Source organism: Miscanthus floridulus, chromosome 4 (genome assembly GCF_019320115.1).
Source record: "Miscanthus floridulus cultivar M001 chromosome 4, ASM1932011v1, whole genome shotgun sequence".
NCBI lineage: Eukaryota > Viridiplantae > Streptophyta > Magnoliopsida > Poales > Poaceae > Miscanthus > Miscanthus floridulus.
The window spans coordinates 61,234,358-61,378,536 of NC_089583.1; the positions used below are offsets into that span (position 1 = coordinate 61,234,358).

Consider the following 144,179-nt stretch of genomic DNA (forward strand, 5'->3'; position numbering starts at 1 on the left):
TGTAAATGGTGAACCAAGATCTGTGATTATTCTGTTGGGCATGCCGAACCTATGCATGATGTCTTGTATGAATTCCATTGCCTTTTCTGCACTGTATTTGACCAAAGGTTTGTATTCAATCCACTTTATAAATTTGTCGATTGCCACAAATATGTATTCGAAGCCTCCTTTTGCTTTTTTGAGTGGTCCGACTTGATTCAGCCCCCAGCATGAGAACGGCCAAGCTGGCGGTATGCATATTAAGTTGTGAGCCAGCACATGTGATTGCCTAGCAAACATTTGGCAATTCTTGCATGTTCTGACGAGGTCTTCTGCATCTTTGAGTGCTGTTGGCCAATAGAAACCGGTTCTGAATGCTTTGCCAACTAGTGTCCTAGAGGCTGCATGATTTCCACAGCATCCTGAGTGGATTTCATCCAAGATTTCCTTTCCTTTATCTATCGGAACATATTTAAGCAGTACTCCTGATGATGCTGCTCTTTTGTATAGTTTATCCCCCACCAGAATGTAGTTTTTGCTTCTTCGTACAACCCGAGTTACTTCTGCTTTGTCTTCGGGTAGTTTCTTCTCTTTGATAAAATCAATGTATGTTTGTCTCCAATCACTTTGTATGACCATGATTTGTCTTGACTGGTTTGGTTCTTCTACTTGATCTATTTCCATTGGATCTGCTGTCTCCTTCTCTTTTTCTATGTTTCCGAGTTATTTGATGGATGGGGTTGTGAGTTCTTCCACAAATATACCGAGTGGTACTTTTGCTCTATCTGATCCTAATTTGGCTAGCACATCTGCTGCAACGTTGGAATCTCTTAGTACATAATGGATTTTGAGCCCTTGGAAAATTTTCTCCAATTTTCTGACTTTTGCACAGTACGCATCCATATTATCTTTTATACAATCCCAATCCTTGTTGACTTGATTGATTACTATAGCTGAATCACCGTAGACAAGTAGTCTTTTGATCCCAAGCGAGCTTGCAACTCTTAGACCGTGTATTAATGCTTCGTATTCTGCCTCATTGTTAGTTGCCTACCAAAGTATTTGTAGCACATATTTTAACTGTCTCCCTTCTGGTGATATGAATAGTACTCCTGCTCTAGCTCCTCCTAACTTTAGGGAACCGTCAAAATACATTTTCCAATGATCAAGTATTGGTTCGGGTTCTTTTTGACTGATTTCTATCCATTCAGCAATGAAGTCGGATAATGCTTGAGATTTGATTATTGTTCTTGGTTTGAAGTCTAGGTTGAGAGCACCGAGTTCTACTGCCCATTTTGATATCCGACCTATTGCATCTTTATTGCGTAGAATGTCTTGAAGTGGAAAATTGGTTACACTGTAATCTTGTGTTCATGGAAATAATGTTTCAGCTTTCTTGATGATATCAACACTGCATAAAGTAGTTTTTGCACGTGTGGGTATCTCACTTTTGATTCTGTTAGTACTTCGCTTATGTAATAGACTAGTCTTTGCATTTTATATGCATGTCTGGGTTCTTCTCTCTCAACCACAATTGCTGTGCTGACAACGTTGTTGGTTGCTGTAATGTATAGCATCATGTCATCTTTGTCTTTTGGTGGTGTCATTACTGGTGATGATGCCAAGTATTCTTTTAACTTTTGGAATGCTTCTTCTGCCTCTTCTATCCATTTAAAATTTTCTACCTTTTTCAATAATTTGAAGAAAGGTAGCCCTTTTTCTCCTAGTCGGGAGATGAATCTGTTGAGTGCTGCCATGCATCCTGTAAGCTTCTGTATGTCTTTAACTTTATTTAGAGGTTTCATATCCATGATGGCTTTAACCTGCTTTGTACTTGCTTCAATTCCTCGGTTACTGACTAGAAACCTGAGTAGTTGTCCTGATGGTACCCAAAAACACACTTTGTGGGGTTTAGCTTCCACTGCCATGCTTTTAGATTCTTGAAAGTCTCCTCAAGGTCTTCTATCAATGATCCAGGTTCTTTTGTCTTGATTACTACATCATCAATGTATGCTTCTACATTTCTTCTGACTTGACTCCCCAAGCAAGTTTGAATTGCTCTTTGATATGTTACCCCTGCATTTTTTAGCCCAAAAGGCATTGATTTATAGCAATATGCCCCAAAGGGTGTAATGAACGAAGTCTTACTTTGGTCTTCTTCTCTTAAGGATATTTGATGATAGCCTGAATAGTAATCTAGAAAGGATAACAGAGCTGATCCTGCTGTCGAGTCGATGATTTGATCAATCCTTGGTGGGACATATGGATCTTTTGAGCAATATTTGTTGAGGTCTGTGTAGTCGATGCACATGCGCCATTCTTTTGAGTTCTTCTTCTCTACTAGGACCGGGTTGGCAAGCCAATCCGGGTTGATTATTTCTCTGATGAATCCTGCTGCCATGAGCTTGGTGATCTCTTTTTTGATTGCTACTTTTCTGTCTGGAGCGAATCTTCATAACTTCTGCTTAACGGGTTTGGACCCTTTGTTCACATCAATTATGTGCTCAGCCAACTCCCTTGGGACCCCTGGCATGTCTGCTGGCTTCCAAGCGAAAATATCTTTGTTGTCCCAAAGAAAGTTGGTGAGCGCAAGTTCCTATTTGGGGTCAAGATTTACACTGATGATTGTCGTCTTCTCCGGATCACCAGTCAGTAGGTCAATAGTCTTGGTAGTGGCTTCTTTTGGTGGTGCGAAGTTGCTTGGCTTCTTAGTCGGTATCTTAATCTCATCTGGGTTCATTTCGTTGGCCAGCATTACAATCTCCTTTCCTTCCTTTATATCTTGTAATCTTTTGGATATTTGTACTGCTTGTACGTCGCAATCATGTGCTTTCTTTAGATCTCCTTTCAATGATAATACACCCTTTATTGTTGGCATCTTGAGCAGTAGGTATGGATAATGTGGTACTACCATGTATTTTGTTAAAACTGGTCTCCCAAGTATTGCATGGTAGCATGATTTCAAAGTCTGCAACTTCGAATTTGATGAATTCCGTCCGGTATTTGTCTGGTGTGCCAAAGGTGACGGGTAGGGTTATCTGTCTGAGGGGCATAGCTGCTCTGTCGGGTACTATTCCATAGAATGGTGTGCTTGTGGGTGTCATTAGACCTTCACAATCTAGATTCATCCTTTTGAGAGTATCTGTGAAAATTATGTTAAGTCCAGCTCCTCCATCGATGAGTACTTTAGTTACTGCTACTCCTACGATAGTCAGACCCAGTACCAGTGGGTAGCATCCTGCGTTTGCTGCACTGGTCCATTGGTCTTCTCTTATGAAGTGGATGGAGTACTCTGACCAATCTATGTATCTTGGGATGGCTGGTTCAGCTGCCATGATGGCTCTGTGAGCTAGTTTCTCTTGTCTTTTGCTTCGTGTGTTAGGAACACCTGAAAATATCACCGCTAATTGGCATTGGGGTTCTTGATAATCTCCTTTAGCTCTCTTTTCCTCCTTCTTGGATTCTTCTTGCTTTGGCTCTGAGTTGTTTTGATTCCTATTTTCTCTCTTCATGAATTGCCGCTGAAAAGTGCTGCATTCAACTAACTTGTGTCTGGCCCCTAGGTGTATGTGACACTGCATGTTTTCTATGTTTTTCGGCGCTCTTCCTTGGTAGTTGTTACTCTAATAGTTGCAATTACTGTTGTAACCGCTGTTGTTATGGTTGTTGCTATTGTTGTAGTTGTCATTGTGATTGCTACCATTGCTATCATTGCCGTTGCCATTGTATCTTCTTTTGTTGTCTGTGGTTGCCACCATATTGTCCTGCCTTGGTCTTTTGTCTTGCTATCTGTAATCGGGTCTTCTATTCTCTAGGTTGTCCCTAGCAAATCTGTGCCGAGTTCTTTCTTCTGACAAAATTAGCTTCTCAACAACCCTCTTGAAGTCTTCATTTGTTCTTGGGTTCTCATTGAAATAGTCCTTGTATTGCCAGTTTGCCCAGATTCCTTCTACAAAGGCCTCTATCACCTCCCTATCAGTAATGTCATGGACTTGAGCCCTGAATTCTCCAAATCTTCTATAGTATTCCCTTAGACTTTCTCCTCTCCTTTGCTTTACTCCTTTCAATTCGGCTGCAGTCATTGGATGGGTAATAATGCCTGTGAAGTTGTTGCAGAAAGCTTCTTGCAAGTCTTCCCAATACCTGATTAATCTTGGCCTCAATTTGTCAAACCATTGTAGCGGCATTGCTTCGAGGGCCATTGGGAAGAATAGAGCCTTGATGTCGTCATCTCCTCCAGCTAATTCAATAGATTGGGAGTAAACCCTTAGCCATTGTCTTGGTTCGACTTTGCCATCATACTTGGAATAATTTGCTGGTTTAAACTTGTGTGGTAGCTTTAAAGTTTGTAGTCTTCCTGCAAAACAAGAGAATCTGTCATATGGTTCCGTTCTTCCGTAATTTGGCGATCTTGCCCTTCTGTAATAAGACATGTCTTCTTTTAACTCAGACTCTCCGTAGTCATCTTCTTTGTCAAATCTTCTTGATATTTCTTGGTAGCATTGGCTCAATTCTGGTTTGTCTCTTTCTTGTTGCTTTGAGTAGTGTTCCTTCCTTCCATTGATATAAGGACTTTCTACTGGTCCTATCCTTTGAAAATTCGATTTTTTGGGTGGCTGCTCCCTTTGTGGCTCCTATGGAATTTCTTCGCCGAGTTGTTTTTCTGATCCCCCGACTTCTTTCTTCTGGTCTTCCTTTGCTTTCCCATTATTCATGAGGGTGTACAACTCCTTTGTTAATTCTTCAATTCTTTCCCTTTTTGTATTTTTTGTGACTTCTTTTTCTACCTTCTTTCTGTTGTATTCTGTTAGCTCCGCTTTGTATTTATTCCAGACTTGCTTCCTTTGTTTAGCCCAGTTCCTTCTTCCAGCTTTCAATTTGTTCTTCTTTAGCCTTGATAGTCTTTGCTCATCATTTTCGTTGTTGTCGCTTTTCTCATCTGGCGAGATGTTGCCTTCTGATTCAGTCTAAAGATTTTATATTTGGTATCTATGGTGGTTCCAAAGGTTGTTCTAACTGCTCCTGCCATGTATACAGTATACCTCTTCTGAGCTCTTCTTGTGCAGTATTCCATCCTTCGTTTGGTTGAGCTGTCTATAGCTTCTGAACTAGATCCGAGTTCTTTTCCCTCTTGATAAGGTAGTTCTTCAACGTGTGTGCCAGTCTAGACTTTGCTTGAGGTGAAAGAACCTAGGCCAATGCACCACACAATCTTGCGGGGTCACTGTCATGATCATCCCTTCTTGTGCTCCCTCTAGGAGTATTCTTCTTGCTGAGTTCATCTTGTTTTGGGTAAAGTGTTGATAGACTGATGCCACGTTGCGCAGTCCGTAAGTTCCCAAGTTCTTCTTTGAGTTGTACGGGTCGTATCCCTTCGCGATCGTTGTTGTGTCTCCGAGTCCAATTAGGCTTGGCTCTTATGCCATGAAGATTGTCTTGGAATTGGGTTGTATCTCTTTTTCAGAGTCGGTTTCGTATCCGCTTTCTTCCTTATTCTGAGTTGTATCCGAAGTTGAGAGTTTCGTCATCTTCTCGGTGAGTTTGTATTGAACTTCATCATCGAATTCTTTTTCTTCTTGGAGACTGGGTATGAAGCTTGCCATCACCATCAGCCTTGCAGATCTAGGATCCGAAGACAAAGGTTGTTCCCGCCGAAAAGGTCATCTTGAGGTTGAGGTCCGCCTGAACTCTCGAGAAAAAATTCGTCGAAAGCCCCTACCTAGCGCACCAGCTGTCCATGTTTTACCACCGATAGCCTACCACGGGGGTACCCAGGACAATTGTTTGGGCTTTGGCGAATAGCGAAATTTGGCGGTTACGTAAAGAGACTCACGATTTATACTGGTTCAGGCCCTCGACTTGGTCGAGTAATAACCTTACGTCTAGTTTTAGCGTTAGCCTATTTGTGTTGTATTGCTTTGAGTATCGGGTATGCGTTCTCCTCTTACAATGGGTACCCTCACCAGCCCTTTATAGTCCAGGCGCTGAGAGGCGTTGTTTGTGTCCTATTCGGATACAAGGTCAGAGTCCTAAGCTACGCTTCGGGTGCCTTTCCTTGTATAGTTTGAGTTGGAGTTTTGGTTTTGCACAGTTGCTTTGCTCCGCGTTCTTCTTGGCGATTGGGCTATAGGCCTTGTTACCAAGGCCTACCTCCCTACAGTATGGTCTATGAGGGGCCCGTAGGGTTCCCCATCGACACCCATATCCTATGTAATTCTTGTTTTTTGAGAGGCATGGTCACTCTCGTAATTGTGGATATTAAGGTGGGAGTCCTCCTTTCCTGATGCTGAGGCTTTCCTTGTGGCGGCAACGAGCCTCCATATCACGGGGGATGGATTCGCAGGTAGGTCCTTCTTGTGCTACTGATGTGAGGAAATGATTCCTTGACCTCTGTGCATGTGGTCGCGAGGTTTTTTGTGAACACGTGTTGGCCCGTAGGTCTTGGTCCTTTTGTTTTTTCCACATGACCGAGCCATGATCACGCTTTGGACTTGCATCACTCATCGCCCTGGCCATTTTGCTACATCGATCTCTCCCAGAAAGGTCATGGACCTATGATGGTTTATGAGTTTCTAGAGCTAGCCTTAGGTCTGAGACCTAGGACGTAGGGAGGAGTTCGCTAAGGCTTAGCCTTGACTCTTGTCAGAGTCATGGGGTCCTAACTCCGGTTTTTCTTGATGCCCTTGCCGACCTCAAGAGGTCATGCCACCTTGTGAAAGGCAGGTTTGGTTTCACCCCATGCGGGGAGAGGCATGTCCACTATAACCACGCGGTCAGAGTGGTGCGCCTCGTTGGGGTTGATGGGTAATTTGAGTAGGACTCAATATCCTCCCCAATCAACATGGACTTCGGCTATGCCTCATTGAGAAACGTCCCATAAATCATCGGCCGTCAATCTCGTCGGTCCCCAACTACCTCCACAGCGGCCAGAGGGCAAGATGCCTCCCTAGAGGGGGTTAACCTGGGAGATTTTGAAGCAGATGACTCGAACACAGAGAGAGGTGGTCGTGTGGCTCTAGACCACCGATTAGAGCCGTAGGGGCCCATATTCTCCCTGCCCCTATCCCTTTTGTGGCCTCGGGCCCTTTTAAGAGCTAGCCTCAGAGAGGTTTTCCTAAGTACAACGTAGGGTCATGGTCATTGTGAGTCATTCTACACATGAACTCAGGGGGTGGTTAACCTCGCCTGTGTAAGGAAAATAGACCCTAGGCCCATTTACTTGGGATTTTGGTGTTTGATGATCAACACAACCAAATTGGACTAATGAATTTGCAAGTGATTGTTTTGTAGTTCAATAGGGTGCAAGACGTGACTTGGACGAAGGCGACATGATGATTCGATGATCAACACCTCAAGAGAGACAAGTGAAGACGCATAGAAGACATACAAGGTCAAGCAAAGTCCAAGCACAAAGATTGGGACCAAGTTGGATGCAAGATCATGAAGAAACGAGCCCGATAGAGGTGACTAAACGCGGCCCTATGAGTGATCGGACGCTCTGATCAAGTGCCAGGCAACACCAGGCGTCGATAGCTATGACCGGACGCTGAGCAAAGTAGTGACCGGACGCACCGGTGGCACTATTCATCATCACGGTAGTGTTTTTAGAGTGACCGGACGTAGCAGACTGGATGACTGAATGCACTGAAGTGCAGTGTCCGATCGAGTCCAGAGAGGTTCTAGAGCGGCACCAGTGTGACCAGACTATGTCCGGTCGATGATGACCGGGCTCTCGGCTGAGTTCGATCAACGCATGCGCTCCAACGATCGTGATGACCGGACACGTTCGGTCAAGACATGATCAGCGTCTAATCAGTAGCAGAAAAGTGTGTTTTGTCCCCAACTGGCTACTTTCTTAGTGGGGCTTATAAATAGACCCCCAACCGGCCATTTGAGAAGAGCAGAGCTATGGAAACATACCAAGGGTGTTGATACACCATTTTAGTGATCTCCACTTGCATAGTGCTTAGTGATTCATTAGGTGATTAGCGTAGGTGCTTTGCGAAGTGCTTAGGTTGATTAGACCACCGCTTATGCACTTGCCCTAGGTTTAGGCCTAGTGTGTTAGTGAGGTTTGCATACCTCTTACAATCTGGTGCTTACGCGCACCATTGTTGTACATCGAAGGGGTTTGTAGTCTTGTGAGATCACACCAACCGCGTTTGTGGTGTGGCTGCCACTGTGTACCGAAGGGAACATGGCCCGTGGCGGTTTGGCTGGAAGCTTGATAGTGAAGACTGGTAGAGAGCAGTCTAGGAGAGGCTTGCCAAAAGGCACACCGAAGACCCACTTACATATGGGGAAGGCCCGGGGCTATCGATGGAGTTACCCAACCGGGAGCTTGGCCCTTGCGAGGGGCTCTAACGAGAACTAGGGGGAAGATTGCACGCTTCTCGATACCTTGGTAAAAATACTAGAGTCATCGATGGGAGTTTGCATATCTCTACCTTACTCTTTAGCTTCCGCATTTATATTATTTGCATAACTCCTTTTTGCGGTAGAGATAGCACCACACTAGTAAAACCGTAGTTGCACATTTAGATAGTTTATCTTTTGCATAGGTTTTGCTAAGGTTAGAAAAAGAGGCGATAGTTTAGAAGTAGAATTTTAAGTTGCCTAATTCACCCCCCCTGTTAGGCATCACGGTCCCTTTCAATTAGTATTGGAGCCGGTTGGCTCAATTTGAACCTTTGGCTTCACCGCCGTTGAGCCGACGCTATTTAGAGTGGTTGGGATGGATAGCTCTAGTCCTCCGCACTTTGACGGCACTAACTTTCCCTACTACAAAGCTAGAATGGCTTGTCACCTTGAGGTGGTAGATTTAGGTGTTGGGAGGTCACTCAGTGATGGGATGAAACCCATTAAGAATCCCAATAAACCCACAAAGAGTGAAGAAAAAGAAATTCATTTCAATGCTAGAGCTAAAAATTGCTTGTTTGAATCTTTTAGCATGGATGTGTTTAACCAAGTGTTCACTTTAAATATGGCACATGAAATTTGGTTAAAACTCCAAGAGCTCCATGATGGCACAACTAATGTCCATGAGTAAAAACATTGTCTAGCTAAACAAAATTATGATTCCTTTAAAATGAATGATGATGAGCTTGTTCAGTGATATGTATTCTCATTTGAATCTATCTATCAATGAGCTCCATTCAATAGGATTAACAAAGCTAGATGATGTAGACATCATGAGGAAGATCATCTCCATGCTACCACAAAAGAAATATGCAAGCCTCATCACCATCCTTCACAACATGGAGGACTTGAGCACATGACCCCGGCCATAGTCATTGGTAAGATTGTAGCATTTGAAATGTCACGCAAGATGGGTCAAGAAGAAGCCTCTTTATCAAGCAAAGGCAAAGCTCTCACAGTGTAGTGAGAAAAAGAAGATGAAGGCAAGCAAGTTGAGACAAGCTCAAGCTCAAGCTCCTCAAGTGAAGATGAAGAAGAAGATGATGATGATGATGATGATGATGAAGATTCAAGTGATGATGATCAATCTTCCTCCTCTACCTCCAACCTTGATGAAGAATCAATCAAACTTATCAAAGATGATCCAAAGGCTCAATGTCAAGGGTGTACCCATCCAAATTCAAGATTTCATCTTCACTAATGAAAGAAATGAGCAAAGAAAGAAAGGATGCTATGGATACAGGCGAGTTGGAGCACTTTATGGAAGTTTGTCCAAACGAGCCCACACCCAAGACAAAGAAGAAGGCGTACAAGGACAAAGCCCTCACATCAATAAGGTTATGGGATGATTCTTCAAGTGAAGAAGACCTTCACAAGAAGCGAGGGCACAAGCACTCATCATCAAGCACTTCACGTGTGTGCCTTATGGCACGAGGTAACAAAAAGTCTATCCCTAGTGATAGTGACAATAATAGTGATAGTGATGATGAGCTACCTTCTTATGATGAAATTATGTAAGAAAATCTTAACTTTGCTAAAATTTACACTAGTCAACAAAAGAAGCTTAAAAAATTAAAAGAAAAACTAGATAGCTCTCAACAAGCTTATGCTACTTTGCTTGAATAATATGAAACTTTTGCCAATCTTAATATGGAGCTATCTACTAAAATTGAGCAACTTGAGACTAGTGCAAACACAAATAATTGCACAATCAATGATGAGCAACTTGTAAAGAAAAATGAAAAATTAAAGAAAAAGTTAGATAGCTCACAAGATAATTATAAAAGTTTGCTCGCTAAAATGGAAACCATGTACAAACATTGTGATGAGCTAACTAATAAAGTTGCTAATCTTGAAGCCATCGGTAGAACCCCCACCGAGGCACCTAAAAAGAAAGGTTCAATTTTTGACATACCTAAAAAGGATGCCTCTACTTCTTGCAATGATTTTTGTTTAGACTCACCCTTATGCAACCAAGTTTGTGTTGAGAAAGTTGTTGTAGATACATGCACACAAGAGGTTGAAATGGAGAACGAGCAACTCAAGAAAGAAGTGGCTCGCCTCACCAAGGACTTGACTCAAGTGAAAGGCAAGATGGAGCAAGCCCAACTTCATCAAGATAACACCGTCAAGGGAGTGAAAAAGCTTGATGAAGGACAAACCGTGGTTTGTTACGTATGCCACAAGAAAGGCCACAAGTCCTATGAGTGCAAGGTGAAGAATGTGGGAGGAGCAAAGAAGAAAGAGAAAAAACAAACAAGCAAGCTCTCTAACACCTACACTAACAAGGTGGACAAAAAGGTCTCCACACCTTATCTCTTGAAGAAGAAGAAAAATGACAAGGTGGTAGACATCAAGGTGAACAAGCAAGCCAACATTGGGGCCAAACACATTTGGGTGCCAAAGGAGATCATTTCCAACACGAAGAGCACCAAAAAGGTTTGGATCCCAAAAGGGAAGTGAGAAGTCCAATGGACTTTGGGGAATTTGGAGACTTGGTATAGTATGGGTGCATTTCATGGGGTGCGTCATTATGAACAATGTCAATTGCCAAGTGGGTTAGTGAATACTAAGGACCCAAATTCCCCTTTCCATGTTAGGTAACTAGATTTAATTTCTTACAATTTCAATTGGCATCTAGTTCCTTTTCATGCCTAGGTTTGCATTTGCATGTTTAATCCTTTTAATTGGTATGCATACACTAGGTATATCTTATGGTAGGCTTGCTCGGTTTCATTCTTAACCTTTAGAGCAAACCTACATGGTTTAAATTGTTTAGGATCACGGCACATAGCTTGTTTTACAATTGTTCATCTAATATGTGCCAAAGTCCAAATTGTAGATAATTTCTCTAGAATATTACTTTCAAAAATGATTCTCACATTCATGTAATGTCATCTTTCAAGTGGTATTTTTTATTCTAAAATCAATATGCATTACTCCTACAAGTATTCCATATTTGTGTGCATAAATTTAGGGGGAGGTTACTCTACAAGTTGGATGCTTTGAGACTAACACCTTTTCAAGCTTATCATAGTGTGTAGTAGTCTCATTGCAAGGAAAATGGAGTCCCCGGAGTTAAGCATCATACTTCAAATATCCACCACCTATTGCAAGTAGTATAAATCAAATTGGTTTCCACATGTGGTATTTCTAAACCGATGTCATCATGTTGATTTCACTTTGGTATTTACATGCTTTCTCCATGCATTATATAGATTAAACTCCCTTGAGCATTAATTTGCCAATTATGCATAAACTACATTCTCCATCATTTGTATGCATATATTTAGGGGGAGCTTAGTCTATGTAATGTGAGGGTCAAATTTTGTGACCTATTCCACTCCACATACAAAGGATCACAAAGTTTGACCCTCCCTTGTGCTACTAATGTCTTCCTTTTCGGTGTTTGATTCCAAAGGGGGAGAATTTATAGGACCAAAAGCAAGCCCGATCATAATAATTTACAAGTGGTAATGGTCCAAGGGAGGATAGTGGATTATGGAGTTAGGAGGAGGCTTCAATCCATAATGCCACACGGGGGACATTTACAAGGGCAAGATAAGTTTCCAAATATGTTTACATGTGGTATCTTTTAGCATCATATAACATTGCCCTTTGCATTGCATCCTAGCAAGTAGATAGTTTTTAAATTCCAAAATTCTTATTATTTGCTTGCTTTGGTCGTGTTGTCATCAATCACCAAAAATGGGGAGATTATAACGAAAATGGACCCTAGGTCCATGTACTTGGGATTTTGGTGTTTGATGACCAACACAACCAAATTGGACTAATGAATTTGCAAGTGATTGTTTTATAGTTCAATAGGGTGCAAGACGTGACTTGGACAAAGGTGACATGATGATCCGATGATCAACACCTCAAGAAAGACATGTGAAGACACATAGAAGACATACAAGGTCAAGCAAAGTCCAAGCACGAAGATTGGAACCAAGTCGGACGCAAGATCGCAAAGAAACGAGCCCGATAGAGGTGACCAGACGTGGCCCTATGAGTGACCAGGTGCTCCGATCAAGTGCCAGGCAACACCTGGCATCGACAGCTATGACCGAACACTGAGCAATAGTGACTGGACGCTGAGCGAAGCAGTGACCGGACGCACCGGTGGCACTATTCATCATCATGACAGTGTTTTTAAAGTGACCGGACGCAGTAGACTGGATGACCGGACGCATGAAGTGCAGCGTCTGATTGAGTCCAGAGAGGTTCCAAAGCGGCGCTAGCACTGACCGAACACGTCCGGTCGATGATGACCGGACTCTCGACTGAGTCCGATCAATGTGCACGCTCCAACAGTCGGGACGACCGAACATGTCTGGTCAGGACGTGATCAGCGTCTGGTTAGCAGCAGAAAAGTGGGTTTCATCCCCAACGACTACTTTCTCAGTGGGGCTTATAAATAGACCCCCCCCAATTGGCCATTTGAGAAGAGTGGAGCTGTGGAAACATACCAAGGGTGTTGATACTCCATTTTAGTGATCTCCACTTGCATAGTGCTTAGTGATTCATTAGGTGATTAGCGTAGGTGCTTTGCGAAGTGCTTAGGTTGATTAGACCATCGCTTATGCGCTTGCTCTAGGTTTAGGCCTAGTGTTTAGTGAGGTTTGCATACCTCTTTCCATCTAGTGCTTGCGTGCACCATTGTTGTACATCTGAGGGGCTTGTAGTCTTGCAAGATCACACCGACCGTGTTTGTGGTGTGGCCGCCATCGTGTACCGAAGGGAACAAGGCCCGCGGCGGTTCGGCCGGAAGATTGATAGTGAAGACGTTGGGAAGCGGTCTAGGAGAGACTTGCCGGAAGGCACACCGGAGACCCACTTGCGCATGGGGAAGGCCCAGGGCTATCGATGAAGTTACCCGACGAGGAGCTTGGCCCTTGCGAGGGGCTCCAACGAGGACTGGGGGGAGTTTGCGCGCTTCTTGATACCTCGGTAAAAATACCAGAGTCATCGATGGAAGTTTGCATACCTCTACCTTACTCTTTAGCTTCCGCATTTATATTGTTTGCATAAGTCCTTTTAGCGGTAGAGATAGCAACACACTAGTAAAATCGTAGTTGCACATTTAGATAGTTTATCTTTTGCATAGGTTTTACTAAGGTTAGAAAAAGAGGTCATAGTTTAGAAGTAGAATTTTAAGTTGCCTAATTCACCCCCCTCTTAGGCGTCATGGTCCCTTTTAGCCTGCAACGTTGGAGCATAATGGTGCCCACTCATAGGTATTCGTGCGCCACGGAATGCGGAGGCATGAATTGTGATGAAATGGAGAAAATGGGGATGCACAAGGCTTACTTTGTTCACATTGTTATGAGGATAGTAGTCACTCTACCTTCCCTCGATCGCTTCACCTTCTCTACTGCAATTTTCAAAGCGGTTAGTAATTGAAAGTGAACATGCGTACGCTCGAGGTATCCACTGTGGCTAGTTACTATGGCTATAAATCAGTAGAGCTGGTACAACGGGGGAATCATCTGCTCTTCAGTGTTTGCCCTACTGCTTTTGTCTTCTCATTTTCGTGTGCTTGTAGCTTCCTTTCCTTTTTGAGTCAATGGATCATGATAATCATTCGTGGGAGGGGTCGTCGGAGGCTGGTGGTTTGTCGCCTAATCTCCAGGGTTTGCTGCTCGAACAGGGGTAAGTATTCAAGTAATGTTTTGAGTTTTGATGCTGAACTGAGTTGACCATGAGTGATCCTCAAGGCTATCTCTCATGCTGTGTTGGGAAGGGTCATTGGTACTGCCTCGACTAAGGTCCCACCAGCGGTGGGGTTGAGTGCATCTTTGTCATCTCTAGGCTGGCCATCGAGAGTTTTGTTGACTCATTAGCGAGGCGGATGAAGCCCAGAGGCAGTTTTATGTGGCTGCCCATGAAGTGAGGTGGCTAGAGCTCGCCCTTGACATCGCCAAAGTGGCTCTCATCGCCTCAGGAGGGTGAGAGTGCCACCACTCAAGCGGTGACCGCCGACACCTAGGCCCACATCAGTGGGTAAGGATTTCCCTCATCTTGTCGTCTTGATATATGTCCATGGTCTCTAATCTTTATGTCATCTTGTTGCCAGCATTGGAGGAGCAGTTGATGGCTTCTTGTCATGAAGAGGAGGCCACTCGCCTCTAGGGGTTCAATGTAGCAGAGGACTACGAGTGGGCTATGGTGGTGGGAATCCGACAAGGGGCTAGTGTTGCCCTTGCCACCATGCAGTTGTGGACCGGGATGAACCTTCGTCAGGTGACGCCTCGGTTCTTGGAGCATGCAAGGTAGGAGGAGTGGACAACATGGGTTAATGATTTTGCCGCTGCTACAGATGACGTTGTCACCACCGTGGATGTGGAGGAGATCCTTTGTGGTGGTGGCTAAGAACCCTTGAGGCATTCTAGGGGCCTTTTCTAATAATATTGAGTGAAAATAGTTCCTTTTGGTTCGCTTTCCATTTTCCATGTTTTTGATTTTCTTATGTGTTGCCATCTTGCCGTGACCGCCATTGGTCTGGTTGCTCGAATGTCGTAGCCGCATAGCCCCACATAGGGATTGACCCATGGAGTCTGGCTCATCATGACCCTATTTTCGTGACCTAAATGTTTGTAAGATAGGTTCGGCAGCATTGTGCCTTGCTTTGTTTTCCTTCGGGTTGCACGGGTGTCCTCATTTCCTTGCTCCCATGCGGTGCATAGCCTTGCCCTGGTTTGGTTCTGATAGTTCGGCTTTGTGTGGTTCTCTGTCGTGCATGACCTGGTCGCATATTGTGGTGTCGAGGTATCCGCACTAAAGTGGCGCTGTCCTCGGCGTTGCCCTAGGTTGCGTGTTGGGGAGGTTGTGTGGCGGCACCTCTACTGTGAGTGGTGTCACCGCTTGTGGAGCAAAAACGAAGTGCCAGTCGCTCATGTATGATGTCAGTTTCGGTATTCCAGTGTGTGATGACCCTTATGTAAGGATCTTGTTGTTGTATGGGTGTCCTAGTTGCGGTGAACGTGTTATGGATGTCATGTGGATGGCATGAGGTCGGCGCACTTGTTTTGTCATTGTGTTGCCTTTTCGCTTTTCTTTTCATTTGAATTGGAATGTGCTTCGTCCCCCCTGGCCCAACACCCATAGGTGCACATTTTAATCCTAGGTGTTGACCCATGGGGCTAAAAGGTGCATGATCGATGAGGCGTCGAGGGCAGGTCGTAGATCCAGCACGATGCGAAAAGAAGGCTATCAAGCGGCAAAATTTTGAGACTTCTTTCCTTTCGCTCCTTTCGCCGTGTTCGAGTGAGTCCCCCATCTCTTCTTAGACTCATGCGAGCAAGAAATCAAGGTGCAGGTCATCAGCTTATTACGGTGTGAGTGTAAGGACCTGCTAATCCTAGAGGGGGTGAATAGGCCTATCAAAATAAAAAACTCAAAAACTTTGTTAAAAACCAAAGCAATACTTCTGCTCGAAGGACCAGCACTATTGATCGAGCAACACTATTGGTCACTCAAGTAGCACTGCTGCTCGCACAAACCCACGAGCTTATAATTCAAAAACTACCTAAGGAAAAATAGATCAGGTAAAATACTGAGCTTCCTAGGGTAGTATTGAACCTATTCCTCCTCTTGAATCTGATCAGAAGCTTATGCACAAGTAGATCGAGACCAAACCTTAGAATCACCACAAACACAAATATTGCAATGCAAATCACAAGAACACAAGTGAGACACCGATTTATCTCATGGTTCAGCTCGCCACTAAGGCTTGCCTAATTCCACATTGTTGAGGAAGCCATTGTTGATGGTCACTAACATTAACTATAAATTGTCAACATAACCTATATTTATACTTAATTCTATCATCAAACATAGGTATAAGAGTTTAAACTAATAACTTCCATGAGTTTTGGTGAATTTATGTTTTCAGCAGGGTTTATCTAGAAAACCATCAAGGGGGGCCTATTCAACAAAGGAAATTACAAAATTCTGTCGCGTAAACAGCGTGGGAAGACTCTAGAAGACTCTAGGAGGCTCTCCACCAAAGCAGACCCTGAGGGGCTGCCATGTGGGGCCAATTAGCCCCACCTGCAGCCTGCCTAGTCCCTAGGCCCACCTATTAGCCTCCGTGTTGCAATGTCAGTTCTCCACCACCTCCGAGGTTGTATCTACACCGTCCTTTAAATTGGTTTGATCCAAGGGCTCACGTCGGATGCTCCGACCTATATATACTAGTCCCCTCCCTCCCTCCTAGGAGCCATCCTAAAACCCTAATTCATATTCTCCTCGTCAGGATTAGAGCCAGCTATCAAGAGAAGATTAGTCCTCTATAGAATTTAGTCTTATAATTAGAAATAGTGAGATAGAGAGTGAGGGAAGAGTTTCGAGGAGATGCTAGCCTATCAGTGCTCTCTCTACGGCTTGTACCTTGGTGGAATCAAGTTCTACTTAAGCTTGCTTCTGAGATTTCTTTGGTAATGAACTTCTGATTCGAGTAAGTATTTTGTTTCTATTGTTCATTAGGATCACGACTCTCTTTTGAGTGCTTTATTCTCTTCCTAGGGGGAGTAGAGTATTAATCGTGAGTGTAAGCATGGTGCTTAGACTAAGGTTAATCATGGATGCACCCTGTATTCTAGATCGGTGGTAGATCATGGTTGTGACATCAGTACTATATAGCCTCGTACTATATAGCATCGTTGATCATTTGTTGTCCACCTCCTGTCTGTAGGCCAAGTAGGACCCGATTACTGAAGGAAAGCATCATCTGGTGATGTCTTTCCCTAAGTAATGTCCCTAGTTGAATAGTAGAAGGCATAGCTTACCCATGTTAGAATTAGAGAACCTCAGTTGTCATCTCTATGCTCCTATTTATCCCTAGCCTTGTTGCTACTCCTAATTAAGTTAAACCTTAACCTAGTCACTACCCCTTGTTAAGTTAGACCATAGTTAGTCTAACACGTTTCCCTGTGGATATGATACTTGGAATACTTCTAGGTGAAAGCTATAGTAGTATCTGTGTGCTTGCAGATTTATCTATGTGCGTTAAATATACCAATAAGCTTTCTGGCGCCGTTGCCAGGGAAACGGTTGTTGAATTAACTTCGAGCCTAGCTTGATATTTTATCTTTTATTCTTTCTTTTGTTTTACTTTTTCTTTTCACTATGGATTCCACTCCTATCTATCAATACGCTGCACCTATGAGTGCGTGCTTAGAGCTACCAAAATCTATAAAGCCTATCCTAACACCTAGCTATGAGTTGCTCCCGTATTTTATAAAACTAATTCGGGATAAATCCTTCTCGGGAGAAGGCAACAAAAACCCATACTCACACCTACAAAAGTTTGAATAGACCTGTGCTTACTTGCGTATCGCTGGCATGTCTGACAAGACCTTAAGATGGAAGTTATTTCCATTCTCTTTAACGGGAAGAGCTAAACAATGGTATAGTCAAACCGTAGGAAGTATGCAAGGAGATTGAGAAATATTATGCTCTAAATTTTGTTTATATTTCTTTCCTATCTCTAAAGTAGTCAGCCTTCGAAAAGAGGTTCTAAATTTTAGACAGCTAAAAGAAGAATCTCTTGGCACATCATGGGATCGTATTAATGACCTCATTACCACTGGCCCGAACCTTGCTATTTTAGACCCGATGCTCCTTCAACATTTTTATATGGGTCAAGGATTCTATGCAAACCCTTGATCAAGCCTCTAGAGGAGCTTTCCTTCATTTATCTACTAGCGAAGCAAGGGCTATGCTTGATAGAATTAGTGGAAAGACTCCCTTCACTAGCATTCATAATGAACTCCCCGAGAAAGAGAAGAAATCATCTCCCCATCAAGAAGAGAAAGTTCTGATAGCCAAATCACAACCACTCCAATCCCAAGATTTAGTTGTCAATCTCAAACCATCAATACCCCAAAATCCTCCAAGGGAAGAAGAAATTCAACCTTTTGAAATTTCTTGTGAGGATGATCTTTTTATGCTAATTTTGGGAAAAGCTTAAACTTCTAGTTCCACAAGAGACATTCGAGCGAATATAATTTAAATCCTCTCAAGAAAGGATTTCTTACAAAGCATCCTTATTCCCATATAGGACATTGGAAAGAACACAAGGGTGGCATATCTAGTGAAACCATAGAAGGAGAGCCAAGCTATCTAGAAGCCATTCCTATTCTCTCCCCTTCTATGCCCATATTAGATGTCTCATCTGAACAAATCTCTAAACACATCCTTGACCCCGATGATCCCTCTTACTCTCTTTCTTTGAAGACTCATGATGATCCTAGAAACTCACTAAGACACCCAAGGCATAGGACTCATGAAGGCCACAAGGAAGACTAAGAAAGAGCAACAACAATGGCTGGAGGATATTAAGAACTTATATGTCATTGCCATTGAATGGATGGACGAGGCTTTAGATAAGATCAACCCGAGAGTCAACAATCCAAGGGAAATCTTGGACAATAAAATGACCAATGAATGTCATAGGCATGGAATGATGGAGATAATATTTCCACCTATAGACATCCATGAAGAAACACCATTAGAGCTTGAAAAGGAAGATAACATCAACGAACATGGAAGTTATTTTATGAACACCTCATCAAATCCATGCTCGCATGAGAAATCTCCTGAATTAATTGGTCTCTCCAACATTACCATACACAAGATCTTCAACCCCCTCATGCTTCCTGTTCATAAAATTGTTGAAAGGGTGGTTGTAGATGCATATGTTTATCACAAATCTTGTTAGCATGAATCTTGAGATAGGCACACAAAGGTTGGTGTTGGAGGGGAAACCACTTCACCAACTTAAAATGTAATTTGAGAGTGTGCTCGTCGTGGACCATGGGATCTAGATCTCCAGGGTGGAGGTCCAGGCCATGGCCGAAGGCAGACATGGGCATTGGCCCTTTGGCGCCGATGAACTTGTAATTTTTGTGGCAGATGTGGCTGCTGTGGGCCATTCCATGAGCGAGTCCACCGATGATGCGAGGAGCCATCACTTCCTTCTCAATAAACAAGAGTGCACGACTGTCCCCTGCCTAGCGCGCCAACTGTTAGTGTTTCATAAACTAGATTAGTAATGTTATATGATTGTCGTGCTGCTCTGGGAAGATCATGGTAGCATCCAAAAGACATAAGGATTTATACTGGTTCTGGCCAGAGCCCTATGTGTAGTCTCAGAGATGATCGAGTGCGTGTTCCTTGCTTGAATACTCTAAAGTTCTTACAATGGGGGGTACAAGAATGGTGGAAAGAGGAAGAAAAGCTAAAGCTAGGAGACAGACAACCCAAAGGAAAGCTTCAGGAGCCCTGCTACAATGGAGAGTGAGTGAATAAGTAGGGGACTCAGAGTCCCTGGAAAGGGTGCCCTAGCTGCCCTTATATAGTGTTCAAGGCCAGGGCACATACAAAGGAGATGTTCTCCCGACCAAAGGGTCATAAGCCTGAGGAAGGGCCTAGCTAACTTGGCTTGCAAGCTACGCCATCTTGTGGAGTATGCTCAGGCATGGTTGTCGTCATCATCTTGTGGCCACATCGTAGCATGGTGTGGCGTGGTGCTTTCTCCACCGATCGTGGTGGCACTTTAGGCACGGTGGTGGTGCGCTAGCTGTCCTGTGTGATGTGGTCGCCGCCGTGGTCTTTGTCATCGTCTCCTGGTTTCCTAAGGCGTCCTACGAGAGTTGGTCGCTGCCCCTAGGTCGTCAATCACCTGGTTGTCTTGAGGAACTAAGGGCCACGATCTTGATCGCTGGGGTCGTGGTTCCCCACCGGTTTGAATGGCCTTCAAGTCAATGCATTCATCGTGGATCCCATCCTGTAGTGGGTGGGGTCGTATATGTGTCTTGTCGGGCCATATATGGTCGGTGGTCATCATGCCCATCATCACTGCTTTGGGCAATATTGTCTTGTCTGTGCGACGTGGCATAGGGTTGGCGTCTGATCGGACTGAGGTGACTGCTGTCCCCTCGGCCCTTTCGAGGTCAGTGCGACGTGCCTATCCTTGTCAGAACAGGCATACTTGGCGGGGCTTGACCTCTTCCCGTCCTTTCAGGGGTCGTGATGGAGGACAGGTCGTGTGTCCTCGGGGCGCCGAGCGGCTAAGGTGGGAGGAAGGGGTCGCGGCTGACCCTGGTTTTAGCATCCTGGCCTGGTTTGCTTGGCCCAGCTGGGCCTCGATCGTTGGAGCTTCCGCTAGTTGGTGTATTGGGCCACATGGCCTGTTAACTAACCGGTGTGTTGAGACACCCTAGGGTTATAACCCTGACACTGCCGCAACCGGTCTATGAGGGAGGAGGCATGTTGGAGCTAGATGGGCCCACCTGTCGACGCAAAAGAAAGCGCTGGAGAGGAAGGGGCTAATAGGTGCCTTTCTTGCTGTTGACCAAGACTTTTGATGCTTTTTTAGTTGTAGATAGATAGAGATAGAGCGCTTGTTTAGTTTGGGGAATTTGGGGCTACTGCAGCACTCTCGTTTTTATTTAGCAATTAGTGTTCAATCATGGACTAATTAGGCTCAAAACGTTCATCTCAGTGTCTAGTGAGCACAGGCTGCTCACCGGAGTCTACTACATCCCCGCGTTGAGGAACTCCATCATCAGCTTGGGACAGCTGGATGAGAACGGTTCGCGCGTGGTGGTTGAGGACGGAGTCATGAGGATTTGGGATCATCGTTGTCGCCTTCTTGCCAAGGTAACCAGAAGCGCAAATCGACTCTACGTCCTCAACGTGCAGGTGGCACAACCCCTCTGTCTCACTGCTCGTCGGGGCGACAAGGCGTGGCAGTGGCACGAGCGTTTCGGGCATCTTCACTTCGAGGCCCTGAAGCGACTCAGTGCCACGGAGATGGTGCGAGGCCTGCCGTGCCTCGACCATGTGGAGCAGCTCTGCGACATCTGCGTGTTGACAAAGCAGAGGCGACTCCCCTTTCCCCAGTGGGCGAGCTTTCGAGCCAAGGAGAGGCTCGAGCTTGTGCACGGGGACTTGTGTGGCCCGGTGACACCGGCCACACCAGGAGGACAACGCTACTTCCTGCTACTCGTCGACGACCTCTCCCGCTACATGTGGGTGATGGTCCTCGGCAGCAAGGGAGAGACTGCGGATGCCATCAGGCGCGCGCAGGCTGCTGTGGAGGCGGAGTGCGGCTGCAAGCTGTGCGTGCTGCGCACCGACAACGGCGGCAAATTCACGGCGACTGAATTCGCGTCATACTGCGCTGACGAGGGCATTCAGCGCCACTACTCCACGCCGTATAGCCCGCAACAGAATGGCATCATCGAGTGGCGCAACCAGACGGTTGTGGGGATGACTCAGGCCCTCCTCAAGCAGAGGGGGATGCCAGCTGTCTTCTGGGGAGAGGCGGTGGTGACGGCCGTCTACATCCTCAATCGCTCGCGTACCAAGGCGCTCGACGGCAGGACGCCATACGAGGCTTGGCATGGGCGCAAGCCGACGGTCTCCCACTTGCGGGTCTTCAGCTGCCTCGTGTTCGCCAAGGAGCTTGGCCACATCAGCAAGCTTGACGACAGGAGCACTCCGACAGTGTTCATCGGCTACGCGGAGGGCTTGAAGGCCTACCGCATCCTCAACCCGAAGACACAGCATGTGCGCACGACACGCGACGTTGTGTTCGACGAAGGGCGGGGATGGGCATGGGACAAGGCGGTGGACTGATGGCTCGGCTCCGACGTCCGATGACTTCACTGTCGAGTACGTCCACTTCAAGGGAGTTGGGGGAGTAGGCAACTCTTCTTTAGCGAGCGCGTCTACCCCAGTCCCCGAGCCTCCACCGACCCCGGCGCCTGCTACTCCGATAGCACCACGCTCTCCAGCCAGGACCTCGGCTGCGATGAGTCCTTCGCCGGCTCCACCATAGCCGGCAACGCCACGCACTCTAGCACCGACAGGCACCTCTCTGGGCACATCTACTCCAACACTACTCGTGTCGAGCACAGCCCGGTTGAGCTCGCTACTCCACTCTCTCACGACGAGGAGCGCATCGACGCGTACCACGACGGCGAGCCGTTGTGGTACCGTACGATGGAGCTCTAGGTCGAGAAGAATCGCACCTAGGAGCTTGCTGATCTACCTCGTGGTCACCGCGCGATCACCCTTAAGTGGGTGTACAAGCTGAAGAGGGATGAAGTCAGGCACCATCGTCAAGCACAAGGCTCGCTTGGCTGGCACGAGGTTTCGTGCAGCAGGAGGGGGTCAACTTCGACGACGCCTTCGCTCCCGTGGCACGGATGGAGTCCGTGCGACTCCTTGCGCTAGCTGCCCAGGAGGGCTGGCATGTTCATCACATGGACGTCAAGTCGGCGTTCCTTAATGGCGACTTGAAGGAGGTCTACGTGCACCAGCCGCCGGGATTTGCGATCCCCAACGAGGGCAAGGTGCTTCGCCTGCGCAAGGCCCTCTATGGCTTGCGGTAGGCACAGAGGGCGTGGAATGCCAAGCTAGATTCCATGCTAAAGGGGATGGGCTTCGAGCAAAGCCCGCACGAGGCGACCATCTACCGACGGGGCAGCGGAGGAAATGCTCTGCTGGTGGGTGTCTACATCGATGACTTGGTGATCACCGGCATCAAGGATGCGGAGGTGGCGGCATTCAAGGAAGAGATGAAGGCCACCTTCCAGATGAGTGACCTGGGGCCTCTCTCCTACCTGGGAATCGAGGTGCACCAGGATGACTCCGGGATCACGCTTCGACAGACCGCCTACGCTAAGCGTGTCGTTGAGCTAGCTGGGCTCACCGACTGCAACCCAGCTCTCACTTCGATGGAGGAGAGGCTGAAGCTGAGCCGCGACAGCACGACGGAGGTGGACTGCTACACAGTATCGGCATCTTGTGGGGAGCCTTCGCTACCTCGTCCACACACGGCCGGACTTGGCATTCTCCGTCGGCTACGTTAATCGGTTCATGCAGCGACCGACAATGGAGCACCAGCAGGCTATGAAGAGAATCATCCGCTACGTTGCGGGGACTCTCGACCACGGCCTCTAGTACCCTAGGCGCCCTGGGGCGGCACACTTCGGTGGGTATAGCGATAGCGACCACGCCGGCGACATCAACACCAGCAAGAGCACGAGTGGGATCCTCTTCTTCCTCTGCAAGTGCCTCGTTAGCTTGCAGTCGGTCAAGCCGCAGGTGGTGGCCTTGTCCAGCTACGAGGCCGAGAACATAGCGGCCTCCACCGCTTTGACTCAGGCGCTCTGGCTCGCTTGACTGTTTGGTGATCTCCTCGGCAGAGACACTAGAGCAGTGGAGCTCAGGGTGGACAGCAAGTCCGCTCTGGCCCTGGTAAAGATCCCCGTCTTCCATGAACACAGCAAGCACATCCGGGTGAGGTACCACTTCATCCGAGGCTGCCTTGAGGAAGAGAGCATCAAGGCGAGCTACATCAACACCAAGGACCAGCTTGCGGACCTGCTCACCAAGCCCCTTGGGAGGATCAAGTTCCTTGAGCTCTGCTCCAGGACCGGGATGGTTCAACTTTCCCACAAGACGACGCATAAGACTTAGGGGGAGAATGATGGATAAGTCTGGCTGCTGTGGTCTTTGTGGGGCCGTTGTGGTCTTTGTGTTTTTAGGACAGCATAGGACAACATCTTAGACTAGAGGACAACATCTAGGTGATGGATAAGTCTGGCTGCTATGATCTTTGTGGGGCTGTTGTGGTCTTTGTGTTTTTAGGACAGTATAGGACAACATCTTAGACTAGAGGACAACATCTAGGACAGCATCTTAGACTACCATCTAGAGGACAACATCTTAGCATCTAGAACAGCATCTTAGACTACATCTTGGCATATGTTTGGCTGGCTAGCAGCCTATAAATATGTATCCCCAACCCCTCGGGTTGGTATGACATTGAGAAATAAACCAGAAAATTGTCCCAACTCCTAGTGTCATCCTTTCTCGATGAGAGTAAGAATTCTGCTACTTCCAAGGGTGAGAATTCAGCGACTAACAAGTGGTATCAAAGCCAGTACTATCCTGTAGCCTAAGCATCTCCTGCTCATCTCCTCTCCCAGCCACACAATAGCCCCAGCTGCGAGTAGCAGCTCCGGCCGCTCCTGCTCACTCCTCCCCCGCGCAGATGAGCAGCAGCTCGTCTGAAGCAGCCCTCTCCCCATGCAGCAGCCCCCCAGTAGCGCAGTCATGTCCGCAGGGCGGTCTCAGCGCTCGGTCGCTTCGAGCACGAGGCGTCGGCAGGAGGCCGAACTTGCTGCGGCAGAGGAATGCGAGCGAGCAGCGGCAGAGACCGCTGCAGCGGCGGTAAGGGCGTCGAGGCTGGCAGCGGCGGAGCTGGTAGCAGCCAGAGCAGAGGCAGAAGCAGCGGCGGCGGCGAATGCAGCGCGTGCGGCGGCAGCGGAGGTCGAGGCTCTATGCGGCAGCATCGGTTGCTCCATTTCCGCTGACGACACCGCCGACGCGGACCTCGAGCTGCTAGAGAGAGAGGCTGCGCGAGCGCGGGCGGCGCAGTGGGCAGCCGTGCACGTCCATGAGCGTGGCGGCAGCCCAGACAGGCGCGGACGCGTTGGCGGCGCTCCTGGAGGAGGCGCGCACGGCGGTGGCACTTCTAGGGCAGCCGCGCACGCCCACGAGCGCGGCGGCAGCCCAGACAGGCGCGGACGTGCCGGTGGCGCTCCTGGAGGAGGCACACACGGCGACGGCGCTCCTGGAGGAGGTGCGCACGGCAACGGTGGCGGACGGGTCGATGGAGAGTGCGGCCTTCACAGGCAGCGTGGCTCTCTCTCCCAGATCGGTACCGTGGTTACCACGGGCTCCAGGCTATTGTTAGGGACGTCGGTCCTGACGGTGGGTGGCCTACCCTCATCAAGACCAATTACGTCGAGTGGGCTGCAGTGATGAGGGTAAAGCTCCAGGTGCGGCACATGTGGGAGGCAGTCCGATACAGCGACGTCGACTACGACCTAGATCGACGGGCGCTGGATGCCCTCATTGCTGCAGCCCCGTCCAAGATGCAGTTCTCGCTTATCAACAAGCGGACTACCAAGGAGGCTTAGGACGCCATTGCTGCGGCATGCATCGGCAGCGACCACGCCCGCAAGTCCACACTGCAGGCACTTCGCAAGGAGTGGGAGAACCTAGCCTTCAAGCTAGGTGAGGACGTTGATGACTTTGCTCTCCGTCTTAACACTCTATTGCAGAAGATGGTGCAGTTCAGCGATGACACCTACGACGAGGAGAGAGCTGTCGAAAAGCTCTTTCGCTGCGTCCCCGAGAAGTACAAGCAGATGGCTCGCTCGATCGAGTCCCTGCTGGATCTCTCCATGATGTCGATCGAGGAGGCGATAGGTCGCCTCAAGGTCATCGACAGCGATGAGCCACAGTCTCTCTCGGGGCCCATCACCACTGGCGGGAAGCTCCTCACTCGGGAGCAGTGACTTGCCAGCCAAGGTGATCGGAAGAAGGGGGAGCCTTCTTCCGCTACAGGCGGCCGCAAGCGTGGCAAGCCACGCAAGGAACGCAGAGACGCCCAGGCCGGGGCGCGTGGACATGCCGAGGGTGATGCCCGCGGAGGCGCCCAGGGCGGCGCCACAGGCAGGCACAAGCCGGCACGAGATGACGCCTGCCGCAACTGCAGCCAGCTCGGCCATTGGGCCAAGGACTGCCAACACCCATGATGCGGCCAGGCCCATGTCGCACAGGCGGAGGAGGAGGAGCCAGCTCTGTTCATGGCACATGCAAGCATTGAGCTACCTCCAGCGGCACCGGCCGCAGCGGCTCTCCTCCACCTCGACGAGCCAAAAGCACACGCCCTCCTCGGCGACAGCTCCGGCAACGACAAGACTAACGGGTGGTGCCTCGACACCGGTGCCACCCATCACATGACCGGTCGACGGGAGTTCTTCACCGAGCTTGACTCTAGCGTCCGAGGCTCAGTCAAGCTTGGGGATGCCTCCGGCGTGGAGATCAAGGGCGTCGGCTCCATCATCTTCACCACCGTGTCTGGTGAGCACAGGCTGCTCATCGGAGTCTACTACATCCCCGTGTTGACGAACTCCATCATTAGCTTGGGACAGCTGGATGAGAACGGTTCGCGTGTGGTGGTTGAGGACGGAGTCATGAGGATTTGGGATCGTCGTCGTCGCCTTCTTGCCAAGGTATCCAGAAGCGCAAATCGACTCTATGTCCTTAACGTGCAGGTGGCACAACCCCTCTGTCTCGCTGCTCGTCGGGACGACGAGGCGTGGCAGTGGCCGAGCGTTTCGGGCACCTTCACTTTGAGGCCCTAAAGCGGCTCAGTGCCACGGAGATGGTGCGAGGCCTGCCGTGCCTCGACCATGTGGAGCAGCTCTGCGACGTCTGCATGTTAACGAAGCAGAGGCGACTCCCCTTTCCACAGCGGGCTAGCTTTCGAGCCAAGGAGAGGATCGAGCTTATGCATGGGGACTTGTGTGGCCCGGTGACACCGGCCACACCAGGAGGACGACGCTACTTCCTGCTGCTCGTCGACGACCTCTCCCGCTACATGTGGGTGATGGTCCTCAGCAGCAAGGGAGAGGCTACGGACGCCATCAGGTGCGCATAGGCTGCTGCGGAGGTGGAGTGCACCCGCAAGCTGCGCGTGCTGCGCACCAACAACGGCGGTGAATTCACGGCGGCTGAATTCGCGTCGTACTGCGCTGACGAGGGCATTCAGCGCCACTACTCCGCGCCGTACAGCCCACAACAGAACGACGTCGTCGAGCGGCTGCAACCAGACGGTTGTGGGGATGGCTTGGGCCCTCCTCAAGTAGAGGGGGATGCCGGCTGTCTTCTGGGGAGAGGCGGTGGTGACGGCCGTCTACATCCTCAACTGCTCGCCTACCAAGGCACTCGATGGCAGGACGCCGTACGTGGCTTGGCATGGGCGCAAGCCGGCGGTCTTCCACTTGCGGGTCTTTGGCTATCTCGTGTTCGCCAAGGAGCTTGGCCACATCAGCAAGCTCGACGACAGGAGCACTCTAGGAGTGTTCATCGGCTACGCGGAGGGCTCGAAGGCCTAGCGCATCCTCGACCCGAAGACACAGCGTGTGCGCACGGCGCGTGACGTTGTGTTCGACGAAGGGCGAGGCTAGGCGTGGGACAAGGCGGTGGACGATGGCTCGGCTCCGACGTACGATGACTTCACTGTCGAGTACGTCCACTTTGAGGGAGCTGGGGGAGTAGGCGGCTCTTCTTCGGCGAGCGCGTCTACCCCAGTCCCCGAGCCTCCACCGACCTCGGCGCCTGCTACTCCGATAGCACCACGCTCTCCAGCCAGGACCTCGGCTGCGATGAGTTCTTCGCCGGCTCCACCACAGCCGGCAACGCCATGCACCACTCCGGGCACGTCTACTCCACCACCAGCTCGTGTCGAGCACAGCCCGGTTGAGCTCGCTACTTCGCTCTCTCACGACGAGGAGCGCGTCGACGCGTACCACGACGACGAGCTGTTGCGGTACCGTACGATGGAGAACCTTCTCGGCGACCAGCCGGTGCCGGGACCGATGCCTCACGACCTGGAGGCGCAGTTGCACTTTGCGTGTGACGACGGCGAGCCTCGGTCGTTTGCAGAGGTCGAGAGACACGTAGCATGACGCGCCACGATGCAGTTGGAGATGGATGCGGTTGAGAAGAACCGCACCTGGGAGCTTGCTGACCTTCCTCGTGGTCACCGCGCGATCACCCTTAAGTCAGTGTACAAGCTGAAGAGGGATGAAGCCGGTGCCATCGTCAAGCACAAGGCTCGCTTGGTGGCACGAGGTTTCGTGCAGCAGGAGGGGGTCGACTTCGATGACGCCTTTGCTCCCGTGGCACGGATGGAGTCTGTGCGACTCCTTGAGCTAGCTGCCCAGGAGGGCTGGCATGTTCATCACATGGACGTCAAGTCGGCGTTCCTTAATGGCGACTTGAAGGAGGAGGTCTACGTGCACCAGCCGCCGGGATTTGCGATCCCCAGCAAGGAGGGCAAGGTGTTCCGCCTGCGCAAGGCCCTCTATGGCTTACGGCAGGCACCGAGGGCGTGGAATGCCAAGTTGGATTTCACGTTAAAGGGGATGGGCTTCGAGCAAAGCCCGCACGAGGCGGCCATCTACCGATGGGGCAGTGGAGGTAATGCTCTGCTGGTGGGTGTCTACGTCGACGACTTGGTGATCACCGGCACCAAGGATGCGGAGGTGGCAGCATTCAAGGAAGAGATGAAGGTCACCTTCTAGATGAGTGACCCGGGGCCTCTCTCCTTCTACCTGGGAATCGAGGTGCACCAGGATGACTCCGGGATCACGCTTCGACAGACCGCCTACGCCAAGCGCGTCGTTGAGCTAGCTGGGCTCACCGACTGCAACCCAGCTCTCACTCCGATGGAGAGGCTAAAGCTAAGCCGCGACAGCACGACGGAGGAGGTGGATGCTACGCAGTACCGACGTCTTGTGGGGAGCCTTCGCTACCTCGCCCACACACGGCCGGACCTAGCATTCTCTGTCAGCTATGTTAGTCGGTTCATGCAGCGACCGACAACGGAGCACCAGCAGGCTGTGAAGAGGATCATTCGCTACGTTGTGGGGACTCTCGACCACGGCTTCTACTACCCTAGGTTCCCTGGGGCGGCACACTTCGTCGGGTACAGCGACAGCGACCACGCCGGCGATGTCGACACCAGCAAAAGCACGAGCGGGATCCTCTTCTTCCTCGGCAAGTGTCTCGTTAGCTGGCAGTCGGTCAAGCCGCAGGTGGTGGCCTTGTCCAGCTGCGAGGCCGAGAACATAGCGGCCTCCACCGCTTCGACTCAGGCGCTCTGGCTCGCTCGACTGTTTGGTGATCTCCTCGGCAGAGACACTAGAGCGGTGGAGCTCAGGGTGGACAGCAAGTCCGCTCTGGCCCTGGTAAAGATCCCCGTCTTCCATGAACACAGCAAGCACATTCGGGTGAGGTACCACTTCATCCGAGGCTGCCTTGAGGAAGAGAGCATCAAGGCGAGCTACATCAACACCAAGGACCAGCTTGCGGACCTGCTCACCAAGCCCCTTGGGAGGATCAAGTTCCTTGAGCTCTGCTCCAGGACCGGGATGGTTCAACTTTCCCACAAGACGACGCATAAGACTTAGGGGGAGAATGATGGATAAGTCTGGCTGTTCTGGTGTTTGTGGGGCTGTTGTGGTCTTTGTGTTTTTAGGACAGCATAGGACAGCATCTTAGACTAGAGGGCAACATCTAGGACAGCACCTTAGACTAGCATCTAGAGGATAGCATCTTAGCATCTAGGACAGCATCTTAGACTAGCATCTTGACATATGTTTGGCTGGCTAGCAGCCTATAAATATGTATCCCCAACCCCTCGGGTTGGTATGGCATTGAGAAATAAACCAGAAAATTATCCCAACTCCTAGTGTCATCCTCTCTCGATGAGAGTAAGAATTTTGCTACTTCCAAGAGTGAGAATTCAGCGACTAACACTAGGACAGCATCTTAGACTAGCATCTAGAGGACAGCATCTTAGCATCTAGGACAGCATCTTGGACTAGCATCTTGGCATATGCTTGGCTGGCTAGCAGCTTATAAATATGTATCCCTAACCCCTTGGGTTGGTATGGCATTGAGAAATAAAACAGAAAATTGTCCCAACTCCTAGTGTCATCCTCTCTCGATGAGAGTAAGAATTCTGCTACTTCAAATAGTGAGAATTCAGCGACTAACACCTAGTAAGATGTAGCATCTTTGAGAATAATAATACTTTACAATCTTATTTCCTTGATTTATTACTGTGTTGTTTTGATTGTTCATTGGATCGGTGTTATGCTGATGAAAGCTGAATATTACCTAAAAATATGTTGGGGGTAATGATACAATGGAAAGAAAAATTATTATAGGGCATTGCAGTTTCTTCTCCATCTGCATGCTTATATGGTATGTAGAAAATTGGTACTGTGGTCAGTTGCTTTTAATTTTTATGCTTGTTAGGCTAATACTTCAAATTCACTGCTAGACTTTTTTCTCCAGTACCCTTTGTGTCATTGTTCTAGAATTAATGCGTTCGTTCTCTCCTCTCCAGCCCAATAGAGTAGTGTGTACACCTCTGAAAGCAATCTCTGCTTGTTCATTGGAAGGCATGGAACTACCTACTGAGGTGCAGCTACTTTTTTTGTTTTTGTTTCTGTTTCTTTTTTCTCCTGACTGGAAGGCGCGTGACCTGTCATGTTAGATCTGATATTGGCTCCTGGCGGAGTAACAAGGGAAGTGGCAAATTTGACTTTTTTCATTCCTATAAATTCTAAGATGACGACAAGTTGTCTTGTTTAATAAAATGTATGTTCAAGATTGTATATTACATATTCCATGTTTCAGGCTCATGCTGATGTCAATGCTGGTACTGTAACCCCACTAATAGCAGCTGCATATGCTGGCTCAACTGATTGCATCAAATGTTTGTTGAAAGCTGGTGCTGATGCGAATATACCTGATCAGGTGAGCTTGTCCTGCTACTTGTTCATTATGTCTCTTGTTGAGTTTCTGGGCTCTCTATTATACTTGCAAAACAATCTGGGTTATTTCTCTATTGTATTATCAAAATCAATCTTCTAGGAATATTATAGAATAGAATGAATGAATGGCTTGCTGCAACACTATAAGGTGTTTGGATAGTTTAGGATACCTGTAAGATCCATTTGTTGATAAAAGAAGCGCATAAGTTAGGAGATCGAATGTGAACTTCTCCAGATTCCTTATTCCAATAAAATAGTTACATTTGATGCTCATGAGGTTAGGTGACATGACGCAAGGTTGAAATGTTGGGTGTTTGTTCATAACTCGGAGCAGTTTAGTGAATTTGCATTGCTTTGAAGTTGTAAAATATTTATCACTCTCCGAAAACATGAATACCAAATCTTACTGGTGCTAAAATTGGTGTCTCGCATATGCGCATATACAAGTATTGTTTTCCCTCTTAATGCAATGATATGCAGCTCTCGTGCGTGTTCAATGAAAAAAAAAATAGGCAGGATACCTCCTTGCCGCAGGAAAGAAGAACTCTGGAAGCCTAGTCTCAACGTTAATGCATCTGCTCACTGCATGTCCATGGGATAATGTGAATTAGTACAATGCCCTATTACATGCTAATGTGATTAATACATGCCTTGGTCAATCATCTATTATTACTAACATTCATTTCTAAGCTTATTGTGCAACAAAATACCTAGCCTTTTTATTCCCTAAGCTCTTCCAAGTTTATTTTTAAAATTTATCCTTGATTTTCCTCTTAACAGACTGGTAGAGTGCCAATAGAATTTGCTGCAACCCAAAGATGGAAGGAATGTGTTGATGTTCTTTTCCCTGTCACAACCCCTTTGGTTAAGGTTGCTGATTGGAGCACTACTGGAATAATTGAACATTCAAAACCTATGAGTTCAAAACCACAGGTATGAACATTTACTATTATACTTAATGTGGCAGATGTGCTGGTGGTGTTAGCTTTTATACAGATTGCTGAAATTGATCTCATACCCTTGTTATAAAAATGTATATGCTTTTATTTTACTTCATTTACACATGTTATTTAGGATGAAAATGATGGATCTGATTTTGAAGCACAAGGGGATGCCGCAATCGGTAAAAGTAATTATGCTCATACATTGACTGTTTATACTATGGTAAGTTCTTGCATCATATACTATAGGAGTTATGTTGCAATTTATTTTAGTAGTATCAACTCACTTTTTGTGACCTAGACCTACTAACTAGTGTTGCATATTGATGATCCTGATTATACAGTTAACCTGTTATGGGTCTAAACGAGCCCTTAAGGTGTTGGGCTTAAGATGGCCTAGCCTGGGTTGGCATGAACAGCAACCAAGGGTACTGTAGCGCACGTTGGTAGAATCGATGATCCTACAACGACTGCGGAGGGCATAGGGGTAGGAGACGGGTGGCCAGGGCCTGAACCCTCGGCATCGAGTGGGTGCCGTGAGGGCGTGCGTGAGGGAGAGGAGAGGGATGCAGGGGAGAAGCCAGCAACAATACTGAATTGTTGCTTTGCTTAACTTTCTTTCACGGACATTACAGGTTCTTATTTCCCTCATCACTAATTCACACCACTCAACTAAGTCCTTATCTAAGAAAAGTAAATACTTTCACGGCTGGGAAACACTTGAAAGGGTCTAGAGGCGCATGCCAGCATGCAATGGCCAGGAAGCAGTCACAGCACTTAGCCACGGACACAGTCAGAGCACATAACATCTCTTCCCTCCTCCGCAGACAGCTCGTCCTCGAGCTGGACGTCGGGGTAGTCCTCCGGTGGAAGACTGCGGGGCTCCGTGAATACCGCAGTGTATTGCTGTAGGAGGTGGTCCAGTCGGGGCTGTTGTGGTGCCCCGACGATGGTGCGGACAGACGGTTGCTGGACGTTGTCACAAGGTTAGCCCACCCCCTTCCAAAAGATGTGGCGGTTGTCTCGCCAGAATGCTAGACAGTGGTCCTTGAAGTCCCACAGTATGGGGCCCAAAGTCCGCAGGAAGTCAACGCCAAGGACGAGGTCGAAGGCGAAGCCACCCAAATCGATGCCATAGCAGCTGATGGAGAAATCAGCGCGGTTGATGCTTATTGCGACGTTGCGAGCCACCCCCCAACAGGTGATGCGGTCACCATTGGCCACAGTGACCTGCTTGTTGGCATCGGCCAAAGTAATGAACTGGACGTGGCGTAGGACCCCGGTGTCGATGAAGTTGTGTGTGGAGCCGAAGTCAAGCAGCGCGACGAGGCGGTGGCCGTGGACGTAGAGATGCATGGTGTCCTCCATGTGGATGCCGCCGATCGCGTGGAGGGACATGGCGGGATGGTTGGCGACGTCCTCGACTGCCAGCACAACAGTCACGTTCTCAACTGCGTCGTCGTCGATATAGTCTGAGGCCTCCAGGAAGAACAGGCGCTGGCACTTGTGGCCACGCACATACGGCTCATCATAGTTGTAACAGAGCCCTTGGCGACGGCACTCAGCCATCTCAGCCGGAGAAAGGCGACGAAAGGCTTGGGGTGGCGCCGGCAGGGCAGGGACCGACGGTGGGGCGGGCAAAGCCGACACCACGTCGGGCATGGCTTGGGTGCCCGTGGCTGGTCGTTGCGGCTCCGGAAGCGCAGGTGCCGGCCACTGAGGTGCTTGGGCAATGTGCTGGACGGGCGCTAGGAGCATGGCCTCGGCATGGCGCTCAAATGCCCGTGCGAGGTGCATCGCCATCTAAAGATCATGCGGTTCCCGAAGTTCGACGTCGACGCAGATGTGCTCGGGAAGGCCTCCCACGAACAGCTCTGCTTTCTGGACCGGGGAGAGGTTGCGTGTGTGGCATAGGAGTGCGTTGAAGTGCTCGAAGTACTCCTGAACGGTGTAGAGGAAGGGCAGCCTGCCGAGTTCAGACAGTCGGCTGCCACGGATGGCTGGCCCGAAGCGCTGGTTGCAGAGTTCCTTGAAACGGTCCTAGCCGGGCATCCCTTCGTCCTACTGTAGCGCATATTACCAGGTCTGAGCCGCACCGAGCAAGTGATAGGAGGCGAGCCAGACACGATCCGAAGCTAAGGTGCTCTGGCCCTGGAAATACTGCTCGCAGCGATTGAGCCAGTTCAGCGGATCCTCGAAGTCATCATAGGTGGAGAATTCTAGCTTGTAAAGTCATGGGGGACCCAGGCCCGAGCCGGCGTTGGGAGCGGGCGCCTCCGGACCACCGAGGAATGGAGAAGTGCCTCCCGCGGGTGGAAACAACACCGTATGCGGCACGCTGAAGGGGAACTACGGGTGGATGCTGTACGGGAACTGGCCGTCGGTGCCGAGAACAGGCAGCGCGCCGTAGTGGTTGAAGGCTGCAGTGCCGTTGGCCGCAGAAGCAGATGTGGTGCCGTCGGTGAAGGCAGGGGTGCTGGCGCCCGCAAATGCACGGGCACCCGCCGAGAGCATGGCGATGGAGGGATTGGGGATGGGGAGTGGGGCATGTGAATTTGGTGGATGGGAAGGGGAGCAGAGGAGGCAGATAGGGTGGTGGTGGGAGCAATGGTCACTAAAACGGCCGGCATGGAGAATATGACCATGCCATAGGCTGGCATCCCATAGGGAAATTCAGGTGGCATAGTGGCAGCAGGCGGCGGCAGCGGCTGGGCTTCGATGGCCACTAGGCGCGCAGAAATGCCGACAACGGTGCGCGTCAAATCCGCAACAGCCTTGACTAGGGGATTGGGCGATGAAGCGGAGGGCCGGCGGCACAGGCGGCGCGACGGATTTGTTAGCGCCGGCGTCGGAACCTGGCATCACTGATACCAGATTGGTAGAATCGATGATCCTACAACGACTGCGGAGGGCGTAGGGGTAGGAGACCGGTGGCCGGGGCCTGAACCCCCGGCGTCGAGTGGGTGCCGTGAGGGCGTGCGTGAGGGAGAGGAGAGGGACGCAGGGGAGAAGCCTAGCAAAAATACTGAATTGTTGCTTTGTTTAACTTTCACGGACATTACAGATTCTTATTTCCCTCATCACTAACTCACACCACTCGACTAAGTCCTTATCTAAGAATAGTAAATACTTTCACGGCTGGGAAACACTTGAAAGGGTCTAGAGGCGCATGCCAGCATGCAATGGCCAGGAAGCAGTCACAGCACTTAGCCACGGACACAGTCACAGCACATAACACACATACTGTAGCACTACCAGGAGTCCGTCTAGGTTTATGTTTGGGAAGAGTCTAGCAGATAGAGTCAAGTTGAGTCAGGTTGGATCCTTATCATAATATAAAAGGGAGATGTAACTATTGGAATTAAGTAAGAATAGTGTAGGGTCCTTATCATAATATAAAGGGAGATGTAACTATTGGAATTAAGTAAGAATAGTGTAGGGGTAAAACCCTAACGCTCTATAGTCTCTCCATGCTTGAGCCAGCAGCGGCCATGCCACCCTCCCTGCGCCCAGGTAGCTGCAGCACGCTCCCCCCCCCCCCCCCCCCGCGTCTGTCTCTCTCTGAGGTATGGCGAGCCCTAGGGCAGCCGTTCCCCTCATCTAATCCACCCCAATTCCCCAAATCTACCATCTAATCCATCTCTCAAGATACAAACTGTTACATCTGGTATCAAGAGCCACGTTCCTAATCTGTTGCGATGGAGGAAATCACGACATCGGCAGCCGATTGATGCAGCAGCTAGACATGATCCTAGCACGAGGACGAGGTTCCTCATTATCAACAGATCGCCACCAATCCAAGGACAAGGCACCAGAGGGGTCAATTTGCGTTTGCCTGCCCAAAAGAGGAGCATCAACAATGACGACTTCAACACCTGCCGCATTCAACACTCAAATTACCCCCAAATCTTTTTATACAAATGCATCAACAAGGGCAGACTCAAATTGGCGGAATACCCTTGGCGTCGACAACATCTACAACAACAGTAGGTCCACCAACATCGCCCATACCATCCTGCATGTCGGTTACATCTACATCAGCACCATCTCCACCTCTGGTGAAATCTACACCAGCGTTGACTACTACAACAAAGCTAGCCATACCCACACTTGTGTCACTAACAGGCGCCATCACTGTAATGCCATCACCGCCTACGCCGACTGCAACACCACCACCTTCATCGACATCAGCGGCGACAACTACCCACACAATTGGCATCATCTTCGCTGTCAGCTGCTACACATAAGGCTAGCGATGATTTGGGAGTGGCCATGACTAACCTTGCCACATCTGCCCGCATGTCTTCTTCTTTGGCCCACACTACCACAAATTAGATGCCATCCACATCGCCGACCCGTGCAATGTCACATCAACCACAGATGCCTTGGGCGCCCCGTCCAGTGATCCAAAGGAGTTCAACCACGACAAATCTCCTACTACCTCGACCTCTATTGACAATGCTACAACAAGTCAGTTATCATTGACTTCGTCCTTCATCGTGAACACAACGACGCCACTAGTACCATATACGACAACAACGACCACTGTCGTGAGACCCGTCCTCTCTTCGTCGCACATGCCTACCTATACGCCAACTCCTGTCATCGTCAAGCCTGATCACCTGGCAATTCTCACATGCTTTCATCTCCTTGAGCTAACTGGAAAGAACATCAGTGGAGGCGTAGTTCATGGTGTTCAGGTGAAGCACAAGACTGCTCCCCTACCAGCTGGTGCTTCATCAATGATTAGCGCACCTTCTAGGACAACGACTACACAGAGCTCCAGGTCAGCATTTGGAGCCAACTCAGGGAACATAAGAGGCCCTAATATTGGTTCTACCGCTACATCAGATCCTCCCTACATCCTTAAACGACCGTCCCTCACAATGGGAATCTGATGCTTCTTCCTCTCTAGTAACGCAAGGTAACCGATGAAATCGACCTTTCCACCTCAACTAGTCGGGTCAATCCTTGATCTGATCCCTGCGCTCACAACAGCAACCTCCGATCTACACGAGTCGACTATTCCCTTCGACTCACTACTACTGATGGCCGCTTTGCCCTAAGGACCAACACACAACGACATCAACAATCATCATTGATCACCAGCACTAGGGCCATTATAGCCGAGGAGACCTAGGTTCAACTTGAAATTTTTCTTGGAACTAATCAGGCTGAACTCAATGCGGCACCATCTGAGCCCTCTATCTACAATGCCCCAGTCTCAGCAACTCCAACAAACAAGGTGTACCAAAACAGCATGCAATAGATTGCAACGCGATGTGTTGCGTCAAAAAGGCACGAGAGATGTCATGGGTCTAAACGAACCCTTAAGGTGTTGGCCCAAGATGACCTGGGCTGGCATGAACAGTACCCGTGGGTACTCTAGCACGCGCTGTACTGCCATCGGGAGTCTGTCTAGTTCTAGGTTTAGGAAGAGTTGGAAGATTGGATTGCTTGTAAGTCAAGTCGAGTCAGGTTGGGTCGTACCTATAAATATAAAGGCAGATGTAACTATTGGAATTAAGCAAGAATAGTCTAGGGGTAAAACCCTAAGGCCCTCTAGTCTTTCCACGATTCATTTAATCCAATGTCCATCCTAATTATTAATGTTTACATATGTTTTGCAATTCAAGAACAAAATAGTGTATCAATATATACAGAATATATATTTTTCTTATGTTATGATTGAGTACAAATATTGAATAATTCAGTTTCATTACATGATCTTTGGTTCAACAATTAACATCGTTTGATTTCTGCAGGCAGTGGAGATCAACCCTGATGATTCAACCTTGTATGCAAAGAGGAGTCTTTGTTCGCTTCATGCAGGTGATAAAAGCAAGGCTTTGGATGATGCTAATATCTACAAAGATATGCAGCCAGAATTATCAAAATCACGCTCTGAGCAAGCAGCAGCTCTGATACTAGTGAAGGTGAGTTGCGTTGAGACCTAATTTTCCTTATTCTGCATTGTACTTCGTGTTCATGTATCTGCATTAATGTATTTAGGAGTATGATAGTTCATGTATCTGCACTAATGCATTTAGGAGTATGATAGAGCAGTTGAAGTACTCATGACGGGTTTGAGACTGGATTTTGAAAGGAAACCAACTGACAAGGCATTCAGGAAACCTCTGCTATGGTTGGTTCAGTTCTTTTGGTTTGGAAGGTTTGTATCATTTATGCTAAAACTGGTTACATTTACGTTCTCGTTTGGTTCTGAGAATTGGTTATACAGGATGAAGCTTATATCTTATTTACCTGTGCTGGGCTACCAAAATGCTAATGTAAACATTTAACCATATTTGCAGTGAGGACCATCCCTGAAGAAAGTTGCTACAGAAAAAGGTAAAAAGAAAATGCACAAGGCAAGATGAGATTTGTTAGGCTAGAAGAGGAGAGTTTTCAAGCAGTTTAGACTACTGCACAGGCAAGGTACTCAAAAGGCGAAGCATCCTTCGAGTGCCGGGGGTGCCCTTTTTATTTTCTTGGATCCTGCATTTTATCTCGAACCTGCCAATGTTGTGACGGTAGTAGAAGCTGCACGGTATGTGTGATATATCTAGGGATGGGCATGAATTAATCCATCGGTCCCATGGTGCAACTTAGTTATCTTTTTTTTTAGTAACTCGGACTGAAATCTTAATTGATTAAGTTGAACCAGAGTGGATCCATAGGTATCCATGCCTGCTTTAACTATTGCTTGTACAATATACGGTGCTCGTCTTCATCCATCCACTTTGGTATGATCAAACAGCGCTGCTAGGCTGAAGACCTTTAATAAACACAAAAGAAAAAGAGAGAAGAAACTAGTGATTATTAACAGGGTTCGGGTTATCAGAAACCTGTGTTATGGTCTTATGGGTGTTATTTGAACCTCGTGTTCAAAGTTGAAGGCTTATTCGAGATGTTGAATGCCGTCCTTTCTTGTTAGTAGGTCACTTGCTTATGATCTGCCAGAGGTGAAGTGTTTGACACAAAGTACGCCAAGCACTGAACATTTCGAGGTGTACCCAAAGGCGTCATATGCAAATTATTTGAAAAATCCAAAGAGCGTCACGCTAGGAGGGACCTCGGCTAGATGCGCAGGTCGCCCTACTACACTTCGAGGATGGAAAAATTTTGGGCTCAATATAATCAAATGCATATTGAGTGATTCTGTGATAATATAGAAAAATTAGCTAGCTAATAGCTGCTATTTTTTAGCTAGCTAACTTTTTCTTTTGGAGGCGTTTGGATCTAGTTGCTAATAGGTGGTTAGATAGTGAGTTGAAGGTACATATAAACTATTAGCAACTACAAACCTGTTAATGTAACTAATAGTTAGCAACTCTCCCACTAATAATTATCAGGTCATTAGCAGGTCTGTTTGGATCCATTAGTACATAGATGCTAATTTTTAGTGCTAATGGATCTAAACATGCCTTAAGTAAATGGATGTAGATAGATGGGCTTGGGTGAAGAAACCTCGTTGTGGCCTAAAGCAAGCACCTCGTGCTTGGTTGAGCGATTTACTTCAGTTGTTAAAGCTGCTGTTTTACTCATGGTTATCATGTCTTGGTTTATTTGTGCATATTTCTAAGCATGGATACACATTACTATTGCTTTATGTGGATGATATGTTAATTGCTGGTGATGATAATGAATGTATCGCCTTCGTAAAGGCATGCCTTAATGAGCAATTCATGATGTCAAACCTAGGTCCCTTGAGCTACTTTCTAGGATTATAAGTCACATCGACTTCTCATGACTATTATCTATCTCTAACACAAATATCTTCAAGACTTATAACTCATTTAGGCCTTACCGATACTCAAATTGCAACAACACCTATGGAGTTTAATCTTCATCTACAGCTCAGTGATGGTATGCCACTTGCTGATCCCTCTAGATATCATAAGATGGTTGACAGCCTTGTCTATCTTACTATCACAAGGCCAGACACTGCTCATGCTATCCATATTCTTAGTCAGTTTGTTAGTGCTCCCACCTTAATTCATTATGCGCATTTGCTTCATCTTCTAAGGTATTTATTCAAGGTAGACATCATCACAATGACTGTTGCATGATTACTCTGATTCTACTTGGGCAAGTGACCTTATGGATCTTTGCTCTATCACTGGTTATTGCATCTTCATTGGTGATTCTCTGATCCCATAGCTTGGAGATCAAAGAAACAAAGTGCGGTGTCATGTTCTAGTGTTGAGGTAGAGCTAAGAGCTCTTGCCACTACAATTGCTGAGATAATTTGGCTCAGATGGATGTTGGCTGAGCTTGGGGTTTCATGTGATACATCTACACCTCTTTTATGTGATAATACTAGTGCTATTCAAATAGCAAATAATTCAATAAATCTTGAGCTAACCAAGCATATTAGTGTTGATGCATCCTTTGTGAGATCTCATTGCCAACAATCTACCATAGATCTCAAATATGTTTCATCAGAACTTCAAGTAGCTGATTTCTTCACTAAGCCTCAAACAAAAGAACAATTCTATCTTTGAACTCAATGTGTCTAATTTTTGGTCAAGCTTCACCTCGAGTTGCGGGGAGGGGATGTTGTCAAGTGTAGCATGTAATATAGGAATATAATTTCACTCTTCTAGCACCCGGTATGGATATCTCTTATGCTCAATTGGATTATTCTGCAAGCGCATAGAATTATCGATGTAGAACTTCACAAGGGAGTATCCCGAGTATTGTATTTATATCCTTAGGGAAAGCATATGGCTAAGATAATTGACTAATATAATTCCTAATGATTAAACTATAGACAAATCTCCGTCTTTAGATGGGGGGTAACAATAATGTTGAGTATAGTAAAGGGATATGATCAAGTAGAGGAACTAAATAAATAGCGTAGCTAGTGGGAGATCACAAAGTGAGTATAAGAATCCTAGGATACTTCAATTCAAGTACAACTCTAGCCAAGAACTATAGTGATACCGATAAACCAACAAATAGTGAGGATGCAATAGCACTTCAGGGTGCAGCCCACCCTAATCAACCCAGAAGATTGACTAGACTAGGAATCCAATGAGCCCTATGATTTAATAACAAACTCTATTGTAGTAGAATACAGAGGATGGACAGAGCTGTCACCATTTGCTAGCTACCACCACAATCTATCTGGAGAGCTAGCCACAATCCAAGGTAACAAATAGTATAAACACCACGCTTACACTATTTGATACTACTCTAATCTCGCGCTAAGACTAGAGCACCAGCTAGTGACAAAGATCTCGTGCTGTGAGAGCCAATTATACTAAACAAGGTAGTTATAGGTATCACCAAAGTATAACTAAAGATCAAGACTAGTACTCAAAGTAACAAGACTTGAAGCAGTACTTCAATAGAAATTAATATATATTGAAATGAATAAAGTCTTACAAAGAGATACAAGAGCTATACCATAGACTCCTGAAGATTGCTTCTGGGCTCTTAGTAGAGCTCAACTCACTCTAACTCCCACTACTAGCCTAACTACTAAAGAGTGGACTGCAAGTGATTCTTCTTTTGACTTTATTACTTGATGATTACAACAGAGCCAAATGCCCCATATTTATAGTATACAAGAGGAGCAGGCAGTGCTTGAGGCGGTGGAGCTGACAAGTGGTGTTAGGCGACCCCCTATAGGGTCGGGCAATGCTAGGATGCGGCACCTCTTGATCCCCTGGCTGTGGTTGATGCTCAGAGGTGGTTGGCGGTTACATAGAGGCGGTTGATAGTTAGTGGAGTTTTTCAAATGCAAATGGAGGCCTCTCCAATCCTTAGAGCATCTCTAAGATATTAGCCAAATCGTTTTCTAAAGGTAAATTTGACTATTATTGAAGGAAAAATATTTCCAACAGACTCTATAAATGACTCTAAATTTAGTAGCTCTCCATCCCACCTTATTCGTTCTCCATTTTTGGATAGCCTACCTCACTAGTCATCTATGAAAGCTCTAGTTTGGCTCTGGTGAATTGATAAAACTTTAAGTGCTAACCTAGTTTATGAAAGTGATCATGAGATAGGTAGCACTATTTCAAGTGGTGGAGCAATGTTGAAGATCATGATGATGGTATGACCATGGTGATGATCAAGTGCTTGGACTTGGAAAAGAAGAAAGAGAAAAATAAAAAGCTCAAGGCAAAGGTGAAATCTTGATAGGAGCTTTTTGGTTTGGTGATCGAGACACTTAGTGAGTGTGATCACATTTAGGATCGATAGCCGTACTATTAAGAGGGGTGAAACTCGTATAAAAATGCGGTTATCAAGGTGTCACTAGATGCTCTAACTCATTACATATGCATTTAGATCTAGTGGAGTGCTAACACCCTTGAAAATATTTGTGAAAATATGCTAACACACATGCACAAGGTGATACACTTGGTGGTTGGCACATTTGAGCAAGGGTAGAGAAGTTGGTGATGTGGAGGTGTTTTTCACTAAAAATCTATGATCGGACGCTGAACCCGAGGTGACTGGACACCGAGGTGGTGAGTCTGGTCATTTATAAGTGTTGGCATGCTCGGGCTCAGTCGGTTCAGCGACCGGACGCTGCACAGTGAAAGTGACCGAACGCGCAGGGACTGCGTCTGGTCACAGGTGACATACGCCGATGTTTGGCGCAAAACTTGGTGTGTAGAGGTGAAGGCAGGACCAGATGCTAGCTTGAGTCCAGTCAGTATGAAACTGATGCGTCTGGTCGGCGTTTTGTTGCTCGGGGAGCTCTCTAAAAATGACCTGACGCTGGGAAGCCGAGTTGATCGGCGCGTCCGGTCGTCTGTTGACTGCGCGCGGGGTTGAACTGATCTGACATGGGGGCTAGCATGTTCGATCCTTCATTAACGCGAGCGTGGGAGCAAGTTAGCCACTGGAGATTGGGCGACACATATTTGAAGGCAGGACACATGGCGAAGATCCCATGACCAGACGCTAGACCGGGTGCGTTCAGTCATTCTGATCGGGGCATCCGGTCAGTGCGAGTTGGGCTGCTGTGTGAGCCCAACGGCTCTATTTCGATGGAGCCTCTATAAAAGATGTTTGGCCAGCTCAAGATCATGCTCTTGGCCATTTGCATTGACATGACAACCTTATGAGCTTAGCCAAAGCCTCCCATTCATTCCATCATAGATTCATCATCTTTGTATGATTGGGAGTGAATCCAAGTGTATTACTTGAGTGATTGCATCTAGAGGCACTTGGTATTCGTGTTTCGCTGCAGGATTCGCTTGTTACTCTTGGTGGTTGCCGCCACCTAGATGGTTTGGTGCAGCAAGGATCGTCGAGCGGAGAAAGGTGCTTGTCTCTGACTCCGATTGTGGTGATTATGAGGGGTTCTTGACCTTTCCCCGGCGGAGAGCCAAAATGTACTCTAGTGGATTGCTCGTAGCTTGTGTGATCCTCATCTTGTGTTGGTTGTGCGGCACCCTATTGAGGGTTTGGCGTGTGATGCCAATTAATGCGTGAACCTCCAAGTGAGTGAATCACCACAACAAGGACTAGCTTGCCGGCAAACAAGTGAACCTTAGTAAAAAATATTGTGTCATCTTGTTCCGAGGATTTCTTGATTGATTGTGATTTATTGGCTCCATCATATTGTGATTGGCTCTATCCTCGACATGGCGGTATAATCATCACATCCCCTCTCTTGTATTTACATTTCTAGTGTTGCTTCTCTCTTTAGTGTAATTAGTTTTAAGAGCAAGCTTGTGTCGATCTAGTAGTTAGTGTGTCTCTTTAGTTAGTCTTTGAGTGCACTCTAACTTAGTGTAGTGACATAACCTTTGTATGCTTAGAGATCATAGTTACTAGAATTGTGGTAGGTGGCTTGCATTTTTAATAGGCTAGCGCAACATTCGTTTGGCCTCATATTTATCTAACCAGTTTGTTAAGTATTGTTGTAGAAATTTTTAATAGACTATTCATCCCCCTCTAGCCATTAGGACCTTTCAATCTAGCCTCTTGGTTTTACAGAGTCTGATGGAGTACTCTAGTATTTTTTGTCAAATCTATTTTAGAGAGTAGCTAAATTAGTAAATTTGGCTATTCTTTTTGGCTAATCTCTAGGAGATGCTCTGAGGCTCCATGGTGACCACAGAGTTCGACCCCAAATCAACATGTAGAAGTGCTCCATTTTGTGTTTGTTGATTCTCCACATGTATCGGTGACGTGGCAGAGGTGGGGTCGTCCGACCCCACCAGGTAGCCTTTGGTGGCCCTGCCTTCTCCCACGTGCTTCTGGTGCTTCGTATTTGAATTTTTTTGCCAATTTTCCACTACCATCCAAATAATTTCAAGTGCTCTTGGTGCTTCATATTTGAATGTTTTTGCCAATTTGCCACTACCATCCAAATAATTTCAAGTACAAGTGGAACCACACTATTTTGAAACAAAATACACTTGATGTTGATTTAGCCTTTATTTTGCTACATTATTGATGGTTGGAATTGACATTTAGTAGCCCGCTTCACTTGGAGACACCTGGCACCGCCCAAAGTAGAACCTTGCCCGCTTCACTTGGAGACATAGCCTTGTCTGCCGTGCCAAGTTTTTAAAACATGTTTGTACATGGATTAGGATGTTTTGAAAATTTATAGACATTTTTCAGTTTTCTAAGAAGTTTCTCGAGATGTTTTCACGAGCTCTAAATATTTTATTTAAATTTGTCCTATCCCAATATATCTTTATAAAATTTTTCATTTTTTTAAAGTTTAGATAAACTTTTGTAGTTTAAAAACCTTAATCGTGCGTGTTGTGGGCGTTACGTCTTACTGTGTAATTCTTAAAAAATCATTTATTGGATTTTTAACTAAAAAGACAAAACTGCCTTAAAACCACACCAAAATAGGGTAAGGAGTTAAGTTGAATGATCTTGAGAGTTTAGGAGTAAAAAAAAGTGTGATTTTGAAGTTTGATGGGAACATTCAGCGACAAGAGGTAGAATGATTTTTTTCCAAAAACAAATAAGTGATCCCGACTGGGATAGGATAGCCCACTCTTATCGGCCCATGAGACGCATACAAAAGCTGTGATTGGGCTCGAAATGATCTTGGCTTCTTATGTACGGAAGCGCAGATCGCCGACTCACGCTTCCCGCCCTCTTCCATTTCCCCTTCCCCTCAGCCCTCGCGGCTCCCCTCCCCCTTGCCGCCATGAGCTGCTCGTGAAATCCAATCAACCCTAACCTGCTCGAATCGTGCGAAGCCCTTTCCATGGAATCCTCCCTCTCCTACTCAGGCCGGCCTTCCTCATTTCCACAGCAAGTTCCGCCATGAAACCCCAGGGCCAACCTCTCCGTGGAGGACATCACGGTCAAACTCCTTAGCACGGTGTACACCGGCGATGTCCCGCAAGTCAAGAGTGAGTCCCGCAAGACACGACCCACCATTTCGGTTTCACACTTTGATCCTGGATCTAGAAGACTAATGTTAGCTTGTGCGGTGGGTGGACGGATGGGTTTCTGAGGGTACTGATTTTTGCAGAGCTAGCGAAACGGTTAGCTAAGGCGGGGAAGAGCATGGATGAGGTAGTGGCGGGGAAGGCCCTGTGGAATCGAGGTCACGGGCCCTTGCACTCTGCAGCAGGGGTAGGGAAGGTGGAGATATGCAAGTTCCTGATCAAGGATCTCAAGGTCGATGTGGACACGACTGGTTCCGTTGGTAAAATTTTGCTTTTCTCCACTTTGGTTGTTTGGTTGGCACATTTCGTTCACCCATTAGGGCATCCCCAACAGTGTTTGCGAAATTGCTAGCTGATTTGGCACGGTGCGGAAATAACAAAAGAGGAAAATCATAGTGTACAAACGTGGGGCCTAGACACAGAGATGTTGGGTTTTATCGGTAGCCGTGTGAGTTTAGCGATTTGTGGCATGCTAGTGAGATGCTTTTTCTGGTTCTCTCACCTCCACGTCAGAGAAAAAGTTGTTTCAGCTAGCGACTTCGATAGTTGTTGGGGACACCCTTATGCATGTGGTGTGCATTAATGATTGTGGTTTGTATCAAGTAGCGTATTTTAGGTTGTTGGGAGAAAAACTGTTGGGAGCTGGTTAGGGTGAGTGCTGGTACAAGCTATGTATGGGAAGTAGGTGGTAATTGCAAGTTTGCAACCCATGTTACATTCTTTCCTCAGTATGTGTGATTCTACAAATGCCAGATCTTGTGAAGGAAGGATTATTTTTTAAGACTAGTTCTCACCAATACACCTCTCAATTTCCATCAAAACATATGGGGGGCAATACCGATTTTTTTTTATTTTTTAGCCTTTTTTTTGAATTTTTTCCACAAATATGCCCCTAGAGGAAAGATTTTAGAATCTGGACCCTTAGCTCGGCACCATCGCTGTTGGTGCTGAGCTAACACGTCTCGGCGCCAGCGTCCCTGGCGCCGAGCTCTTGGGCTCAAAGCCATCGTGGTGGTGACATGGCAGGAAGCTCGGCGCTAGTCACCCTGGCGCCAAGCTCAGCACCGAGCTTGTGTTTTAACCTCAGCCCCAACCTTCCTACCCGAACCTTCTTCCTCTTCTTTCTCCTTCCTCTCGGGTTTTTTCTCTCTCCACCTCGTCCTACCTCATGAATCGGTATATTGGACCTTGCAAACTTTGATTTAATCCGTAGATCTTCGAGAGCAAGGTATCCTCGCTCCCCTCCTAGTTTTTTGGCATCGATTCGGTATATATTAGTTGGAATTTTCAACCTACGAGTCGTCATTACTTAGGGTTTCATTCTATCCCTTAATATTTGTATTATACAACCGTAGGATGATGCCAAGGCGTGGAAAATCTAGCAAACCTAGGTAACCGCAACACATGTAGTTATGTTATGGGTTAATTGTTGTGCATCAAATGTGAAACCCTAGGTTTAGGGTTTAATGTTAATTGCTTTCGGTTCTTAGAACAAAATTGGTTGTATTGTAGTTATGGTTCTCATTGGCATTTATTTGTGATGTTTTGATTTTTGTTTGTTAAATTACATCCATTTTGTTAGATGCAAGAAATATATCGAGAGGAGTTTTAGCGAAAATGGGGTCATCCTTGAGAATTATACCCTGATGTGTCTAGCAAAGATGCTCCCATCCCTCCTGACCTCCCTATCCCTAACTATGACTGTGGTTTCCTGACCCACATTTTTCAATCGAAACATCCGGACACAGCGGCGTGGTGCTTCTACACATGCAGTCATTTTAATGTAAGAAATTGTTACCATTATCTTATTTATTTATTTGTGTAAGTATGCTACTAATATTTTGCTGGAATCATGTTGTGTAGGACCATGAGAGGTGCTTTTTCTTTCAGTGGATCGACGGTGTAGACAAGTTTAATCCTAGGTACCTCCTTTTAGACGATTGGTTTAGAGGGAGACATCCACATGAGTACTTCAAGCGGTGGGTTTCACCACCCCCCTAACCCTCCGCCAATAACGGCTAAGGAGAAGCATCTAGCCATAGTTAGATGACTCGAGGAACCTCCTCTGTGCCATTGCGGAGATCGAGCTGTGATAAACCCTGAGAATACGTTGGAGTTTGTGTGTCCAAATAAGCATGAAGTAAGTGCAAAGTGTATGTGTTGAAATGTTGAGCTATATGTGTTCATGTACTAATGTCACGTTATTTAGGTGTTTTCAATGGCGATGTGTCATTTCAAGGAGTGGTTGTATGGTCCTAAGAATCAATGGCCGGAAGAACCGCGAAAGGTTAAGGAAAAGAAGAAAGAAAGGGTAATTTACAAAACACCTCCTGTCATGTGCGAATGTGGTGTTAAATCCAACTATGGCCTAGTCCCTTCAGAGCTTGGAATAGGCCATTATTGTGGCCATATGATTGACTATGATGAGGTTGGTTATTTTTGTGGTAAACATGAAATCATATTTTGTTTCTTTTGCTAAGACATATATGATATATTTTTCGTTTGAACAGGGCACTAGGAAATGCAGGTGGGAATGTTATGATGGTCAAGCTAAGTTCTTGGATGAACTGAAGGGGAGGCAAGTAATAGCACAGAAGAGGGGATATGGACCTAACTACGTCAACCTATTCGTTAAACATCACAAAGAAAAGATGCGTGAGTTTGCTAGACAGCGCGATATTTGTAACCCGATTGATGTCGGGCTTGACAAATGAGGATTGGAGAGATGGTTGACATTAGAGGAGGAGAGGGCAAGGAAGGAGGCAAGGGAGGAGACAAGAGTATAGATGTAGGTCTTGAACGAGCATGTTGTTGCATTATGTGCCAGTGAGTGCTTGAAAGCCTTTTTTTCGTTGCCTGGTTTTAAATGTAATATAATCGCGTTGCTAACTGATTGCATTTTATACATGAAGGAATTGGATGTAGCGAGGAACATGTCGTAGAGATGGCTTGTGCAAGGTATGAGGAAAAGAAGTTAAATTAGCACAGATCGCGAGCTAGTCACACCGTTCAATCATCGATTATGTTGTCTGATGAGGGGGATGAGATGAGGATGACACTAGCAGACTGAGTGAGCTCATCGCTCTAGCAGAGGTGGGCTTGCAGGCAGAGGAGGCTGAGGATGACACTAGCAAACTGAGCGAGCTCGTCGCTCTAGCAGAGGTGGGCTTCAGGCGGAGGAGGGTGAGGACGACACTGGCAGACTGAGTGAGCTCATCGCTCTAGCAGAGGTGGGCTTGTAGGTGAAGGAGGATGACGACGTGTTCTTCACTCAGGCCATAGAGGCCGTAGATGAAATGAAGGCCGCTTACTACAGGCGATAGGCAGGTCAGAGCAATGTAGGTGAGCCTAGCCACAGCAACAGGCGATAGGCAGGTTAGAGCAACAAGGTTTTATTTTTGTTTTTGAGTTTAGGATCCGCCGCACTATAAAGAGGGATGCAAACTTAGTTGGTCTAAGGAAGATAGAGTGCTCAAACATAGAAATAAAGTCAAGAGAGAGACACTCTAGCACTCCATGGGCACGTAGAATATTTTTTAGTGACTGTTGGTGTTGGAAGTCCCGACATAAGCTGGAACTCACGACAGTCAAAAGCCACGACTCATGATGGAAGTCCTGACACCCAGTCACTTAGCCTACGCATTGACAGTGGACGTCGGAAGTCCCAACGTGTGTCAGAACTCCCGATAGTCGAAAGTCCCGACCCAAGTCTATACGATACGATTGGACTATACATGTTCTAATGAATTTACATTTAATCTGTGTACTAGATTTGTGCCTTTTCAACACACAAAACACATGAAATGGCATGTGAGAACATGTACCGAACTAGGGTACAGAGTTCCTTCGACTAAACCTAACATGCCTTAGGTAATTAAACCAAATAAAAACACATAGATGTGCCATGTGAATAAGATAAAGTCGTCCTAGTAGTGTGGCCACATAGCAAATTGTGTTGCACCTTCTCCAAAGTAGCCTCCCATTGTTGGTGGTGGTGGCGGTGGGGGTGGAGGTGGAGGCCCCTTGTTCTTATGATTAGGGCAGGTGCAATATGGATCATTATAGAGTGCCTCCTGTGAATCGGCACCATTGTTGTTGTTGTTCTATCCGTCGTCCTTGTAACCACTGCTAACTTCTCTTTCTACATTGAAGATACGGTCCTACAGGTAGTAGATGTACTCCGCATGCAGATAAATAGGTCGAGGATCAACCCACCTAGTGAACCCATAGTTTTCTTTGGCCAGAGAAGACTACAATAAGTATGTCATGTAAGTTGTATAGAAGAGGAAAATATTGAAGAAACAAATAGTAATAGCAATTACCCATGCTCGTGGGCATTTGAAGAAACGACGACCTCCATCTATTCCCTCGGTGAACATCTATACTAGGCAGTCCTCACCATGCATGCATTTTGGCCACTCTTCTTTCCTTTCATCATATCCTCTCAGTGGTGTCTCTTTGGTGAAATCGCTTTTGCTCTCAACTGGGAACCTCTCATAAAGAGCTTACTCAAAGAAATCGGGACCAAGAGGACCCTCCCACCTAATGGTAGTTCCCTTCCCCTTTCCTCTCCCTCTGGATGACCCTGCAGACATTGGTACTGCAACAAAAGAAAATGCTGAGGAGTGCTCTTCTTCCTTGTTGTGTGTGTGAATGAAAGGGAGTGAGGGGTTATTTATAGGTTGAGAGGAGGAATGGAGGCCTCTTAATGCGCCATGTTAGCGATCCGTGTGTCTCTTCACCTCAGCCCTTGGATCAAACAGTCATAAGATGGATGGTAGGGATGGTGTGGAGTTGTGCATCCTTGCATGCCAGTACTATGTCAGTGAAGTGATAAATCGTTGTTGTCCTTGTAACTGAAAAGTCTATTTTCATTGTCTGAAAAGCCTAGATTCATTCACTGTTACTTAATAAGCCTAGATTCATCTACAAAGCATCTGTACGATACGATTGAACTATACACGTTCTAATGAATTTACATTTAATCTATTTACTACATTTGTGCCTTTTTAGTAGTGTAGTATGATTAATGATTCACAGAAAAAAATCACAAGAGTTTCCCTTGTTTCAGGAGCATCCACAGTTACAAACAGAGACATCATTATATAATCCAAATATTTAACCATCCAAAGAGCACAATGTAACCACAATGAACATCACAATCAACATAACATGTCTTGCACAGTCCAAATAGTCCACAATGTCCATACAGTCCCAAATAGTTACAGGAAAATAAATACAAAATCCATAATAGTGCATACTAACATCTACCACAACCCTCACTGCCTCCTAGTCTTACCCTTACCCTTGTGACCGAGAGCGCTCAAACCTAGAGTGTAAGGGTCATGTGGACATCATCGCCTAGTGTTTGGAGGCTATGTAGGTTGAGTCGAGGGAGCGTCATGGAGCTAAGAGGGGCCGAGCTCCTCATGCCTCTAGTCCACGTCGTCGTCATCCTCGTCCTCGTCCTCGTCCCCGTCCCCTGTAGCTGCTTGGCTAGAGGAACCTAAGCCTCCTCTGTCTACGGAAGGAACATACATGTCTTGCGTCGTGTTTGTCCTGCAACCACAACGACCAACCGCATGACATAGCCGACATGACAGCCTCTATTGTACAAAATTATGTTAACTAAAAGAATCTACCGTATTAATAATATGTTTGAAAGAATATTTTGAATCTTATGTCTAGGAAGCTAAGCATGTTGTTGCCCCTAACTCTCGGCCAAATGTGCTCAATTTCTTCAATGAAGCATTTGAGTGTATTGCCCTGCAACAAAGTTCTCAGTAATAATACTTCTGAACAGATAGCAATAGGTTTTGTTTTCTTTTGTACAAGAATCTAACGTATTATAAGGATGATACGACTCAAAGGTGGCACTAACTAAAATAGATAACTCTAACGCCTAATGTATTGATATGCAACTTAACGTAGAAAAATAAGGCAATTGACTTACCACTCTGTCCAAGATCGGTCCTGCCTCCACCTGCCTTCCTGCACGAGTAGATTGGTCATACACGTGTCTTCATTGTTGGAGGACTCGATGTTGGTGCAGTCATCTTCTATCCACTGTACCCTCAGCCTGCAATGTGTTGCACGCTGGTACCAAGCTTAGTACCGCCTGACCTCACGGCTTGTGTGTGGCTCGTTGTTCTTGTCCACATTATCATGCATCTCCTCCCATTGCTCAATGTAGGACTGGTGGTGCTTCTCCCAGTCAAAAATCTTTCTATTCTTTCGATGATCCAACCTACACATATGTCATCGTTACTTGAATCCATGTACATGTCACCACATTAATAGAAATGGACCATCACAAGACATTTGAAATAGCAAAACACTTACTTGTGTAAGTCAATGCCAGTCGAGAACGGAGCCATAGGCCAAAGCTGTCTCACTCCAAATTGGCATGCAACTCTATATGGCAGGTAGAACTCGACAACATAGAAGCAGATTAGAGGGCACCTCATCCTATAGAAGTCGTCATTGAACCCACAAACGTTGCTCAACTGAAAAGGAAGTGCCCCCTCTCCATCGTATGGCTCCCACTCCACCTGCAACATGTCCAAACAAGATGTTAGATGTTATACTAATCCATTTCAAACCAGCATAGAAAATAAAATAAACTTACACTAGACGCCTTTAGCGTGTCTAGCTCATTCGTGAACTCAATGTATGCCCACTCTAACCTCACATACGGAACCTTGACCTGGTTCCAAAGGTACGCCCACATCGGCTGCTGACTTGGAGGCTGACCTTAGAACCAGTCATGATGAGCCAGAACCTCTGGATGACCAACTAGAAGATGAGCCCACATTCACAGCTAGAGCAAGTACACGCATCCACCAAGTGACATGTTGGACGAAGTCTGACGATACCCCTCGCACAGCTACCGGTATAGAAGACCCAAGACTATAGAGCCCCAGCTGTAGTGACCCGCCTAGTCCCAATCACTGAGGCAGTGGACCTACATCCAGAACGCAGTGTCACCCATGGCGTCGGGGAAGAGAACATAGGCAAACAGGTGTAGGATCCATGCCCTGCAGTAGTACCCAACTGTCTCCTCATCTACCTCCTCAGGGCACTATGCGAACTCTTGCTAGAGTCAGGAGATGAGAACTCCAGAAGTGCGAGCCCCTTGCTCGCCAAGCTCACGCCCAAGGAAGGCCTCCACTCGTGCTCTCCAGCCTTCTGATGTACATTGCCCGGTGACTGGGTTGCCATGAATCCTCAGGCCTAGCATCTTCTGACAGTCCTGGAGCATGACTGTCATCTCCCCAAAAGATAGGTGGAAGCTATGAGTCTTCGGCCGCCACCTATATTTTAGACAAAGCAAGATTACATGTCAAAAAGGCAAGCGCATGAACAAATGGCCATGAATAGAGGCAATGATTGAATATAATACCTATCAACCAACGTAGTTATGGCCGCTGAGTTGAACTTGGGCAACCCATGACGAACCTGAAAAGAGATGACATCCAGGCTAGCTCTTTACAGGAAAGGAGTGTACCTATCATCGTACCTCATGTCCAAGAACCCATTGTGGGTTCTAGGATGAAGGAGCGAAAGGTCCTGCATGGAATAAAACATAGTCTCCTGTTATATCATGAACACATGTATGCTCACCAAAATTTGAACAAAACGTATAGATTATGACCTGCCCCAACGCTATGAGACATCCTCGATGGGTCGCTTCGTACTGTCGGGTCGAGTAGGTGGAATTGCGCCATCCCACAAAAAAAGTCAATGAATTAGAAATTCAATATGCAATGAAACATGAACTTAGAAATGTACAAGTAATTGACACAATTACATGCATAATTAATTAATTGGATACGACAAATATTAAATAATATAATCAACCAATAATCGCACCTCACTAATCTGCCAATGGCAACTTCATGAATTGTGGCCAAGTCTACCACACTTGTCGTACTCATACTGCTCGGGGTCAGTAACAAATGGGGTTCCTCTCCCACACCTCGTTCTTCTAGGTATCTGATCCATAACCATCCTGTGTCTCGTCCTCTTCCTTGATCCACGCTTGTTCCAATGGTAAGCTGGATCCGCAATGTACTTCGGCCCATCATATGGAGGCCACTCTCTAGGGCCTCGAAATGGCACGAAGCGGGGGTTCCATGTGTGCACAAGCGTGTCGACACTGAACTCGTGAGGTATCCTATTCTTGATATTATAGTTGCGATGCCTAGCTGCTGCCACCAAATGGGAACATAGAAAGTGGTACTGCCTTGGTTTACCACAAGTGCATTTGAAATCTTGGAGGACAACCACATGCATCCTCGACTCTCGGACCTCACCGTCAGGACGTTGTACCACCCCTATGCTCGACCTGATAAGTCCCTATGGCATGGTCAAAGCATGTAACCTCATGTGTGCCAACCATTTTATTTGCCTTCTCTAGGTGTGCCTTTGGTTTCGGAGCCCATATCTCTCCATCACTCCATAACTTCAATGCATGGGTGTGTCTATTGTTGAACCAGGCAACAAGCTTATAGAAGGTGAATTGAACGATTGCATTCATGGGCATACCATGTATCCCTAATAGCAACTTATTGAATGACTCCACCATGTTGCTGCACTGAAACTCGTACCTCCATCCACCGGCGTCGTGAGCTCTCGTCCATTTCTCCAAATCCCTCATCAAGCCCGTGAGCCATTGTCTACCTTATGCATTTGATGCAGTTCTGACTTGCTCCAACTTTTTTTGAAAGTACTTGTCCTCAAGCTGTCGAGCAGCCTCCTAGAACAGATCAAAGTTACCCTTCACACTATCCTTTCGAAGTAGATTCTCGGCAAGGTGCCAAGTACACCAACGATGGTGCAAAGGTGCATACCCCTCTATCTGCTCTCACACGGCATTAAGTATGCCCTAGTGCCTATCAGATATGATACCAACCTCCCTGCTAGGCCCAACCACGTGTATCCAGAACTAGCCTCAAGAACCATCCCCAACTATCATTGTTCTTCTTCTCGACCAAAGCAAATGCCAAAGGAACCAACTTGTTGTTCGCGTCATAGGATATGGCTATAAGAAGTGTGCCCTGATATTTGCCAATCAAGAACGTACCATCAATGGAGAAGATGGGACGACAGTGCCTAAAGGCCTCAACACACTGAGGGAAGCAGTAGAAAGCACGGAAGAATATCTGCCTCCCATCCTTCCATGCTTTTGGTTTTGGGATGTACTCATAATGCATGCCTAGATTCACCACTTTGATTGCATTGAAAAGTACTGGTAGCTGCTCGTACCCATCCTCCCAGTCCCCTATATCATCTTCCACGCTCGCTGCTTAGCCCTCCAAGCTTTACCATAAGTTATCATATAACCTCCATACAATGCCTCAACGGTCCTGATAATTGTCCTCACCTTCATGTTGGGTTCTCCCTGCAATATTCCCATCAACCGCTTGGCAATGAGGGTAGATGTCAACTGCCGATGCCTTAGTGTCAGCTCATGGTCAGCACAATTATGTGGCCCAACAATTTTTGTGATCTTGCACTTTCCGGTGACTGTTTGCTTCCTTGCACAAACCCTCCATGGGCAGCGTTCCATGTCACACACAACTATGTAACGGCGCTCCACATATGGATGCAAGACCTTGTAAGGTCTCTTTTGTATCACTACAAACACCTGCAACCACCTCTTCAATGTAGGAAGGTCATTGAACACCCTCCCATTCTCAATTACCATGTTAGGGCCAGCCTTAGGAGCTTCTAGGAGCTCATCATCACGTCCTTCTGCACATGCCTAATCGGAATGAGTAAGATCGCTGAACTCTTGGCTCACGGTGGCTAGGAAAGATACGCCTCAGCATCTCAACATCACTCTCTATCAGCTCTCCAATAGGGCGATCATCATCAGAATCAAGAGCCCTTGCCATCTCATATGGCTCCAAATCATGCATAATTTCAACACTATTAGAGCTATGGAATCCATCTCCAAAGTGCACTTGCGCAGCAACAGGGGGCACATCCGCATTCTCAAGAATGTGTCCTACAACATAAGTAGACAAATGAGGAAAGAATGAAAGAAATCGATGTAAGGAAGGGGGTAAGCTCCCAATAAGCATGCGGTTAAGACACTTACTCGGATGATTCTGTGTCAAAGGGATCTCATGAGGAGGATCTGCCACAACAACATGAGTCTGACAAGCATCTTCAACTACCGCATTGGGGGTAGATTGAGCATCGGAAACCATAGGTGCAACCTCCACATCCATATTAGGTTCCGAGATGGGAAGGTTGATGTGTGCCTGCTGACCCATTGGTGGGGAAAACCCATGAGGGATGGGATCAACAAACACCCAATGCACAACCACATCCAAAAATTGCAGCTGGCTCTTCATAGTCAATCTCACATAGTTCTCCCACTGATCCACACACCCAATTGGGATCATTCGCCTGAGGATGTTGGGAGGAGAACCTAGGTGTAGTACACCCTCAACTGCAATGACATCATCTCCGAGGCAATGTAGCTCCTCCCAAGCCCTTGCAACCATCTAACTAAACGAAGGTCTATCATTGAATAGCGTAGGCACGCTTTGCATGTCAACAAACTCAACATATCCATAGCGATCGATTCAACGGTGCCTCCATGATATATGGTCACTAGGTTGTCCATCTAGTTTAAACACATAACGAAATATATGTAATTAGTCGAAATTAGATGATAGATAGTACCTAACAAATACTTTCTAACTACAAACTAAGTAAATAAGATAATAACTACATACATAGATACAGTGTAACTACCTATCTAAGTAGCTATCTAACTATATCTATGTACCTATGTATTTATGTTTCTATCTATCTACATATATATCTCACTAGATCACTAACTAAATCAACTACCTGAGTCATCACATTAACTAGTAAATGACAAATGCCAAAACTACTACACTACAATCAAAGCTAACTAAGTACGCACATTGTAAATTCATAATTTTTACCTGTCCAACGACAGAGTCACGAACGTCGATGGAGTCGCAGCGGACGCCGAGCGTGGGTCAGGCCAACGAGCTAGGCCGACGGTGGCACGGCTGTCCACTACAGGTGTCAGGGTCGGTGGGGCCGCGGCCAACAATGGTGGTGGCGGGCGGTGGACATGGGCGGCACGGCTGGTGCGCCCTAGGCCGGTGATGGCGGGTGGCACAGTCTTGGTCATGGCACCGGTGCGGCAGGGCGCGGCCAAGGTGGGCGCAGGCGGCACGTCGGGCGAGGTGAGGGTGCGGCACGGGCATAGGGACCAGCGAGGGGACTAGGACACGGGCGCGGCCACGGTGGCGGCGTGGCGTAGGTGTCCGGGCGTGGGGCGGGCACGGGCGCAGCGGCGCTGCGCAACCTCAGGGCATGGCATGGGGGTTCGGGCGTGGGCGCAGCGGTCCCACACGGCCTTGGGGTGTGGCGCAGCCATGGTGGTGATGAGGCATGGGGGTCCGACAATGGGGCAGTGCGGGCGCGGGGCGGCCACAGGCGTGGTGGCGATGCGACGCGGGTGGCTGGGCGTGGCGAGGCTGCGCGGGCTTGGGCAGTCGGTGAACGGAGAGGGTGCAGGTGGTGGCAGCGGTGCTCTGCTCGGGCGAGGGAGATGCGAGAGAGAGAGAGAGAGAGAGAGAGGGAGAGGAAGAGAGAAAGGATTGGGGCCCATACGTAAGAAAGGCTCGGCGCCAGTCACCCTGCCGCGCCAACCTTGGTGCCAAGATCTACGGCACCGAGCTTGGCGCCAGGGTGACTGGCGCTAAGGTTCCTACCTTGTCACGCCATGTTGGCTTCAAGCCCAGTCCCTGGCGCCGAGCTAAGGGTCCTAGATTCAGAAATCTTTCCTCCAGGGGCATATTTGTGAATTTTTTTTCAAAAAAGGGTTAAAAAATAAAAAATTCAGGGGGCAATATGCTATCATTAGTTACTTTAGGGTTTATTTGGTTATTCCCCAATCCAAGGGACTTGGAGGGGATTGAGGGGAATTTTATCCCCTGCAAGTCAAAACCCTACTCAATTCCCTTCAATCGCCTCCAATCCCCTCGGATTGGGGATTAACCAAACAAACCCTTAGTTTAAATTACAAAGATACCCCATAATTTTGTTGGTTTTGGTGCATACTCAAATGCTGAATGGCTTTCTTACAACTTTGTATACCTTAGAGAAGTTATTCAAAAGTTGTGGAAATACATGATGTGTCATGGAAATTGGCAAGGTAGCATGCACACAATTAAGGGGTTGTGAGTGATTGATCTTCCCCTTTATTATTTTTACTCTTCTTCCATAATTAACCTGTAAAACTATTTGGCAATGATCTAAGATCCATTTAGGATGCTAAGATTCTTGATTATATATTCTTTTTTTCAGAGGCAAGGAAATCTGATAGTTGTGATGAACTGTCTCCGTTTCTCATGCTGCTGCCAGGTGTGACACCTCTAATCCTTGCAATACAACATAGGCGCTCAGCGGTTATAAGGTTTCTTCTTGTTCATGATGCTAATCCAAACAAAGTAGCCAGCAATGGGGTTACTCCTCTCCATACTGCAGCAGCTCAAGGTTCTCTGTATCCTTGAACGTGTGTTTTAGATTTTATTTAGCTAGTTCTTTGAGCATTATTTTAGGTTTATCATGACAAGTCTTTTCTGTGTCATGTAAACTATATTTCTTGCTGTAAATTTCAAGTCTTCTACTTATTACATTGGATGCTCTTTGTAGCTATCTACCGACTAGGGTTGATAACAGGAACTGTTTAGTGGTCAAATATGGGGCTTCTATATTTAGAGCCTCTTTGGCAGGGCTCCTGTAGGGGCTTCAGCTCTGGCTCCTATAGGAGCTATGCCAAACACCTGTTTAGGAAAGGGCTCCGCATGGGGAGCCGGTCAAGAGTCAGAGCCATTTTTTGCCTACGTAGGAGAAGCCTAAAAAACTAAGCTTCGCGTGGCTCCTTGCTGTGGGTTCACGTCGTCTAGTGCAAAGGAGCCATTTTGCCAAATATTTTCTAGAATGGCTTTAGCTCCTCCAGAGGAGCTGCTCCTCCAAAGGAGCTAGAGTCAGAGCCATTTTTAGAGGAGCTAGAGCCCTGCCAAATAGGCCCTTAACCAATAAGAACAACTTCCATCCTCGCTGGCACCCCTCCCCCTCCCGACGCTCCACCTCCCACTAGCCCCACGCCAAAACTAGCCCATGGTCTGGCAGCCACCTCCACGGCTAGGTCACCAGCGAACGTAGCCTCCCCCTTGAAAGCGTTAGTTTCCTTCCCATCCTTGACTCCCAAAGGGCGGCGCAAACAGCTAAGGTGGAACGATTCCAGTCCCCACTCCTCATCTACCGGTGGCTCCTGCACAGCCCCTTTGTATCGTGATATCCTGGTGGCTCACGCCAGTGCGTCGTCTTTCGAGTCGCCGCTGGTTGTGAAGGTGGACCAGCCGCCTCCCAAGATTATCTTGAAGACTCATCCTTAACTGGTGGCCACTCCTGAAGGCCCTAACATGCAAGGTTTCTAGCGGATTGAAAGTCGTCCGCTCTCGCAAGAATCGCCTCTAGCAGTTCCGCGGCCCTCGCCGGTCGGTGCCGGAGGACCTTCGTGGGAAGTGCTTCAATTGTTTCTCCTCAGGCACATAGGGTTGTTGACTACCGTAGGGGACCTCACTGCTTCAAGTGCCAGGCGCTTGGGCATCGCTCCTATAGCTGCGCCTTTCATCTCCCAGTCTCCTCTAAGCGATGGGGTGCCTATGTTTGGTGGCCTAAGATGTCTTCTGGTGCCACGGATGCTACGACGGAGAGGATGATCTTGGAGGCCAGGTCTGGTGGTGATGGAGGCGGCGATGGAGGTGGTGGTGGAGGAACTCAGGTGTTAAGTGGCAGGTGCCATTGGCATCGACCTAGGAGGAGGTGAGGACCTGACAATGCTGGCCAGGGCACAGACGGGTCCTTGGTCAGAAATGGTGACATTGATGCTGGCGTGCTGAGAGCTACTGTCGACATGCCTCCCAAGCCCTGATGTGTCATTATTGATCGTTCTGCCAGAATTGCTAGGGCCGAAGAGGAGCTTAGCAAGGCTCTCTTTGTTTCGATCATTGGAGACCCAATGGCCGTATTGGTTGACATTCTTATGGATGAGCTTGCTCTTCGCTATGAACTCCTGATGTAGTCACTGGAGTTCCACCATCTTGGACCGAATGAATACATGCTGGTCCTTCCCAACAAAGCTGTGGCGGGTCATGTTTACAATGAGGGGCGCCCTCTTCAAGTGTCAGCGTTCACTCTCTATTTCTAGGGGTGGTCACGTCTGAAGAAGGCAACTAGTTTTGTTCTACCATCCCTCAGTCAATGTCGAGCTTTGTGGCATCCCAGCGCAAGCTTGGGAGCTCAAAACAGCGGAGCACCTGCTGGATGAATGGTGTTGGGTTCGTGAGCTGCACCAAGATATGGTTGATCATCGTGACTACCCATGCTTCCGACTCACGACTTGGTGTTCCTGTCCTGAGCTTATCTCGGCGGCCATGGAGCTCGCCATCGTTGAACCCTTGGTCCGAGTCGAAGAATCCCCTCCAGTGAAGCGTGCCTTATGGTACCTGATCAAGATCATAGTGGCACCTTTTTCTCCTCTAGTGGAGGGAGGTTTGCCACCTCCTCTGCCTCACGATGATCCTGGCCATCGTGGGCGACGTCATCGGCGGTGAGCCTCAAGTTTCGCCGGAGCCATCACGGGGCTCATTAAGCGGCTCCCCCATGCGAGGTGCTACCCCTCGGATATCCATGCAAAGGCGCATGGGCCTAGGTTTGGAGGCCGATCATGAGGCTGAACCCGAGGAAGTGATTGAAGGCATGCCTCTTCCTGCGCCCAAGGAGACTTTGGTGTTACCGGCTGTAGCTTCCATGTCTACCTTGGAAGTATTGAATCTCATTGATGATGTGGCTGCTCTTGTTATCTCTCCATCCTTTGGTGACACAAAGACAAATCTCGGGGATGACCTATTTCTGTAGGGGTGCGATGGTTTCACCATCAGCCTCCCATCTATTCAGAGTGGGCCTAGGTGTGTTCCTTCGGCCTAGTATCTTGAGCAGTGGCCCACAGATCCCTCCCAAGCAAGTCCATGAGTTGCCCAAGCAGAAGACGGGTCTAGAAATGTGGATGCAGATTTCCAAGTTTGTAGAGATGGCCTCTCTGCCTCTCCACATTTGGAGGACATTTCTGTTAAATAATCAACTGCTACCTTGTGTGAACACAACAAGAAAAGATGGCGCCGAAAGGCCCCTGCTGTGGTACTATAGCCGCTGTAGGTGCAGGCGCCGCATGGCTCACCTGTAGCACTGTAGGCACATGCAGAGGCTGACGTAGTCAGCCCTATATGTTATCTAGTCACTGTTGCAGCAGGGCAGCTATACTGGGACTTGATGAATAGAGTTGTATAAATAGACTACCATGTCAACTCAGTAAAGAGAGTTCAGATTTGCCATCTCACTGATAGGGCTTCAGCCAACGCTGGTGTCTTGTATTGTGTGTGCTTACTCTGTTCTCCCTTCTTCTTTTAGCTCCAGCCATTGTGCGTGGGGACGGACAATGCTTGTTCATGGTCGGCATGGCTAGTGGGTGCTCAGCAACACTAGCGGGTGCTCGGCGAGACTGGTGAGTGATTCACTCATCTAAGTCGGTGATCCTATGGGCCAACAAGTGGTATCAGAGCCATACAAGCATCGTCGCTAGACTAACCGCTGGCGATGACGGGCGGTTCGGAGATGGGCGACAACAGTGGCACTATTGTGGCTGCCCAACCACGACCAGAGGTCGTTGTTCACATGGTGCGGGAGGTCAGCGGCACTAGTTGGCCGACGCTGACTCACACCAACTATGGAGTGTGGTCGGTGACTATGAAGGTCAAGCTCAGAGTCTGACGGCTCTGGAATGCTATTAACAAGGGCACTGACAATGAGGAGGATGACATGTTAGCATTGGAGGCTATCCTCATTGTTGTACCTGGCAGAGTACAGGGAGCCATTGGGGGCAAAGAGCTTGGCTAAGGAGGCATGGGAGGCTATTGCGGTGATGCGCGTTGGTTCTGACCACGCAAAGAAGGCGACGACCCAGCTTTTGAAGTAGGAGTATGCCAACCTCAATTTCAAGGATGGTGAAATGGTGGAGGACTTCTCCCTCTGCCTATAGACGCTCATCAGCAAGCTAAAGAGCCATGGAGTCACCATCGACGAAGAGGAACGGTCTCCAAGTACCTCCACTCCATGCCGGCAAAGTACATCCAGATCGCTCTCTCCATAGAGACGATGCTAGACTTGTCCACAGTCACCATTGAGGATGTGATAGGCCGTCTGCGGGTGGTGAACGAGCGCCTAGAGCAAGCGATAGTAACAAAGGATAGTGGGAAACTCTTGCTAATGGAAGAGGAGTGGGCTGCTTAGAGGAACTCCAGGAAGGCAGCCTCCTCCAGCCACGGTGGCGATGCCAAGTGCCCCGGCAGGGCTTCTTTGAAGAAGAAGAAGTAGGTAGACCCCAATGCCTGTCGACGTTGCGGGAAGATAGGCCATTGGGCATGGGAGTGCCCAAATCACAAGCAGGAGAAGAAGGCTTAGGCTCACCTGGCGCAAGCTGATGATGAGGATGAGGCCACTATCCTAATAGCGACGTTCTGTGCACTGCACGATGTCGAGGCCGAGGAGAGGGAAGAGGCGACGATGGTGGAAGAACCTAGGAAGGCCCTGAAGACTGTCAACCTCGATGAACCACACGCCCATGTCTACCTTGGACATGTGGGCACCGACCAGGAGCAACGGTGGTATCTAGACTCTGGTGCAAGCAACCATAGGATGGGCTCCAAGGCATCCTTCTCCGAGCTCGACAATGATGTCACCAGTACGGTGAAGTTTGGTGATGGCTCAAGGGTGGCTATTGAAAGCTCTAGTTTGGTTTTGGTGAATTGATGAAACCCTAAGTGCTAACCTAGTTTATCAAGTGATCATGAGATAGGTAGCACACCTAAGTAGTGAAGCAAACATGATGATGATGATGCCATGGTGATGATTAAGTGCTTGGACTTGGAAAGAAGAAAGAGAAAAATAAAAATCTCAAGGCAACGGTAAATTGTAGGAGCTATTTTGTTTTGGTAATCAAGACACTTAGAGAGTGTGATCACATTTAGGTTTGATAGTCGTACTATTAAGAGGGGTGAAACTCTCATCGAAATGCGGTTATCAAAGTGCCACTAGATGCTCTAACCCATTGCATATGCATTTAGGATCTAGTGGAATGGTAACACCCTTGAAAATATTTGTGAAAATATGCTAACACATGTGCACAAGGTGATACACTTGGTGGTTGGCACATTGGAGCAAGGGTGAAGAAGTTAGAGGTCAAAAGGAGTTAAGTCTCACTGGTCACAAAGTGACCGGACGCTGGTCTCAGAGGAACCGGCGCGTCCGGTCAGTTGTAACAGCGAAGACGCTAGCATCGGTCAAACGACTGGATGCTGGGTCACTCAGCGACCGGACACTGGTAGGCTGTGTCCAGTCATGGTGACGTGGCAGCTTAGAAGAAGACACTGTGTGATCAGACGCTGGTTGTGTCCGGTCAAGCTTGACCGGACACGTCTGGTCAAAGAAATTCATTTCTAGAACCTACTGGAAATGACCGGACGCTAGAAGCTTAGCATTCGGTCACTTATGCCACAGCGTCCGGTCATGTCTCGACCATTGAGATCAGGCAATTCTAGTTGAATATAGAGTGACACGTGGCTATCATCGAGCGACCGAATGCTGAGGACTAGCGTCCGGTCAACATGACCAGAGCGTCTGGTCACCTCGAGTTGTGCCCAGTGAAGGGGTACAATGGCTCTATTTCATGGGGGCTTCTATTTAAGCCCCATGGCCGGTTGAAGCTCAGACACTTGGCCATTTGCATTGACATAGCAACCTTGTTAGCTTAGCCAAAGCACTCCCACTCATCTCCATCATTGATTCATCATCTTTGTGAGATGGGAGAGAATCCAAGTGCATTGCTTGAGTGTTTGCATCTAGAGGCACTTGGTGTTCGTGTTTTGCTACGGGATTTGCTTGTTACTTTTGGTGGTTGCTGCCACCTAGATGGCTTGGAGCAGCGAGGATCATCGAGCGGAGGTTGGTGATTGTCTCCGGCTCTGATCGTTGTGATTATGAGGTGTTCTTGACCTTTCCCCGGTAGAGAGCTAAAAGGTACTCTAGTGGATTGCTCATGGCTTGTGTGATCCTCATCTTGTGTTGGTTGTGCGACACCCTATTGAGGGTTTGGCATGTGATGCCAATTAGTGCGTGAACCTCTAAGTGAGTGAATCGTCACAACGAGGAGTAGCTTGCCGGCTAGCAAGTGAACCTCGGTAAAAAATCATTGTGTTCATCATTTGATTCTGAGGTGATTGGTCTTCATTGATATTTATTCTTGTGATTGATTGGCTCCTTCCTCGACACTGATGGTATAAACAAATTGTTCACTCTCTTTACATTACCGCAAACTAGTTGTCAAGCTCTTTAGTGTAGCTAGTTGTGAGAGCTTGTTAGTTTGGTTAGTGTGACTCTTTAGTTAGCCTTTGAGAGCACGCTAACTTAGTGTAGTGACATAGATATTGTGTGGATAGAAACTACATAAACTAGAATTGTGGTAGGTGGCTTGCATTTTTAGTAGGCTAGCGCAACACTCGTTTTGTATCATAATTGTCTAACCGGTTTGTTAAGTGTTGTTGTAGAAATTTTTAAATAGGCTATTCACCCCCCCCCCTCTAGCCATTAGGACCTTTCAAGTGGTATCGAAGCAGAGGTCACCGTGATTTGAGGCTTAACAACCTTCGGTGTAAAAATGGCTCAAATCAACAACACAAAGAAGCCACCCCGATTTGATGGCTCCAACTATCCCTATTGGAAGGCTAAGATGACAACTTATCAAGTAAATCAATAGGAATGTTTGGAAGGTGGTAGAGACAAAGATTGAGATTGAAGATGAAGAGGCTCCCACCATCATCGCAGAAATACTACTCCAAAATAATGACATTGCTCTTAGTGCCATCCATGATGCTTTGGATGAAAGAACATTTGAGCAAATCAAGAATATTGAGAGAGCTCATGAGGCATGGAAGAAATTGAAGGAATCATTTGAGGGCACTCAAGCCGTGAAGGGTGCAAAGGCATACATTCTCAAAGAAAAGTTTGCAAGCTTCAAGATCAAGGAGGATGAGAGTGTGCTGGAGATGTTCCATAGGCTTCAAGTGCTTATCAATGATCTCAAAGTACTTGGAGAATAGGTGAAGGACAAGGACTTCTCCCACAAGTTCTTGAGATGTTTGCCTTCAAGATTTGGCACATTGGTCACTATTCTAGTGAGGAGTGGTTTGGACACCATGACACCAAACCAAGTGTTGGGAGATATAATGATCGATGATATATATAGAGATGATGATGAGAAAGAAGAAAAGAAGGAGAAGAAAGATGAGAAGAAGGATGAGAAGAAGAAGAGCGTGGCATTTAAGGCCACATCATCCAAGGGCAAGGCAAAGCAAGAAACATCAAGTGAAGATGATGGCTCATGGGATGATGATGATGATGAAAAGATGGCTCTCTTTGTAAAGAAATTTGGCAAGTTCATGATGAAGAAAGGGTACCATGCTAGAAGAAAGAAATCTTCATCCAAGAACAAGGAAGAGTCAAGAAGGTGCTTCAAATGTGGAAGCAAAGATTATCTTGTTGCTCAATGTCCATACAATAGTGACAATGATGATGACAACAAGAAGGACAAAAAGAAAAAGAATGAAAAGAAGGACAAGATGACCTTCAAGAGAAGAAGGGTGGTTCATATGTGGTCACTTGGGATAGTGATGCTTCCTCAAGTGATGATGATGATGATAGTAATGATGACAAGACCACCAAGAAGAAGGCACTTGCAAGCATTGCTATCAATGAGAAGCCTTCTCTCTTCGACACTCCATCATGCTTCATGGCTAAGGCCACTAAGGTACAAAATTTTGATGATGGAAGTGATGAGGAATATGATAATGAAACTGATAGTGATAATAATGATGATGAACCTACTAAAGATGAATTATTTGACATGCTAGAAGATGCCAAAGAACACTTTGACATTAAGAGAAGGGAATGCAAGAGCTTGAATAAGGAGGTAAAAGCCCTTAAGCAAGCCCTTGATGAGCTCAAAGCAACTCATGAGAGGCTAGAGGAAGCCCATGAGAAGCTTGGCAAGGCTCACAAAAAACTTGAAAAGGCTCATTCCTCTTTGCTTAATGAGCAAGATAAAAAGAAGCATGTTAAAACTTGCAATGTAGGCTTAACTTGTGATATAATTGATGAATCATTATCTATGCCTATCATTGTTGCTCACACTAACCCTTCTTGTAGTACTTCTACTTCCACCTCATCTAGTAGTGATGGTCTCACTTGTGATGCCTCACTAATGGTTGAGAATAAGAACCTCAAGGAGGTCAATAAGCTCACTCACACCTTGGCCAAGGACTATGGTGGTGAGGACCGCTTGCTTATGTGCTTGGGTAGCCAAAGAGCTTCTCTCTACAAAGAGGGATTGGGCTATATCCCTAAGAAAGGCAAGGCGGTCTTTGCTCCTCACAAAACTAGTTTTGTGAAGAACAATGGTTGGTTTTGCACTAGTTGCAAGCAAGTTGGTCATGTAGAGCAAAAGTGCATGAACAAGAAGTCACATGCTAATGTATCCTCCATTAAGCTTGATTCTTTCTATATGCTTACTAAGGGTACAAATGGTGTGAAGGCTAAGTTCATTGGTAAACCATGGATGGGCTCAAAGAAGAAAGCCATTTGGGTACCAAAGAGCTTAGTAACTAACCTTCAAGGACCCAAGCAAGTTTGGGTACCTAAAAAGAATTGATCTTCTTTTGTAGGTCAATTACAAAGCCAGAAGAAGGCATTGGGTTCTTGATAGTGGGTGCACTCAACACATGACCGGTGATGCAAGAATGTTCAACTCAATCAACACCAATGGCAACGATGGTTATGATAGTATCACATTTGGTGATAATGGCAAAGGCAAGGTCAAAGGGCTTGGTAAGATTGCAATATCCAATGACATGAGCATATCCAATGTGTTGCTAGTAGAGAGCTTGAACTTCAATTTGCTATCTGTGGCTCAATTGTGTGATCTTGGATTCAAATGCATATTTGGGGTAGATGATGTAGAGATCATAAGTGTAGATGGCTCTAACTTGATCTTCAAAGGCTTTAGATATGAGAATCTATACTTGGTTGATTTCAATGCTAGTGAAGCTAGATTATCTACATGCTTGTTCACTAAGTCTAGCATGGGTTGGTTATGGCATAGAAGGCCTGGTCATGTTGGAATGAAACAATTGAATAGATTGGTTAAGCATGACTTGGTTAGAGGCTTGAAAGATGTTGTGTTTGAAAAGAATAAGCTTTGTAGCTCTTGTCAAGCCGAAAAACAAGTTGGAAACACCCATTCCAAGAAAAGCATGATGAACACTAGTAAAGCATTTGAGTTATTGCACTTGGATTTGTTTGGGCCAACATAATACACTAGCATTGGTGGTAACAAATATGGCTTTGTGATAGTAGATGATTATACTAGATACACATGGTTATTCTTTCTAGTGGATAAGAGTGATATGTTTGCAACATTCAAATCATTTGTCAAGGGCATTCACAATGAGTTTGAAACAACCATCAAGAGAGTTAGAAGTGACAATGGTAGTGAGTTCACGAACACTAGAATTGATGAGTTATGTGATGAATTTGAAATTAGACATCAATTCTTGGTCAAGTACACTCCACAATCAAATGGCCTTGTTGAGAGAAAGAATAGAACACTCATTAATATGGCAAGGTCTATGCTTAGTGAGTACAATGTGAGTCAATCTTTTTGGGCCGAAGCTATCGAACACGGCTTGCTATTGTAGCAACCGCCTCTATTGTCACCCATTGAAAGAGAAGACACCATATGAGCTCTTGAATGGTAGAAAGCCCAACATTGTATATTTTGAGTCTTTGGTTGCAAATGTTATATCTTAAAGAAAGGCACTAGATTGGGCAAGTTTGACAAGAAATGTGATGAAGGATTCCTACTTGGTTATTCCACTACAAGCAAAGCATATAGAGTTTGGAATTTAGATAATGATACTCTTAAGGAAGTTCATGATGTTGAATTTGATGAAACCAAGGGTTCACAAGTAGAGAATGAGAACTTGGAAGATGTTAGAGGCATTCAACTTTCAAATGCCATGAAGAACATGGATGTTGGTGAATTAAGGCCTATGCAAGTGAATGACGATGAAGATGATCAAGTGCAAGTGCTCTCCAACTCAAATGTGCAAGATGATACAAATCAAGCCAGTACAAGTGGCTTTCATGAAAATGAACAAGATCAAGTGGCTAGTACATCATCTCAACCTTTTAATCAAGCAAGTGCAAGCAATCAAGTTCTAATCCTCCAACCAACCAATATTGCAAGGGATCATCCATTGGACACTATCATTGGTGATATTTCAAGAGGTGTACAAACAAGATCTAGATTAGCTTCATTTTGTGAGCATTTCTCATTTGTGTCATCCATTGAACCAAAGAAGATAGATGAAGCATTGAATGATGTTGATTGGGTGAATGCTATGCATGAAGAGTTAAATAACTTCACAAGAAATTAAGTATGAGAATTAGTGAAAAGACTAAAAGGACACAATGTGATTGGAACCAAATGGGTCTTTAGAAATAAGCAAGATCAAGATGGGATAGTGGTAAGGAACAAAGCAAGATTGGTAGCACAAGGCTATACACAAGTTGAAGGTCTTGACTTTAGAGAAACATATGCCCTGGTTGCTAGATTGGAAGCAATAAGAATCTTGCTAGCCTATGCTTGTGTCTACAACATCAAGCTCTATCAAATGGATGTTAAGAGTGCATTTCTCAATGGTTACATCAATGACAAAGTATATGTTGAGCAACCTCCCGGTTTTGAAGATGACAAGAAGCCCGACCATGTGTACAAGTTAAAGAAGGCATTGTATGTCTTGAAGCAAACACCTAGAGCATAGTATGAGAGATTAAGGGACTTTCTACTCTCTAAAGGGTTCATGATGGGCAAGGTTGACACCACCTCTTCATCAAGAAGATTGGAAAAGATTTGTTTGTGTTGCAAATCTATGTTGATGACATCATATTTAGATCAACCAATCAAGACTTTTGTGATGAGTTTGGAAAGATGATGGCTAATGAGTTTGAGATGTCCATGATTGGAGAGTTGAGTTACTTCCTTAGTCTTCAAATCAAGCAATTGAAGAATAGTACATTTGTGAGTCAAGGCAAGTATATCAAGGACATGATCAAGAAGTTTGGCATGAGTGATAGTAAAGCCATTAGCACACCAATGGGAACAAATGGCAACTTGGATAGTGATGCAAGTGGAAATATGGTGGATAAAAAATTGTATCGGTCTATGATTGGAAGCCTACTCTATGTGACCGCATCAAGACCGGATGTCATGTTTAGTGTATGCATGTGTGCAAGATTTTAAGCCTCACTAAGAGAAAGTCATTTGAAGGCTACAAAGAGAATATTGAGGTACTTGAAGCATACACCAAATGTTGGTTTGTGGTATCCCAAAGGAGCAAAGTTTGAGCTAGTTGGTTACTCTGACTCGGATTATGTGAGATGCAAGGTTGAAAGGAAGAGCACCTCGGGCACATGTCAATTGTTGGGAAGATCACTTATTTCATGGTCATCAAAGAAGAAAAATAGTGTTGCATTATTAACCACTGAAGCCGAATACATATCCGCTGGTAGTTGTTGTGCTCAATTACTTTGGATGAAGGCCACTTTGAGTGACTTTGGAATCAAGTTCAAGAAAGTGCCATTGCTATGTGACAATGAAGAGTGCAATCAAGGTGACCAACAATCCAGTTCAACATGTAAGAACAAAACATATTGATGTCTGTCACCATTTCATAAGAGATTACCAACAAAAAGGGGACATTTGTATTGAGAGTGTAGGCACCAAAGATCAATTTGCTGATATATTCACCAAGCCATTGGATGAGAAAAGGTTTTGCAAGCTAAGGAATGAGTTGAACATATTGGATTTCTCAAATATGTGTTGATGCACCCCCCACTCATATGACATGCCTCTCCTTCGAGCAATCCAAGGTAAAAGTTGATTGGCATGGCATACATCCTTGCTAAGGACTTGTTTAGTGCATCTAGACATCTTTCACATTTAATAGGCTCATTCATGAAAATCAAATGAATTTGATGATTGTATGGTACCACTATTGCTTCTATGCTTATTTTGATCTAGTGGTAATATATGACATGTTTATGGGCTTGTAAACCTAGTGTTTAATCTAGAAAATAAGCTCTAAGTGTTTAACTCAATATGGTGCAAGATAACCCTTATTTGGAGGTATGAAGAAGCTTGTCCTTGGATCAAATCGAGTTAAATATCTTTGGTAAATGATCTAGATTGGACCAAATTTGGGAACATGATCCTCACCCCATTGATTGACATTGATAATCTCAACCTATCCACTTTTTGAACCTTTGTGATCATTGATGACAAAGGGGGAGAAAAACAAAGATATTAGTGATACTAGTACGTGGAGAGATATGGCAAGAGATATGACCAAGGAAAGGGATCAGGGGGAGTAAGCTCATGAACTTGTATGATACATTTGAATGTGCATTTCATATGTTTGCTTGCATGGCACAAGTTTTAAATTTCAATATTCATGCTTGTGTGGTGTATGCTAGTTGTAGGTTTGAATGATGAAATAAAAATCTAGCATGCATAGGTTATCTAGTGTTTTCATTTCCAAGTGTTTCCAAGTGGTATCGAGCTAACCATGGTGCTAAGGATGGTATAACGGTGCACTCCGATTGGTATCACGCTTCAAAGGTCCATCTCTTATACCTTAACATCATTTGGTAGACATTGTCTCCTATATTTCCTATCTAAGCATATGTGCAAGCTACAATCCAAACTCTTAGCACATATGTAGGGGGAGCAATTGCTACCATATGGAGTTCATGAAACTTGTCCATATCCTTTTACACATAGTAAATATGCTTGGACAAGAAACATGAATTCAATTGAATTTCAATTCATATCTTTGTGAAAGGGTTGTCATCAATTACCAAAAAGGGGAAGATTGAAAGCTCTAGTTTGGTTTTGGTGAATTGATGAAACCCTAAGTGCTAACCTAGTTTATCAAGTGATCATGAGATAGGTAGCACACTCCAAGTAGTGAAGCAAATGAAGATCATAACATGATGATGATGATGCCATGGTGATGATCGAGTGCTTGGACTTAGAAAGAAGAAAGAGAAAAACAAAAAGCTCAAGGCAACGGTAAATTATAGGAGCTATTTTGTTTTGGTGATCAAGACACTTAGAGAGTGTGATCACATTTAGGTTTGATAGTCGTACTATTAAGAGGGGTGAAACTCGTATCGAAATGCGGTTATCAAAGTGCCACTAGATGCTCTAATCAAATGCATATGCATTTAGGATCTAGTGGAATGCTAACACCCTTGAAAATGTTTGTGAAAATATGCTAACACATGTGCACAAGGTGATACACTTGGTGGTTGGCACAATTGAGCAAGGGTGAAGAAGTTAGAGGTGAAAAGGAGTTAAGTCTCACTGGTCACAAAGTGACCGAACACTAGTCTTAGAGGAACCGGCGCATTCAGTCAGTTGTAACAGCGAAGACACTGGCATCGGTCAAGCGACCGGACACTGGCAGGCTGTGTCCGGTCATGGTGACGTGGCAGCTCAGAAGAAGACACTGTGTGACCGGACACTGGCTGTGTTAGGTCAAAGAAATTCATTTCTGAAACCTTACTGGAAACGACCGGACGCTGGAAGCTCAGTGTCCGGTCACTTATGCCACAGTGTCCGGTCGTGTCTCGACCATTGAGATCAGGAGGTTCCAGTTGAATACAGAGTGACACGTGGCTATCATCAAGCGACCAGACACTGAGGGCCAGCGTCCGGTCAACATGACTGGAGCGTCCGGTAACCCTGAGTTGTGCCCAGTGAAGGGGTACAACAGCTCTATTTCGTGGGGGCTTCTATTTAAGCCCCATGGCCGGTTGAAGCTCAGACACTTGGCCATTTGCATTAACATAGCAACCTTGTGAGCTTAGCCAAAGCCCTCCCACTCATCTCCGTCATTGATTCATCATCTTTGTGAGATTGGGAGAGAATCCAAGTGCATTGCTTGAGTGTTTGCATCTAGAGGCACTTGGTGTTCGTGTTTTGCTGCGGGATTTGCTTGTTACTCTTGGTGGTTACTACCACCTAGATGGCTTGGAGCAGCGAGGATCGTCGAGCGGAGGTTGGTGATTGTCTCCGGCTTCGATCATGGTGATTGCGAGGGGTTCTTGACCTTTCCCCGGCGAAGAGCCAAAAGGTACACTAGTGGATTGCTCGTGGCTTGTGTGATCCTCATCTTGTATTGGTTGTGCGGCACCCTATTGAGGGTTTGGCGTGTGATGCCAATTAGCGCGTGAACCTCTAAGTGAGTGAATCGCCACAATGAGGAGTAGCTTGCCGGCTAGCAAGTGAACCTCGGTAAAAAATTATTGTGTTCATCATTTAATTCTGAGGTGATTGGTCTTTATTGATATTTATTCTTGTGATTGATTGGCTCCTTCCTCGACATGGCAGGTATAAACAAATTGCTCACTCTCTTTACATTACCGCAAACTAGTTGTCAAACTCTTTAGTGTATCTAGTTATGAGAGCTTGTTAGTTTGGTTAGTGTGACTCTTTAGTTAGCCTTTGAGAGCACGCTAACTTAGTGTAGTGACATAGATATTGTGTGGATAGAAACTACATAAACTAGAATTATGGTAAGTGGCTTGCATTTTTAGTAGGCCAGCGCAACACTCACTTTGTCTTATAATTGTATAACCAGTTTGTTAAGTGTTGTTGTAGAAAATTTTAAATAGGCTATTCACCCCCCCCCCCTCTAGCCATCAGGACCTTTCAGCTATCCAAGGGTGCGGCACCATCATCTTCAGGTGCCAGAACGGGGAGCACTGTGCGCTAACGAATGTATACTACATCCCACAGCTGCGTTCTAGCATCATCAGCATTGGTCAGCTGGATGAGTGTGGTAGTGTGGTACTGATAAGGGACAGAGTCCTTAGGATCAGGGATCGGGAGCAGCGACTTCTTGCTAGGGTGAAGAGGTCCCTGAACCAGTTGTACCTACTCGACCTGAAGGTAGAGCAGCCGGTGTGCCTGGCGGTAAGACACTCCGAGGAACCATAGATGTGGCATGCCTGGTTTGGACATCTCAGCTTTGACACGCTTGGTCAGCTAGAAAAGATGGTCCAAGGGCTACCCCACATCAAGCACGGAGGCGAGCTATGTGACAGCTGCCTGGCCGAAAAGCAAAGGAGGCTACCTTTCCCAAAGGCGGCCAAGTATCGCGTGAAGGACGCTCTCGAGCTCGTCCACGGTGATCTCTGTGGGCTGATTATGCCTGCTACAAACAGTGGTCGGCGGTACTTCCTCCTGCTCGTGGATGATTATAGTCGCTACATGTGGCTACAACTCCTGATGAGCAAGGACAAAGCGGCGGTGGTGATCAAGAAGTTCAAGATGCGTGCGGAGGCCGAGAGTGGCAAGAAGCTCCACGTGCTGAGAACTGATCGCGGCGGTGAATTCACTTTGGTGGAGTTCGTTGCGTACTACATGGATCAGGGTGTGGAGCGACACCACACTACGCCGTACTCGCCACAACAGAATGGCGTGGTGGAGCGATGGAACCAGATGGTGGTCGGCATGGCCTGATCCATGATGAAGGTCAAAGACATGCTGGCAAGGTTCTAGGGGGAGGCAGTGACCACGGCGGTGTTCATCCTCAACTGCGCTCCGACCAGGCCCTGACGGGCAAGACGTCGTTTGAAGCTTGGTATGGGCACAAGCCAAGCGCGTCCTTTCTTCGGACATTCAGCTGCATCGGCCACGTCAGGAAGACGAAGCAGAACCTCACCAAGCTAGAGGACAGGAGCACACCAATGGTGTTCCTAGGCTATGCGGAGGGTACCAAGGCGTATCGGCTCTATGACCCACGCGGAGACAAGGTGCTTATCTCGTCGACGTCGTGTTCAACGAGGAGGCAGCTTGGGACTAGAGCAGTCCGAGCATAGGGGAAGCTGGCAGCTTCACCAGCACCTTCGTCATCGAGCACCTGGTCATCCACGGTGGTGGAGACGCTGGGGATGAGGTGCCGAGCACTCCAGCGATAGAACTAAGCACTCCTGGTGCAGTGCCGAGCACTTTTGGAGGGATGTCGAGCACGCTAGGAGTGGTGCTAGGAGGTTCTACAATGGTGGCGACCACTCCAGGACGTGTGCCGAGCACTCCCATGGCGGAGCCAAGACGTCTTGCAGTGGTGCCGACCACTCCAAGACTGAGGCTAGGCACTCCTACAGTGTGGCTGAACACTGCAGGAGTTATGACGAGAAGTCCAGAAGTAGTGCTGAGCACTGAACCTGGGGTGCCGAGCACTTCAGGTAATGTACCAAGCACTCTGGCGGAACAGGGAACTCCATCAACGCTGATCGAGTTCGCCTCACCTCCAAGTGATATCACTAAGTTCGTGGATGCCTTCCACGAAGGTGAGGAGGTGTGGTTCCGCAGGCTGGACAACATCGACAGCGGCACAGGACCCTTAGGACTAGCTAGTCAGCTGCTCAATGACACAGAGCTGCTGCTAGTCAGTGCAGAGGAACCACCCATGTTTGCGCTGGCCGAGCGGGATGGAAACTAGAGACGGGGAATGCTGGAGGAGATGAAGGTGATCGAGGAAAACGAGACATGGTAGCTTATCGATCCACCTCCAGGATGCTGTCCGATTAGCCTGAAGTGGGTGTATAAAATCAAACGGGACGAGCTCGGCGCCATTGTTAAGCATAAGACGTGCCTCATCGCCTGAGGCTTTGTTCAGCGCAAGGGCATAGACTTCGAGGATGTCTTTGCGCCAGTAGCGCGCATGGAGTCGGTCCATTTGCTACTTGCTTTGACAGCAGCAAAGGACTGGCGCATCCATCACTTGGACGTTAAATTGGCCTTCCTCAACAGCGAGCTGGCGGAGACGGTCTTCGTCAGGCAACCTCCAGGTTTCGCCATCAAGAGAGAGGAGCACAGGGTGCTCCGACTGCGCAAGGCGCTCTACGGGCTGCGGTAGGCCCCCCGAGCATGGAACGCTAGGCTTGACGCCACGCTGGGCGAGCTTGGGTTTCAGAGGTGCGCAACCGAGCATGCGCTCTACACGTGGCGATGGGGGAAGGAGGAGCTCATCGTCGGTGTGTATGTGGATGACTTAATCGTCACTGGTGCACGCACGGAGGACATTAATAGCTTCAAGCGCGAGATGGCGGCTCGTTTTTGAATAAGCGATCTTGGCACACTCTCCTACTACCTCGGCATCGAAGTAAGATAGGGGAAGAAGGAACTCACGCTCGGTCAGAGCGCATATGCCTCCAAGCTATTGGAGCAGAGCGGCATGACTGAGTGCAAGCCATGCGTGACTCCGATGGAGGAGCAGCTAAAGCTGACGAAGGCCAGCACCACGGCGAAGGTGGATGCGACACTCTATCAGAGCATCGTCCACACAAGGTCGGACATTGCGTTCGCCATGGACTACGTCAGTCGCTTCATGGAGGATCCTAGAGAGGATCATTGGGCTGCGATGAAGCGGCTACTACGCTACGTAAGGGAACGGTGGATCAAGGGATCATTTTCCCAAAGACCAATGGGAGTAGGCTGTAGCTCATTGTGTTCAGCGATACAGACATGATGGGGGACATCGACGGACGATGGAGCACCTCTGGCGTGCTCGTGTTCCTCGGGTCAGCCCCAATTTCATGGCTGTCGCTGAAACAGAAGGTGGTGGCGCTATCTACGTGCGAGGCAGAGTACGTTGCGGCAGCCACAGCGACGTGCCAAGTTGTGTGGCTATGTCGGGTGCTGGGCGAGCTAACCGGCAAGGAAGCTCACCCACCAGCACTGATGGTGGACAACCAGCCCGTCATCGCTCTCGTGAAGAATCTGATTCTGCACGACCAGAGTAAACACATCAACGTGAAGTTTCACTTTCTTAGGGACTATGTCGATGAAGGGCAGATCATCATCGAGTTTGTCGAAACTGGTCGACAATTCGCGGACATCCTCAACAAGCTGCTCGGACGTCTTCGACTCATGGAGCTGAAGAAGATGATCGGTATGGAGGGGTACAAGGGTTAGCAATAGGATTATGAAAAGATTATTAGATAATATACTATTACCTTGTGTGAACACAGCAAGAGAAGGCACCGTCGAAAGGCCCTTGCTGTGGTACTGTAGCACTGCAGGTGCATGCGTCGCACGGCTCACCTGCAGCATTGTAGGCACATGTAGAGGCCAGCACAGAGTTAGCCCTGTATGCTATCTAGTCACTGTTGCAGTAGGGTAGCTGTACTGGGACTAGATGGATAGAGTTGTATAAATAAACTACCACAACAACTCAGTAAAGAAAGTTCAGATTTGTCATCTCACTGCTTCGACCAATGCTGATGTCTTGTATTGTGTGTGCTTGCTCTGTTCTCCCTTCTTCTTCTAGTTCTAGCCATAGTGTGTGTGGATGGACAACGCTTGTTCGTGGTCGGCACGGCTAATGGGTGCTTGACAACACTAACAGATACTCGACAAGACTGGTAAGTGATTCACTCACCTAAGCTGATGATCCTGTGGGGCCAACAATTTCAATCAATGATCCAGTCATGGCTGCCTTAAGCATCTCGTCAAAGGCCACCGTTGCTGCTACACTGGCGCCTCCTGTGAGGCTAAAGACTTACTCTCGTCGACGGTAGTGTGGAAGAGAAGCTGAGTGCAGTACGCCCATTCCTGATGCTGAGCAAGCGGACGTTGATGTGGTGGCCGTGTCTCCGCTCCCAACCTCCCCCCCTGGTCTGGTGACTTGGCGAGCGTCGCAGCCATGCTGCGACTCCGTCTGCAGCAGAAGCTATCCTCGATGCTACTCTTATGAACGTCGACGTGGAAGCCGTGCCTTCGCTCCCGTCCTCTCTCCCTGGACCGGTGAGCGTTGCAGCCATGGCTGCAACTCCGTCGGTAGCAGGAACCTTGCCCGATAACAAGGATGTAGGCGTTGAGGTGGTGGCCATGCCTCTGCTCCTGACCTGTCCCCCTGGGTTGGTGAGCTTGGCAGGTATGGCAGCAGCTCCGCCTGCATCAGAGGCCGTAGCCAACGCGGAGCTTTTAAGTACTGAAACGGTGGCCATCCCGACCACTCTTCTTGGTCAGGGGAATGTTACTGCCATGGTTATATCTTCATCTGCAGTTGAAACCTCCCGGTCGGTCGTCACTCATGGGACTTTCTTCAACAAGTTAGCCGTGAAAACCACAAGCGTGCTGCCTACTCCGAGCTTCCCAAAATTCAAGAAGAAGATCAGGACGCCGGCGGTGCCACCACGGCGCAGCCGCTGTCTTGCAGGCGTCGGAGTTGAGTTCTCTATTGAGCAGGAGCAGAGCAGATACAAGAAGCGAGTTATGCGATCCTTGGATGTCCTCCGTGATCAAGATGGTATTGACGAAGCTGCTCTCGATGAGTACGCCAAGCTGTTCTCTCAACCCCTGTCTGACACTCATTCGTTGGCTTTGGCTTGTCTATTCGGATGGCACACACCGGAGGAGCTGATAGAGGGCAGCAGCGAGGCACTGGTTGTCCAGTAAGCTGTGTATCAGTAAAACATGTTTTTGGTCGTATTTTTCTTAGCTTCATAATGGATCCAAAAAAAAATTCTTATTTGGAATGTAAGGGGATTGAAGGGTGGGCCTGATGCAAGCGGTAGAGTCTTACCGTCTGAGACCGGAAGGTCCCGGTTTTGAGTCGCGGTCTCCTCGCATTGCACAGGCGAGGGTAAGGCTTGCCACTTACACCCTTTCCCAGACCCCGCAAAGAGCGGGAGCTCTCTGTCCTGGGTACGCTCTTTTTTAATGTAAGGGGATTAAATTCTAGAAGTCGACATGATGCTGTTCGAACTCTTGTTGATTCAGCTCGGGTGGATGTAGATTGTTTACAAGAAACAAAGATGCCATCCATTTCTCCGCGTGATGTATTCTCCATGCTTGGGGCTGATTTCAGTCAGTTCATCTTTTTGCCATCATTAGGCGCTAGTGGGGGGGATTCTTTTCACTTGGAGACGAGATGTTGGGGTCACTGGTCTCACCAGGGTTGACAATCACAGCGTGTTAGTCCAATTCTCTTCAAGGAATAATCACCCCTGGTGGCTCACATGTGTCTACGGCCCACAAGGAACTGAACAGAAGATTGAGTTCCTGCAAGAGCTCATAGATATCAGGCAGGCATGTTTAGGTCCGTGGACAATTGCTGGAGATTATAATCTAATTTACAGGGAAGAAGACAAGAGCAATGATAACTTCAATCGAGCTATGATGGGTCATTTCCGACGTCTTATCAATGACCTTGGTCTCAAAGAAATACCCTTGCATGGGCGCAAGTTTACATGGACAAATAATCATGTCTCAGTTAAACTGGACAGAGTATTATGTTCAGTTGAATGGGAGGAGCTGAGGAGCTGTTCTCTAATTGTTTACTACAATCTGCAGCATCAGACGACTCTGATCACTGTCCACTGATTCTGGGCATGAATGATATCAAGCCGGGAAAAAAGAAGATTTCATTTCGAGTCCTTTTGGCCTAAGCTTCAGGGTTTCCAGGAAGTGGTCGAGGAGGCATGGAATTCAGCTCCGGTTGTCCCTTGCCCTTTTGAAACTCTTTATCGTAAGCTGCAGGCAACATCCAAAAAATTACAAGGTTGGAGTCAGAAGAATGTGGGGAATGTAAAAACTCAACTTGGTCTTGCAAGGGAAGTGTTGCATCAATTGGAAATCGCCCAGGATGGTCGTGCATTAACACCAATAGAGATTTGGCTAAGGAATTCTCTCATGAAGCATACTCTCGCGCTTTCTTCTCTTCTGCGGACCATAAGGCGACTTCGGTCTAGAATAAGTTGGCTCAGTGATGGTGACGCCAACACTGCTCTTTTTCACGCCCAAGCCTGCTATCGCAAGAGGAAGAATTTCGTGGCACACTTAATGTTGGATGGACAGGTATACACGGACCATGAGAAGAAAGCAGAAATAATAGATGATTTTTACTCTAACTTATCTGGACAGAATGTCGCAAGAGAGAACACGATTAACCTTGCTGCTCTAGGGATCCCCTATCATGATCTTTCTTAGGTTGATGCTCCCTTCTCTGAAGAAGAAGTATGAAATACAATCAAGTTGCTGCCACCGGATAAAGCACCTGGCCTGGATTGTTTCACGGGCCGTTTTTATAGAGTGTGCTGGCCAATCATAAAAAAAGGAAGTCATGGAAGCAATTTCTGCAGTTTGGAGTAGGAAATTCAGAAATTTTGAGACTCTAAATTCAGCTTTCATCACCCTGCTGCCCAAAACAGAGGAAGCAAATTGTGCTAAGGACTTCAGACCCATAAGCTTGTTCATAGTTTCGCCAAACTTGTCACTAAATTATTGGTGTTGATGCAAAAGTGATCTGCAAACACAAAGGGCTAATACCCGAATCGATATCCAAAGCGTGCCAGTCGATTTGACCTGCTAATCGACAAGGATGAAGAAACGAACACTTTGGTCCTGACAACAGCGATACGCCCGGAAGTCACGGCCAAGAGGTGCTCACGCGGAACTCGAGAATCGCCGAAGATCGCACTGAAGCGATGCAGCTCGCCGAATCAATGAGAACTCGTAAAAAAGAAAATATGCAAATTGACGAAGTCGCCGAAAAGTAGATGTAAATAGGAGTAAAAGTTGGTTTTGATATTGATTGATGTTATCTATTACATTGCCCTTTACTCCATATTTATACCCTGATCTAAAGAGACACAACCAAACACAACTAGGACACCAATCCCGTATCTAAGGAAACACGTGACTCTTACACGAATCATAACCTAACAAATACAGAAAAGGAAACCAACTCCTATCTATTTCCCTGTCCGCCTTAATTACGATGGAAATCTCACTGTCCTCCTTCCCATCGGCATACTCCCTATTTCATCGGCAGCAGGCTTCAAGTCTTCCTTCATCGGCATACTCCCTGCTTCATCGGCAGTAGTCTTCAAGTCTTCCTTCATCGGCATACTCCCTGCTTCATCGGCAGTAGTCTTCAAGTCTTCCTTCATCGGCATACTCCCTGCTTCATCGGCAGTGGTCTTTAAGTCTTCCTTCATCGGCATCGACAACAACTCCTCCAACCTCATCGGCAACGCCCGAGTCCAAATCAATCTTTCCATCGATCATCACCAACTATCGGCAACCATTTTTACAAACTGGCTTTCATTGGCTATCAAAGTATTCAATAACTTTCCCCTTGCCGATTGGTCCACTCCGATTATTCTGACATGTGCAAAAAACGGTGTCAACACATGCCCCCCAATTTCGGAGTATAAAACCATTAATGCTCCGAAATTTACTCCAGATAACGCTTGCCTTTGCCCAATTACCGTAACTCATTCTCCAAGCCAAAACTTGATTTGTTATCAAATCCAATCAAATCTAATCTTGATCCACGCACTTCAGTAAATATCGCACAATCGCCAACCACTCTTGCCTTGATTGAGATACCAAAATAACAACCCATCGGCAAGATCCTAACATGATAATGCTGCCATTTTAAGAATTAAAATATCATGTATCAATATCCCTTCCAAGTCATGATTACTTGTTATTAACTCATCTGTACAATCCCCTGATTATCGCGCGAATAGTTACCATATCCCCCTGCACCGCCTTGACCTATATGCGCGCGTCATAGAGATAAGTCCAAAATACCCTTATCCTGGCCGGCTTATAAATAGATTTCTCCAGAACCCTCATTTTCTATCTTCAGCCTCCAATCCTTGGCATTCTCTCTCTCCGGCGGCGACTCCGACGAACAACCGCGCGACCTCAACCAACAAGAATCCTTCTCCGGCGCTAACTTCAAGTCCCCGGCTCGTATCTCCACCTTCCTCAAGACAATGGCCATCAACTTCGACGTCCCCGCGGTTCGCTCCACTTCCATTACCTTTTACTTTGATCTTTTTGCAAATTTATTCAGTTGGTGATTTTTCCTTTCTTCTGTCTTCTGGATTCCATAACCTTAGGAACTGTGCAACAAATTAATTATCCCAACCGATCAGCCACACGTCCAATGCCTTGGACCAATGGGCAACCCAGATCCAACCGATCTGATCAACGCAGAGGTTAACAGAATCCCCTTTAGAGCCCAAAATTTCTCTCTGAACTTGTGGAAAGACACATTCCGATCTTGGCCCAAAACCACCAAAGGGTGGAAAGATTGGTATTTGAGGGTCAATAGATCGATGCAAGTATACTGGGCAGAGCGAAAGTTAGACCAATGTATTAGGCTCTCTATTGCCGATATGCAGAAAAATGAATCAATGATAATTGCAGCTGCTTATTTCTGGTCAGATACGACCAATACTTTTATGTTTGGACATGGCCCAGCTACCCCTACCCTTGCCGATGTCCACATGCTTACTGGCTTGGACATCTCAACTGCCGATGAAGGCTCCATCTATGGTAGAAAGCCTGAATATAGAGTGAATACCCGTAACATCGGCGGTTGGACAGGATATATTCAAGAATACCAGAAAACCGGGACACCTAGCCAGAGGGAACATGCCACATTCCTGAATATGTGGTTAGAAAAATTTATCTTCTGTGGTCGATCAGTAGGACCAACCAACGCCTTCCTCCCTGCAGCTGAACTTCTGGCTAATGGCGTAAGGTTTCCTCTTCGCCGATACCTTCTGAGCTCCACTTATCATCTTCTTCACCAAGTGTCTCAGAAACTTCTGCTTGGCGAACCTATCGGCAACCTAGGAGGCCCGTGGTGGTTCATCAACATGTGGCTGAATGCCCATATGCACAAACGTTTGCAATGGGACTTTTTTGCTCAACAATTCCCACGAGAAATTGCTGAAGATTACGTGCTCGGGGATGATGAATCGGCAACACGCTCACCCCTCAATTTTGGTGAAGCCATAATTGTCCTTCCTGGAACAGAAGCCAACGAAGACCAAATCGGCAGATTCTTTCAAAGCTTCTATAATGGTCTTTCTCGTGATCATAGGGCCTGGGTGCCTTATATCGACGAAGAAAACAGATTCCCCTTCTTTTCAACTTTGCCGATGACACTCTGAATCAAGATAATGAGCTCATGATGGCTATCATCACTCCCAGGGCAATTCCAGTAAACACATTCGGCAGCGGGAAAAACACCAACATTACATATGAATTTTACAACCCATCGGCAGTATCCCGCCAATTGGCTTTTGGGCAACTGCCAATCAAACTCTGCTTTGCCGATGTGATCAAACCCAGGGAAACAATCACCTGCGGAACAGACTGGAACAAAGTAGTACAACTTTCTCCCGATGCCGATACCACAGATGTTGATATATCCACCTGGACACCAATATCTTTCATCACCGAGTTATACAAGCAATGGTGGCGAGAGTGGAAAGAGCAACTATTCTCGACTTCTGCTCACACATATCGGCACATGATTGATTCTGAATATGCCATCCCTGACGACGCGGTAAGTTTCCTTGAACTCCCTTCTGCTTTTCCTTTCATTTATTAATAACTGACTCCCTTGTAACAGGTTAACCACCCAGCACCATCGGTGAGCAAAAGTGGGAAACCCTTCAACCTCCGGCCTATTTCCCCAACATCGCCGATCGGCTACAACGCTCCCACCTTAGCCGCTTTGACCCACCAGAAGATTCGTACCAAGACCATCACTTTTAAGTCCAAATTGGCTACATCCAGGGCTACTCCATCGGCCGCTGCTACAACCTTGGTCAAAGCCTTTAAGGTAACAACCTTGTTTATTTTTATTTATGCCGATCACAAACTATATTAACCTTAATCATCAGGGGGTAAGAGCTGCTACTGGATCATCATCGGCAATTCCGCCGATATCAAGCACCACTCCTTCAGAGGTAGCTTCTTGACTTTACATTTATCTGTTAAATATCATATCTCACACTTGTTTTACAGCAACAATTGGGTACATCGGCAAACGTACCAGATGCCCAAGCTTCACAACCAACAAGTGTCGATGCCCCCCAGCCAATCGCTGCCGATGTCCAAGCAAAGCGCAAAGCTTCAACAGATACTGAAGCACAACCAAAACGACAAAGGTCTATGCCGATCCCTACATCTGCCCCAATGTCATCGGTCATCATACCTCAAGAGCCCACCACCGATGAAGTCACAGAGGATATCCCATCGGCAAGCTCAGCCGATCCACACGACATACTCCAGGTGGCTTCCTCCAGTCAAGCACAGGAAATTGCCTTGAAACAGGTAAACCGATCAACCTATCTGATTTTACAATACTCATACTTACCCCTGATTGATCTCCTTGTCTTTCTTTCAGGAACAAGATTCCCCGAACAGCCTATTTTCCTTTGCCATTGACATTTCTGACGACGATGGAGAGGAAACAAGTTCTTCCCTTGCACTGGGAACAATATCGGCAGAGACTAAATCCAAGTTGGAAACCCTCCTGAACTTGCTACAGCAAAGTACCGCCCAACTGGTAGATGACTCGGACCCCGCAAAGGCAATTTTCAAAACAATTCGTGGCCAGGTCCCTGCCGATGTTGAAGAAATACTCTTCCCAGCAGCTCACTTAGAAAGCCGTCAACTGCAATATCAACGGGCTGCTCAGCGCATTGCCGATAGAGCAGCTCAAGCTCAACTTAAAGGAGAGATGCTACAACTGAAACAAATCGCTGATGAGAAGCACAAGGGCATCGTCAACTTGCAGACTTCGGGTGCTGCACTTAAGCAGAAAATCTTGGATCTATCGGCAAGGAAGGCAGCTCTATTGGCTGAACTGAAAGAAATCGATGCAGCCTTAACTCATGCTCAACAAGAAGAAAGCCAGCTACCCAATGCCGTCAAAGCCCTTCAGCAAGAAAGAGATATCCAAGCTCGCAAAGCTTTAGCCATGAAGAAGAAACTCAAGCCTGTGGAGGGTGCTGCCGATGACGATATCAAAGAAATGGAAGAAGCCGACCAGATTCGCCTGCGTGCGATATTAGCTATCCAATCCTTGCTGAACGTGTAATCTTATTTATTGTATCAGCACTTTATGAGACATTGATACCCTTGCATAATTCTAGCCGATAGTATTGTTATCGGCACTTATACTTTTATGCATCTGTCCAGATACTAGGGTAATATTTCTTTAGATATTTTCCATTTAACGCTCTGGGAAACACAACCCCTTCAAGGGTTTCTAAAATATATGCATTACCAGGAATAGACTGATTTATCCGATATGGACCTTCCCAATTAGGAGACCACTTTCCAAACTTTGAACTTTTAGTCCCAATCGGTAAAATCAATTTCCAGACCAGATCTCCATCGGCAAACTCTTTTACTTTCACCTTCTTGTCATACCATCTAGCTACTCTTTTCTTATTTTCTTCAATACTAACTAAAGCCCTTAACCGATGACCTGCCACATCTTCCAACTCATCTTTCATAAGAGTATTATACTCATCGGCTGTCAGCTGATTTTGAGAACGTATTCGTCTAGAGCCAACCTTAATTTCCCAAGGCAACACTGCATCGTGTCCATACACTAACTGATAAGGCGTTACTTTGGTTGCACCATGGCATGACATCCGATATGACCACAAGGCTTCATTTAATACTGTATGCCACCTCCTAGGATTTTCTTCAATTTTGCGCTTAATAAGTTTGATGATCCCTTTGTTAGAAGCCTCAGCTTGACCATTAGCTTGAGCATAATATGGAGAAGAATTTAAAATTTTAATTCCCATACCTACAGCAAACTCATCAAATTCTCCCGATGTAAACATAGTACCCTGATCGGTAGTGATAGTCTGAGGAATACCAAATCGGTAAACAATATGCTCTTTCACAAAATCAATTATATTGACCGATGTAACCTTTTTTAGAGGAATTGCCTCAACCCACTTTGTGAAATAATCGGTAGCAACCAGAATAAATTTATGTCCTTTACTCGATGGCGGATAAATCTGACCAATGAGATCAATAGCCCATCCCCGGAACGGCCATGGTTTGATTATAGGATTCATAGCCGATGCAGGCGTTCTTTGAATATTACCAAACTTTTGACACCCCTGGCATCCCTTAAAATATTTAAAACAATCTTCAAGAATAGTCGGCCAATAGTACCCATTCCTTCTGATCATCCATTTCATCTTGAAAGCCGATTGATGTGCCCCACATACTCCTTCATGAATTTCACCCATCAAGCTTTTTGATTCATCATTGCTAACACATCTGAGTAAAACTCCATCTATAGTTCGATAATATAATTCATCATCGAGGAGCACATATTTGGTAGCTTGGAACCTTATACGTCTTTCGACCTTCCTACATGGATCCTTTAAATAATCGACAATCTCTTTCCTCCAGTCATCGGTATCAACTGCCGATGTTAGCACTTCCTGAATAGGCTGATACCCTGAAGCATGCTGAGCTAGCCGATTAGCTTCCTCATTATGCAATCGAGAGATATGTTCAAGACGAAAATCTCTAAATCCTTTCAATAATTGCAAACACCTTTCATAATACGAAATCAAGGCTTCACTTCGGCATTCATAAATTCCAGCCAATTGATTTATAACTAGCATAGAGTCACCAAAGATTTCAACAACATCGGCACGTATCTCCTTCAGCAATTCTAACCCCTTTATTAAAGCTTGGTATTCAGCTTGATTATTTGTCGCTGTAGCAACAATCGGCAATGAAAACTCATACTTCTTTCCTTGAGGTGAAATTATTACAATGCCGATACCTGCTCCTTCACCACATGTGGACCCATCGAAGAAAAGTGTCCAGGGAGCAATCCCCAGAGAATCCACCGTGTTACAATGCTGAGTGACAAAATCAGCCATCACTTGCCCTTTAACTGCCTTAGTTGATTTGTAGCGTAGCTCAAATTCTGATAATGCTAAAATCCACTTGCCGATTCTACCACTTAATATCGGCATCGACAACATGTACTTGACCACATCGTCTTTGCATATGACCGTACATTCGGCAGATAACAAATAATGCCTTAATTTGATACAAGAAAAGTATAAGCACAGACACAATTTCTCGATAGCCGAATACCTCGTCTCAGCATCTACTAATCTTCTGCTCAAATAATAAATAACACGTTCTTTCCCTTCAAATTCTTGAATAAGAGCTGAACCGATAACTGCATCATCAGCTGACAAATACAACCTGAAAGGCTTCCCATGTTGAGGTGGAACTAGTACTGGAGGATTTGATAAATATTTCTTAATTTCATCAAGGGCTAATTGCTGTTCAACTCCCCATACAAATTCCTGATCAGCTTTTAATTTAAGTAGCGGGCTGAAAGCCTTGATCTTACCCGACAGATTAGATATGAATCTTCTAATGAAATTAATCTTACCGATCAAAGATTGTAATTCAGTCTTATTGGCAGGAGCAATCACCTTGTTAATTGCATCAATAGACTTCCTACTAATTTCAATGCCCCGCTGATGTACCATAAAACCCAAGAATTGTCCTGCCGATACACCGAATGCACATTTATTAGGATTCATCTTCAATCCATGCTTCCTTGTGCACTCCAGTATCTTTCGCAGATCGGCTAAATGTGCTGTGATATCTCCAGACTTAATTACTACATCATCAATGTAGATCTCCACTAATGTGCCGATGTACTCATGAAAAATAAAGTTCATAGCCCTTTGATAAGTAGCACCGGCATTTTTCAAACCAAATGTCATGACTATCCACTCGAACAACCCCACATGTCCTGGACATCTGAAAGCAGTCTTGGGAATATCCTCTTCAGCCATGAATATTTGATTGTAACCTGCATTACCATCCATGAAGCTAATAATTTGATGTCCAGCCGCAGCATCAATCAACAAATCAGCAATCGGCATTGGATAGCCATCCATCGGTGTGGCTTTGTTGAGATTCCTGAAATCAATACAAACACGAAGTTTCCCATTTTTCTTATAAACAGGAACCACATTAGAGATCCACTCTGCGTATCGACATTGCCGAATAAACTTTGCTTCAATTAATTTAGTTATTTCGGCCTTAATGTCAGGAAGTACGTTAGGGTTACATCGGCGCGCTGGCTGCTGATGTGGCCGAAATCCAGATTTGATAGGTAACCGATGTTCAACTATCGATCGGTCTAATCCAGGCATCTCAGTATAATCCCAAGCAAAACAATCTTTATATTCTTTTAACAAATCTGTTATTCGCTGCTTACACTTGGAATCTAACTTAGCACTAATAAAAGTAGGTCTTGACCTATCACCATCACCGATATCTACTTCTACTAAATCATCTGCCGATGTGAACCCTTGACCTAATTTTCCATCATCGGCAAACCTATCCATCAAAACTCCTCTTCAGAACCGACTGCTTGGATCGGTGGAATTTCATAATCAGCAACTCTAAGGAACTCTTTTTCCCAAGCTTCTCCTGATAAGCATTTAGTTCGTTCATAAGTATCTGATTCTGCCGATGCGATGATATAAGAAGAATCACCAGGGACGACCTCAATCTTATCCCCAATCCATTGTACAAGGCATTGATGCATTGTAGAAGGAACACAACAATTAGCATGAATCCAATCCCTCCCTAGAAGCAGATTATATGCACCCTTGCCGTTGATAACGAAGAACGTCGTTGGCAAGGTTTTGCTGCCGATGGTCAATTCAACGCATACTGCCCCTTTAGCCGGTGACACATTGCCTTCGAAATCTTTCAACATCATATCAGTTTTGGTCAAGTCTTGATCTCCCTTACCAAGTTTCCGATACATCACGTAAGGCATAATATTAATCGCAGCTCCTCCATCAATAAGTACCTTAGACACAGGCTGCCCATCAACTCTGCCCTTCACAAATAAAGCCTTAAGATGCTGTCTCTCGTCATCGGTAGGTTTCTCAAAAACAGCCATCATTGGATCTAGCGTTAGCTGAGCTACTTGATCAGAGAAAACAACTTCTTCCTCATTATCAGATAGTGCCAGAAACTCCATCGGCAACATGAATACCATATTAACATCTGCCGATGGACCCTTATTTTTGTGTTTTACCTGCCACTGCTGATGACCAGGCCTTTCATTGGAGGAATTTTCCTCCTGGTATAAATCCTCCTGACGCTCACGTTGCATCCTCCTTCTCTGCGTCTTTGTCAGACCCTCTGGGCACCATCGAGGAAACTTGGTTTTCCAAACCGGCTGATAACAAGTCCTAGTTAGTTCTACGCGACGTATATTAGGGTCCCTGTAGAATATCTCCTCATCGGGAACTCTTGCGTTTGCCATCTCCTCAAGCTCCTCTTGATTCCTTGGAAAATATCCAGCGCGTTTACCAAGCCTCTCATGTACACTAAGTCTGCCCCCCAGCCGATCATGCACTGATGCTCTGCCTCTGATCGGCTCGTTGATAGACAAACCCTGACTACCACGTTGAAACCTCCTTTCTGAACGATTGACTCCGTAATAACCATTACACTCAGGGCAATTTTCAACAGTTGGCAATTTAATACCTTCTTCCCAGCAATGGATGAAGAACGGACATCTCCAATGATCTTTATGTCGATTCCACTCTTCCTGACGTCTCATTTCTTGCTATTGCCGATATCGGTCATTACGTTGACGCCAACCCTCCTGCTGCCTTCGATGAGTAATCACAATGCCAGGTCGAGGAGGTTTTTTGGAACTACTGCTTTCCCCTAGCAAACCCTTACTCTTTGCATCATCGGTAGTTATCCGATGTTGGGGGTCTACTGACGCGTTTTTCTCAGCAGCCTCTGACGTCAATACCTTGGTCTTTCCTTTGGCATCCAACATATTTGCTGGAAAAGGGTGTTGATCAATTTTCATCGGCTTCTGGGTCTTGGAAGTACCAAACTTAATTCTCCCAGATTCAATAGCCGATTGTAACTGTTGCCTGAATACCTTGCACTCATTTGTACTGTGTGAAGTTGCATTGTGCCATTTGCAGTACAAAATCTTCTTCAACTCTTCTGTCGATGGGATCACGTGATTAGGTGACAGCTTAATTTGGCCCTCTTGAAGCAGAAGATCAAATATTTTATCGGCCTTGGTGATATCAAAGGTAAACTTTTCTGGCTCTTTTTGACCAAAGGGACATGATATCGGCTTTTTATTCTTAACCCACTCAGCTAAGCCGATAACTGGTTCTTCATCAGAGTCAGAATCTCCTACTTCTTCAACAAATGATACCTTTTTACTCCAGTTCTTTTTAGGTTCAAAAACCCTAGTATCTTGATCAGAGATCCTTTGCACAAGATGACTGAGGCTTTCAAACTCCTGAGAAGCATATCTGTCCTTAAGATGTGGCAATAACCCCTGGAAAGCTAAATCGGCAAGCTGCCGATCATCCAGCACCAGGCTGTAGCACTTATTTTTTACATCTCGTAGCCTTTGTACAAAGCTCTCTACCGATTCATCATTACGCTGTCTCAATTTTACTAAATCGGTAAGCTTCTTTTCATGGATTCCAGCAAAGAAATACTTGTGGAATTGTTTTTCTAGATCAACCCAAGTAATAATAGAATTTGGTGGCAATGAAATGAACCATGTAAATGCTGATCCAGACAAAGATGATGAAAATAATCGAACTCTTAATTCATCTCTGTTAGCTGCCTCTCCACATTGAATAATGAAGCGATTGACATGTTCCATTGTTGATGTATCATCCTGCCCAGAGAATTTAGTGAAATCCGGTACCTTGTACCGATTTGGAAGAGGAATTAAATCGTATGCAGGAGGGTATGGAGTCCGATAAGAATAAGTATTGACCTTGGGCTTGATCCCAAACTGATCCTTCATAATCTCTGCTATCTTATCGGCCCAAAAAGCGTCAGCCTCCTGCTGACGGACTGGTTGAATTTCTACAGGAGGTGCCTGCTGACATCCTTCCACATATCTTTGTGGCCCACGATCTCCAGCAATCGGCATATTTGCCGCTACTTGTGGTCCATTAACCTGTTGGAAAGGATTCATCGGCTGGGCTGCCGATGCTTGATTCTGGAAACCAGCTTGCACATGACCTTGTTGAATCCCTGCAACCTGCTGATTCCGCTGAACTGTATGTTGAACAGGTAACTGTCCTGACCAATCATTATTAGAACTCATCGGCACAAAACTTACCGATGGCTGGTAATTTGCTGATATTGTTGGATAATTATAACTGGTTTGAGGCATGAACTGAACCCCAGTTTGACTCATAGCAGGGGCTTTCTGCTGCATCGGCAGTACGCTCGCCGATGGACTTGAATTGAATGTTTGAATCATAGGCATTTGGAAACCTCCTGGAGTTGGTTGTACAGAAGTAGTTGCGGCATATTGAGGCACTTGAGCCATCGGCGAAACGGCCGATGATATAGGCGCTCTTCCTGCTGCATCAAATACTTGAGGTAATCTAGGATTGAAAGCAGATGACTCTGGAGGCATGCCATATCCCCACCAATTAGTAGGAATCTGGTTATTCTGAGACACAGGGCCTGACATAGCTGATGCCGATAGATCTGTATTAAGCTGAACTCGCCCTCCTGGTAACACCTGATCTGATTGTATCGGTGTAGATTGTATATTAGGTGAACCTGCCAATACTGGAGGGGAAGTAACTTCTGTACCCACAACGGCCGAAGGAGCCGATGAAGTTTTGACAGATGCCGACTCTGGTTGATGATAGGCAGGCCCAACGTAATATGGTGCCGCTTGTCCTTCTTTGAGAGTTCGAACCACAGCATTATGAACAGTATTGGACAGCACATTGGAATGATTAATCAAAGCATGATTTACTGCAGAATTAACCATCTCTTGAAGTTTACCAGGATTGGAGTCAAAGGTAACCTGCCGAGGCAACGACAAATCTTGCTTCTGGATGACTTGTCCACTCTTGTTCAAGCTAAACGATCTCAGACAAAGCTGCTTGTATTCTTCTACAGCCTTTTCCATAGCCTGCCTCTGTTCTTCCTTGAGATCTTCTTCTGATACTGCGATAATATTCCCTGGATCGATCTCGGAGTTGAACATATTGGTTGAAGTGTCCCACCAGGCGTGCCAAAAGATGTGTTGATGCAAAAGTGATCTGCAAACACAAAGGGCTAATACCCGAATCGATATCCAAAGCGTGCCAGTCGATTTGATCTGCTAATCGACAAGGATGAAGAAACGAACACTTTGGTCCTGACAACAGCGATACGCCCGGAAGTCACGGCCAAGAGGTGCTCACGCGGAACTCAAGAATCGCCGAAGATCGCACTGAAGCGATGCAGCTCGCCGAATCAATGAGAACTCGTAAAAAAGAAAATATGCAAATTGACGAAGTCGCCGAAAAGTAGATGTAAATAGGAGTAAAAGTTGGTTTTGATATTGATTGATGTTATCTATTACATTGCCCTTTACTCCATATTTATACCCTGATCTAAAGAGACACAACCAAACACAACTAGGACACCAATCCCGTATCTAAGGAAACACGTGACTCTTACACGAATCATAACCTAACAAATACAGAAAAGGAAACCAACTCCTATCTATTTCTCTGTCCGCCTTAATTACGATGGAAATCTCACTGTCCTCCTTCCCATCGGCATACTCCCTATTTCATCGGCAGCAGGCTTCAAGTCTTCCTTCATCGGCATACTCCCTGCTTCATCGGCAGTAGTCTTCAAGTCTTCCTTCATCGGCATACTCCCTGCTTCATCGGCAGTAGTCTTCAAGTCTTCCTTCATCGGCATACTCCCTGCTTCATCGGCAGTGGTCTTTAAGTCTTCCTTCATCGGCATCGACAACAACTCCTCCAACCTCATCGGCAACGCCCGAGTCCAAATCAATCTTTCCATCGATCATCACCAACTATCGGCAACCATTTTTACAAACTGGCTTTCATTGGCTATCAAAGTATTCAATAACTTTCCCCTTGCCGATTGGTCCACTCCGATTATTCTGACATGTGCAAAAAACGGTGTCAACAATTGGCCAATAGATTGGCTGGTCGCTTGCAGCAGATGGTTTCTCCCAACCAGAGTGCTTTTATTAAGGGAAGGTTTATCCAAGACAATTTTATGTTTGTGCAACAAACAGCAAGGTTCTTGCATCAACAGAAGCTTCCCCATTTTCTCCTCAAGCTAGATATTTCAAAAGCATTTGACTCAGTGCCCTGGCCTTTTCTTCTTGAGGTAATACAACAATTGGGTTTTGGGCGAATTTGGCGTGATATTATTAGTGGGCTGTTAGGCTTCTCATCAACTCGTGTTCTATTAAATGGAATTCCCGGTGAGGTTATATTGCACCGGCGAGGATTACGGCAAGGAGATCCACTTTCTCCAATGCTCTTCATTTTAGTAATGGATGTGCTTGGCCAAATGGTGTCATTGGCAGTAAGAGATGGTTTGTTGCAGCCACTCTCCTCTAGATCTCTCCAACACAGAATATCATTATATGCTGATGATGTGGTCATATTCCTTCGACCTGAGATAAATGACATTGAAATAACTATGGATATACTTGACATGTTTGGGGATGCATCTGGCCTAAAGACAAATGTCCAGAAGAGTAGTGCTTATCCTATTCAGTGTGGAGAAGAGGAGATTCAGCTAATTCAGCATGCCCTTCCATGTGAAGTTTCAGAGTTTCCTTGCCGATATCTTGGTTTGCCCCTCTCTTTAAAGAAGCTCACAAAGGCTCAGACTCAGTGTATTATTGATCGGATCGCCGACCAGCTGCCTGGATGGAAAGCTGATCTTTTGAGTCGGGCGGGACGAGCAATACAAGTACAGTATGTGATGACTGCCATGCTCATTTATCTGATAATGGCAGTAGACTTACCGCAGTGGACCACAAAAGGCAATAGACAAAATTAGAAGAGGGTTTCTATGGCGAGGAAGGAAAGAGACAAGAGGAGGACACTGCCTAGTAGCTTGGGGCAAGGTGATGCGCCCTCGAGAGCTTGGAGGGCTGGGCATTTCAGATTTGAAGAACATGGGATGGGCACTTCGAATGCGTTGGCTATGGCTGCATAAAATCGAGCCCCATCGGCCATGGAGCATGTTTCCCATTCAGGTGCCAGAGCAGGTTAGGAGCCTTCTTTGCAATGGCCATAATCACTGAAGTAGGGGATGGTACTCGCACACTCTTTTGGGAAGATAGGTGGCTGCATGGACAGCGCATTATAGATGTCGCCCCTCGTTTGCATTCTTTGGTGGCTAAGAAAACTATCAAGAAACATACGGTAGCGGAAGCTCTCACTGAACACCTCTGGATTTCGGATATAAGAGGAGCTTCATCGATTGGAGAACTAGTAGAGTATCTTGATCTTTGGGATCTTCTCACGGACTTCTCTTTACAGCCTGAAATGGAGGATGTTCATATATGGTGCCTATTCCCCTCAGGACAGTACTCAGCAAAATCTGCTATGAACATCTCTTTCAAGGATCAACTCTATTTAGACCTTGGGAACGGATTTGGAAGACCTGGCCCCCCCGGAAAATGCAAGTTCTTCTTATGGTTAGTCGAACATGACAGATGTTGGACAGCTGATCGTCTTGCCCGTCGAGGTCTGCCCTGTCTGGAACGTTGTCTTTTGTGTGATCAGGAGCAAGAGACAATTAATCATCTTCTAGTATCATGTCCCTTTGCAAGGCAATACTGGTATTCCCTGCTATGTCAGGTTGGGTTGCAGCAATTTGCTCCTCAAGCAACTGATGTGGTGTTCGATGATTGGTGGGACAGATTATGGCATGCTGCTCCAGAACAGCAAAAGAAAGGTCTCAATTCTCTAGTTGTACTAGGTGCTTGGGTTCTTTGGACTCACCGCAATTTTTGTGTTTTTGACGGAGCTGCTCCTAGCATTGCAAGGGCTCTTAATGCTACCAGCGAGGAATGACGTCTTTGGGAGATAGCAAGCGCACGAAGCCTCTCTTCCTTGACTACACCGGCACCTTGCCTTAGAGTGGCCTGGTTGTTTGGTTTTTTGTGGTCGTCTTTTTATATTTAGCAGGCGAGAATATAATCTAAATCTTTAGTTTGGTGTGTGTAGAGTGTGTTTGTATGTGGGTGTTTGGGTTCTTATCCCGTATTTTCTTCTTAATATAATGAAGCGTAGCTCTCCTGCGTTTTCGAGAAAAAAAGAACAACTTTCATATGGTGGGTTCATCATCTATTGAACTTGAGCACAACTCAGACTAGGCAAAACCTGTTTCAGTTGCTTGAACCTGCATTGAGTGAGCCAGACACTTTGCGTTAAAAAAAAAGTGAGCCAGACACTTGCCATAATGGTTCCAATCGTGTAGACATATATAATGAAGTCTGGATTTGCCAATAAAGGGCTATCCTTGGGTGGACAGCAAGTATTTTTGTCTGGCTAGTTGGTGGTACAATGCTTGACTTTAAAATTGGTATTGACCATTTCTTCTTATCCAAGCTGGTAAGCTTAAACACCCAATTTATTTACCCAGTTTGGTTACTGCTTCTTCAAAACATGTTTGTAATTCTTAGCATAGTTAATTTAACTATTAAGCTTTTGCCACAAGTTTGCATTTTATTTATAGAAAATATATTTCATTGATCATTTATTATAGCCTTGAAAGGTAATAATATAATATTTGTACTTTCCTTGTGTTTAGATGCATGTGAACTAGCAGAGTTATTGTTGTCCAAAGGAGCTTATGTTGACCCTGGGTGGGAGAAAAGAACTCCGCTGTACATTGCTTGTCAACGTGGAAATGCTAGAATGATGGAACTATTGTTGCAGCATCAGGCAGATGTAAGCATTTCTTTCTTTCCAGTTTAGTTTGCTCTTCTTACTGATATATGTTGTATTGATGTGATGTATTCTATACATGTTAAATGAAGCAGCTTGACGGTTTTGTTTGGGCATAGAAATGATTAAGTTTTTTACTGTAGATTTCTAACCCTCCAGTTCTATGAACTTGGTCTGGTAATGGATTTTTCTAAGTCTAGTTTTACATGCTTGGCCAAGCTGAATTAGGACTCATTTTATTAGCGAGCCCAATTTGAGAGGACTTCTAAACTTCTTTTGTTCATGTGTCCCTTGTTAATTGTATTTGATCTAATTCATGCCTGCTAGGTGATACTGCACGCTAAAACCATAATTCTCGATTGTATTGCATTGCATATTGATCTGATGGTTTTTACTTCAAATTTTCTTAGAATACATTTTTCCCTACATTTCTGTAACACATGGATTTTGCATAGGCTTTCTATACCTAACCAAAAAGGTATCCTTAAATTCAGTTTATGAAAAAAGTGGTTTCGATAAGTTGCGGTCTAAACAACTCAATATGATCAGTCATCAGTCATGGTCAAACCATATTATAGTTCTACCTATTGCTCCTGTGTGATGGACCTTATCTGTTGTCCTGATTTTTTCCTGCCTTGTCAATGGAAATGCTTACTTGTCCATGGATACTGGGTATTTAGTACACCAGCTTACACATGTGTTAGTATGGAGCATGGATCACAATCAGTTACACAGTATAGCCATACAAACAACTGTGATGTTTGGGTGTTTATTTAGTCTATGCATTAGGGGTTCTGTTGATGAAATCTAGATCTCACCTAAACATTGTCACATTACACTATGTGACTGTTATGCCCAATGATATGTTGAAAAAATGATAAGTAATGTGTTCTTTCTCTTTTTGTTCAGCCTAATGCAGCAGTTCTTTTAGTGCATACACCACTGAAAGCAGCAGTCTCTATTCGTTCATTGAAAGGTGTGGAACTACTTATTAAGGTGCAATAACCACATGAATATCTTTCCAAGGAAACTGATCAAGTTTAGTTTTGTTATTCCTAGGATGAGCATAAGTTCCAGTTTATTTGATGTATAGTCCACATTCCATGTTGTAGGCTGGTGCTGATGTCAATGCTGGTCAGCCAACTCCACTGATAGTAGCAGCAACTGCTGGCTTTACTGATTGTATAAAGTGTTTGTTGAAAGCTGATGCTGATGCCAATATACCTGACAATGTGAGTTTTATCCTACTATTTGGCTTGTTTGTTGTCACTCATATTAATGTTGTAGATTGCCAATCTATTGCAAAATAATCTTCTAAAATTATTGCAAAGCCAAGGGTTTACAGTAACATTCCATGACCTTGTTATACTCATGTTTAGAATATTTTATTAGAGACACTATTTGATAACAATTGTCATAGGTTAGAAGATGGAATATGGTTCTTTTTTCTAATAAAAATAAAAATAAACAGTTGAACAATCTTATGCTCATGAGCTTAACTAATGTGAAACTAATGAATTTAGTATTTTCCCACAACTGGGTACACATTTTAGGGTAAAATTTTCCACTTCAATATCCTATGTCATCTCTCAACAAAAATTAAGAATTTTATGTCTTGCTAATACTGAAGTTGGCATGATCCTTCATGGGACTGTGAAGAAACGAGCAAAGGAACTGAAAGAATCTGGCTTGCACTTCTTGCACCTGTTCTTTAGACATGCCCAAAGATCAATGGGAGTGATAATACATATACACTATACCTTTCATTAGTGAAACTATGCGCATCAGTATTAGGCAGGTCTATGTGTGATTAGCTATAATTAGCACCTACTATGTATACTTGATTGTATTCCTTGTATACCCAGCCATATTGGCTATATATATGAAGGTCACCCCCCCCCCCCATATTGGGTGTGAGGTGTGTCTCTACATGGTATCAGCCGATTCGATCCTATTCTCCCGGTCTTTCCTTCCCTCCACCTCGCGACTCCGTGATCGTGCAGCCACCTCCCCCCACGCGCGAGACTTCCTCTCGCCCGTCCTCCCTCTCTCCTCTCCCATGGACACCTCGGCCTCCTCCTCCTCGGCCACCAGTGCTAGCACCCTGCCCGCGACAGGCACTCCCACCATGCCTGCCATGAGCGCCAACGCTGCTGCCCCGATCGTGGCTCACAACTACGCCACAGTCAATGTCAAGTCCCACATCCCTTTTACGCTGGACCTTCAATCCAACTACTCCAAGTGGGTGTTCTTCTTCAAGTCACTATGCGGCAAGTTCGGCCTTCGCTCGCACATCGATGGCTCTGCCCCCCTCAACCTGATGATCCTCAGTGGGATGCCGCGGAGTGCTGCGTCCGGGGCTGGATCTCCGGCTTCGTCGATGACTCCGTCCTCGACCTCGCCATGGACGGTGCCGATCCAACCGCTCATAATCTGTGGGTGGCCATTGAAGGGGTCTTCCACGCCAACCGGGAGCCGCGCGCCATCTTCCTTCTCAACGAATTTCACTCCATGGTGCAAGGTGACAGCACCATATCGGCGTGCTGCCAGCGGCTGAAGATCAAGGCCGCCGCTCTTTGCGACGTCGGCCATCCTGTCCAGGACTCGCAGCTCGTCCTCGCCCTTCTGCGTGGCCTCAATCCTCACTTCTCCAACACCACCGACGACATCGCCAACTCCGTTGTACTTCCCACATTCGCCAGAGCCCATGACATGCTAGCACTAAAGGAGCTCCATCTCGCCAACGACGAAAAGACGGTCGCCAGCACCGCCGGCTCTGGCTGCACCAGCCTGCTCTCGCTGCCACAACCAACTCTGGAGGTCCACACAACCCACACGTGACCGGCTATGGTAGCAACAAGGGCAGCGGCGGTGGCAACAGCAGCGGCAGCAAGGGCAAGGGCCGGCGTGGCTAGAACAGTGGCTCCGCACAGCAGCGCGGCGGCGTTGGCCAGACTGGTCAATACCGACCCATGGGCCCCTGGATTTGCTACAATCCATGGGCGCCATAGGGCCCTCCTTCGGCTCAGCAGGGCGGCTAGCTCCCAGGCGTGCTTGGCGCCCCTCTTCCTCAGGCTCACACGGCGTTCGCGCCTACACAGCCCCCGATGACATTTGCGCCGCTTCATGACTCCCAACAAGCTCCCATGTGGAACTAGGATGGTCTTGTCGCTGCACTCAATCAGATGCATCTCCAGGGCCAGCATCCCTGGGTCCTGGATTCCGGCGCCTCCTCCCACATGAGCTCCTTGGATGGTATACTTCTCTCTCGCCATCCTCCTCCACACTCTTCCATTACAGTTGGCAATGGTGCAAATCTTCCTATTTCATGTCGTGGCGAGTCTATTCTTCATACACCAGAGTCTAATTTTCATCTAAATAATATCTTAGTTGTCCCATCTCTAGTCTGCAATTTGCTATCTGTCCATCAATTTACTAGGGACAACAACTGCTCTATAGAATTTGACGCTCTTGGTTTTTCTATCAAGGATATCCCGACCCGACGCGTGATGCTTCGCTGCAATAGTGTTGTTGATCTTTACACCTTCCCTGCTGCGTCTTCCGCTCCACACGCTAGCATTGCCATCTCCACCGACCTCTGGCATCACCGTCTTGGTCATCCCAGCTCCGCCACCATTGACATTCTTCAGTCGTAATGCATCCATCAGCTGTAATAAAGTAGAGGAACTGCTATGTCATTCTTGTCAGCTTGGCAAACATGTGCGCCTTCCATTTTCCGATTTCAGTTCATATACTTCCATGTCTTTTGAACTTGTTCACTATGATGTATGGACAACCCCGGTTGCCAGTGTATCCGGGTATCAATATTATCTTGTTTTACTTGATGATTTTACTCAATTCTGTTGGACCTTTCCCCTCACTCGCAAATCTGAAGTCTCCACACATATTGCAATTTTTTGCAATTATGTCCACACTCAATTCAGCCTTGCCATCAAAGCTGTCCAAGCCAACAATGGCACTGAGTTCCTAAACAATACCCTCAATACTATCTTTGCTTCCCGTGGTATTTATTTACGCCTCTCGTGTCCATATACCTCCCCACAAAATGGCAAAGTTGAACGCCTTCTTCGCACATTGAACAACATCAGTCGCACGATGCTCCTACATGCACACATGCCTACTCAGTACTGGGCTGAGGCGCTTGCCATAGCCACATACCTTCTGAATAGGCGTCCATGCTCTACTGTTCACCACAGCATTCCATACACTCTCCTCCACAACAAATCTCCCGAGTACTCCCACTTACGTGTCTTTGGGTGTCTCTGATATCCGAACTTGACCACCATGGCTCGCCACAAACTCTCCCCTCGCTTCACAACTTGTGTTTTTCTTGGCTATCCCTCTTCCCACAAGGGGTACCGCTGACTCGACATGGCCACTAAGCGCGTCATCATCTCTCTCCATGTGGTCTTCGATGAGACTTGTTTTTCCTTCAGGCTTTACCTCTCTAGGTCCTCGCTAAGCCACCTGGATTTTTTGCTTGCAGGTACTACAGTGCCGGTGCGTCCTGCATCTTTGCCCTCTGCTGCTAGGCAGTCACACCAAGGTTTCATTGAGGAGCTGACCGATGACCCCACGATCTTGTTTCACGGCCCCGTACAGCCTGCTGCTCCTCCAGCGGCTGCCCCGGCTCCAGCTGCTCCTCTAGCGGCTGCCCTGGATCCAGTTGTTGTTCACGTCGCTCCACCAGCTTGGGACATCCGGCTTGTCTACAGCCGGCGTCCCCGGGCGCATGATGGGTCCTCTACAGCACCAGGATCGGCTCCTACACCTATTCAGTAGCCTCTTGCCCCTGTACAGTAGGCTACTGCTCCTGTACAGCAGCCACAGGTGCCCACAGCTCCACCAGCACCTCCCGTACAGCAGGAACGACGCATCACACGGACCCAGTCCGGGGCCATACCGGTTATGTGGTATGTGGGGCTCTCTGCGACAACCACTCCGTCTCCACTTCTCGCCAACTACCGTAGCGGTTTGGCTGATCCAAACTGGCGTGCGGCCATAGCTGAGGAGTACAAGGTGCTCATCGACAGCGGGACATGGCGCCTCATGCCTCGGCCACCCGGCGCCAACGTGGTCACAGGCAAGTGGATAGTCAAGCACAAGTACCACTCCGACGGTACCCTCGCCCGTTGTGGGGGTATTAACCCCTATACCCTTACGGCTAAGCTTGGGCCAGCCCGGATCAGTGGGACCGGTCCACCAAAAGACGACGCGTGGCCCGGTCAACCTGTTCGGAGTCCCACGTAAGGAGTCAAGGCAGATTTGGCGATTAAGCAAGATCTTGGTCGGTTAGAATAGGAATCCTTATCCGGCCACCTATGGCAACTGTAACTGACTAGGATTAGTTTCCGGATCTGTAACCCTGCCCCCCGGAATATATAAGGCGGACAGGGGACCCCTCTAAAAAACATCTCTCATTGACATACAGCAATACAATCAGACGTAGGACGTAGGTATTACGCCTTCTTGGTGGCCGAACCTGGATAAAACCTCATGTCTGTCTTGCATCACCGTCTTGTTTGTGGCTTGCGCATCTGTCTGCCAACAATCTATTACTTTGGGCATACCCTTAGGTAGACTGCCGACCATATTTCGTCAGCAGTGGCGCGCTAGGTAGGGGGTGTGCATACTGCTCTCCAAGCAAACAAGATGGTCATCATCTCCGGCTCCGTGGCTACGCCGAACGGCCTCACGTTCACCGTCGGCCAGATCACCTGGACCACCGGCTCCGACGACTTCACCGCCATGACTACGGACGAGGCGTGGATTCTATCTGCGTCGACCACTGCTTCACCTGCATTAGCTACGGCTCCGACCAGCTTGGATACGGCTCCGACCACGGTGGATATAGCTTCGACCACAATGGATCCTGGCACCGACCACGGTACATCTGGCTCCGACCACGACACATCTGGCTCTGACCACACCTGCATCATCTTCAGCCATGTCGACAACCCATCGTCCGCTCCCCCGCTACAAAGGGAATCAGATCGACAACACCGACCTGCTCGACTCCATCGATCGGGTCAGCACCAAACTCGCTGAAACCCTAGCTCTGGTAAGTGCAATTCAAAGTCAAACAAATGAGCAGGTAGCCACTCCCCACAACAGATCTACTCGACTAGCTCAGGACAGCCATCCTACACTGACTTGGTATAGATCTCATGGTCATATCTACTCCTGAAGGGCGCTCCGCTCGTCGCCAGCCAGCCTCCGCGACGGGCCTTCGGCTCTCCGAGTACGAAGCCTCGACGGAGAACTACTAGGCCTAGCCCTACGGCCTATGAAACGTTGCCTCCAACTATGCATATAACATACAACGCTGCTCGGATCTATGTTTTGTACATCAGCCTCGGCCGAGGCCAAGCAACTTCGTCAACATGATCCGGATTGAGGATTATCAAGAAGGATCCATCCACACGGTCCAAGAGGGTGACTCCAGCTCCTCGTCTGGCATCGCATCTAATGCCTCCGTCCACACCGAGCTCCAACATCACGATGATGAAGGCGTCGAATATGATCTGGATATCCCAGACCACGCTCCGGGGTTCCCACAATTCCCGTCTTTCCCACCAAGGTGAGGGGATTTGATCAATGTTGTCAGCAACGACAAACCACCAGCAGTTGGTGAAACAGAGCAAGAAAGGATTGCACGCGAAGCACGCAACATTGCCCGGTTTAATCGCCGACAAATCGAAGTCGAAGCAGAAGAGGAGGCACGACGCATAAGGGTCCAGCCGCGCGACCTCAACAATGCTTTCGATAGGGTGGGGGACAAATAGGTCTTCAGGACTCCAAGCACCAACGTAGCTGTTGCTATGGTGACGATGCAACGGCTACCCAATACCCTGGAAACCCAAGCAGTTCGTGATGAAATACAAGCCTATCTGACGGCTGCTATGGCCCAGACCGCAGAGATTGTAAATCAAGCTTGGGCTCCATCCATCTTAGTCGAGTCAAGCCACAGCCGCCAGTACTCAAGTCGCTCACAGCCACCCAACCAACATGGCTCGCGCAACAACGACCCATCAGACAACCGTCAAGGCGGAAACGGTGGCCATGATGGTGGTCGGGACGACAACCACCGTCGGGAGGACAACCGCCGCGACGTCCGAGACGATAACCGCTGAGACAACCGCGACAATCGCCGCGATAACCACGGTCATAGGGCTAATCTAGATGGCAACCGAGATCGCCGTGATGGCAATAACAATCTCCACCATTACCTCAGAGGACGTGATCTGCGCGCTCACATTAACCAGAGAGCCAATGATCATGCATCCCATGAAAGCTATCGCCGTATGGAATACAACACTGCCCACGGCCCGCCGGGTTTGAAGCAGTTTACTCCACACCTTCGCCAAGTCATATGGCCCAAGAACTTCAAGCTCGAGAAACTTTAGAAGTACGACGGCAAGGAGAACCCTGAATTATGGGTCATGCTCTACGAAACTATGTGTAGATCAGCCATGGCTGACGAGCACGTCATGTCTAACTACTTCCCAGTCGTTGTTGGCCATGCAGGTCACCAATGGCTGGTCAGTTTGCCGACGAACTACTTTGATTCTTGGCAAGAGCTCAAGCAAGCCTTCATCGACAACTTCATTGCTACTTGCAAGCAACCCGGCAACAAATATGATCTACAACGAATTCGAGATCGAAAAGATGAGCCACTGCGCGAGTACGTCTGGTGTTTCTTGGAGATGCGCATCAAGGTCCTGTCAATCTCCGACAACGAGGCAATCGAGGCTTTCATCACTGGCCTCCGCTTCCACGATGCCCTAAGGGACAAGCTCCTGCGCAAGAGGCCTGAATCGGTCACAGCGCTCCTGGCCACCGCTAAGAAATATGCGGACGCCGACGATGCTAAAAAGATAATTATCGAAGAAGAAGCAAGGGTTCCACGCTCCGACCACCCCCCACACCGCAACGACTACCATGGCAACCATGGTCGGAACGACAATTTTGACCGCCGCAACCAGCGCAACGACTCCCGCGACCACCACGACCAACATAATCAGCGGCGTAACCGCCATGACGATTAAAGGGGCAAGCGTGCTCGGGAAGACGACGACGAGGTCAACACCGTTAAAAAAGGTGGCAGACGTCGTAACTACGAAGACGACTACTGCCAAAGCATTGAAAGGGCCCTGCCAGCTCCATCCCAAGTCAAACCATACCATGGAGAATTAGTCGCGTTCTCAAGTCTATCTACACGCGTCAACAGGCTCCGGATACATCCGACAAGCCTAATGACGCAGGGGAACAGCGCAACGAGGATAATGACGATGAAGACGCAGATCTCCTGTCACAAGCACGTCAAGCCAACCGATCGTGTGCACACCATCATCGGAGGCAAAGTGTCCATCGAGACCAAATGAGAACGCAAGCTGCTCGCTCACGCTTGCTTGAATGTGGCCAACACCGATAACCTCCTCACCGATCTATGGCTCCCTCCATGGTCTCACCGTGAGATCTCCTTTAGTAGAAAGGACCAATGGGCCACAATACCTGAGCCAGGACATTTTCCCCTAGTCCTCGATCCTTGCATCAACAAGGTTTAGTTCGACAGAGTGCTAATCGACGGCGGTAGCTTCATCGATATACTGTTCAAGAATAGTTTGCCCGCCCTAAAGATAACCTAGGCGGATCTCAAGTCGTACGAGGCATAGTTCTAGGGTGTTCTCCCCAGATAGAGCTCTACACCTCTCGGGCAGATCACGCTACCTGTGCAATTTGGGACCCCGGACCACTTCCGCACCGACTACATCAACTTCGTGGTCGCTGACTTCGATGGCACCTACCATGCTATTCTTGGTCGACCGTCGCTCACCAAGTTCATGGCCATACCTCATTACAGGTATCTAATGCTCAAGATGCCTACCAAGAAAGGAGTTCTAACCCTTAGGGGCAATGTATATGCAGCTTATACTTGTGAGGACGACAGCTTCAAAATAGCAGAGGCTCACGACCTCTCTATTCGCATGGCCGAGACCATGCTTGATGCCAAGAAGACCTCGGTCCGACCACCTGGAGATCCCAGAGCTTGAGGCTCCATGCAAGAACATCAAGTCCAAGGAGCACAAGGTGATCTAGCTGGTCGATGGTGATCCCAGCAAAACGGCCCTTATCGGGGTCAACCTGGATCCCAAATAGAAAGACGCGCTCGTCAGGTTCTTGAGGAGCAACGTGGATGTGTTCACATGGAAACCTGCTGACATGCCCGGTGTACCTCGGAACTTGATCGAGCACTCCTTGAATGTCAACGGGAAGGCCAAACCTATCAAGCAAAAGCTACGACGGTTCGCTCGCGATAAAAAGGAGGTGATTAGGGTAGAAGTTACACGGCTTTTGGCAGCCGGATTTATCAAAGAAGTGTATCATCCGGAGTGGTTAGCCAACCCGGTTCTTGTACGCAAAAAGAATAATGAATGGAGAATGTGTGTTGATTACACTGATCTCAACAAACACTGCCCTAAGGACCCCTTCGGTTTACCTCGCATAGACGAGGTCGTAGATTCAACCGCCGCTTGCAAGCTGCTTTCCTTTCTCGATTGCTACTCTGGTTATCACCAGATCGCTCTCAAAAAGGATGACCAGATCAAGACATCTTTTATTACGCCTTTCGGCGCCTACTGCTACACGACCATGTCATTCGGGCTCAAGAACGCCGGGGCTACCAACCAACGCGCTATACAGGCCTGCCTCAAAGAAGAGATAAAAGACGACCTCATCGAGGCTTATGTTGATGATATAGTTGTCAAAACCAAGGAAGCACATACCCTTGTTGACAACCTAGAATGCACCTTTGCAGCCCTTAACACATTCCAGTGGAAATTAAACCTAAAGAAGTGCATCTTTGGTGTTCCTTCTGGCATACTACTTGGCAACGTCATCAGTCACGACGGCATACGTCCTAACCCAGAGAAAGTCAAAGCTGTCTTGGACATGAAGCCGCCCAAAAAGGTGAAGGATGTTCAGAAGCTTACCGGATGCATGGCCGCCCTCAGCCGTTTCATATCAAGATTAGGCGAAAAAGGATTACCATTCTTTAAACTACTCAAAGCATCTGAAAAGTTTGAGTGGTCGGAGGAAGCAAACATTGCCTTCACACAGCTGAAATAATACCTTACGTCACCTCCGGTCCTCACTGCTCCTAGAGAAGACGAAACACTCCTGCTTTACATTGCAGCTACTAATCGAGTGGTCTCCACGACCATGGTGGTTGAGCGCAATGAGCCCGGCCACATCTACAAGGTACATCGACCAATCTATTTCATCAGTGAGGTGCTCAATGAATCCAAGACCAGGTACCCACAAATCCAGAAATTGATCTACGCCATACTGATAACATCCCAAAAGTTGAAACATTACTTCGACGGATATCGTGTGGTGGTCATGACTGAGTACCCTCTGCGAGACATCATTAGCAACAAGGATGCGAACGGGCACATCGTCAAGTGGGCAATGGAGCTATGTCCTTTTTCCTTGGAATTCACAAGCCAGTACTACAATCAAGTCTCAGTCGCTTGTCGATTTCATCGTCGAGTGGATAGACTTAAGCACGCCTACTTCTTAGAGGCCCAACGAGTATTGGAAGATGTACTTTGACGGTTCTCTCAACATCAACGGCACAGGGGCAGGAGTCCTTTTCATGTCACCATCTAAGGAGCAGCTCCGGTACGTCCTTAGGATTTATTTCCCAGCATCTAATAATGTCACCGAGTACGAAGCATGCCTACATGGTTTGCTGCAATGCGGTCGAGCTTGGTGTTAAACATCTCTATGTCTACAGAGACTCGGCTCTGGTCATCAACCAACTCAACAAGGACTGGGACACGACCAGTGAAAAGATGGATGCATACTGCAAATCGATCAGAAAGCTGGAAGGCAGGTTCTATGGCATCGAGTACACACACATGATCTGGGACAAAAATCAAGCAGCGGATGCACTGTCAAAGTTAGGATCATCCTAAGCCAAAGTCCCACATGGCATATTCGTCCAAGACCTGCTCACGCCTTCGATCGAAGAGGAAGATTCCACGGTCGACAAGCCTCAAGACAAGCAATTGGTGGCTACGGTTCCGGCATCGAGCACCACCGAGCCACCTCCGACCACTCATGAGCCCGACTGGAGAATACCTTTCATCAAGTACCTAATAGATGGCAGCAGTTATACTGATCGAATAGAAAACAAGCGCCTGATGTGTCGCAGTAAGCAGTATCTGCTTGTCGATGGAAAGCTATGGCGCAAGAACGCAAAGGAGGAAATCTTGATGAAGTGTATAACCTAGGAAGATGGCGAGCATCTCCTAGATCAAATCCACTCTGGCTCCTATGGTAACCACGCAGCCTCGAGAATGCTAGTCGGCAAGGCTTTCCGAGCAGGGTTCTATTGGCCGTCAGCGGTAGCCGATGCAGAGAAGCTAGTCCACCACTGTGAGGGTTGTTAGTTCTTCACCAAGCGAATCCACGTACCAGCACATGAGATCCAGACAATACTAGCCTCTTGGCCCTTCGCATGCTGGGGACTGGATATGATTGAGCCCTTCAAACCAGCTCCTGGGAAATTCACATGTGTCTTTGTGTTGATCGACAAATTTTCTAAGTGGATAGAATACATGCCTCTGGTACAAGCATCCTCAGAAAAGGCTGTTATGTTCCTCGACCAGGTCATCCACCATTTCGGCATACCCAACAGTATCATTACTGATCTGGGTACTCAGTTTACCGGGAACGCTTTTTGGGACTTCTACGATGAAAGGAGCATAGTAGTAAAATACGTCTCGGTGGCGCACCCCAAAGCTAATGGACAGGTCGAGCGGGCAAACGACATGATTTTGGATGCATTGAAGAAGAGGAGGTACAGAGAAAACAACAAAGCTCCCGGAAGATGGCTCAAAGAGTTACCAGCCATGGTCTGGGGCCTCAGAACTCAGCCCAGTCGTAACACCAGCGTCTCCCCATACTTTATGGTTTACGGCGATGAGGCAGTCCTCCCCGCAGATATAGCTTTCAGATCAGCACGGGTCGAGAACTTCGACGAAGGCAGGGTTAATGAAGTGCGGGAGCTAGAAGTAAATAGTGCAGAAGAGAAGCGGCTTGATTCTTGTGTACGTACAGCTAAATACCTTGCTGTCTTGCGTAGGTACTACAACAAGAACGTTAAAGAGTGGTTCTTCGTTGTCGGGGACCTAGTCCTAAAGTGGAAGACGAATTAGGCTGGTGTCCATAAACTCGCAACTCTATGGGAAGGGCCCTTCATGATCAAGGAGGTCACACGACCAACGTCTTACAGGTTAGCTCACCTGGACGATACGGACGTACCCAATTCATGGCACATTGATAAGCTTAGGCGTTTCCATGCTTAACTACTAAGATATGTACTCCTCTTATACTTTTGATTTCATTCAATAAAGCTATTATGATTTCTCTGACCACTCTAATGTGTCACTTTGAATTTTACGATTATTCTAACTTAGCCACTCAAAGCCGACCACCATTCCTTCTAGGGTTTTCGGAGCAGGCCCTGTCTCCGGTTCCTCCCAACGCATGCATGGGATCCGCTCTCTATGCTACGGGTGATCGGCAGGTCCCCCTGGTTTGACTTGTCCGTGTCTACGTGTGCACAGGTCACGCACCTCACACTCCGACCACATGGCAAATTTGGGCCGTACAAACCATTTAGGATGACGTGTCGAGTAAAATGGTACAACTAAACAGAACATTTACATGTTCTCACTTAGTTACACCAACATGAGCTTCAAGCTTAAATACGTTTTATACAAAACAAACAAGCTTATGATGATATACAGTTATGTTATTACAAGCTTGCCTGAAGAGGCCCAAGTTTACAATAACACAACTATGTCCTTCTTCCACAGCTCTAGCCTATTCTATTGGCTGGTCGAGGCACGTGGCACCCGCTGCTCGCTGCTCCTAACATCCTGCTCGAGTCTCGGGGACTCTTGTGCTGGTCGAGCTGAAGAGGATGGCCCACCGATGCCTGGCTGGTCGAGACCACAGGTTTCAGCTGGTTGGCTCGCAATTGATGGCCTTTCTAGCTGACTTGTTGATGGTGTACCCTATACAGGTGTTGCCCCACCTCCACATAGGTTAATATCACCAATTATCTTTGAAGACAGGTCTAGCTGGGTCATCCGAAGCTCCTCGACCTTGTTTGGATCTACCTCCTTCGGGTACCCAGCCTCTAGGCGCTTGAGATCGATCAAGGGGTAGTGGGCACGCATCATGCTTAGCACATGTGCGCCTATGTACTCACCCGCCTCCTTCATGAACTCTTGGAACCATCCCTATGCCTTTTGGCATCTCTCGACCAGTCCAAGCTGTGGCGTCCTTGGCACTTCTTCTGTAAGCGCTGGGTCGATAAGGTCGAGGATGGGCAAAATGCCAGTTGCCACCTCCTAGCACCGGTTCTTCCATGTGTCCCGATCCTCGGTGATCTCTAGGCATCGTGCCTTCTAGCCATCACGATCTTTCATCACGGCTTCCAGATGCTTCTTGGCATTGACTTTTAAAACTGCAACACGCACAAGACATTAAAATGTTATGCCACGACAGGATAAGGCGGGCAACAGAGTGAGCAAGGTGGTCTGGAACACTTACTTTTCAGTTCCTCCTTCATCTTGGTTGTGCGGTCCTAGAGTTGCGACTGGTCGTGCGCCAATTTCTTGTTGTCTTCCTTCAGGCGACCACACTCTATGGCCACACGGCTATTCTCCTCTTGGAGATGGACTACTTCCGCTTCTAAGCCTGCACTACAACCATTACTACCAACCATGCAACAACACGTGTCATGCACTTGTTGTGATAAAATGACAACTTACTTGTTTTTTCCTGCTCTTTGTTACTGAGCTGGATGACTAGGTTCTAGTTCTGTGCCTCTTACTCCGTCCTCTCCTGGTCGGCGGCTTCAAGTTGGTGGCGCAAGCGTTCCACCTCGGCCACCAGTTCTCTATTGCTTGTTGTGATTCCCTCGATCTAGTCGAAGCACTTTTTCCAGGTACCTTGTGGTCTTCATCAAGTCCTACATGCAAAAAAACTAAGTCAGACAATTCGACTGGATAGCAGGATCAAGTGGTCAAGCCAAACATACCTGGACTTCTGTCACCAGACGTTTTGCCACTCGTTCAACTTTCATGGTCTCTTCGACCTCTGGGATTTCCTCATGCATAACCCACTGGTCGTTCCACCAGTGCGACACATATATATGTTGTCGCTTGTCTTGGGGATGGCCCAAGACCTCTTCTACCTTGTCCTCTTCGGCCTCTTGTTCAGGTAGCAGCGCTTGTCTGGAGTCTGTAGTCTCTGCGACCACTATGGCTTTCCCACAAGCCATAGCATCGGCAAGCGTGCTCTATGCCACCTCCGGCTGCTGCTCCTCAGCTTGGTCTGATCCCCTTGGCATCGAAGTATCCCCCTCGGTAGGGTTAGTGCTTGGAGCACTTGTACTTGGCTTGGCTCTCTTCTTGACCAGCTGCTCAGGGACTATCGTCTGGCCGCTCATCTGCTAAGGCTCCGGTGGATTTTCTTCTACAGGTTCCTCCATAGCCGGCTGCTGGGCAGTTCTCTCCGCCATTGCTGGCGAAGCCATGCCGCACCCGGCTAGCTGATCGGGATTTTCGGTGGATGCCGACCTAATATATCAGAGATAAGTTCAAAAGACAACAGTATCCAATACAAATTGTAAGCTTACATCAAGGTTACAAATACTTATAGCTTGGAAGCACGGAATGATGTGGCGAAGGAGCGTCTCTTCGACCGTGCTTGCTCCACGTGCTCGGCGGGTGCCACCGGGTCTTTTTCCACAACTAGTACTGGTGTCGGGGCTTGGTGCTCGACCCCTTTGCTGCTTGTCCTCTGCGTTGCAGTGGTTGGTGATGTGATCCCCACTAGGCACGGAGGAGCCACCCTTCTCCAGTCGACTCTAGTTGTCTCCTCTTTTGAGGGACGAGTCAGGAAGATGTCTGCATCCTCTGTTTCATCATCTGATAGTGGGAAGATGGCCTAACAACGTTTGTTGGCCGCCGGCTGCTTGTCAGCAGCCCTGGCCATTGCCTCCTCCCCAACCCCAAGTATGGCCCAGTCTATGTCTTTGGCCCTAGCACTGGTCTAGGCGGTTGGGCCAGCAACTTGCGGCCAATCCACACCAGGGGTAGAGACACAAACACTGCTGCCCTGTCACGACCATTACTCTAGGAAACATAACGGTGACAACATAGTCAATTTTTGTTACAACATAACTCTACAGGTACAAGGCAGCATAATTTACCTTTGGGGGAGGTCGGGCCAGCTTGAAGGCGGGCTCGATGTCGCTTAACCTGACATAATTCGGATCAGCTAAGCTAAATAGCTCTCCAATCCTAGCTTTGATTTCTATCTTGTGCCTCTTTCCTGGTCCTCATTGGATCTGCGCTACCCTGGTATTCGTAGCCAGGATGTACCCTCCTCTGGCAGGGCTAGATCCTTCAGCTAATGAAGTTCCCGACCATGCTTGGACCATCTAGTTTCTCCCACGGGATCATCCCAAGCAGTTCTGCGATCTGTTCCAAGTGCTCGGGCTTCTCTGACCAGCTGTTCTTCTTCTCCGGAATGAACCCCACGTCGCACAGGGTGATCATGTTTGGCTCTTCGTGGATGTAGAACCACTTCTTGTACCAGTCGTCCAGCGATGTGTTCCAAGGGTAGTGCAAGTACTGGGCCTTCATCCCATCACGTAGATTGAGGTATACGCCTCCGGCTATCTTCGAGCTGCCGCTTCCTTTCTTCCACAGATAGAACAGATGGCGAAAGAGGTCAAAATGGGGCCAGAAGCCTCCATATGCTTCACAAAGATGGATGAAGGTGGAGACAAGAAGAATCGAGTTGGGATGTAGATTGCAAATCCCAATCTCGTAATACAAATAGAGCCCCTGAAGGAAAGGGTGCACTGGAACCCCAAAACCCCACTTGAAGAAATCCTCAAAAACCACAATCTCACTTGGTTGTGGATCGGGGTAGCTTTCTCCTTCCAGCACGCACCATCCCGCAAGTGCTTTGTTGTGGAGCACTCCCATGGTGACGAGGTCTTTGATGGTCTACTCATTGCTCCTTGACTTCCACCACTCCTTTGCCATGACTCTGGCTTTCTTCTAGGCATCTCTCTTCGCCATTAATCTGTCCTTGCTAAAGGGGTAGATATGGTGGAGGGGTGATTGGTGATGATTTTGGAGGTATAGGGTTTGGCAAGAGGAAGAAGAAGGCTGCGGCGGTGAATGGTAATGGGGATCGGTAAAAAGTAACTTACCAGTTCTATATTATAAATAACCAGCAGTTCCGCTGTTTCATCCGCCTAAGATTCTTGGGAGACATGCGCACACGCCGTAGACAGTTGTTTTCACAACCTCGAGATCTATGGCAATAAACGCGCCCCTTCATTACCAGTGTACGCGCCTCTTCGTTGCTAGTGTGAGAGGGCCCACACTGACACACCTCCTTACAGGTGCCAAGCGACTGTTTGCTAGAAAGGGCAAGAAGACAGTATGACATGCTATACCCGTCTGCTTTTTTGACCAGACGTGTCTGATTGGACTTGACAGAATAAGAAGATAAATAAATACACCAAATAATGGTACAAGCGGCGTTCGTTTTTTCGCTGCATGTCTTGTGCTCGGGGACTGCTCCGACCATTACTGTGGTCGGAGACTACCTAGACCACTGCCGTGCTCAGATACTGCTTTGACCATTACCGTGCCCGGGGACTACCTAGACCACTGTCGTGCTTGGGGACTGCTCCGACCACTACCGTGCTCGGGGACTGCTCCGACCACTACCGTGCTCGGGGACTGTCCCAACCACTGCTTGGAGACCGCTCTCTTCAGCTACATGTGATTTGTACTCACATACAGTTGAGAGACATTTATTTAGACCTTGCTACAAGGCTCATACTTCGCCTTCCAGCAAGCCCGGGGACTACATCGGTACGATGCACCTGCCGGTGCATCTCGTATCGCCCTGTACGACGATTGGATTCTTAACTCTAGTGGAAATTCTTTTTAGACCCTGGCACCATGTGCCTGCGTCACCTACTACCAGGCTCGGGGACTAAGTGGGCACACTTCACCTTGCAGCGAATGTGTTTATTTAATCGACCCCTATGCTTTGACTGATTGTAAGGATTACTATCGTGCTCGAGAACTATCCCGACCATTGCTCGGAGATCGTTCTCCTCGGGGACTAAGTGGGCACACTTCACCTTGCGGTGAATGTGTTTGTTTTTCAACCCCTACGCCTCTGATGATCAAGGACGCTACGCTTCAAGACGCACTTACATTTCTTTTCAGAAATACAAGTGGGCACACTTCGCAAGACGGAAATCTTTTTCTTTTTTCTTAAGAGCACCATATATTCTTCGAACAACCTACTTCTCCGGCGACAATGGTGGTCAGAGATGTCAAGAACTCAAGCCACACTATTCGGAGAAGGTTAAAATGGTGTGTCGCAGCATAATGCATGGTGCTCGGGGATTAGCTATGGGGGTATTAACCCCTATACCCTTATGGCTAAGCTTGGGCCGGCCCGGATCAGTGGGACCAGTCCACCAAAAGATGACGCATAGCTCGGCCAACCTATTCGGAGTCCCGCGCAAGGAGTCAAGGTAGATTTGGCGATCAAGCAAGATCTTGGTCGGTTAGAATAGGAATCCTTATCCGGCCACCTATGGCAACTGTAACTGACTAGGATTAGTTTCCGGATCTATAACCCTGCCCCCTGGACTATATAAGGCGGGTAGGGGACCCCTCTAAAAAACATCTCTCATTGACATACAGCAATACAATCAGACGTAGGACGTAGGTATTACGCCTTCTTGGCGGCCAAACCTGGATAAAACCTCGTGTCTGTCTTGCATCACCATCTTGTTTGTGGCTTGCGCATCTGTCTGCCGACAATCTACTACCTTGGGCATACCCCTAGGTAGACTGCCGACCATATTTCGTCAACATCCGCCACAAGGCTCACTGGGTGGTTCGTGGCTTCTCCCAGCACCATGGCATCGACTACGACGAGACATTCATCCTGGTGGTCAAACCAGCAACCATCCGGGCTATCCTCAGCATTGCTGCCTCACGCGCCTGGTCTATTCATCAGCTAGACGTCAAGAATGCCTTTCTCCATGGACATCTAGAGGAGACCATCTACTGCCAGCAGCCCCCAGGCATCGTCGACCCTATTTTTCCTAATCATGTGTGTCTGTTGCAGCGCTCCCTCTACGGCTTGAAGCAGGCTTCCCGAGCCTAGTACTAGCGTTTTGCAACATACATTCGCCATCTCGGCTTCATCGCCTCAACTTCTGACACCTCCCTCTTTGTTTATAAAGACAGGACCAGTATCGCCTACCTGCTTCTGTACGTCGATGACATCATCCTTAATGCGTCCTCGATGGCATTTCTACAGCAGATCATTGGGCGCCTCCACTCTGAGTTCACCATGATTGACCTGGGCGCACTCCATCTCTTCCTTGGCATCTCCGTCACTCGCTCCGCTGATGGCTTGTTCTTATCATAGCGACAGTACGCCGTTGAGCTCCTTCAACGCATCGGCATGGCTGAGTGTCACTCTACGATGACACATGTTGACACTCATGCCAAGTTATCCTGCCACCACTAGTGCCCCTATTGTTGATCCATCCGCATACCGGAGCCTTGCTGGCGTGCTCCAGTACCTCACGCTGACTCATCCTGACTTGGCATATACTGTCCAACAGGTGTGCCTCTTCATGCATGATCCCCACGAGCCGCACCTCTCGATGATCAAGCAGATTCTACGCTACCTGAAGGGCACTCTCTCCTCCAGCCTCCACATTGGTGTTGGCCCTGTTCAATCATTGGTCGCCTACTCCGATGTCGACTGGGCTGGTTGCCCAGATTCTTGGCGCTCCACCTCTGGCTATTGTGTCTACCTCGGCGACAATCTGATTTCTTGGTCCTCCAAGCGTCAGACCATGGTCTCCCGCTCCAGTGTAGAAGCAGAGTACCGTGCTATTGCTCATGTGGTGGCTGAGTGCTGCTGGCTGCGCCAGCTCCTGTAGGAGCTCCATGTCTCCATTGCTTCGGTAAAGGTTGTCTACTACAACAATGTCAGCGCTGTCTATATGACAACCAACCCCAGTTCATCATCGTCACACGAAGCATATTGAGATTGATATTCACTTCGTCCGTGAGAAGGTCGCCTTGGGACAAGTTCGGGTTCTTCATGTGTCGTCCTCTCATCAGTTCGTAGACATCATGACCAAGGGTCTTCCTGTACAGCTATTTACTGATTCAGGTCTAGTCTATGTGTCCGGGATCCTCCCGCTTAGACTGCGAGCGGGTATTAGGCAGGTCTATGTGTGATTAGCTATAATTAGCACCTACTATGTATACTTGATTGTATTCCTTGTATACCCAGCCATATTGGCTATATATACGAAGGTCACCCCCCCATATTGGGTGTGAGGTGTGTCTCTACAATCAGCCATCCTCTTTGTCGGTTGGGCAGGAAGGTCATTCACTCATTCTTAAAACTGGCATTTTTTAGTTAAGAGTCAAAGAATAGGTCATAAAAGGGGGAGAGAGCTCTCCTTGCCTGGTTCCTTTGAATGTGATTCCAAATCAGCACCTTTGTCTTGAGATTTTGAGAAGAGTTGTTTGTGGGTAGGGAGGCATTAGTAGCCATTGGGCGTCTCTGGTACTACCTGTTGTGGAGGCCTGCGAGATTGACTAGGTTTTGTGATATTCCACTAAATGCTAATACAAATACATAGCCTGGAAAATCACATGTAATTCCTTGCCTTCCCACATTCTAGTGATAGTAATCCTAATCATTGTGTGGCAACCACTTAAAAGATACTCATTGTGTGACAGGACGTCTTTGTTTTCCCCTATGCTCTCATGAGATTGTAAAATGTCTCTGATATCCTTGTTAACAGAATGGTAGAGTACCAGTAGAAATTGCTGCAATCAAAGGATGGCAGGAATGTGTTGGGATTCTTCTCCTTGTCACGACACCTTTGGCTAGAGTTGCAGACTGGAGCGTCAATGGAATTACTCAACATGCAAAATTTTCAAGACCAAACCTGCAAGTATGGGCAAAATATTGCTAAAGAATGGAAGCACTGAATTCAAAAAATGTTTTTTCCATTCCATCATAGATCCATCTGTCTATCTGACTTTCAGCTATCCATGTTATTTAGGACCCGCTTCTCCATGAGGACAATAGACCTGATTTTGAGGCAAATGGTGATGCTGCATTCTCTGACAGGGATTATGCTCATGCATTGAATCTCTATACCAAGGTTAATTCTTTTCTCAGATGATGGAATACAATAAGGTTAATTATTGCATTATTCATTCCATTAAATATAAGTTGTACTTCTCTTTCAACTCATCTTCTGACTTCCCTATAGTCATTGCCTTTTATTTTATGGGTTTAATGTTGAAGTTCCAAGGACACAAATCTGGTCATATATCCTCCAGAAAACTGGTGATCTAGTTATCAAACTTTTATCAACCACTTTTTGAGTCCCTTTTTTTGTGAAGATTCTCAATTTAAACTTCGTTAGAAGGATCCTTTTGAATTAGATGGCTGTCATGTTTGTTAATGTTTGAATGTTTAAAGATTAAAATTGTCAAGTATATTTGCATATGTTATGATTGGCTATAAGTAGCGCCTTTTATGGATTAGCTTGACCTTCGGTTTAATAGTTAGTAACACTTGGTGGCTACAGGCAGTGGAGACTGACCCTGGTAATTCAACCTTGTATGCGAAGAGGAGCCTTTGCTCACTGCATACCGGTGACAAAAGCAATGCTCTGGATGATGCTGATACCTATAAAGGTATGGAGCCAGATTTATCAAAGTCTTGTTATGCTCAAGGAGCAGCTCTGATACTGGTGAAGGTGAGGTGTGCTAGGCTACTCAGTAGCAACGACATTTGATTTTCCATATTCTCTGTCACATTACATGGTCATGTATTTGCACTTTTTTGTTTAGGAGTATGGCAGGGCCTGTGAAGTACTCATGTCTGGTTTGCACTTGGATTTTGAAAGCAAACTAACTGACACAGCATCTAGGTAACCTCTGTCGTATTTGGTTTAATCATTGAGAATTCTCTATTTGACACTAGAAAAACTTCTTTCCTATTTGATACCAAAACTTAAAAATTAAAATCATCCATATATGTCACCTATTTCATCTTTTGTTCCCTATTTGACACTTCCGTCAATTTTTTGCTATAACAGCATTAAGTCCAAGGAGAAAATACTATCTTGCGCCTCCTATGTGTTTTTTTCAGGTATGCTGTGTTTAGGCATACTGTGAAAAAAACATCTGCAAATAAATAAAAGGAAAAAAAAACATGCAGCAACAAGAACACAACATGTCTAAAAAAACACATAGGAGGGGCAAGGTGGTCTTTTGTTAAAGTCGTTACAGCCAAAAAGTGATGGAAGTGTCAAATATGAAACAAAAGATGAAATAGATGACATAGGGAAGATTTTAAGTTTTGGTGTCAAATAGGGAATTTTCCCTTAATCCTTTGGTTGGCAAGTCTGATATTTTTTCCTAGATAGTTGAGATCTCTCCCAGCTTTTAGTGGCTGTTCTCCTTGGCCTTCACAAAGAAAGAAAGTTCATAGTTCAGCTTTTGGAGAACTAACCCAAGCTGTGGAATCGGCATGTAAACGAACTGTTTTCTACCTATTAATACAATGACATTCGTTCTCCTAATTGTTCGAGAGAAAAAAGTACTCCATCCACAAAATGATGCAACTATGGGATTTGTGCAAGTCAAACTAGTTTAACTTTCACCAAGTTTATAGTGAATAGTATTAACATTTATGTCTTCAACTTAGTTTACTATGAAAATTTATTTCATAATTAATTTAATGATACTTATTTTGTATCATAAATGTTAATACTTTTTATATTACTTTGGTCAAACTTCAAATCGAAAAGTGTGGATGGATGGAGTACCAAATAATGCCTTGTACTCGAATCCATAATTTTTTGTACTTTCCCTCATCTTGACAAATCCTGTGTTCTAGAGAAGCAAAACACAATTGACTTATGGCTGTGTTTCTTAAATTTGTTTTCCCATTTGGTTTGGAGAATTGTGGCTACACAGGAAGCTTGTCCCAATATGTGTTCTTAAAAAAACTCTCAAGAACTTATGTTCACAATGTACTGGGCTGTCATGATTCTAAAGTAAAATAACTTGTAACCATATTTGTAGTGCGGACCATCAGCAGGGGCGGATCCAGAACGGGGCTGCGCCTCAGGCTGAGCTACTGATTCACGTTCAAAATAGTCTGATCTTGCTTCTTAGGCCTCCTTCTGTCTAATTAAGATCATAGTTTTTTAGGCTAAACACCACATATGTTACAGAGGCTACATAGACTCGCCCCGGGCTGCAGCCCGGGCCCTGGATCCGCCCCTGACCATCAGTGAAGAAAGGTTGCTATGGCAAGAAAAAGTGGAGGTTGTTACTTCCGCATAGGCACTCAGACAGGATATACTGACAGATCAAGAATCCATTCGAGAGTTGGGGACCTGGGATGCTCATTTTTTGTTCTTTTGGACCCTGACTTTTTTGGGACCTATCCAGGTTTTGTGAAGATAACCGATGCTGCACTGTATGTGTACTACACACACCTGCACCTATACAAAACTGTGAAATTGGCCCAAATAGGGGGTCTTACACTTCTTTAAAGATCAAAAGTGCTCGAAGTCTGAAGACCTAACTGAAAATGATATCAGATTGTGGTAACAGTGCTGCGTACCTGTCCTCAAAATCACTTCAAAACCTGTGTAATGAATGTTGCATGAACTGTGTTCAAAGTTGTTGGATATCCAAAGTATGCTTTGTTATTACCAAGTGAATTTTCTCCTATGGACACTGCAAAAACCTCGTGTTCAAATCTTTTTGTGGCTGTTAGCTAACATTAATAGAGTGTTTGGTTTAGGGAACCAACCTATTCTAGATAAGTTGGCGTATCATGAGCCCATTCCTCAAATTTGGTGGAATAACTTTATTCCTCATACCAGAGTAAGATGATGGACCACTTCATTTCACAAACCAAACACCCCTTAAGTTTCTTACCAGAGATAACCTTGAAAAAGGAGGAAAGTTCCTGGCCCAACAAGTCTATTTTGCAACGAAATTGAGTCAATTAGTCATTTACTCTTTGGGTGCTGCTTAGGTGTGTAGCTAAAACTATCTAGAAGATTATTCCAGAGAGTCGAAGTTTACAATTAGCCTAGGATTTTGAATCAATTGGCTCTCATTGGGCAACAAGAAAATGGTGTCACTAATTGAAAGTGCATCTAGGCTCACTAGTGGTTTTCATGGTTGAATGACAGCAATTAAAGGACTAATGAGTTTGACGAGCTTTGAATATGTTTCATTGAAAATGATCATGTCAAACTCATGGTATCGCTCAAATGAAGAAAAGACAAGCAAATTGATAAAGCATAATAAGACAAAGGGAAATGGATGTGTTTGGTCTCAATGATGACTTTGCATGAATATAAAGATATTGATAGTTGACTTGTATTGATCAAGGTCGAAGAATAAATGAAAAATGATAAGTGGAGAAATGACAAGCCAAAGTGCATAAAGGAGAAGAGACATGGTCTTATGCATATGGGTGGTCTCATTATGTTGGCTTGCATCTTCATTGTGTAATATCATTGAGCTAAGCAACTCGACAAGCATAAGATGGATGTATCAAAAGGGACATGTTTGTTGATGGGTAACAAATGAAGTCTCAAATTTGAAGCTCGGTCAAGTTGTGCAATCGTAAATCAATTCGAAGCCCTACGTCCAGCAAGTGAGTTCTTTCGTGTTAGAGTGCTCAAGAGAGGATTTAAAATAGAGGAGGTAGAAGAGCGAGAGGACTTGGTCATCCTTGAGTTCAACTAATCTAGGGTTATATTTGTTGATCCCCCTTTGGAGGGTCCCTTGCCTTCCCTTATATCTCTGGTGGGCAAGGGAAGTACAAAAGGTGGGTTTCGTAGCTTCCTTGGGCATCAAGGAGGCACTAGGGCTTTGCCTTCCTAGTATTCATGTCGTTGGGTGCATCCTCGCTCTATGTGGTCATAGTCGATAGCGTTCAAAGCATATGTGGTAGCTTTTGTAGATGGCAAGGACAGGGACAGGCTGATACTCAGTCATTTGGCCCATCCCTAGGTCACCTGTACCTTGGCGTCCGTTGTACATCAAGGGAAGGATGAGGCCCAGGGAAGCTGACACGTGGGCTCGACTGTGCCCATCTTCTTTGTGTGTGGGGAGCCATCTCACGCCCCTTGTCGTGTCCTATCACTGCCTCGGTGTGACCCTTTGCCAAAATAGGCGGGCAACACCACGCTAAGACAGGGAAACAATGTCCTATCAAGGGTCTAGAAATCTTGCTCCTCTGTCCTCTATGAAGGTGTCAGGCACCTACAGTGCGACAGAGACTTGTTAGAAGGCCTGAGGCATCTCCCTGGACCTTCTGCTGAGCCTCATTTGGTCGAATAGAACCCCTTGATGATGGGCGGCTGGATCCACCCAGGTCTTAGCCCCGTCCCCGAGCTAGCTTTCCTTGGTGGAGCCCTTGGGAGACATAGGCTTGGGCCTCATGGGCTTTAGTCATTATACAGCGGGTGCGCACCAGCTGGGTATAGCCCTCGAGCCCCTAGCTGATTGCTAGAATCAGTCTAGGGGTTAATCATGTTGCGGAGGTGTTAAGTGATGGGTTTAGGTAACCCTTGTCTTAAGTATTCATCACAATAAAAGCATTGTTGAGTGAAAGGATCAAAATGCCCAAGAGGAGGGGTTAAACTAGGCTAATCTAAAATTCTCATGAAATTAAAACCTATGCATATGTGGATCATCGAAAATGAAGTCTATATGCGTCCTGGGCGTCCATTTTATTGGTGGTTGGTCCTGGGCCTCCGACTTGTCCTAGATGCCCTTGCTGGTCTTCTCTGCCTCTACACCTCTCTCCAAGTACTTCATGACCCTCTCCAATGTTTCTAAGCAAGATAACATCATGAGATAGCGATCTATTCTCAAAACAATGAAAAGGATCGCTTAAGAACGAGCTCACCTTTAGATTGAATTGTCGCATTCAAGCTTGGGTCATTGAGCCTTGCATGGAGGATCAGTGGGTGCATCCAATGGAGCGATGTCCTCATCAGGGATCACTGCAGGGGCGACTGTAGGGTCGAGATCGCGGACTAGAGGGGGTGAATAGTCCTTTCTAAAAATTAATCGTGCCGGCTAACCGAAACAAATGTGGAATTAAAACTATCGGTCTAGCCATGACTACACCCCTCTATCTAAGTTTTCAAGCACCTTATAAAAGATCCTAATTAAGCAACTAAGGTGCTAGGCTAGCTAGAGATCTTCTAAACAATTCTAGAAGCAAGGTCACACAAACCTATGCAACTAGTACTCAAGCAACTGGGGGAGCTCCTACACAAACTAGTATGCAAAAGCATAAAGCCTAAGCTCACTAGCAATGCTCAATAACAAGGCTACTTAAGATAAATTATAGAGCTCAAATTACTTAGCTACACAAACTAAGTAATGGAATTAGCAAGGCTAGTCAAGCTAACTAGTTACGCAAGGGAGCTACTTATATGCTTACACAAGCAAGGAAGGCACCAGCAAGCTACTAAAGTTGTACTAGTTACAAGAGCAAATACACAAGCACAACTAATTACGCAAGAGAGCTACTTGTATGCTTACACAAGCAAGGAAGGCAACTAGCAAGCTACTAAAGTTAAACTACTTACAAGAGCAACTACACAAGCACAAAGTATATATTGAATAAATACAAGCTTGTGTAAGGGGATTGCAAACCAATGGGAAGAACAATGTTGACATGGTGATTTTTATCCTGAGGTTCACTTGTTTGCCAACAAGCTAGTCACCATTGAGACAACCCCAAGGTTGCCGCCAATTCTCTTGCTAGTGGTGACCCGCAAGTCACACTCTCTCACATGGAGTGCTTACCACTATCTTTAGTACTTTGACACAGTCGGACCACTTGTCGCCCTTGGCGTCTCGCTATATTAGAGTTGCTCTTCACAGCTTCCGCGGGGTGAGCACAACACCCCACACTTCTCCGAAGCAATGCACAAGCTTCTTGTGTGTTTCGACGGAGACCATGCCACCAAGTCATCTAGGAGGTGGCAACATCCAAAAGTAACAAGCACCACCGGTTTGCAACTCGAACACCTAGTGCCACTTAATGCAATCTCACAATGCAACGCACTACAATCACTCACTCACAATCGATTCACACTCTTGCAAGCACAAGTGAGTTAGAAGGCTCCCAAGCACTCTCAAGCATGGACACTAAGTCCCCCAAGGTGCTCAACCTCAGCCCAGCCCAAGCACCCCTATATTTATAGCCTAATGGCCAAATAGAGTCTTTGCTAAAAACTCAGCCATGCAGGCTCCAGACCAAGCTACTATAGGGTCTAGACTATGGATAGCCGCCATGTGTCCCTGCCATTTGAAGATGACCACTGGCCTCCAACGGTCACCTCGCACGCGCAACGCTGCCTTCGGACTAAGGGTCCAGACTCACCAACCGAACCAAGACGCACACCGTTCTAGAGTAGTCCAGAGAGCTCCCGAGAGCCTCAACACTGCTCCGGACCTAGTCTGGTTCCTCCATATGAACCAACACTCAGGGTTTGGACCGACAGTGCTCACTCATCAATGTGCCACGTGTCCTAGGGGTGACCAACCAGGACATGCGCACCATAGGCCGGAGCCCAACGTCCGGAGTTGGCATGCAATACACCTCCTTCTCTTCCAATTTCTTCTCCTTTGCAAATGTGCCAACACCATCATGTGTAAGTGTGTTAGCATTTTCACAAATATTTTTCAAAGGATTATAACTCTTTTCACCATGCCACTTGATCCAAGCAATGATGCAAAGTTAGATCACTCGAAGTGACACTAGATGACCTATATGCAAACAAGTTTGTCCCTCTTGATAGTACAGCCATCTATTCTAAACTCGGTCATAAACCTCTCTACACACCTATGACTGGTGAAATAAAATACCCTATAGATTATACATTTGCCTTGCGCATTTTATTTCATCTCCTCCAATGTTGATGCAACACATGCACCAACCTAGATCAACAAATGATATGATCCACTTCATATCATCATGTAACCTTATTAGTTTATTGATCTTGACCTCACTTGCTCTTCACCATTGCCTTGGTCCATCAGCACCAAGTCTTTGCTCAAGCTACCCCTCCACGCGGTTTATTGCTTCAAAACCTTCGACTTGCCCTTCACGCTTGCAATCAGTCCATCAAGACAAGCCTCGTCTTGATCTTCTCCACCTAGTGACATGACTCTATGTCATGTCTCATATGTAATGAGCTCCTTCATCACATGTCTGAGCCTTGCAACATTTCCAAGCCATTTCCACCTTCATGGCATGTGTTGCTCACATAAGTGTACCTATGGACTAATCTCCTATGTATCTCACATAAACACATATTAGTCCACCTAGGTTGTCACTCAATTACCAAAACCAAACAAGGGACCTTTTTGTGATAGAACCGCCTAATTTATACGAGATCAAGTACGGCTGTCCCTGTTTAGCACGTTGACGCGCACATACTTTCACTTATATAAACCTGGTAGTCCATCAAGTGTCATGAAGGACCTCGGTAAATCAACATCACAACCAAGATTGTGTGATTAAGTAAATACACATCACATACACAGAGTTACAGCGGAAATAATATTACAAATGGGTTCACAAATAATAGTACAAGTTTGGGTTTCAAAACTGGTTAAAGGAAACAACATAACTTTCAAATGATTACATTAATATAAGTTCCAAATACATTGCTAGCATAAGTGACATCCTCTGACAAAAGCATATAGATGATAAATAAATAGAGTCACCGAGCTCATCGGCGGTTAGCCACCATCTTTAGCAGGCCAAAAACTTCACCTGCAACATGGTGGAATAAACCCTTAGTACTCGAATGTACTCAACTAGACTTACCCATCATAAACTAGAATAAAATGACTCCAAGGATCATGCAAGGCTTCATAAGTGGAGCTAGATTGACAACATTTTGCATAAAAAGCCACTAATTCAGCTATACATTTTATAATTCGATCATCAAGTTAATTATAGCTATTCATCTCTAGATTAGCAACTAACCTGTGCCAAACATGGTATATCATTTAGTAGCATAGCAATAGTAACCATAGCCGGTGTAATAATTCCATATTCATCATAACCATCATATTCCATAATACAGTTACTACGATGTTGGTACTAGCCAAGTTTCTCACTATTTTGGAGAGACGGCGATTCGAATCAATTTCAACCAGCTGAGAATTTATTGCTAATACAAATTAACCCAGGTCTACCAGTCACGGTAGCCTTAGGTCACCTTTGATACAACTCAGGTCCATATTTCGTGGGTTCGCCTAGCGCCGCATAATTAGGGACAACTAGCTGCCAGGACGTTCAGGCCTGGCCTGCCCTTGGGCTCACGTCTGGCTCCCCGCACATCCTTACTACCATCCAGAGTGCGCACTCTAACAGAACGAGGCTCGGCCTGAGTTGAGCTACTCGCCTTCACGGTCAAAATGAATTATCTGGCCAGCTAAGTGAGAGACGTGCGTTCAATCTTGTTAGAAGCGTCCAACAATGGTATGGTCCTTAATCGGCACAGAGAGATTCACATGAGTCAACCTATACATAGACTCCGCCTGACCTCCATTTACATTACCCCATGGTTCTTTTCCGTGAGAGCAAATATAGCCAATCGTGCATCGGTATCCACCAATGTCTCGCAGGTGACAAGAAATCACCCAACTTCTACTGGTCTAAGCATGGCTAAGCATGTATTCGATCCTAGACCTACATAGGGTTAAAGGTGTATATATCTGGATAAGGTAGTTCTATGCATCAAGTGGTTTCAATTCAACTCTTATCACCTAATGCATCAAACATAAAAGGACTCAAGTGAAGTTTTGTAAAACATAGGAGACTTAGAATGCTCTAGGGCTTACCTGGGATCCAACACTAGGTTATTGTTTGTTAGACAACACTTGTTTAGCTAGCATCTCCCATCTCGACACTTGCTTAGTCCTTCCGTCTTCTAGATGAATTCACCAAACTCCATCCTTGGGTTTGGCTCCAACATCACAGTCCTTTATGTGGTGCATCTAGCATACCTAGATGAGATGGAAAATAACTCATGATGCATTACAACAGGCATACAAAGGCAAGGACAAGGTAACATCATATTGACTTAAGCACTAGAGAGCAAGTCATTTAACTAATTATTGCACGGGCCTATCATGGTAAGGTAGCAAGAAAATAATACCAAGCATTCACCAATGAGGCACTCAAATTAAGCTACTTTAAGGAATCATCTAGCACAAGCTAATCCTAGTAATCATACAATCAAGATCAAGCATAAGCAATCAACTCCAAGTATGTGCACAAAATCTGGACAGCGACATAATAGCCACTCAATTTAACCATAACTGGAGTTATAGGCCTCCAATAAGGGTGATCCTAGACTTTATGGACAACTAATGAGATTATCTAAAACTTTGTTATTATCATCTAAGGGTGACTTCGCAGCAAAAATGGTTAAACAACACAATGAAGACATCTCTGTCCAGATTTGAACAGAACCTGCCATTCCACTTTGAATAGCAATAACTAGAGTTCTAGACCACCAAAAGTAGTGATCTCAGACATTTTAGAAAGCTTAGGAAAATTGCTACAACTGTCCTATTATCATTAATACATGATTCTATGTTTAAATGAGTCAAATAATACAATCATTCAAATCTATCCAGAGGACATGCAAAAACCGGATAGCAACTTCTAAAATCTATATCTCCTAAACCATCTGGCCTAAAATCATGACATTTTAGGACAAGCAAGATAAGGAATTTATATACAACTTTTGTATTCACCACATTTACAGAAAACATCATTTGATCCATGAAGTTATCATCACAACAAAAAATGCACATGCAGCCATTTCAGAATGTAACAATTTGATGTTTCACCTGTTTTGCTAACAAAGAGCATGCACACATGAGCTATTCAAGAACTTCAACCACCATAAATATATTTAGCAACACTTTATTGAACCTCAATCACTCAAAGCATCACCAAATACAATTACAAGCTTTATCTACAATTATTCTTTTATTAATCCTTTTCCCCCGTAAACATATATACAATTTTAGTGATATATGAGAACAACTAGTTTGGAGCTGAGACTTTTATGAGTGGTAGATGTTATAGAAACATGGCTACTGCACAAATTTCACATTCTCAGGTTTTTTAGATTAATTATTACAAAAAAAGACAAATTGCTAATGCAAGAAAACATGTGAAAGCAAGATAAATCTAAAACATACTATTTTCTGCAAACACATGGCTATATTATGTATCAACAAGACACAATAACATCATACAAAGGTAGTGAAACCACATTTTCCATTTTTACACCTACAAAAAATTATAAATTATTTAAAACCATTTATCAAGTAATAAACAAGTTAAATCAACAACTCAATCATACTTCATCCAATGGCCATGAAAGTTTTACCACAGGACACACATAGCATCAGTAGCCTACCATAAAATTTTCATAGCAATTGGAGCAACACAACTTTAGATATGAGAATAACAAGCAAAAGAAGCTAAAATTGCCTATGTAACAAGATTAAATCAAAACATTATAAAAACAGTACACAACTAGCATGTTTAATATTTTTATTAGCTAGATCATGTCATCACAAGATTAACACAACTAGAATTACCATTTTTGGCTTCTATAACTCAAGATATGCATCTGTCCAACTTAAAAGCATTTTTAAAAGCACTTTACAAGAATAAATAAAAACAACAGAAACTTTCTACTAACACATATCATATTATGACTCTACTGCATAGATCTACTCTCAAGGATTCTAAAAAGTCTTCATTTGATATTTTATGATTTTTCTATTATGATTTTCCAAAGTTTCAGCCATAAAAGAAAAACAAACTTGCACCTAGGACCCCGAACTTCCACAAAAATAAATTCTAGCGAAACAGTCCTTCTAGCCACTATTCACATGAGTAACGACTCTATAGAAAACCTCTTCCCTATCTTCAAATTTGAGCGCAATGTCCCTGCCGTGAATCAGAGCAAAGGAGGCATGGGAGCTCGCCAATGTCGACCGAAGGAGGCTCATCGGCGGCGATGAGTGGCAGAGAAGCATCAGGGGACCGGCGCGCACCCGTGGGTGGCCTCGGCTCGGTCGGAGATGATCCATGGCGTCCTAGCCACGTGCGCGGGCAGACCAGCGGTGGTGACATGATTTTTCGACGAGGTGGTCGACAGTGGTGGAGAAGTGGCAGCGTAGCTTCCCTATGTCTAGGCGCACTAGCCAAGGGGCATAGCCCGGGCAGCGACAGTCTATAGGCTACCGACCACAGAGGCAGCAGTCTGTAGTGGTCTATAGGCTCCGATGGTGGCGAGCGTCAGCGGGGGAAGTGGCCGAAGGAGGGCCGGCTGGGCTCTAGCCATGGCTAGCCATGGCCGCGTCTGGCCTTGGCCTTGGCCGGCTGCAGCCAGCAGCTGCTTGGCCGTGGCAGCAGGCGGCGGCGATGGACATGGCTTCGCGATGATGAACCGCAACGACGGAGGGAGGCGCAACACACGCTTAAGGGGCTAGGAGAAGGCAGTGAACATGGAGTTGCTCTTGGTTGGACACAAGGTGGAACAGAGGTGAGGGAGACGTGGGTGGCTTGGAGCTTTGCTCTGGCGTCCATGGCGTCCACGTGCTCTGCCCGCTCGCGCGTGCATCGAATGCAAGGGAGAGCGCGAACTGAGTGGAGAGAGTGAGGGAGAGACTGAGAGGGAGCACGGGCACATCCAAATCGAAGTGGCAGCACCAATAGAGGAGGTGGGACACATGTCGGCATGGTGGGGCACTACTGTCCTGCATGGTGGCCATGCGTCCATTTTAACGAACAGGTGGTGGGCAACGATGTAGGCAAGGTAGGAGCCGAATTGGGCCAACTACGGGTCAATTTGGATCTTGGCCGGCTGCAGCCAGCAGCTGCTTGGCCGTGGCAGCAGGCGGCGGCGATGGACATGGCTTCGCGATGATGAACCGCAACGACGGAGGGAGGCGCAACACACGCTTAAGGGGCTAGGAGAAGGCAGTGAACATGGAGTTGCTCTTGGTTGGACACAAGGTGGAACAGAGGTGAGGGAGACGTGGGTGGCTTGGAGCTTTGCTCTGGCGTCCATGGCGTCCACGTGCTCTGCCCGCTCGCGCGTGCCATCGAATGCAAGGGAGAGCGCGAACTGAGTGGAGAGAGTGAGGGAGAGACTGAGAGGGAGCACGGGCACATCCAAATCGAAGTGGCAGCACCAATAGAGGAGGTGGGACACATGTCGGCATGGTGGGGCACTACTGTCCTGCATGGTGGCCATGCGTCCATTTTAACGAACAGGTGGTGGGCGACGATGTAGGCAAGGTAGGAGCCGAATTGGGCCAACTACGGGTCGATTTGGATCTTGGGCCCAAAAGCAAAGTTGCAGCCCACTTGATGATCTACAAAACTCATTAGGGTTCCTAGCCATTAGAGTTCTCCATTAGTGGCTAATTAAGCCCCAAGTTGACAGTGTCAATGACTTAACGAAGGTTAAGCCTTGCTCTGCTTGAGCTCAAATTACTTGGTCAAAACATGGACAAATTTGATCCAACTTTTTGTATGTCCTTCTCCAAGATGTAAACTCCAACTTTTGTTTTGGGGTCAAGTCAAGTTGGCTTAATGAAAACATGAGAAATGTGACATGCCAACTATCCTTGCCACTAATCTCAGAATATTTTTTGGGGGCTAAAAACAGAGCTGATTCAAACTTGAGACCACTATTTGAGCCACTTATGAGTTGAAATAGGTCTTGGTCCAAAAATAAAGTTTGTTGTACTCCACTCAATCTTAAACTTTTATTTAAGGTCCAACTCCATGCAAGCACTCCAGATAGTTGGTCAACACAGGTCAAAACCATATCCTAAAAAGGACAATTTTTGTCATTCCCACACTTAGAAGCATTTTCTTGACATTTGCTCAATACAAACCCTTCATGACTTTTGTTCATGAGTTGAATTAGAGTTGTTTGAGCAAGGTTGCAAGGTTTGGTCGACATCCCATGTTTCCATTTGCTAAATGAAGTAATTTAAGCAAAAATGTAACTTATCATTTCATGTTACTTCTTGATTCCATACTTCATAAAACTTTTCCACTGGTCAAGATGGATGCATGTTGATGTAATGTACATGAAACAAGCATGTTTAACATTACTCATGCCTAACCTTAACCAAGGTCCACATGTAAGCAAAGGTGTGTTGTCCAAGTTCAAATTGGGACTCAATTTCATAGAATGGACGTCAACACCTTCATCATCACTTCAAAATTATGAACTAGAGATCATAATCATTGCTTGACATATCCTACTTAAGTCCAATTTCGCTACTTAACTCATGACTAACACCTGCGGTGTTACACTTTTAGTGACATTTGCTGAAAGGATCAACAATGCCTAGACGGGGGCGGGGGTTGAATAGGCGTATCTAAAAATCTCTTACAAAAACTCAAAGAAGTGGTGTTAATAGTATCAAAACTTCTAAAGATTGTATCCGAACTCCAATCTAGGATAGGAAGTTCTGAAGTAATATGTTGTACTTCTGACTTTTAGAGAGTGAGCTAAAACACTACGAATTCAACTCAGATTCATATCAATGAAATACCACACTTAGGTATTGGTGGAGGTCCTGTTGCCCTTCCTTTTACTAGAAACTTTACTAAAAGATAGATTGGGACCAAACCCTAGAAAGAGGCCTAAGAGAGGTGGAGGCAAACAAATCACAAGTAATAGCAAGTAATCACAACAACAACAAGCACGCAAGACAAAAGAATCTATCCTGAGGTTTGGCCAAACCACAAAGAAGTGCCTATGTCCTCATTGTTGAGATTACCACAAAGGTCAGAGTCTCTTTCATCTCTTTGCCCCTCTCGAGTGACAACAGAGTTCAACTTGAGCTTTCCACTAGAACAAATCAGGTAATACAAACCCCATGTGCTCACCACAAGATTGGAAGCTCCCAGGCAATTCCTGGCCGGCTAGGGGCGAAGCCCAAGATTAAAGAAACATGAGCCACACTAGCTTGATAAAGAAATCAAGTGCTCAAGAGTGGATCTCAAGTTTTCTCACTATTTCCCTTCCCTTATCTCAATCTCTTGCAAGATCTAGCTAGGGAAGCAAATGGGAGAAGAGAAAGGGGCTTTGAATGCTTAAGAATTGTTTTGGCTGAGGGTTGGTAGCAATGAATGAAGTGGTCAACGATTGGAAGGAGAGAGGGCTTCTGATGGTCAGGCCCCTAGGATAGCTTCCAACATTTTGCGTAGTTTGAATGCCGTCGGAACTTCCAACACATTGGAAGCCTCAGAAACTTCCAAAGGACACTAAGTCTAGGCTCACGCACGCACCATCAAAACTTCCAATGCTCGTTCAAACCTATGATGTTGTGGAACTTATAAAGATGCCAACATGATCTTGTGGTGCTTGTGTGTCTCTCAACTAGTTTTAAATGATTATTTAAGCAATTTATCTTATCCAAGTCAATTTGATTTGCATCCCTCTTTATAGCACGATGTTTCCTAAACCCAGTTTCAAAATATAAAACAAATTAAACCTCCATTGAGTTGAACTATGCTTTCCTATAAGAATTGAGGGGTCACATTTCATAATTCAATTTCAACAGGACTAACACCTGCATATCATCCTCATTAAAATGGTTAGTCCCTAAATTGTTTTGTCATTAACTCACCAAAACCCACATATGGAGCCAAATGCACTTACAATTGCCCTTCCCCTATTGGTATACCATTATGTTTTAAGGTTGATGCATGGGTTGAGCTTACTTGTGATTTAAGGTTTGTGACTATGGTTTGCCCTTCCTACAACCTATTGTGATTAGGGTCGCAACATAGATTAAAGGTACAAGTAGCAATTTTTGCTCAAATGACCTCTACATAAATTGCTACTAAGAAACATTATGTTATTACACATCCCCTACAATAGTTGACATATTATATCTATATAAGTTATTCCATGTCTCCATAGCTCTATGTAAGCCATCATAGTATTAGTATAGAAGTACGGTATGTTCTCTATACAAATTGATACTAATAATAACATAAATTAAAGATGCCAATAGATGTACAAGTACTACACCTTACAACAACCTAAGTTGACTATTACACCTTACTACATGTCCATGCATAAATTTTCAATAGACATATGAAAAGTTATCTATGAATGGCATAGTTTGTACATAAATTACTACTATACATTCAACACAAATTGACAGGACCACTTAACAGTTTGAAAATGTATTAAATATGGATCTTATTTTGTAGATATCATCATGAGAAATACAATGGTGTAAACAGATTTGAAAACAGACTTGATAAGAGAATGGTGCTTGTTTAAATAAAAAGTAGCTATTTTTCTCCCTAATGTCAGCATTAGGCATCATTCCAAAAGCAAACTAGTTTCTCCACCCTAGGCTGGCGGTGACGAGTAATAGAAACACAAGAGGGCCAGTTTGGTAGAGCTCCCAACCCACACTCCCACTCGCTTTAGCTCTCGCTCCTTGCTACTCCAGAGTCGAAGCAACGTCATTTGGTAGAGCTCTCATAGAGGAAGAGGAAGGTGAGCTATGACAGCACTAGGAGGAGGCATAGGCTTGGTCTATAAGAGAGCTTGGTGATGGAACGCTTAGTCTCAGGACGTGCTTGGTCTTAGCGAGCTTGGTGATGATGAGATGGATCTCAATGGGCTCGATTAATAAAGTCAAGGTGGATCTCAGCAACATAGGCTCAATGTCGATGACTGCTAGGAAATAGCGACGACTGGTCGCAGCGAAGAAGGATGACATGAAGGTGGGGGATCACCATAGGAGGCAGGAAAGGTAGGGGAAGCATTCGTGAGGAAGAGGAAGGAAGAGCAAAGCGGGAGTGGAGTGAGGAGAACGGGTTTTTCTGCTCCCCATCAACAGCATAAATCATCAAGAGCAGATGGAGTGATTCCCATGGCTTCTCAAATGTAGCGATAGCGTTTGGCAGCGCTCCATGGCTTCTCGCAAGGACCCGAGCTAGCCAAATAGGCCCGAAGGTGGTTTGGTAGATAAGATGTGATGAGGAAGTCACTAGACAATGTGGAGAAAAAGAAAAATGTATTGTTTCATGGGGCCAACTTGAAATTTTGGGGTGTGGCAGATTAGTCAATCAAATTTTGTGTTGCCACTGCCATCTCTAAGGTGACAATGTTAATCTTGTAGTTTCTATAATTGAATATTTAGATTAGCCATAAATAATAAATATAACAAATCAAACTTTGGGATAGTGAATAACATATAATATGGATAATGGAAGGTAGTATATCTAAAAACATCTATCTCTTGCATACAATATCACTACTACACAAATCTTTCTGAAGGCAGGCAAAAACGGTTTTCGTAGGCGGGCATTCTGCGTGAAAAGGTCTACCACTACTACAGATTTGGACATCACTGCTAGCCTCATCACTACAGGATTTGTGAGAATTGGCAGTGATGTACCTTCACTGCCGGTTCAGGGCTTGAAAATGAGAAAATGATTGGGGCTAGGATAAAACCGATAGTGAAGGACCACATTGTTTGTGGCTTGCACTGGCAGTGAGTTGATGGCCACTGATCACTGCCAGTTCTAACCAAGAGTCGACAGTGATTTTGTGCTATCACTGTTGGTTCAAGACAAGAACCAATGGTGATAAAATAGAATTACAAAAGGCTGGCAGCCATCCTCTCCTTCCTCCTCTCTTCCATCCCAAGCATAGAGGCGCGCATTTGGGCCGCTCCCTCCATTGTTGCGGCTGCTCTTCACCGTGAAGCTAGCTCTTGGATTTGGAAGAATGGCTTGATCTTTTTGCTTTAAGGTTAGTAACAAGCATGCACTCCTTTGATTTTGTTGCTTAATTAGCATTGTTTTGACGGCTACATTGCTTGATTCTCATCTAGTTCTTTCTCCATTCTAGATAGCACTTTTCCAATTGGACTTTCTACAAGGCTTGCAAGCAAATTGTGGTGAATCTATCATCCAAAAGGTTGGTGTCTTTGAACACATTTAAAATCCTAGCTAATTACATGGTGGTCAAGATCATTGTTAGTATGTGATGCTATAATTAGTTCTTAATAAGAGTATAGTAGATTCTTTTATAATTTTGGTGAGCAAATTAATCCATGTGTCACCTACCAACACATTGTTTGGGGCTATATTGTTGTTCATGGTCATGTCTCTAATTTTAGTCTTTTTTTAAATTAGTGTCTCTATTTTTATGTGGCATCGAGTAGAATAATTGTTCTTCATTATTGTGCAATAATTGTTTTTTATGGGGCTACAATTTTTAATTTATATGACCGGGGCTACCAATTTCAATTTTCCAATAATTAGTATACAATAATGTTTTCCAAAAATGGGGTGACTAAATTAAATAAGTGTAGAATAAATGGTACTTTCGAGCTACAATTGTTGTTTATAAAGCTTGACTTCTTATTAATTTCTCTGTAATTACTGTCTCAATATTTTTTAGTGCAGAGATAGATTGAGAGTGGATGCATCTATCACAAAGGACAAGCGGTACATGCATGCCGTCAGCCAGTTTATCACCAATGCCAAAGTCCATGCTAGGAATGGGAGCGTTGTCTTCTGCCCATGCAAAGATTTCATGAATCAAAGGAAATAGGCTCAAATTGAGTCTGTACGAATGCCCTTGATTACCAGGGGTTCATGCCAACTATATGATATGGACTATGCATGGTGAGGTTGGTGTGAATGTTCTATAGGAAAATGATTCTCGGCTACTACGTAATGTAGAGATCGGATGTCTTAGTAAAAGACAGCTGAGAAAGCTAAAGAAAATGAGACAAGATGGCAAAACACCATTGTATAAGAATTGTCCAATGAACAAATTGGAAGCCAACATTATGCTGTTAGAGTTTAACTCGACAAACAGATTGAGTGATAAAGGCTTTGATCAGTTGTTAGGTATAATAAGTAAAATGCTCCTAGAAAAAATGAGTTGTCAGAAAAGATATACCTGGCCAAGCAAATGATCTGCCCCATCAGCCTCGAGGTTGAAAAAATCCACGCATATTCCAATGATTGCATATTGTACCGTCGAGACGAATACAAAGACTTGGATGCATGCCCTAAGTGTGAAGGTCCATGATACAAGGAAGGGCCATCAGATGAGGGTACCAAGACCAGAGGTGGTCTCATGAAGGCCATTTGGTATTTCCCTATAGCTCTCCAGGTGCATAGGCTGTTTGCATGTGCAAAGTCAGTCAAGCTATTGCGCTGGCATGGCGAAGAGCGTAAGAAAGATACAATAATAAGGCACCCTATCGATGGAAAGGACTAGAGGATAGTCAATATTGTGTTCTATAAGAACATTGGTGGAGAGGTAAGGCACCTTTGGTTTGCTTTAAGCACATATGGGATGAATCTTTTCGACCAGGTTAGAAGCAATCATAGCACCTGGCTAGTGACACTATGTATATACAACCTTCCACCTTGGCTCTATATGAAACGGTCATACATCCAGATGCCACTACTGATCCATGGGCCAAGACAACCTAGGAATGACATCGATGTGTTTCTAGAACCAGTGATCAATGAACTAGTGGAGATATTTGAAAATGGTGTGGATGATGTTTGGGACGAGTACAAAATGAACATGTCATGATCAAGGCAATACTTATTGCTACAATCACCGACCTACTAGGTCAAGGTTGTTTGTCCAGAGAGAAGACAAATGGTTATACTGGATGTGTCGAGTGCTTAGACGACACCAATGCGGTACATCTGCCAAAGAACTCAAATATAGTTTATATGGGACACCATAGGTTCCTACCTAAGGATCACCCTTACCATAGGAACAGAAAAGATTTTGATGGGACTATTGAGAAACGCTTACCTCCAAAATATTGAGACGGGCATGCGATACTTCGAGAAGTCAACAAACTGGAGGTTGTCCTTAGGAAGGGGCACAATGTATTAGCAGCACCTGATGGGAGCGTCTGGAAGAAAAAATGGTTTTCTAGAAACTATCTTACTAGCTAGTGTTGAGTGTACGCCACTATCTTGATCTCATGCACATTACTAAAAACATGTGCGGTAACACGCTTAACACCTTGATGGACACTGGGGGGACATCGAAGGATTCACTAGCCACATGTCTGGACATGCAACACTTGGGAATCAGGAAGGAGCTACATCCCATGGTGCTAGAGGATGGCCAGTTTGAACTTCCAGTTGCGTTGTGGACCTTGAAGAAGGAAGAAAAGCGTGTGCTTATTTTCTTCTTCAATGAACTCAAAGTCCCGATGGGCTACTGGGCGAACCCGAAGAGGCTAGTGAACATGAGAGAACTCAAGTTCAACTATGGTTGTATGAAGGCCCATGACTATCATTTCATTATGACTCAGCTGCTCTTTGTTGCCCTATGTGGTATCCTCCCCCCAAAGGTCAACGCCCCAATCATAAAGTTGTGCTCGTTCTTCAACATGATCTCAAAAAAGGTCATTGATGTGTCCACGTTGGACTAGCTACAGTGACATAGCCAAAACTCTCATTAGGCTTGAGATGCATTTCCCACTGACTTACTTTGATATCTCAGTGCATCTGCTTGTTCATCTTGTTGACCAAATTAGAGCCCTTGGCCCAATGTACCTGCATAAGATGTTCCCTTTTGAAAGGTTGATGAAAGTTTTTAGGAGGTATGTTAGGAACAGATTTAGGCCAGAAGGGGGCATGGTTGAAGAATGGTCAATGGAGGAGGCCATTGAGTTATGCACATATTATCTAGACATCAATAGGGTCAGAGTTATAGAATCTCATCATGAGGGAAGACTAGGTGGCAAAGGAACGACCGGGGAGAAATCTATCATAGTAGACGACCTCGTTTCTTTTAGACAGGCATAGTTTGCTGTTCTCCAGCAAGTAGAGGATGTGATGCCATACATTGACGAGCATAGGCAATCGCTGCAAACTTTGTATTCGAGTAGGTCACAGGCTTGGCTTGATAAAAACATGAGGAATTTATTAGCTGGTTGCGATGCCGCTTGATTGGAACAATGTTGGATAATCAGCTGGATATCTTAGCCAAGGGACCTTCTAGTACATTGCTTAAGTACCAATGGTATGAGATCAATGGATTTATATTTTACATAAAAAGTAAGATGAAAAGAGCACATACCAAAATAGTGGTGTTTGTTTCGATGCTCACGACGAAAATGACAACGTGCAGGCGACGTACTATGGTTTCATTGAGGAGATATGGGAGCTAGACTATGGTCGGTTGAAGGTAGCTCTTTTTTTGCTGCCAGTGGGTCTGGCTCGAGGAAATCACCACCGACAGAGAAGGGTTCACTACCATTGTTCTCACCAAGACCCATACAGAGATGACCCCTTCGTCCTTGCAAAAGATGTTACGCAAATCTTCTATGCAGGGACAACAAGACAAAAGCAAAGCTAAAAGTAGTCCTAGAAGGAAAAAGGAAGATTGTCGGTGTCGATAGAGTGATGAACGAAGAAGACTACAGGGGCTATCAGGAAATGTCTGTATTCGGGGCAAACGTACCCCTACCTATCCTTGAAGAGGGTGACAAACCTGCTTATGTTCGGTGTGATCACAATGAGGCCCTCATTGTTGGACCCGATGAAGATAGTTAGATTATTATTAACTATGTAGTCATTATTCAGACATTATATTAGTGATTCATACTGAATATCTAATTTATATTTTATGCGCATCTCCATAATTTAGTTATTGACTATGTAATCAAATATTAAGATAATGTTTACAAACACTATTATTTGATAATTATAGACCATTAATTAATTATCATAGAATTAAATAATCAAGACACAAATTTTTGTGTTATTTTATAATATAAACTAACTGTATTATTTCTATTAATAAATAAATAAAGAAAAGCAAATTAACTGAACTCCCTATCCTGGCTCAGTGGTTAAGGTCGCACACTCTATACTCTGAGACCTATGCTCGAATCCTAGGTGGGCCAAACTTTTTTGATTTTGCATTTATTATTTAGTAGTACGTTATGATGGGATAAAAGAAAAAATAAAATCAATCTAACCGAACTCCCTATCCTAGTTCAGCGGTTAAGACCGCGCACTCTCAGCCCCTTGAACCGTGCTCAAATCCCAAGCGGGCCAAACTTTTTTTATTTTTCATTTATTATGTAGTAGTAGTGCATTATGACTAGATAAAAGAAAATGTATAACTAATTCTAACGTATTCCTTATTCTAGCGCAGTGGTTAAGGCTTCAAACAAAGAACCCCAAGACCTAGGTTTAAATCCTAGGCTTGAATTTTTTTTATATTTTTTTTAAAAGGCTATGACGACAAGTAGCCCAGCTGCTGGGTGTCAGCATGGTAGGGCCCATCACTGTCGGTTTTGGTTTAAAAACCGACTACCACTGTTGGTTTTTAAACTAAAACCAACAGTGATGTCTAGATGCTCCTCACAGGCCAATAGTGCTCCCGCTGACCACCACAATAGGAGCATTGCTCCCATCTACCCCGACAGCTTTAGTTAAAAACAAAAATGTACCATGACTACTAGCCCCTATAAAATAGCCCTCGACCGGGTGCTAGCCTCTCAACGGCCAAGTCTTGCCACCCTCTTGCTGCTTATTTCTCACTTTGTTCTCTCTAGCTAGTATAACACATCTATGGCCTCTCTGTGGGAGAAAGCCCTCCACATACAAATTTCAATAAACGTGGTCATCCGTAAGTATGGTGCACACAAAAGGTACTAGAAGAATATTTCTAAAGATAGAGCAATGCCAAATCTTGGGGACACCGTGGGGTTGATAGAGTCATCCTATTCGGTGTGCTCTGAACTGTCTAACCAAAGCGGTATGGATTCATCGCTGCTTGGCAACCTGTCCCGTGTGCTCTGGACTGTCAAGTCCGGAGAGGCATGGGTTCAACAGTGCCTGGCAACCTCTCCACTTGTCTCCTAAAGGCGTAGCTCGTCATCCATCTCTAGCATTCTCAGGCGGCTATTCGACCCTACCTGGATGCTAGAAATAATACTTATGAGATAGTTATCTTATAATGTGTTATCATATATTTTTTGTAACATTAACCTAGATGGAAATAGGTTTTTGTTATCATATATTTGATTTTATTATCATGTCTTTGTTATCATATATGTAATTTTATTTCAAGGTTTCTGTTATTTTATGTTGTATTTCCATAACCGATATATATATATATATATATATATATATATATATATATATATATATATATATATATCGATGTTTGTCTCTTCAAATGGAAATGCATGTATGGATATTTTAAATATATATGGTGCCCTAATAATTAATTATCTAGCATTTTTTGGGGGGACGATGATGTTTTTTACCCATATATGAAATTATGAAATTGTTACAAAATTTTTGGACATTATTTGATCATTAAATAAAGATCACATGATTACTATTTTTTATAAGTAATGACCTTTATTGCAGCATGCATGTAATTCATTTATTGCTGCATGCATTCATGCATGCATTGAAGTACGTGCTGTCAGCCACGTCACTGTCGGTTTTCATACAAAACCGATGGTGATAGAGCTGCATCACTATCTGTTTCATTACAAAACCGGCAGTGATGGACACCATCAGTATCGGTTTTGTTTTAAAACCAGTAGTGATGTGTCTGGCTCCAATAAAAAAGAACCAGGAACATATGCACGCTCGCACCCTCACTTCACTCTCATTTCTCAGTTTCACGTGCTCTCACTTCTCACTCTTTTCACTCTACATGGTCATGGCTCCTGGATATTTCATTGCAGGTATATATATGTTCTCCTCTCTCACATTGTAGCTATGTATATATGCATCGTCGATCTATATTTATTTAGTTTCTAACATTTTACTTGGCATATTTTATATAATGCAATATATATTTTTCTATTCATATTTCTTGAATTTTATGAGGTACAATGCAATATATATATTCTCCTCTTCCATATTCTAGCTATCTATATATACGCATCAATCTATATTTATTTAGTTTGCTATATTTTACTTGACATATTTTATATAATGAAATATATATTTATAGTCATATTTCTTTAATTTCATTAAGTGGGATGAACGAACCTCCCCCACCATAAGAACCAGGTTTCCACCCTGATGATGACCCATTCGATCCTGATATGGCCATTCCAAACCACCATATTCTAGCTATCGTATGAAATATTTTCCAACATCTTATTTTTGGATGTTAATTAATTAATAATTATAGTTTAAATTCCATAATAACTATTGTTTCATAATATGTATGGACTCATTCAAATAATATCATTATTGCATATGTCATAGACGATAGCCCCGATAGAATGGCTGCAAGCAGCATTTAGCTTGCTTATGGTGTCGGACATCGTTGAGAACACGACATCTGTTGATGATGGTTAAACTTGGATGTGTGAACTAAGCTTCTACATCCCTTTGAGGCTACCATCAGGGCATCAGGAATTTATCCGGCTGATGGGATTATGGATGCCTAGAAGGAGAATCGCCTAGTTCTCTGTCGTGCGCAACTGTTTGGTGGCACTTCAGCACATTTACTATTAGGTGCCCGATTTCTCGCACTTCAAGATAGGAGCTTTGTGTGCTGGTGATGTCCCCGTTCCGCAAGTAAGCGAATACTGGGCGAGTTACAACCAAATGGATGTGGTAAATTTGACATCACTAATACCTAAGTCCTGGTTATTTATTGTATTGTTATTGTACTAACGATCTCTAATTTTTTTGTCCGCTTGCAGGTGGTGCTCCATGACAGTACCTATGTTGCATTGGGCTTGTCGGCCATTCTAGAACAAGCTACGGATAGACTCGGGTATGATTGGGAGTACTATACTATGAACCTCGACTAGCACACTACTACAGGATGCCAGTTCTGCATAAGATTTACTAACAGGGCCAATGGTCATTCAGTAGGTTACATCTATAGATGACCATGTCATCGGTCTTTTGAGGCACGAGAGATTGCAATCGTGCGTGCATTAGCCTTCATCGATAGCTGTGGTTACAGAATCCGTGACATAAATTACCATGCTTGGATATAAATATATGGTGTTGCGCATCCATCCCCGAATTAGTGTTTGTTTAGGTTTAATTTGCAAGGTTCAAGTTTAATTCGACTTGTGTTTGTCATGTAATTCATGTACTGTGGAACAAGAACTCTAAATTCTAGTGTTGTATTGGTCTCAAACTTTTTCTCAGACTTGCACGTGCCATGGGTGAATGAAACACCAAGTTTAGGATTTTTCTGAGATGGTTTGTTACTTTCTCCGATTTAATTGAAATTTCGATCGACATTATCGATTTATTAGAGGTTGAACTGAGCCTATCCCAAATGATCCGGAATGATGCCAAACTTTTCCATAGGTCTTATGTGCCCTAGGGACAAATTTTTGGTCGAGGTGGATGTAAAATTCTACTGTGTCCAACAAGTAATTGGGTCTCTTTTGTCCTATTTAGCACAAAGAAAAATATAATAATAAAGAAAACAATAAAAAACCTAAGATCTTATGTGGGGTCATAATTTATGTGTACATGCTTGCAAAAAAAATCAAGCCATTTAGACATAGACGGTACATACCTGCATCACAAACCTATAGAAGTCATCTCATGTTACAATGACTAAACACCAAGGTTCTCAAGGTTTCTGTGATTCATATGCATTCTAGTGTCGTAATGGTCTCAATCTTTTTCTTAGGCTTACACATGCCACGGGTAAAGGAACCACCAAAGTTTAGGATTTTTCTGAGATGGTTTGGTACTTTCTGTTGTTTAATTAAATTTTCACATGATGTCACCGATTAATTAGAGGTTGAACTGAGTCAACCCCAAAACGATCCAAAATGGTGCCAACCTTTTCCATAGGGTCTAATGTGTCCTAGGGACCAAATTTTAGTCGAGGTGCATGCAAAATTCTAGTGTGCCCAACATGTTATTGGGCCTCTTTTGTCCCGTTTATCACAAAGAAAAATATAATAATAAAGAAAATAATCAGAAAAACCTGAGATGTTGTGTGCGGTCATAATTTGGGTGTACATGGTTGCAAAAAAATTTCAAGCCATTTGGACATAGGTGTAATAGGAATATAAATACATGAATTTATTTAGTTTTAAAAAGAAAAAATATATATATAATCATCACTGTCGGTTTAAAAAAATTGGCAGTGATGGACAGATAGTAATAGGTATATTTTAAAAAAATCAAAAAAATTGTGTCCACCCTCGGGTTCGAGTGTTGGTCTCGTGGTCTAGAGTAGTGTGCCTTAACCGCTACGCTATGATAGTAGTTGCATTAGCCTTAGTTTTTATTTTATTTTATTTGTTATAGTGTAGTTAGTTTATATTCAAAAATAAAACAAAATTAAAAAAATTAGCCCACCCAAGGATCGAACCTAGGTCTTGGGTTCTAGAGGGTAGTGCCTTAACCGCTGCGCTAGAATAGTAATTATGTTAGGTTTAGTTTTTTATTTTCTTTTATTTAATAATAATGTAGTTAGGTTGTTAAAAATTAAAACAAAAAATTTTGGCCCGACTGGGCTAACCAGGGTTCGAACGCGGGTCTATGGGTCAAGAGTGCGATGCCTTAACCGCTGTGCTAGTTGTACGAGTTCAAAAGGAACTCAAAACTAAATCTACTTAACGGGTAGGTGGTACCGGCACTACTACAGCTCATCACTGCTGTTCTAGGCTAGCAGTAGCAGTGATGAGCCCTCATCACTGTCGGTTTAGCTTGGCCACTGGTAGTGATGCACCATCACTATATAAAACCAAGCACGCACTGGCGAATTATTTGACCTCTTTCGAACACCCGCATCACTCTCTTCTTCCATGCTGGTGAAGAACTGTCTTCACCTGCACGCCCCTGTCTACTACCCTCGAGCCATCCTCTTCCTCCACGCCGACGCTCGTGCTTCACGGTGTGCCCCGCCCTAGCGAGGAAGCCGCATGACACCTTCCCTCGCCCCACGGTCCACCACATCGTGATGCTCAACGCCACGGGCCTCAACACCCATGGTCCTCCATGCCGCCGTCCCCCATCCCACGATCGTCCACGCTACATGGTGTGCGCCGCCCTCACTACCCCTCCTTTATTCGATGGAATGCCCAGTGAGGATAACATCCTCCTTCGTGTAGCGTGGCCTATTCTCTCCATCACTAGCAACGAGGAACGCTGCCGTCACCATCCCTGCCATGGCCAATGTCGTCCACCATGCCCGCACCCTCGTCTTCCTCGATGTCGTCGGAGCACCACCACCACCCATGCCCTCGTCTTCCTCGACGTCGCCAAAGCACTGTCGCCACCCATGCCCTCGTCTTCCTTGTCCACTCCCACCACAACGCCTGCATCTACCAACACCGAGCCCTCAGGAGCGCGTGGAGAGCTGCTACTGCAGCCCCCATGGTGAGTGCATCCGGCACTGCCCCTTAGGTATTCGTTGAAATACCCGTGAGGATAACAACAGCCTGTTTATCCCTTTTTCTATAGATTTTATGTAGAAACACTTCAAATTTCCTTAGTAGCAATGTTCTTTGATCTATGGCAAATAAATTAGCTTAAAATACTATGGTCATTTGTAGCACGGTTGAAGACAAACTAGTGCTCAAAGTGGGATTGAAATGAGTTAGATGTTGAAATTCATGAGTTAGTTGTGTTGGAAATTGAAGATTGAATATTTGAATATAGTCTACAACTTTGCTTACTCTACAACATGTTTGAATGACATAGCACTATCAAACTAATTTGGTTAAATGTATAGGCAACCATGGCATGGTATGTAGTGCATGTTGGTCGGGTGCCTGGGATCTACCTTACCTGGGAAGATTGCTATGCTCAAGTTAATCACTACCTAGGGAATTTATAAAAAAAATACAATACTGGAAGCTAAAGCTTTGAGGGCGTACTATGGTGCAAGGAGTGCAAACCATGGCCATTAGCCGGCACTAGAGATTGAAGAGAAGCCATCCGCCGGAGATATGAAGATTAGGAGAATTGCTCCTTGGTCTTGGAAAGATGTCATGCTTTTATTTATGGCTATGGTCATTACTTTTCTTATTTGGAAGTTGATGCAGGCTTAGTTTCATAGAACAGTAGATGGAGTTTATTGTATGCAGCCAATCAAATAATGAATTTGTTCTAGGCAAATAGTATTTGGACTTATATTAGACTTTGCATTAAATCTCTATTAGTTGGGTAATATATATGCACAAATGCTACTAGTAGTTGTACGCAGCCAAAACTAACCACGATCATGTCACAACCATGACTCGTCGTCTCCCGTTAACCCATCACCCAAAAACTGATAGGCAACAAGAAGCGGTTGATATCAGTGTGACGGGAGAGCAGCATGATCCGGCAAACGCTGGCGGCAACAATTAGGATGGTGAGAATGAGGTACCATGGACCCCTACCACTCTTCTTGAGCTAGATCAAGATGACTAAGATGACTAGGTAACTTAGGTATCATGTGACTAGGTAGCCACACACACTAATTAATTGAGAGTCTATTAGCTTACTTGGTGTCTCCAGCAGAAGGTTCAACCGACCGAGCAGCCAGATGGTTCGAGTAGTAGCAAGGCCAGAACCAAGCGAGGCGTGTTACAACTTCCTATTGATAGGAATCCACACTAGCACATCACTGAGTTTGACCAAGTCAGTGAGCCACTCGCACCTAAAAAAGCTGTGATCAAATACAAGACTATCATTAGGGCACTTGTAAGGGACTACATCCCGATTATGTACATGAAGTGGATTGGGAAAGATGATGACCCATGGAGGATTCCTAAAAGTGAGAAGGATCAGATATGGGAGAAATGGATCCCATAGTATTTCACTTTCCCATGGGACTATGATAAGGAGCAAGCCAAGAAAAAAGCAAAAGAAATCATGGGGACATGCTTCAAGACTTTTAGGGGGACATTGTACAAGAAATTTTTCCTCGAGGATAAAGAGCCAAATTGGGATGGTGGAGAGTACACCAAGTAGAAGGACTTCTGGCAGTAATTCAAGTAATATAGGCAATCCAAGGAGTATTTGGAACTGAGCAGGAAGAATAAGGAGAACTCGCTTAAAGTGGCAAATCCTCATAAACTCGGCTCTCGTGGCTATGCAATAATATGGATGCATTTGAAAGAGAACTTGAGGAGGTGGAACGCCTTGCCATTGAGCCTGAGACTGCCAATTGGGAGCCTAGATTTATATTTTTCTATATGGTGAGGGGGTACACCATGGCTCGAACAGGAGCTTTAGCTCCACAAATCCAGCCATGAGCAGCCTTGTCCAGAGGATCTCTAAGGTAAATGATGAGGTGAGGAAAGGGACCTACAATACTAATAGGGAGAATGACGTGCTCACCCAAGCACTCGGAAACAAGGAGCACCCTGGTCGCACTAGAGGAGCTGGTCTTGTTCCTTGGAAAATAGCATTCGAGGAAGAATCTTCCACTTATCGAAGCTGCTCAAGGGGTAGAGCAGCACAAGACAGAGTATATGAGGGTTTTGAAAGAGATGAAAGACACATTTCAAAAAACAGATTGATGAGAGGGTTCAAGAAAAAGTCAATGTACTTATGGCGTCCATGGGATAAGGAGTAGTACCACAAGAACCTCTTCCGACTAGCTTTAGCCCACAGTTTAGGGGGTGCAGCAACCTCGCTCAACAATGAAGAGGCAAATGCACCTCATCCATGGACAGCATCACTAAACCCATCAATGTTAGGCTATACATCCGTCAGCAATGGACAACTGACAAGGGCGATAATTGTCACGGCGTGTTCACAGCACTCAACCTCGCACTCATAGGCGCGCTAGAAGGAGGTGCCAATGGTGATGACCCCACATAGACCCGATATCTTTAGCTTTAGATAGGTGTAGTTGGGGACGGCCATGAACTTCATGTAGCATGGACGTGCCAGGGTGGCAGTGGTAGGTTCCATCGAACCTGACCACCTTAAAGGTAAGGGTCTCCATCCTATAATTGGACAGATCCTTGAAGGTGATGGGCAGATCAATCTGCTTGAGTGGCATGGCCTGCATTCTAGGCACGATGCCATGGAAAGGCGCCTCGGTCGGCCAGACACACGCTTGGTCGATGCCCATGGCGTCGAGTGTTTCAGCGTACATGATGTTGAGGCCGCTGCCTCCATCCATCATTACCTTGGTGAGCTGCTTTGTGTCGATGATTGGGTTAATCATGAGCGGATATCGTCCTAGTTGTGGGACGCTTTTCAGGGTGGTCAGTTCGATCAAAGGTTATGGCAGACTTCGACCATCGGAGGAAGGATGGTGCGACTAGCTTGGTCGTATAGACCTCACGATGTGCAAGCTTTTAGCAACGCTTGGAGTTGTAGTCCGCTGACCCTCCGAAGATCATGAGGTAGCCATCCAGTGTCGGAAAGCCATTGTCCTTCCCCTTGGCATCATCTATGGCTGGCTTGGGGTCCCCCCTATGCTCCCCCTTGTTGGAGCCATCGAACAAGAACCGCTTCATGAGGCCACAGTCCTTGTATATATGCTTGATGGGGAAGACATGCTTCAGGCATGGCCCTTCGAGTAGCTTCTTGAATGTGGTTTGGGGTACCCTCAGTGGGCTTCTGATGCCCCTTGTAGTCGGTGGTGGCAATGAGCGAGCCCTCGTGCCGCTGCTTGTTCTTCTTGTTGGGACGGTTGGAGGTGCCTTCGTCGGCATCCTTATCCCGCTTCGCCTTGCCCTTGAGGCGGTCGAAGATCGCTCCGACCGCCTCCTCGCCCGAGGCATGGCTGGTAG

General features: G+C 45.9%; 2 protein-coding genes and 1 pseudogene across 5 annotated transcripts; all 3 read left to right on the forward strand.

Annotated features, from left to right (window-relative positions):
• The first annotated feature begins 28,580 nt into the window (after positions 1–28,580).
• LOC136548552 (secreted RxLR effector protein 161-like) lies at positions 28,581–29,578 on the forward strand. Its single transcript, XM_066540035.1, has 2 exons — positions 28,581–29,288; positions 29,537–29,578. Exons 1-2 carry the CDS (start codon positions 28,581–28,583, stop codon positions 29,576–29,578), a joined length of 750 nt encoding a protein of 249 aa, XP_066396132.1.
• A 764-nt stretch (positions 29,579–30,342) lies between these two features.
• LOC136551556 (small glutamine-rich tetratricopeptide repeat-containing protein 2-like) lies at positions 30,343–38,540 on the forward strand. 4 transcript variants are annotated; one of them, XR_010782613.1, is made up of 7 exons: positions 30,343–30,487; positions 30,706–30,825; positions 31,623–31,775; positions 31,917–32,006; positions 37,549–37,719; positions 37,845–37,955; positions 38,098–38,540. XR_010782613.1 is itself a non-coding variant. In XM_066543093.1 (7 exons), exons 1-7 carry the CDS (start codon positions 30,389–30,391, stop codon positions 38,111–38,113), a joined length of 771 nt encoding a protein of 256 aa, XP_066399190.1. In that variant the 5' UTR covers positions 30,346–30,388; the 3' UTR covers positions 38,114–38,540. The 4 variants fall into 4 exon arrangements, 2 of the variants coding, with proteins under 2 accessions (XP_066399190.1, XP_066399191.1); XR_010782612.1 differs by having other exon boundaries at positions 37,850–37,955; XM_066543093.1 differs by having other exon boundaries at positions 30,346–30,487; positions 37,834–37,955.
• A 6,444-nt stretch (positions 38,541–44,984) lies between these two features.
• On the forward strand, positions 44,985–115,259 carry LOC136548553 (uncharacterized; annotated as a pseudogene).
• Positions 115,260–144,179: the final 28,920 nt, after the last annotated feature.

Coding starts and splice junctions, on each gene's coding strand:
- LOC136551556 (XM_066543093.1), top strand. CDS start 30,389: ATGCGTTCGTTCTCTCCTCTCCAGCCCAATAGAGTAGTGTGTACACCT. Junction 30,488..30,705: donor GCATGGAACTACCTACTGAG/GTGCAGCTACTT, acceptor TCCATGTTTCAG/GCTCATGCTGATGTCAATGC. Junction 32,007..37,548: donor CATTGACTGTTTATACTATG/GTAAGTTCTTGC, acceptor TGATTTCTGCAG/GCAGTGGAGATCAACCCTGA.
- LOC136548552 (XM_066540035.1), top strand. CDS start 28,581: ATGAGTGACCCGGGGCCTCTCTCCTTCTACCTGGGAATCGAGGTGCAC. Junction 29,289..29,536: donor AACACAGCAAGCACATTCGG/GTGAGGTACCAC, acceptor TTGTGTTTTTAG/GACAGCATAGGACAGCATCT.